Source organism: Nuphar pumila, chromosome 17 (assembly GCF_984573655.1).
Source record: "Nuphar pumila chromosome 17, dmNupPumi1.hap1.1, whole genome shotgun sequence".
Taxonomy (NCBI): Eukaryota; Viridiplantae; Streptophyta; class Magnoliopsida; order Nymphaeales; family Nymphaeaceae; genus Nuphar; species Nuphar pumila.
In genome coordinates this window covers 79,830,046-79,974,224 of record NC_143265.1, presented here as the reverse complement: position 1 = coordinate 79,974,224, position 144,179 = coordinate 79,830,046, and the positions used below count along the sequence as shown (strand labels likewise).

Sequence of the window (144,179 nt, the reverse complement as noted above, 5' to 3'; positions counted from 1 at the left end):
TCGGGTCCTAATCAGGTCTTATTATTTATCACCATACGTGGACCCTATAGGGATTGGTTCAGGTAAACCAGAGCCGTTGAAACCATAATCCCATTGACTTATCCTTGAACAAGTGGTCGGGCTCAATATAAAGGTACTTATGACATTATCAGTGTTGGTCATGATGGTGGTATGGTGGTAGTAGATCACCAAAATGGATGGTGAGGATGTTTTATTAAAATTTGGGGTTGATTTGGCAAATCATCTGATTTGCTTTCCTGAGAGGAGCTCAGAAGAATGGTCTTAATTTGTTTTTGTATTTTTCTTGGCAAGTGACTCCTCTCAAGACTTGAATTTGGACCTGCACTTAAATCCGAAATTTAAATGAAAACTTGCAAGATGTTCAATGATAAGTGTGTAAAGCAAAAGCTCACAATGAATCCACTTATCTGGTAGGGGCAACTTGTAAATGTCACCAAGTTGATGGGACGTCACAAGTTCAAAGCTGGTTGTATTCCCTGGTGGGCAAGAGGGATCTCAAGGGTTTTATCAACTCCAAGCTTGACAATGTGCAAGCGTGTGTGTGTGTGGGGGGGGGGGTCCCCTTGGCCTAGCCACAAAAAAGGGAGTGTAAAGCAAAAGCCCACAAGGGCTCCACTCATTGGAGTGGAGCGACTTCTGAACTTCACCAAATTGACAGGATGTCCCAAGTTTGAAACTCACGGGGGGGTGTCCCTTGTCACAAAGTGGAAGTTGGGTGTACTTTCTAGTGCACAAGAAGGACCTCAAGGGTTTAATCAACATGAAGCCTGCCAATGTACATTGGGTAATTGTGGGAGAGGTGAGGTTTCCTTGCACTACAACAAAGTAGTAGATTAGCGACGACCACATTCCGTCGCGAATCCGTCGCTAATCCGTTCCTAACCATGTTAGCGACAACGAGGCGACAGTATGCTTACGTCGCGAATATTTCGATGCTAACTGGCGACAGAATTATTCCGTCGCCAGGTCCGTCGCTAATTGCGACGGAATAACGAGCGCTATATTCCGTCGCCAATCCGCCGGTACTAAACGGCGACCACGGCTTGGCGACGGATTTAATTCCGTCGCTATGCCGTCGCTAGATTAATATGAATAGCGATGGATGGTTCCGTCGTTAATCCGTCGCAAACACGAAAAAAAATTTAAAAAAAATTATTTGAAAATTAATTACCGAGAACTGTACAATTTCTATTTCCTGTACAATTTATATTTCTTGTAAATAAAAAACAAACCACACAAAAAAATTCATATAACAAGTATCTACAACAATTAATCGTCCCACCTTAAAATTAAGAAGTTTAATTATTTACAATTCAACAATTACAATTAGGAAAAATAAAAAAAATAGAACTTCTTCAACACAGTCCTCTAATCATCGCCAAGATTTTGTGCGTCTTCTTGTTCATTGTCATTATCTGTCCCTTCAGCTCCACTACCCTGATTATCGCTAGCAGCCTACACAAGAAAAGAACAGTCAGTATTGATAAACAAAATATAATGAAATAAATTACACACTATATGTGATTCTATCATGTGCTCATGTGTGATCTAAGGCAATAAAAAAACTCTATATGTGATTCTATCATGCTCATATGTGTGCTAAGGCAGTCAAAAAATTGAATATGTGATTATAGCATGTTCATATGTGTTCTAAGGCATCTAAAAAAACTCTATATGTGATTCTACCATGCTCAGATGTGCTTTAAGGCAGGCAAAAAACTATATATGTGATTCGATCATGCTCGTATGTGTGCTAAGGCAGTAAAAAAATTGAATATGTGAATATAGCATGCTCATATGTGCTCTAAGGCAGGCAAAGCCAAAAATTTTATATGTGATTTTATCATAAATGATATATAACATGTTCATATGTGTTCTAAGGCAGTTAAAAAACTCTATATGTTATTATAGCATGCTCATATGTGTGCTAAGGCAGTCAAAAAACTGAATATGTGATTATAATATGCTCATATGTGTTCTTAGGCAGTCAAAAAACTGAATATGTGATTATAGCATGCTCATATGTGTTCTAATGCAGTCAAAAAAACTTTATATGTGATTCTATCATGCTCATATATGCTCTAAGGCAGACAAAAAGTTTTATATATATATATATATATATATATATATATATATATATATATATATATATATATATATATGTGTGTGATTCTATCATGCTTATATGTGTGCTAAGGCAGTCAAAAAATTGAATATGTGATTATAGCATGTTCATATGTGTTCTAAGGCATCTAAAAAAACTCTATATGTGATTCTACCATGCTCAGATGTGCTTTAAGGCAGGCAAAAAACTATATATGTGATTCGATCATGCTCGTATGTGTGCTAAGGCAGTAAAAAAATTGAATATGTGAATATAGCATGCTCATATGTGCTCTAAGGCAGGCAAAGCCAAAAATTTTATATGTGATTCTATCATAAATGATATATAACATGTTCATATGTGTTCTAAGGCAGTTAAAAAACTCTATATGTTATTATAGCATGCTCATATGTGTGCTAAGACAGTCAAAAAACTGAATATGTGATTATAATATGCTCATAGGCAGTCAAAAAACTGAATATGTGATTATAGCATGCTCATATGTGTTCTAATGCAGTCAAAAAAACTTTATATGTGATTCTATCATGCTCATATGTGCTCTAAGGTAGAAAAAAAGTTTTATATATATATATATATATATATATATATATATATATATATATATATATATATGTGATTCTATCATGCTCATATGTGTGCTAAGGCAGTCAAAAAATTGAATATGTGATTATAGCATGTTCATATGTGTTCTAAGGCATCTAAAAAAACTCTATATATGATTCTACCATGCTCAGATGTGCTTTAAGGCAGGCAAAAAACTATATATGTGATTCGATCATGCTCGTATGTGTGCTAAGGCAGTAAAAAAATTGAATATGTGAATATAGCGTGCTCATATGTGCTCTAAGGCAGGCAAAGCCAAAAATTTTATATGTGATTCTATCATAAATGATATATAACATGTTCATATGTGTTCTAAGGCAGTTAAAAAACTCTATATGTTATTATAGCATGCTCATATGTGTGCTAAGGCAGTCAAAAAACTGAATATGTGATTATAATATGCTCATATGTGTTCTTAGGCAGTCAAAAAACTGAATATGTGATTATAGCATGCTCATATGTGTTCTAATACAGTCAAAAAAACTTTATATGTAATTCTATCATGCTCATATGTGCTCTAAGGCAGACAAAAGTTATATATATATGTGATTCTATCATGCTCATATGTGTGCTAAGGCAGTCAAAAAATTGAATATGTGATTATAGCATGTTCATATGTGTTCTAAGGCATCTAAAAAAACTCTATATGTGATTCTACCATGCTCAGATGTGCTTTAAGGCAGGCAAAAAACTATATATGTGATTCGATCATGCTCGTATGTGTGCTAAGGCAGTAAAAAAATTGAATATGTGAATATAGCATGCTCATATGTGCTCTAAGGCAGGCAAAGCAACTTTATATGTGATTCTATCATGCTCATATGTGTGCTAAGGCAGTAAAAAAATTGAATATGTGATTATAGCATGTTCATATTGTTCTAAGGCATCTAGAAAAACTCTATATGTGATTCTACCATGCTCAGATGTGCTTTAAGACAGTAAAAAAAACTATATATGTGATTATACCTGAGAGGGACCTGGAATCGAAGATCCCCTATCCTGAACAGCGGCCTTGATCACATTTCGGAGAAAGGGGGCGACGGTGTATTGGAAGTAGTTATTCAGTGATTCATTAATGATCTCGCGTACATCATCACTCGAAAGAATAGTCGGCTGCTTGGAGCTTATGTCGGCGTAAGAAGTCGGTGAGCCGTAACTGGAAGAACCAATAATTGGTGAAGTGTTCATATTACTCCCAAACCCGAACACGCGACCTTTTTTGGGTTCACCTGCTGCAGTCACCCATGCTGTAGGATCAAATGATGGATGTTGAGTAGCGTCTTCGCCATATCGCTCTACCATCTGTTGCTCATATGCCTCCTACAAAATAATGTTTAAAGTATTCATTAATAATTAATGATAACATTATGATAACTTGCATATATATTGCAATGATTATTAATAGAATTAATACATACCATTGTCGTTCTCGCCTTCTCTGATACGAAGACTCCCGTGGTCTTCCGTTTATGTGTTTCTACAAACACATCCTTATATGGTACACTGCCTCCTTTTTCTGCTTCCTGCGAAGTTAAATGACAAAAGATTTAGTACACAAGTTTGCAACAATACTTATAAAATTAATATTATATATTGATGAGTTACCATTTTCTTTAGGTGGCTCCCAAATGTCTTAGATTCACCTGTGTGTAGATGGGCTTCGGGCATCTTCGATCGATTTTGTGAAGCCTTCGCAGAGCGATTTTTAAATGCATCTTCCGCCCACTTATCGCACATTTCATCCCAGTAATCTCTCCTGATAGTAATAGGACCATGGCCCTTCCACAGTAATGGATCATCTACTACGCCAGATGCTTTTTTTGTTGCAGTATTCATAGTGTGCAGCATGTCTGCAAATCGATTGGCAACCACCTTCTGCCACACCTTCCTTGCATCATTTTCTTCCACCGTAGTTGCGAAGCGATTCGAAGCCTACAAATATTTTCAGAAAGTTAGTAGACATTGCTTAAATAAATTAAATATGAAACACATTAACTATGAGGAACAATTGTATACCATGAATGAGGACCACAATCTGTCTAACACCTCCTTTGGGTACTCTTTCCATTGAGCAACTGGTCCTGGTAGATGTTGAAGAAGTGAATTCCTAATCTACCGTACTACTTCTTGTGGCTCAAACCTCGTGCTGCACATGAATTGTTACACAGTAAATATCAATATAAAATATTTAAAAGATATGCAATAATTGAAAATAAAATACTTACGGTCGATTATCGATATACACTATTCGAATGAGTCTTCTTGTGCCAGCCTGAGAAGACCCTGTTTCCTGTGTTGGCTGTTGACTTGTGTGATGAACTGGTGTAGGTGGATCGTGTACAGGCGCAACATCATCTGTAAAAAAATATATTAGAAATTCTCAGAATGTGCATTTGAACTAATCAAGCATCTAATTAGTTATATGATATACCTATCACAGGAGCCCGTGAAGATAAAGGTTGAGCCTGGCTACTACTGGATGAGCGACCACTATAACCTCCACGAACCATATTCTAACAAATAACATATGTCATACAATACATTCAAATAATTCACATCAAGTATTACAATGCATTCAAGTCATTCACATCAAGCATTGCAATGCATTCAAATAATTCAAATCATTGACATCAAGTATTGCACTAATTCAAATCATTCGTTAATTGCATAAATTATAATACATTCAGATAATTGAAATCATTCACATCAAGTATTACAATGCATTCAAGTCATTCACATCAAGCATTGCATTGCATTCAAATAATTCAAATCATTGACATCAAGTATTGCACTAATTCAAATCATTCGTTAATTGCATAAATTATAATACATTCAGATAATTGAAATCATTCACATCAAGTATTACAATGCATTCGAATCATTCGTATCAAGTATTACAATACATTCAAATAAAATTTTTAATCATTCGCACCAAGTATTGCAATACAACTCACATCAAGTATTACAATGCATTTAAATAGAGGTTTGTAGTATAAGATTTTGCTCACTAGCTTGAGAATTCTTCCTCGTCACTAGTTTGACTTTCTTCTTCTTCTTCTTCTTCTTCTTCTTCTTCTTCTTCTTCTTCTTCTTCTTCTTCTTCTTCTTCTTCATTGTTTGCCCATCCACTTGGTACATCATTTGGATCACATTCCTCTATGAATGTTTCATCAGCCAATGGAGATATGACATGCATATCATGCGCAACATCGTGACCATAAGTGAAGTCACAGACATCATCTGATTGATAGTAATCACTGTCTTCAGCTAACTCATCTTCCTGTAACTGATCATACTCGGGGTATAGTTTGGATTTCACCTTGCAAACTGCCCACCATTCATTTCTATCTGACTTTTTTTATACTCGGATATAAAGTATAATAAACTTGTTGAGCTTGTGAGGCTAATATGAATGGTTCATATGTTCCAAACCTGGATTTATGATTCACCTCCACAATGCCTGAAGCTTTGTCGAGTCTTGTTGCAGTTGGATCAAACCAATGACACTTGAATATCGTAACCCTTTTATTCATGCCTAAGTAAGTCAACTCCATTATTTCCTCTATAACACCGTAGTAATCATGTTCATTTTCACCGTAGCTGCTACCCTTGACACACACGCCACTATTTATCGTTGATTTGTTTATACCGTAGTCTTTTGTATGGAATCGATAACCATTTACGATATACCCGTTGTAGCATTGCACAACTTTGGTCGGACCATTTTCTAAATCACATATTCCTTGATCTTTAACATCACCATTGCAAACCTACGCACAAACATAAACAATGATTGTGATCACGATCAATTAAGTAACTTAGTGTTGTTTATAAGTACAAAATTTATGTTAGCTTCTTTACCAACTGTTTCAACCACTCCACAAACTTAGTTTCACGTTCTTTTTGTACTTCTGCATCAGTGAGATGTGAAACTTCGTTTCGCAACTCCAGATCAAATTGTCTGCAAACCATAAATACTTATATTACCGAGTCATGTAGCGACATATAGAACATAAAAGGATTTATAATTGAGTTACATATACATATACTTACTCGATGTATGGGTCGATCGCTGAGCAATTAAAAAGAATATAGATGTGTGCTGCATCTTGCTCTTGATCTGTCAATAGCCTTGATCGGCAACTACCAAATGCATGCCCAAGTGGTTGAAATATCGACAGCTTGTCAGCTACAGTTACTTATTCTCCATCATCGTTATGGGGCGGGCATGTGTAACGTGTTGGAATATGAGGTTCGAAGTACATAGATGAGAAATTTGAAATCTCTTCTAAAGTGTACGCCTCACAAATAGAGCCTTTTACTCTTGCTTTATTACGAACCTTTTTTTTTAGGTCGAACATGCATCTGACAAGAATATACATTTCAAATTTTAAATATCTGTCATTAAAGAGACAAATATAAAAAAACATATACCTTTCAAATGGGTACATCCATCGATAGTGCACAGGGCCACCAACCCTTAGTTCATATGGCAGATGTATGATCAAATGTTTCATAACATCGAAAAATGCTGGCAGAAATATCTTTTCTAACAGACAAATAGTGGTGATGACAGAGTCCTCGAGATTCTTTACATCTGATACAACGACCTCCGATGCGCATAATGTTTTGAAAAATCCGCTCAACTCAGACAATACCCCCCATATAGGTTTGTCTAACATATCATGGAATGCTAGGGGTATCAATCGTTGCATAAAGATATGACAATCATGGCTCTTCAACCCATATAACTGTCCATCGTCAATCTTCACAGCCCGAGCAATGTTAGAGACATATCCATCTGGAAATCTCAGTTGTCTCAACCATTGACATACATGTTTTATTTGATCAGGTCTGAGCACGTACTTCGCCTTTGGTTTCAGTACTTTGCCATTATACTCTTTGAGTTCCAATTCTGGTCTTTTACATATTAATTTTAAATCCATACGGGCCTTCGGATTATCCTTCGTTTTTCCTTTAATATTCATTACTGTATTGAATATTAATTTCAAACACATTTTTCTCTACATGCATCACATCCAAATTACGTCGTATCAATAGGGTCGACCAATACGGTAGTTCCCAAAAAATAGATTTTTTCGTCCAATTGTGATCCTTCCCAAATCCACGGAAGGGTGTAGGACTGCGGGCATCTGTTAATACATCTGGAAAGTATCGCAATCTTCTTAGAATCTCTATGCCAGACAATCTTGAGGATGGACCTTCCGTTTCAGTTGTGTCTGCTGTAAATGCATTCTTTTGACGTCGGAACGAATGATCGTTGGGTAGAAATCTTCGATGACAATCAAACCAGCAAGGCTTTCTTCCATGCCTCAATCTAAAAGCTTTGGAATCCTCCATGCAGTACGGACAAGCCAACCTCCCATGTGTGCTCCAACCAGATAACATACCATATGCAGGGAAGTCACTGATTGTCCATAGAACAGTGGCCTTCATGTTGAAATTTTGTTTTTTGTGGGCATCATACGTGGTAACACCGTCATCCCACAGTACTTTTAATTCATCAATCAATGGCCTTAGATATACATCAAGATTTTGGCCAGGTGAGGTCGGACCAGGGATCAACAGAGACAAGAAAAGATTTGGACGTTTCATACACAAGCTTGGTGGAAGGTTGTATGGAGTTACAAATACTGGCCAGCATGAGTATGGAGTTAATCTACCCCCAAATGGATTAAATCCATCTGTATATAGACCGAGTCTAACATTTCGCACTTCCATTGCGAAGTTCTGATGAGTACAATCAAAGTGCTTTCAAGCTTCAGCGTCAACAGGATGCGTGATCTTGTTTTCATCGTGTCGAACTTTATTTGCATGTCATCTCATGTGTTTAGCTGTCCTTGAATACATATACAATCGCTGCAATCTAGGAGTGATAGGAAAGTAGCGGAGCGACTTGTATGAAACTTCCTTTGATCTCGTGCTACCATTGCCTCTTGTCTTTGGCTTGAACCGAAGATGCCCACATGACGGGCATGATATGTCATTTTCCTGCTCCTTGAAATACAACATGCAGTGATTTGGACAAGCATCAATCTTTTTGTAACCCATACCTAGAGCGTTGACCATAACTTTCGTACGATAGAAATTTTGTGGCAATTTCTCATCTTTAGGCAACATACTCTTCACAATCATGCACAAACGGTCAAAACATGATTGACTCAAATTATACTCGAACTTCAAATTCATTAGTTGAAGAACTGCAGACAAGATATTGTGACTCTCACAACCGTTCCAAAGTGGCTCATCAGCATCTCTAAGTAAATCATAAAATCTACTAGCTGCATCGTTTGGTGATTCTTCATCTACGACAGTTCTTACATCACTAGAACTCATAGCAGAACCCAGTTTTGTTCCTGCAGCATCAAATATCAAATTCGTATATGTATTATCGTGCACCACATTCACCCATGCATCAAAATCGTTTCTAAATTCTTCTCCATGAAACGTCCACTTCTGATAATCACTCACAAAACCCTTCCTGTATAGGTGATGTCTAACGCCATGAGGTTCTACAAATCGATTATTCTTACAAATCTTGCAGGGACACCTAATCCGACCTGTGGGATCTACCGTACTGACACTTGCCGTTGCAAATTCAATAAAACTATCGACACCATCCATATATTCATGCGATAACTCATTGTCCACTAACCTACGATACATCCATTCACGGTTTGCAATCATTCTGTCGTATGATGTTACGAATAGTATCCTAACCAGTTAAAAGAGAACCATCAGAATGCTATGATGAACAAAATATCAAATTTATCATGCAATATATGATGTCATACAATCACAAGAATTATGATGCATGCATTGATAACTTAATATTTTCATGTGCAAACTATTCATGACACGATACATTCATTTGAAGCATGCTTTCAGTATACAATTTCACATGGAAGACATAATCAAATTGAAAGTAACTACATGTAAGCATGGATACAATCACATCAAACATTGCAATACATCGAAATAATTCATATCAAACAAATGTCAAACATGTACCTGCAGTAAACACACTTCAATATCCCACTAACTACTACCATGCATAGCATGGACTCCGTACTCCAAAAATAAGAACACTTCTATTCTCATACATTAAAATCATGCTCAGCATGATCTCCGAACTCCAACAAAGCAGTCCTAGATATCAACAACTAAGTGAGTGTGTAAACAATAAAGTGTTACATTCAATAAATTAAATAACATGTGATGCGCTTGCATCACTTACTCACCACGGGTATTTACCCGATTTGCATTGTTTTTGTCACTTACTTACCACGGGTGGCGGGGCACAAGCGAGTTCCGTTGAGAAATCTGCAAAAAACACTGTGTTAAAATGAATATTGAAGCTAATTAGGGAAACACAAACACTTATGCAATGCAAAAAACAACTAAACTGTTGATGATATATCTAATGATGAAATGCGATGAAATAAAGTGAAACAGAAGCATTGAACATCATGAAAAAAATGAATTAAGAAGAAGCAATTCACATGTGGAGGGATTGTGATTTCTACCCTGACATAACAATTGATACCTTATCGCATAGGATTGGTTAATTACATAAATAAACCCAAATATGATCAGATCCAAACCCACAATCAATTATATCTCAGTTCGATATTGATGGCTTTACTAAAACCATGATTATTCTATTTGTCATTTGCCTAAACATAGATAAATACTAGGATTAAAAGATTCTTTATAAACTAGTAATTCTAAAAAATATTCACAAAATATTCACAAAATAATCAAACAAATGTTTTGTTTTTCTAATCTAGTTTACGCATGCAACAAGAGTTTCTAAACTTGCTATTATTTTTGAAAAATAAAACTCATGCAATTCGTAGCAAAATGGCACTTCAGGGGGTAATAGGCAAATCAGAGACCCTTCTGAAATTTCTAGAAAGCAAAAAATGATTCTATGAAATAAATATCAAAATAGAAGTTAGGAACTCTGTTTATACAATTTTGCCCAAATCAGAACCAAAATCTGAATAAATACGTGGATTCAGTTGTATCCCAATCCAACCATGAAAAACCGTTATCTAAATTTCAATCTGATGATACAATCATCATCGAAAATTCGAAGCGAACACCTGCTTATATGCTACAAGCGGGTCATAACTTATAACAGAACATTTAAAACAAAAAAAACAGCCTAGTCAACCAACCACAGACATCACACATCTTCACATTCACATGCTCAAATCAAACAAAAAAAAAACTCCAACTGAAGTAACTGAACCAAAAGAATCTGTTGCAATGAGATGCATAAAAATCCCAAACATATTCTTTTAGCAACACTATTTCAAGAAATCAGAAAAAAAAACATATATAGCCATCTACATGACACTGAGATCCCATCTAGCAACTGAAAATGTGATGGACAAACTGTGCAAAAAATTCTAAACTCTAACTTTATCATTCATGAATCATTAACAAGCAGCAACTAACAAGTAACAACAAATTAATCAAATTAGTTTAGAAACAAAATTCCTATATATTTGGAAAGCCCCATCAAGCCATCACCGATTCACCGTTCACCCATGTCCAAAATCGAAACACTAAAAATCAAAACCCCAAACAAAAGTATGTATTTAAAAATCATTCGAAACCTACATCAACCAAACCCCGAATTTCTCCCAATTTTCGTAATCATATGAACTTCAAAAATAATGACCTGGAAGCTGCAGATGAGGAATCGGAGAAGAAGAAGAAGAAGAAGAAGAAGAAGATGCAAGTGATTACCTGCGCGTCGCCGGGCGGTGGCGGGAGGCTGACGGGGAGCGGCAGTTGGCGAGCGGCGGCTGGCGAGCGGTGGACGGGGAGCGGCGGCTGGCGAGCAGCGGTGGCAGGACGGTGGCGAGAGCCGACGGGCGGCGGGAGGGAGAGGGCGGCGGGCGGGAGCAATACAGCGAAACAGGAAAAAGTGAAAGAGGGATGGGATTAGGGATTTACGCGACATTTAGCGACGGCTTAGCGACGGAAAAATTCCGTCGCTAAATCAAAATACCAAAATACCAAAAAAGTGATGGAATATATTATGTCGCTACGCCGTCGCTAATTAGCGACGGATTAGCGACGACAGAGTTCCCTCTCTAAATCCATCGCTAAAATGGTGTTCTTGTAATAAAAATTAGCGACAAAAAATTGCAGTCGCTAATCCGTCGCTAATTAGCGACAGATTAGCGATAAAAGTTGTTTCCTCGCTAATCCGTCGCGAATTAGCGACAGATTCTATCTCTAGCTAATCTGTCGCTAATTAGCGACGAAAAAAATCCATCACAAATTTCCGTCGCTAATTAACAATTTTCTTGTAGTGTTGGCTTAGCAAAACAAAAAACAAAAAGAGTTTAAAGCCAAAGATATGATGCAATAGCAGTAGATCTAAGTGAAGCTCTAAATACTGTTTTTTCATCAGGAAAAAACGACATCCCTTGTTTCCATTGCACTTACTAGATCCACTTAGAAAGTTGCCTACTCGTGTACAAGAAGCAGTTCCCCGGTATGCTTATTAATTGTTAGGATACAAAGTCATTAAATAATGAATATATGATTAATTAAAAAGGTTTTAATTGGGAAAGACAGATTTAGAAAATGACATAACAAATAAGTTAAAAAAAAATGGCAAAGAACATTTTTACAGGTTTAACTTCTTTTTAGGTGAGGTAAGAAATGAAAATACACACATCAAATTAATTTGGGATTCTTAATAAAATAAGCAATGATAAACACATCTAATGGTTCAGATCTAGCATAAAACACCTAAAGTTATGAGTTTTGGAGGATCATAACGTGATCCAACAAAAAAAGGGGCAGCACAATCTCCATTATCAACAAACATTTGCTACTAATGAAGGTGATGAATTGAACTAATGAGCTAGAAAATCATGCATGTAAGTTGTATCAACTCAGTCTAAGCATGGTTTGTTTGTTGAGGATCAGGGCCTTGGATTATGCTTTTTGATGTAAAAATGTGATATTTTGAGTTATGAAGTTTTGGCACATTGTGGGCCATTGATTTTTGGACCCCTTTGAAAACCTAAATACTTGTTATTATTATTACATGATTCAAAACAACTTTCCTACTAAGCAAACCTTCTAGATCACATCAATAACATTTGATTTACAAAAAATTAAAAAAAATTGAAGAAAAGAGTGCTACTCATTGTTCCGTACCTTCATTAGTAACTATTATTATTATTATTATTATATATATGATAAATGATACGTGCTAAATGGGTAAGTGTTAAATGAAATATGCTAAATGAGTTTTTTTGCTTTTTCAGTATTTTCTTCGTAGTTTCCACCCCATAAATGTGTTGGGCATGATTGATTTACAAGGAATCTACACCTGGATCATGTGTTTTCAATGAAAAAATAATATTTGGAGCTTCAAAAATTTATAAAGAGTTTAGCCGTTGATTTTTTGAACCTTATAAAACCCCACCCATGTGTTGGAATCAAATACTTTAACAGCTAATCCCTATAAAATAGGGACATCTGTACGGTCAGAATTTAAAAATAAAACCTGAAAAACTCATTTAGCACATACCTGTTACTATATATATATATATATATATATATATATATATATATATATATATATATATATATATATATATATATATGTGTGTGTGTGTATGCGCGTGCACACTTGAGAATCAAGTTACTGTATAAGAGCTATGAGATTCAAATTCAGGAGTCAATACAGCCCCAAGTATATATCTGACAAAACTGGACCCATATACTTGAGTTCTTTTGAAAAGTATTTTCCATATATATGATCTCTCATGTCCCAAACTTTTCTCAAATGAATTTTATATATATATATATATATATATATATATATATATATATATATATATATATTTTGAAAAAAATATTTTATCTTTTTCAATTTTCCAATTTTTATAAGGAAAAATGTGTTTGCACGCTTAGTGAGTCAACTTAAGGTGTTCAAGCTGAAGGACATCCAGAATTTCATATCCAGGTGCGTCCCTTGCTACAAGGCCGAAGCAGCAAGCTCCCTGGGAGGCAAGGGTGTGATTTTAGAGTTACATGATGCCGGACTTAGTAACCATAGCTTGACAGGGGCTTCCAGCACGGTACATCCCTCGACCCGGTATCGGTTTTCCAGTCTAATAAATAAAAAAAAATAGTAAAAAAAAAAAGCCTGCCTTTGTGTTTTATAGCTCACTGAAAATTAAAGGTTTTCAGTGGCCCTATCTTAATGTGGAAAATGACATTACGGTCGCAAAAGAGATAAAATGAAAGAAAACGACCACACAGACATATAAGGAGGGTACATTTTAACTTTGTCAATGGTAACATGAGTTCCTTTTTTATTTATATGTGATCTTATAGAGTACCCACAAAAAGAAGAAAGCAATATGATGATGGGAAACCATATGATTGGGGACCATGGAAATGCAATGGAGTTAAAATGGTTGTTTCAGTCCAGCAGTGATCCAATTCACAGAAAGCGAAATGTTGGGGGTAGAGGGGTAAGCCCTCGGAGTTTTACGCTAACATGGACAGAGACAGTAAGTATGGCAGCCTGAGCCAGCACCGCGACTCAACTCATGTACCTGGAGCAGTTTCTCCGAGTAAAAAAAATCATAGAAAGCAAAGCGACTCAACTCATTCATGCATAGGCAATGCATCTTTTACTATCAATTTCGATTGCTAGGCCTAAGGGTTAAGGGAGTGGCACTAGCACCAACTTGCATTTTTGTGATTCCTGATGTACACACTAGGACTAGGAGGCCTCCTTTTGTTCCCCTATCTTAGCATGGTGTAGCATGTGATCTTATTTCACCTTTTGACAACACTCATCATGATATGGCAACAAGATGATGAGGCTCTTGTTGGTGTAATGATTCAGACTGAATGGTGTCCATTAGGGGGGTGTCAACCTGTCGGGTTTGGTTTGGATCCAGGTGGAACCAGACTTGGACTAGATTTGCTGCTAAGGTATCGGGTCTGGACTTGGGTTTAATTGGGTCTACTATAAGAGAAACCATACTTGGACCCCATAAGAATTACATAAACTAGACCCGGACCATACCCAGTAAAATAAAATAAAAAATTATAATTTTTACATTGAAAAATTGCAGATCTTAATGGGAACTCAGGTTGAGCCCAGTTCTGGTATAAAATTTTACAAACTATACCCGGGTCTATATATTAATCGGACCTTGGGGTTCAGACCCAGGTATTAATTGGGTCTTCTTATTTGTCACCATACCTAGACCCTATAGGGTTTGGTCTGAGTCAGGTTCAGGTATACCCCCACCGGTTGACACCCCTAGTGTCCAGTGTCCATGGTTCTTTGACAAATTTTTTTGGAGCTGGGGTTAGGCAGACCTCTACCAGTTATACAATTATACAATTGGGATTCCAACTTGCAACGTCCCATCATAAGGTGACGTGCACTAACTGCTCCTGCCAGACAAGCGGTCATGGTTCTTTGGCAATAGTGAGGCTGATCAAACTAAAAGCCTATAGCTTCTAAAAAAATGATGTGCGTGTGTGTAAGCAGCTTAAAAGAGAATATGATAGGCATTTGCTTAATATGAACTTATTGATGTATTCCATATAATTCTATTTGGTATAGATTTCGTAGAGATTTTTTTTTTTTGATAAAAAAACAGAGAACGTTTTGATTGAAGTACCATATTTAGATGTGCTTTTAGAACAATAAAGATTCAATGCCTCACATTGCACCTGATGATCAAATAAATCAAATTAGCTATTGGATAGATCCAAAGCACAACTTTCAGTAAGTAAACAGTACTGATAAACACATTTACAGGTTTAAATGAAACAAACACTTGTAACTATGTTTTTTGAGTGCGTAAGGCATTTAGGAGAAAAGAACTGCTTAGGAGCCACAAACTTTCCTACATATTGCTTGTTCGATCAGAGGGATTAAGCCCAAACAGCTTGTTTATTGTGCGGAAAAGAAAAATTATAAAAAGAAAATCTTGAGCATTTTGCTGTTAGATGGCACAAAGGTCTCTCTCTCTCTCTCTCTCTCTCTCTCTCTCTCTCTCTCTCTCTCTCTCTCTCTCTCTCTCTCTCTCAGAGAACCACCTAATTATCTCTCTTTACATATCCATGGCTATAGATGTCAGCATCCTAAAGCCATTGATACAAGACCATGATATGACATGGTGGTACTCTCCTCATGCTAGTTCTTGAAAACTACTTTGCATGTGCTAACAATTCCAAAGATCAAGAATATCGAGATATTGTGTAGAAACTACTTGGAACCTTATGCCCTTCCCAAAATACTAGCAACCCTAAATCAACTTTTAGACCTATTGAATAATTCACTACACACCACCCTAAAAGGCCAACTGGCCCATTGACCTCTCAAAAGATAACCTGCTACCAGTTACTTATTTCTGTCATTCACAATGATTCCTGTGTGGTGCCACCACTTTGACAGGTGGGGGGCAGGCAACAACCTACTTGTCTTTCACCACTAGGCCAAGGGAAAACTTGAGAGAAGATCAGGTGATCGGAAAGTGATTTGACATCTTCACTGTCCATTGCTTCATCTTACAAAGACTCACAATTTTTATGCAATTTGTAGACGGTGAGGATGTCAAATCATTTTTCTTAAAGTGATTTGGCAGATCACCTGATCTGCTCTCAGAAAACTCTCCATCACTAATTATACATTATCTGGCCTTTGGTTGGTGTGAAACCCTTGTCTTCTACGAGCATCAAGAAGTACATTCAGCTTCAACCTTGCCGCAAGGGTTGCCTCCTATGGGTTTCGAACAGTGATCTACCCATGTTAGATGACAAACCACTGTTGCTCCCAGCTGCAGAGCTTTTGTGAGCAGTTGTGCTTCACTTTGCAAATCCTGCCTTGGCCGTATTTATGAAAAGGGCACATATTATTAACATGTTGAGGCTTATTCAATAATTAGGCATTCGATCCCTATACTAGTTGTGGTAGAAAATGTGGCATGGATTTTGGCATCTTTAGTTATTTTATTGTTTGTAACCTAAAAAAATAGCACCCAGCACAAAGACCTAGCAGTGCTGGCTCAGCTGTCATACCTAAGATTGCCATGCCGACAGCTGAGGCTAGGACCCCATCCCTGAGGCCTATGCTGGGCAATTGGGCATCGGCTTGGGCAAGGAGGGATGCTCATGGGAATCGAACCTTGGCCATCTGTCTAGTGGCCAAGGCCCCACCCCCACTAAGCCAACCCCCTTATAAGCATTTTGAGTTATTTAATTTAGTAGTTTTATTTAGTTGAACGTTTAAAAATGGAAGGATAAGGGGACCTTACAATAAGAGCAAGATAAAAATTACCACCTAATTTCATCAATTGGCACATAAATGTCCTCAAAATGGCAAAGCCAACTCTAGAAATAATGAACCTTTTATGGCATATATGGTATAAAGGAACACTTTATCAATACTATGGCTGTTTATAATCAAAGCAATGCACACGTACATGTGGGACTAGGGGAGCCAAATTTGCACAAGGATAGAATACAATATAAGGTAGGATGGCAGTGGACCGGGGCGGGGAACAAGATCACCACCCTCTGTGTGCTATCTGGTGCATACCATGGATCATGGATGCATTTTTTTTATATATATTTACACGGAGAAACAGTCCCCAGGATTATAGCACTGGCTCTGCCTGCCATACTTACGATCACCGTCCTGACGCCCATGAAATTCGAACCTAGACTGCCTGCCTAGCGGCCTAAGCCCCATCCCACTATGCCCATGGATGCCTTGCATAAGCAATTACTGGAGAAGGGGATTCTCACCAAAAAAAAAGTGCATCCACTGTCTATTTCCAAGATCAACGATGGATGCACCCCATGCCACTAACGACACAAGCAGAAACCACCACCATGCATCATTCATGGGCTTACTTTAAATGGACTTCAATGCAAAAGGGAGAGGCCAAGGGCCAAACCAGCCTATTTGGAGTTCAAAAGTGAGCCCTACTGTCAGCATACACCTATTGTTCTCATCAATAAAGAAGACGAAGTCGTACAATTAATAGATATACAGAAGAAAGCTTATTCATGTTACTACTACTCACCAACCTTGGGTCAATGAACAAAAGACAAGATGGGTGGGTCCCACGTGGTTAACAAGCTAAGGGTATCACCTTTAGGGTGGAAGTGGACCGGTGGGCCTCGCCCCGTTTGGACCGGGGATGGAGAACATGAAATGGGGATGAAGGTTAAAATTAAAATCCTTGCAGGATGGAGGCGGGGATGAACTTATGTTTTCTCCCACCCCGTCCCGATCCCCGGCTTGCCCCCACCCGGTCCCCAATATTTCTAAGAGATGGCAATGGAGCGAGGAGAAACGGGTCCCATCCTGCCTCGCTTCGCCCCATTTGCACCGGAGATGAAGGACATGAAACGGGGATGAAGGTTAAAATCCAAACCCGTGCAGGGACGAGGATGTAGGTGTGGATTTTGAGACGAGGCAGGGGTGAAGACCTTGTCCCCCACCCCGATCCACTGCTATCCCTAATCACCTTTTGTTATCTCATCGAGGGTTCATGCCAAACCAGCTACCAATCATCATCTTAGTAAGCTATATTGCCTCGGCAAGTAGCTAATTAATGAGGGCAGATAACGCCCAAGGGACCTTCGACAGAAAACTGCCCAAGGTTATACCTTGGATGCCGTCCATCATCAAGATGAACAGCACTCAAAAGTTGGCAAGAAGGATGGTCCTCACCTAGATGGGTCCCACAAAAATTTTGGATGCGCCGGTCATTGGTTGAAAATAAAATGGAAGGCTGAGATTCGTTCAAAACAAGAAGCTTTTGATGGTTATTGGGTGTTGTTCATTTTGATTATGGATAGTATCCAAGGTACTTTTACAGGTTTCTGTCCAAGGTCCCTTCCCTTGGACTTATCTGCTCTACGAATTAAATTAGATGCGAGCTCTCTAGGGACCGGATCCTGGGGTCTACAGCAAATTCAAGTATTTAAACATCAGTACAGATGCAAGATTTTTGTTTTTAATGCAAATTCATGAATTGGTAGGGATGCCAATGAATAGGATTTTATCTGATATCCAACCGAATTTGATCCCGTTTAGTTGCATTTGGTGAACCAAAACCATATCCAATTATAACGGGATGCATACATGGTTTTGATTTTTTGCAACCGAATCCGACAAATATCTAAATCTGATGGATATTCGAATCTGTAAGAGAGGGCTCAAGGTTGTTGGTTATATCACATATGGTTATATTCATGCTACTGCTATGAAAAAAAATTCTGACCTTTTGATTTAATGTTTGAGCTAACCTTTTTGCTTGCCTGCATACTGTGGCCCATAGCAGTAGGCACATTATTTCTTGCTCAATGTTTAGTTATGCAATTTAATTTCCCGGTCCAACTTGTATATGGACCCCAAGCAAAGGATGATATGCACCAAGTGCATATTGTTAATATGGTACACTGCGTCACTTGAATGCCATGCATGACGACAACTCATACCTATAAGATACTGATGTGAGCTGAACAATGACAGCAGTAATATGGTTTGGATATTTAGTGTCAAGTTCACGTACATCCTTAATTGGGTTCTATGTAGGGCTATGTGGCCACAAGACAACCGTTGGGAGGGCCACCCCAACGGTTGCATCCTTCCAACGGTTGGCTTGGCTAGCAGATATGTAATGTTAACTATATCAACATTAAGAAAACCACTAAATAAAAGATAATCAAATATACAGAAACAATTATGGTTGCATATCCACATTAAAGGGTTGTGACCTTTGGGGTTGAAGGGGCACTTTTTCATTAGGCATGTCTCAATGCTGCCCCCCTTTCAGGATTACAAGAAGGGTCCTAGGGTCGGATTTACAGGAGAATGAAAGTTCAGAGTTTACAGGATTTCTTGCGTAATTGTGCACGCCCATCGACCCAGGTTCACACCTTCCGCGCATGTCCTAAGTCTTACACACTGAGCTTTAAAGTGTCATATGAGGAGGAGAAACTCTAGATGTCAAGAATTTCATCCCAAGTTAACTTTAAACAACAACAAAATAAGCTAGGTCAGTTTGGATCGTGGTTTCATCAATTTCATGGTGTTTTAAAAGGTTTACGGTTACCTGCATAGACTCAAAGCTTATTCTCTGCTATATCTTAGACTGTAGTTGTCTCCTATGCCCTGCAGTAGGTCGATTAAAACTACCAAGAGAAAACGTATTAGGAATCTATCCATGTAGAGAGCCTTAGGACCTTTTTCTTTTCATGAAGAAGTTGCACCTGAGAGCGGAGACACTGATCACACTGGTCTGATCCTAATTGTTATAATTTTATTGGGATTTGAATGTGAATATAGATCCATATTTTCACAGGATTGTGAACAGATTGGGCAGAAGTTGGATCCTAACCCATATTTTCACCTGATAGGAGTCATGGGTGTGATGGGACTCATCCCAAATTCAAGGGCGGATCAGGTGCAATCACATTGCATACTTTGAGTGTACTGCTGCACTTAACTTAGGTACTTACATTGGAGTTTGCTAATGAGTATATTTGGTACTAATGAAGGTATGAAACTATTCAGCTGAAAATCATAAGATAAAGTTGTATCCTCACCATCTGACCACATGGATGTCTTCAGCATGGCTAGTCATGAAATTTTTGGCATATTGTGATCCCTTGAATGTTGAATTTTTTAAAAACAATCACATGATTCAAAACTCATTTTCTACCAGACAAACTTTTTTATATCACATCCAAGGTCCAATATATATAAAAAAAGTCTACAAAAAAGGTTATTTACTCGATAGTTCCGTACTTTCATTAGCACCAAATATTTACCTTTAATACTTTTGTTTTGCCACGTCTATGTTCACACTTTTATGTGCATATGGGCATGTGCACTTCAGGTGTACACTTGTCCACAAAGAAAATGAAAGGTGACATGTATTTATTTTGTTCTTATCTGATTTTAGAAAATGTCATGATGGACCAACAGGTACGTTTTTAATCCAGGAATTAAGACAGTTCAGAGAAGAAACTTCACTGATGGTTGGATGCCATTTTGTTGAACCTTTAACATGTGGTTGAGTTTGCGAAGTGTGCAACCAATCCAGGACTATCTAGTGGAGAAACTAATGTTAGCTAGGAGTAAATAATGTTGGATCCTTCTAAACTCCTATCTGCATATCCAAAAGAATTTAATCCAAGAATCTATTTGTAGATTTTTTTTTACTATAAAAATCACATCCTTATAGTCAGATTTGCCAAAAAAACATCTCTAGATTGGATTTTTGAAGGCGATGACAGGTGGGAGGCCGATTTAATTAGAGAGAGAGAGAGAGAGATTAATGGGTCCGTGCTAAATTCATTTTGTGCTAAATGGGGTTTTCGGGCTTTTTTAATTTTATTTTTAAATTCTGACCTTACAGATGTGATCTATGCACTTGATTTTAGAGGGATCTCTTGAATCATTTGATTTCTAACACATGGATGAGTTTTTATAAAGTTCTAAAAATCAACGGTCCAATATCTTTATAAATTTCTAAAGCTCCAAACATCATTTTTCTCAGTGAAAACACATGATCCAGGTATGGATTCTTAGCAAAACGGCCATGTCCAACACATTTACGGGGGCGAAACCCCATAAAAAGCAACAAAGAAGCCCAAAAAACCCATGCGGTTTAGCACCAAGTTTGTTTAACACCTACCCACATATATATATATATATATATATATATATATATATATATATATATATATATATATATATATATATACTAGAACCTATAAAATGAAACATGTAAAATTATTTTTTTTAGGTTGTTTTTGTTTTTTTAGATCTTGACCATGCAGATGTGATCTAGTTGCTTTATTTCATAGATATTGTCTCTTAGATCGTCTGATTCTAACACGTGATCAAAATCTTGAAGCTCAATAAACTTTTTCATTGAAAAAAACATGATCCAAGTGTCAATTCCTTGCAAATCCACCATGCCAAACACATACAGAATTAAAATTGCTAAAAAGGTGCCGAAAACCCCATTTCAACTAATTTTGAATGTACCGATCACGTGTAACTGATTCCTCAGTTATATTCAATCTTCAAGTGATATGTGCGGTGGGGATTGAATATGACTGAAGAATCGGTTATATACACTATGACCCAAGGTTGTTAAATGTGATGAGCTGAAGCGAGGTGTAAGCATCGAGACATTGGAGCGTAAGCTTCATGATCAATCGGGGGTCCAATCGAACCCGATCCATTTTCACCCCCCGAGTCCCCGACCCCTAGGGCATCCTCATATCTCTCTCTCTCTCTCTCTCTCTCTCTCTCTCTCTCTCTCTGAACGACTCATAGGAAGCAACGGCAAAATCCTCTTCTTTCCTAAAGAAAAGAAAAAAGAAACCCTAGAAAGAAACAGAGAACGAAGAAAAGGAGGGAGTAAAGTGAAGGTGGTCTTGGGAGGGTAGAGGGGATCAAGGAAGGATGTATCTATACAGCCTGACAATGCAGCGGGCGACTGGGGTGGTGTGCGCAACACATGGCAGCTCCATGGGCAGAAAGATACAGGAGATCGTGGTGGCGTGGGGAAAGGTGCTGGAGCTCCTCTGCCCTGACGACACTGGCAAGCTCCAAACCCTCCTCTCCATCGAGGTCTTCGGCGTCGTCCGCTCCCTCGCCTAGTTCCGCCTCATCGGCTCCCAGAAGGACTACATCGTTGTTGGGTCCGACTCCGGCCGCACCGTCATCCTCGAGTACAACAAGTAGTGCAACGCCTTCGGCAAGGTCCACCAGGAGACCTTCGACAAGTCCGGTTGTCGCTGAATCATCCTCGGCCAGTTCCTCACCGTCGACCCCAAGGGTCGCGCCGTCATGATCGGCGCCTGCGAAAAGCAGAAGCTCGTATACGTCCTCAACCGTGACACCGCTGCCTGCCTCACCATCTCCTCCCCTCTCGAGGCTCACAAGTCCCACACCCTCATCTACTCCATCGTTGTTGTTGACTGTGACAACTTTGTCTTTGCCGTCATCAAGCTCGACTACTCCGAAGCTGACCAGGACCCCTCCGGCCATGTTATCATCGACGATCAGAAGCATCTCACCTTCTACGAACTTGACCTCGGCTCTCTCGCAAGTGGTCTGAGCCCATTGACAACGACGCCAACCTGCTCGTCACCATCCCCGATGGCGGATTTTGGCAGGAAAACGGTTGTTTGTAGGGACTACACATATGCATACGCTTAAGAAGCGAAGCGCGTTTCGACTTGAGGTGTACGCTTCACATGAGTGAAGCATGTGTTTCAAGCCTGAAATGCCTCACTGCAACGCCTCAGTACCTTGAGCTTGCGCTTAGCCTCATAGGCGTAGGTCTCGCTCGTTAAGTTCCACCATTGACTGAAACTTAATTCAATCTTGGAACATGATCTATATCGTTGATTTTTTTTTATTTGTTGCACGGTGAAATCCGGGCCCGAGGACAGGGTGAAAAAACTCTGGCTAGGACCCTCGCCTATATCGTTGATTTATTACCAACCCAGCAAAAAGAAAAGATTTGATTCTGCAGTGACAATTCTTAAGAGGGAAGGAGAGCGGGGGTTTTCTCTCTTTGTTCGTTTGCTTGTTTCCTTGCGATGCAAGGCATATTATTCGTGTGGAATGTCAAACTGCGTAAGAAAAACAGTTTTGTATATTTCCAAAAGAATACATTTTTGTGATACATATAGTTGAGGATCCTTCTTGATAGGTATTCCACTCACGTTGATACAAAGGAAAAATAATAAAAATAAAATAGTTTACAACAATAAAATCCCGTCATATTTGGATCTGATAGCAAGATTTTTGAATTCTGATAATGCTTCTATAATTTCGATCTTGCCTATTTACGCCATTCTTCAACTTTCCAACATGGAATGTAATGGTATGTGAGTGCTATGATTGACTTGGGCTGAAGGAAAAGTCGGACACATTATGACAAAGGGAAGATTGTGTGTGGAATCCGTGCCATGATCAAGATACTACAGCCTAGGTAAAGACAACCACCTATCAATCTCATTAAAAGATACAAAAGAGATCCGCACAGCATATATATATATATATATATATATATATATATATATATATATATATATATATATATATATATATATATATATATGATAAAATCCCACATTTCATGTAGTTGATCCAAATCTGAATAAGATTCGATGATGTTAGAATGAATTCATATTATATATATATAGGGTTACAATAATATGTTAACTGAAAATATGTGAACTGAAGTATAAACTACACATTTTTTTTTTTTGAAGTAGGATTTCTACTAGTTAAAGAGATATGACAGCTTATGAATATGGGGATAGATTTTTCTTTCAAAGAAAATATGGGGATAGATCAAACCATTGATATGGGAATGTATTCGGTTTTAGCTAGTATGATTATAAAAATTGAAGAATCGGCCTCGGTCTATGAAAGCAAAGATGGCTGGGGGAAATATGGTTGCATAAACATAGGTGTTAATTAACATGTTATATTAGGGAATCAAGTTCAAGGACTCTCATTGTTTGTATGAGCAGCAGAAATTAGAAATATCAGAATCAGATTTCACTAACTTGGTCATATTTTTCACTTTGAAAAAAAGAAAGAAAAGAAAATGGATATATTGTGACCCTGAATGTATTAGCAGCAAATGAGTTGCAATTTATTTTATTTTATTTTTTGGGGTGGGGGGGGGTTGCAGGGGTGGGCAAAACACCTCACTATAACTCGCTAGCTCATTGGTGTAAAAATGAGAGCAGAGCAGATGATCTGTCGAATCACTTTAAGAAAGTGATCTGACATCCTCACCGTTCATTGCTTCAGATGTGCATAGAAGCAGAAAGAGAAGGGAGAGAGAGAGTGAGAGGGTTGATGTTCATGGCCTCCTCCAGGGAAGATTTCTTTCTCGGATAATCCTACAGTGCAGAGACTGGGTCTTAAATAATCATCTTCGGGGCACTTAAGTCTTTACAACCACTCCTTTTCTAGAATTGTCATTTTTTTTTGCACCAATGGAGGAGAGGGTACTTAAGTCTTTGCAATTGCATCAAACTCCAATGTTGATTAATGCTGACAAACATGGGGATACGAGACACACATGCTTAAATACGTGGTGCTTTTTGGGACCCCCCAAACACAAGATGTAGCTAACTGGCCTGTTCGGAGGGAGAACATATAACCTGCTCCGATGGAGGAGAGGGTATGGAAGGATACACATCAAAACTAGTGGGTGTGAGAAAAACGGACCCACTCTTGCCATAATACTTTTCTACTTTAATGATTTGATGTTTGTTTCATCATGGCGAAAAAATGACAACTCGGCAGTTTCCCATAAAAGTTGAGTGAAACAAATGCATGCGTCCTTACAGCATTTTTTTGTGCATAAGGAAAACATCCTCATCAAAATTCTCCAAAAAATTATTCTGGGGAATGAGCTTTGGACACTGATAGGGTTTGGTTTGTCATTTGCGGATTGTGTGGAGAAGAAATACACCAATCTCACCTAAATAAGAGGTTTCTTGGATTCTCCATTTTGGATCCTACTCACCAAGTCCTTCGCTCATACCCGTCCAAATACAAAGTCTAAGGTTTTGTTTGGAAGAACAGAAGTTACAACCCTGACCTAGCTGGTCAGATCTGATAGGATCCGAGTATGGAATTAGTGGTATAGGTCCAATTAGCTGAATGAGTTGGACCCACATGATTGGAATAATATATGAACCTTGGGTCTGGTTTATAAATTTGTATAGCAGACCCAGATGATCGACCGTAGTTCTGATTAATATCTGCTATTTTTTGTCATAAGATTATTTGCTCTGGTCTAATCTACGCTATTCATGAATCAGGCCTTCTGCTAGCACCAGGTTTCTCAGGCCAGGATTATGTTTCTTAAAAGAGAATTTCAAATGTTAAGAAAGGATTCCATGACCATCATGGAATATTTGAACAAAATGAAGGTTATCACAGATCAGCTAGCAGTTGTTGGAAGTACAGTTTCTGATAAAGATTTGGTACAACAAACCCTCAGTGGATTGGGACACGACTATCATATGATTGTCACTTCCCTGTTATGTTTAACTGAGCTGCCCAACTTTGAAGATCTGCGCGCAAAATTGTTACAATATGAGATGAATCTAAAGGGATTTTCTGAAGAATCATCTATGCATACTGGGGCACAAGAAGTTCTTGCTACAGGGGTTACTTATGCACGAGGACAAGGAAGCTATGATATCAAGGGAAATGGAGCACAAGGGAGAAGTGGTCATGGAGGTCGTGGATTATTGCCTACACCCAACTCATGTACCAATCCACAAAGACAAAGGCCAATTCCTACCTGCTTTCTGTGTAATAAAAAGAGGCATATCAAAGCTAATTGCTGGTTCAATCCCCTAAATAAAGGAAAATCAACACAAACTGAAGCAAAAAGAGGCACAGACAGTACAAGGACCAACGACGAAGTAAAAGAGTTGTTGTTGTCAGCCTTAGCAGAATTGAATCTGAAACAAAATGAGCAAGGTACTTGGTATGTGGACTCTGGCGCAACGACTCACGTTACTGGTGATGCAGGTAAGCTCCTAAAACTTGTTCCTTACATTGGTAGAAGTAGTATAGTTACTGGAGATGGATCACACCACTCTGTCTCGCATATTGGAAACTCCATTATACCCTTGCCCGAATCTTCCATCAACCTTTCAAAGGTTCTTTATGCTCCTAATATCAAGAAAAACATCGTTTCAGTTTCTAAACTTGTTGATGATATCAAAGCTTCAGTTGAATTTACTCCCTCTTCTGTTCTTGTTAAGGATCTCTGCACGAAGGAGACGTTCGCTAGAGGAAAACGGCAAGGCAATATGTATGTTTTTCAAGAAAATCCTTCAACACATATTCGCTCTGCAGACCCAAACTTGAAGCTCCAATCATCGTTGCCTTCTGGAAATCCTACCTGCGTTTTTAGTGTCTCTGAAATCAATAAGCCAAACCTTTGGCATGGTCGTCTAGGTCACTGCAGTAGTAGTTTCATTGAAAAGCTTGTTTCAAATAACCTCATTCCCAAGTCAAGTTTAGGAATAAATGTCAATGACAACAAATGTTCTAGTTGTCTCTTATGTAAGAGTCATGTTTTACCATTTCATTCTATTAATAAAAGAGCTTCAAGACCTTTTGAGACTATCTGTTCTGATGTTTGGGGGCCTGCTCCAGTTGCTTCCATATCTGGAACTAGATATTATCTTTTATTTGTTGACAGTTATTCTCGCTATTCTTGGATATTTTTCATGAAACATAAATCTGAGACTTTCAAGTTGTTCTGTAACTTCCATTCCTTTGTCAAAAACCAATTTTCTGAAAACATCCTAAGTTTCCAATGTGACGGAGGAGGTGAATTCTCTTCCATTGACTTTACTAACTTTCTTCAAAGTAACGGGATAAGGAAAAAGGTGTCTTGCCCACACACACCTCAGCAGAATGAGATTGCTGAAAGGAAACATCGCCATATTGTTGAGAGTGCGATGAGCATGATGCATGACAGTAATCTTCCGATCACTTTATGGACAGAGGCTTTTCATTCTGCAGTTCATGTGATAAATCGATTGCCCATGACTATTTTGGAAAACAAGTCTCCTTGTCTCTTTTTGGTATACACCCCAACTACTATGATTTGCATGTGTTTGGTTGTTTATGCTATGTTCATGTTGACAGTTCAAGGAGACATAAGTTTCAGGACAAGGCTTTGAAGTGCAGGTTTGTGGGTTATGCTGATGACTATAAATGGTACAGGTGCTATGATCCGGTGAGCAAGCGCATCAAAATATCAAGAAATGTCATCTTCGATGAATTGAATTTTGATTGTCGATGTACTAGTTCTTCAGAATCAAAACCTAAAGTTGAGGCTTATTATCCTTGGTTGAATTATGAACTCTCAGGAGCTAGTGATGCTTGCTCAAATTGCACTCAAAAGGATAAGAAACCTGTCTACTGATGGAATGATTGCTCATGAAAATACAGACCCAACGTTGAATCCAGGAAGGTATAAAGGCCTTGTCTACACTCGACGAGAAAGAGAGTCACCCACCATAGTTGATTCAGGCATGGACACATCCTCTACATCCAACATCGTTGATACTAGAAGATCCACACGTTCTAGCCATCCAATTGAAAGGTGGGTCAGTTATAAAAATTTCTCATTAGATTTTCAACTCTTTCTAACAGCCTTGAATAAAGAAGATGAACCTACAACGTTCTCTCAAGCATCAAATTCCAGAAGATGGATTGAAGCAATGAATGAGGAGATGGAAGCTCTACATGAATGTGGTACGTGGGATGTCGTATCAAGACCACCTGACAGAAACGTTGTTGGTTCGAAATGGGTGTACAAAATAAAGTATAAACCAGATGGGACCATAGAGCGATACAAGGCGAGACTTGTAGCCAAAGGTTTTACGCAGGAGCAAGGACAGGATTATGATGAAACTTTTAGTCCAGTGGTGAGGATGGGGACAATCAGAGTCATACTTTCTTTAGCTATTGAACACCAATGGACTATTAGCCAACTCGATGTGAAGAATGCTTTTCTTCATGGAGATTTGAGAGAAGAAGTTTACATGGAACAACCCACTGGTTACACAGAAGGTAATCCTACAAAATATGTCTGCAGACTAAAAAAGGCGATATATGGATTGAAGCAGACATCTCGTGTAATGAAATATGCGGAAGAATCCAAGAATGCTAAAGCATTCACTATGTCCCACACAGACAAATGCAACAAGCATAAGAGAGGAAATCCACTAAGGGATATACGAAGGGCCTTATAAAAAAGGCTACACACATGAAAAATAATATCACTATTATTGAAGAGGAGCTCTTAAGAGCAATACAACATACAAGGGGGGTTCCCCCTATTTATAAGAAAAGGAGACCAAAGGGGCTCCCAATAGAGTCGTTGGGAGCCCCCAACGGTCACAATTGTGACCGTTGGGGGCCCCAACGACTCCATTGTGGGGCCCCTTTTCGGTATCCAAAAAAACATTTAAAAAATAAAAAACAAAAAATAAAAAACAATGAAATAAAAGAAATAAAACAAGTACCCCTATTGGGTACTTGTGAAAAGACCATAATACCCCTATCGGGTATTATGGTGAATATACATCTATATTTATATATATAGATGTATTATTACATATGTTTTAACACCCCCCCTCAAACTTTACGGGGGAATGACCGAAAGTTTGCCAAGAAGGAACAAGAAGCGAGGAGCAGGCAGGGCTTTGGTAAAGAAATCTGCAAGTTGATATTCTGAAGTGACATATGGCAGTGTAACTGTCCCACGAAGATATTCATCACGTACATAATGACAGTCCATTTCAATATGTTTAGTCCTCTCATGAAAGGTGTGGTTGCTGGCAATGTAGATGGCACTTTTGTTGTCACAACAAAGCTTCGAAGCACCGGTAATTTCGACTCCCATATCTTGAAGAAGACTTCGAAGCCACACAAGCTCCATTGTAGTAGTTGTCATAGCCCTGTATTCTGCTTCAGTAGAAGACAATGAGACTTTCTGCTGTTTCTTGCACCTCCAAGCAATTAGCGAATCTCCTAGAAAAACACAAAAGCCAGTAGTTGAGATTCGATCATTTGGGTTTCCTCCCCAGTCAGCATCAGTATAAGCCAGTAAGTCTAAAGAAGAGAGTGAGGATAGGAATAGCCCTTTAGTTAAAGTATTTTTGATGTATCGAATGATCCGGAGCACAACACTCATATGCACAGATGTAGGAGCATGCTGAAATTGGCTTGCAGAGTGCACAACATGAGCAATATCTGGCCTGGTGATAGTCAGATAGGCGAGGGAGCCTATGAGTTGCCTGTAGGGCGTAGGATCTGTTAAATTATGTAATTCAAACTTGTAACTTCGTATATATATTTTACATATATAAGGTAATACATGTACATATATATAATATATGTATATGTATCTACCTATTATATATGTAAAATATATATATAATTCTATCTTTAGTCTTAGGGGTAGTTTAAACATTTTTACACATTCTTTTTCGAATATGTTTTGTAATTTCGTTTCTCCTTTTTTATTTTTCTTTTTTCATTTAATAAATGCTTTGTACCTACCTTGGGAGGGGCCCAACACACTAGTCGTTGGACCCCTCCAACGGTCGACTATGTGGAGCCCCTTCCAAGGTCTCCTTTAGCCCTATAAATATGGGCTCTCTCTCTTGTATTTGCTCAAGGGTGTTGGGGTTTATTGCCCAACCATTTTAGTGTTTATGAAACTTATGAGTGCATTTGCACGTTTGTGATTTCGTATTTTTTGCTTTTGGTGCACAAGTGTTCTTGGTGTGTGTATGCTTACACATTTATATCATTCCTTTGACTTTAGTATCTTGTTGAAGATACTTTCACATGGTATCAGAGCCTCGTTGAAAAAGGAGAATTGCGGTTTGCCCTCTCTAGCATTCCTCGAAAAGCGTGCCTTCAAGTTTTTTGAAATCAAAGAGGATCACCTTCTTCGAGCAATATTTTAGGAGTCTCTCTTGTCAAGGAAGATGCGAAAAGTAATTGAGGTACGTATTATTCCTTGGCTTCTTTCCTCTCTAATGGGCGAAAAAGACTCCCATTTCTCTCTTGGGTTTAAGCTTAATGGCTCGAACTATCATGTTTGGGCCGGTAATATGGAAGCTCATATTAAAGGAAAGGGCCTTTGGGGTTACGTCCATGGATCCATACCGGAACCGGAACCTAAAATTACAATTGTTGAAGGAGGGGATATTAAGATCCTCGAAGGGGATGAAAGACAAAAGGCCCTTGAAGAGTATTCTAAAAAACATGATGATTGGGAAATGAAGAACTTCATGATCTTATCTTGGATTTTCTCATCCGTTGAGACCAAGATAAATGCCAACATCATCAAATTTAAAAGGGCTTCCGAAGCTTGGGTATATCTTGAGAAAATGTACACCTCAAGAGATTTATCCCACAAGTATTTTCTCCAAAAGAGGGCTTTGACTCTCCAACAAAATGACATGACCATTCGGGAGTACTTTGCCGAATTATCCGCTATTTGGGACGAGCTCGCAATTCTTGAACCTAAATGGAGTGGTGAGGCAATCGAATTAAGGCACAAACAACTTGAGGAAGACCGGTTCTTCAATTTTTTAAATGGCCTTAGACCCGAATTTGAACAAGTTCGGTCCTCTCTTCTCTCCGCTTTCACATCTCCCTCACTTGGAGATGTTATCACCAAGCTAAGTGGTGAAGAAACCCGGATGGGGATTGGCAAAAATAATTCTAGCATTCTTGTTACTTCCTCTACTCAAGAAGATGGTGAAATGGCTAATGTCGTGTCAAGACCGGGAAACAACATGAAGACCTATAGACCTCCTCATTTCAAGAATCAAGGTCAAGGAGGAAATGATCGATATGGCAAAAGAGACTATAGCAAAGTGACTTGCTACTATTGTAAAGAACCCGGACATATCAAACCTTTGTGTCCTAAATGGAAGAAATTGATTGCAACGGCTATGGCATCCCAAGTTGAAGAACGACCTTCTTCATCGAATGAGTCTCTTTCTCTTGAACAAATTATAGAAGCACTCCAACCTCTTCTCATGGGAGGTACTTCCGAAGCCGCTATGTCATCCTCTTCCCCCGGTAAGACATCTTGGCTTTTAGATTCCGGGGCATCCTTTCACATGACCCCTAGCTCTTGCTCTCTTTCAAATTTTTCTAAAAATTCTTTTCCATCTTTTGTCTCAACCGCGGACAGAACATCTCTTGAGATTAAAGGAGTAGGTAATTTTGAAAAACAAGACTTCTTTGTTCCAAAAATTCGTTTTATCCCAAACCTTAACTTAAATCTTCTTTCCGTCTCCCAACTCTCGGACCATGGTTGCGATATAAAATTCTCTTCTAATAAATGTTGGATACAGGATCGTCAGTCCGGAAGATTGATTGGGGAAGGCTCTAGAAGAGGAGACCTCTACTGCGTAGATTTTCTTCAAGTTCCTAAGAGTCAATTTTGCAACGTCATCCAAAACAAAGACATTCATGTATGGCATAAGAGATTGGGTCATCCCAATATTGTTAAAATCTCTTATTTACCTTTTGTTAAACATCTTTGTAAAAGTGACTTTTTGTGTAATGAATTCATTCTTGGGAAAATGAAATGTTTGCCTTTTCCTCAAAGATCCATGTTCACGACAAAACCATTTGAAATTGTCCATTCCAATGTATGGGGACCGGCTCCGGTAATGTCAAAAGGAGGATTTTCATATTATGTGATCTTTGTAGATGACTACACTAGGTTTTGTTGGATTTATTTCCTTAAACATAAACATGAAGTTTTCTCAACCTTTAAAAGTTTTCACACAATGATTTCAAATCAATTCAATGGATGTTTAAAAATTTTTAGGTCTGACTCTAGAGGAGAATATCTTTCAAATGAATTTAAAAGTTATCTTGAAAATTTTGGTATTCTTCACCAAAAATCTTGTCCGAAAACCCCTCAACAAAATGGGTTAGCCGAACGAAAGCACAGACACATCATTGAAACAACCAGGACTTTACTCATTTCTCAAAACATTCCAAAAATCTCTGGGTTGAGGCAGCTCTTACTTTTGTCTATCTCATAAACAGACTCCTATCGAAGAATTTAAACGAAATTTCTCCCTTTGAAAAACTGTACGATAAGGAACCTGATTATAGCAGGTTAAGGGTCTTTGGGTGTAAATGTTTTGTTCTTACTGATAAGAATGACAAACTTTCTCCTAAAGCCATTCCTTGTGCCTTTCTTGGCTATTCCGAAACCCAAAAGGGGTTTCGTTGTTATGATATCAAAAGTGATAAATTGTATGTTTCCAGAAATGTGAGTTTTTTGGAAAATGTTAGTGGGTTCGAACATAGTAACCCTCAAAATGAAAATATGGATTACTCCTTTTTATTCGATTTACTGAATTAAGACGATGATACTAGTGATAATGAGTCAGATCAAAGTAACCCAAATGAATTTGAAACCGAGGAAAACTCCTCCTTGCCTCCTTCGTCACATCAACATATTGACTTACCTAGAGACCCTATCACCTATACTCATAGAGATCAAAACAACTTTAGGAGTGCTCTTGACAGATATAGTAATGTCAGTCCCAGTGGTTCTCAGAATGAAATAATCCCTCGTAGAACTTAAAGAAGTAGAAGGCCTCCTTCTAGGTTCATCTCCTATGACTTTTTTTCACCAAGATATAGAGCCTGCCTTAGTGCCATTCACTCCTATATAGAACCTAGAAATTTTGAAGAAGCACGAAAGTGCCCTGAATGGATTAATGTAATGGACAGTGAACTTGAGGCTCTGAGAAGAGCCAAAACTTGAGAGTTTCAACATCTTCCTAAAGGTAAGAAAACAATAGGATGCAGATGGGTTTTTAAAGTAAAAACTAAAAGTGATGGATCCCTTGAAAGGTATAAAGCTCGCTTGGTTGCAAAAGAATATAGTCAAGAATATGGTATTGACTATGAAGAAACTTTTGCTCCTGTAGCCCGTATGGTCACTGTCCGATGCCTGATAACCGTTGCCTCTATCAACAAATGGAACATCTATCAAATGGATGTTAAAAATGCCTTTATGGTGATTTAAGTGAAGAAGTTTATATGGATGCTCCTCTTGGAATGGAGGCTCCTAAGGGAAAGGTGCTTCGTCTTCAAAAAGCACTCTATGGACTAAAACAAGCCCCTAAGGCTTGGTATGATAGATTTAACTCTGTTATGATTGAGAATGGTTTTTCCTCTTGTTTTACTGACACTGCTCTATTTGTTAGAAAATCCAATGCAGGGATTGTTATTTTACTTCTGTATGTTGATGGCATGCTCATCACTGGGAGTGACTCTAACGGGGTTAAGAGTATAAAATCTATCTTAAAAGATAAATTTGAAATGTCTGACTTGGGTTTTCTAACTTATTTTTTGGGAATTGAAGTAGCATACTCTCTTAGAGGATATTTCTTATCTCAAACTAAGCTTGCATCTGAGATCATTGACAGGTCAGGTATTACGGATAAGAAGCTTTGCGAAACTCCTGCGGTAGTAGGAGCAAAGATGAAAATTGATGATGGAGTTCCACTTTTGGATCCTACACCCTACAGACAGCTTGTAGGATCTCTGATGTATCTGAGTATTATCAGACCAGATATATCCCATGCAGTCCATACTGCAAGTCAGTTTCAGCATGCGCCTACATCCGTTCACATGAGTGCCATCTTACGAGTCGTAAGATACATAAAGGGTACTCTAAACAAGGGAGTTTTTCTGTCATCTTCTTCTGATTTAAAATTAATCGCTTATACTGATTCTGATTGGGGAGGTGACCCAAATAACCGTCACTCCACCACTGGTTTTTGTGTATTCTTAGGTGACTCACTGATTTCATGGAGATGCAAGAAGCAACAAAAGGTGTCACTCTCCTCAACAGAAGCTGAATATCGTGCCATGGCAACTACTAGCATGGAGATTGTTTGGATTCATCAACTGCTTGAAGACATGGGAGTCACAATAGAAGGGCCCACCAAGTTGTGTTGCGACAACAAGAGCGCAATCTACATTGCGAAAAACCACACATTCCATGAGCGGACCAAACACATTGAAATGGACTGTCACTACGTTCGCGAAGCATATCTCCGAGGAGTCATTGATCTTCCTTATATTACGTCCGAATATCAGTTGGCAGACTTCTTTACCAAAGCCTTGTGTGCTCCGCGGTTCAACTTCCTTCTTGGCCAACTATCGGTCATCCTGCCCTAAGTTTGAGGGGGGGTGTTAAATTATGTAATTCAAACTTGTAACTTCGTATATATATTTTACATATATAAGGTAATACATATACATATATATAATATATGTATATGTATCTACCTATTATATATGTAAAATATATATAATTCTATCTTTAGTCTTAGGGGTAGTTTAGACATTTTTACACATATTCTTTTTCGAATATGTTTTGTAATTTCTTTTCTCCTTTTTTATTTTTCTTTTTTCATTTAATAAATGCTTTGTACCTACCTTGGGAGGGGCCCAACACACTAGTCGTTGGACCCCTCCAACGGTCACATTTGTGACCGTTAGAGGGGCTCCAACGACTATGTGGAGCCCCTTCCAAGGTCTCCTTTAGCCCTATAAATATGGGCACTCTCTCTTGTATTTGCTCAAGGGTGTTGGGGTTTATTGCCCAACCATTTTAGTGTTTATGAAACTTATGAGTGTATTTGCATGTTTGTAATTTCGTATTTTGTGCTTTTGGTGCACAAGTGTTCCAAGTGTTCTTGGTGTGTGTATGCTTACACATTTATATCGTTCCTTTGACTTTAGTATCTTGTTGAAGATACTTTCACAGGATCATCCAGCAAAACTCCATCCTCCAGTCGTAGTTTAACATTGATAACCTCGTGAGTCTCCACCTTTTTGTCATCTGAAATCCCAGATTTGGAACATATGTCTGCAGCAAGCTTCATCTGTGACAATATATACCCTCGAGGAGAGTATGCTACTTCTATACCAAGAAAGTACCTGAGAAAACCCAGATCAGACATATCAAAATTATGTTTTAACATATTTTTAACATTAAGAATGCCACTTTCATCATTGCCAGTGATGATCATATCATCAACATAAATCTGAAGGATGATTATACTATTACCTGCACGTTTAACAAAAAGAGCAGTGTCAGTATAACATGAACGAAATCCCAATTGTAACATGATAGCACTAAATCTATCATACCAAGCCTTAGGGGCTTGTTTAAGACCATATAAAACTTTTAATAACCGAAGAGTTTGACCTTGGTTAACGCTAATCCCCGGCGGAGGGTCCATATATACTTCTTCATTCAACTGACCATTAAGAAAGGCATTTTTAACATCTAATTGGAATATAGGTCATTTCTTAGATGATGCTACCACTATTAAAGTTCTAACGCTTGTCATGCGAGCCACGGGAGCAAAAGTCTCCTCATAATCGATGTCATACTCTTGTGAGTATCCCTTAGCAACTAATCTAGCTTTATAACGTTCTAGGGAACCATCACTTTTAGTTTTGACTTTGTAGACCCATCGACATCCTATAGCTTTCCTATTTGGAGGAAGGAGAACTATTTCCCAAGTTTTAGCCTTATTTAAAGCATCTAGTTCAACTTTCATTGCTTCAACCCAATGAGGTATATTTTTTGCTTGATTATAATTGGAAGGTTCATAGTAAGAATGCAAGGCTATTAGACAAGCTCTATAGTTAGGTGAGAGAGTTTCATATGAGACAAACCTATTAGGTGGAATTGATGTTCTAGAAGAACGCCTAAGAGAGGTTTCTTCTAGGGGTTCATTAAGCCGCAAGAATTTTTCTAAAGCACTAATAGGTTGGGCTTCCTCACGCCGAGTGTAAACTTGGAGATTGTCACCATTAGTTGGTGATACATCACTATCATGAGAATCATGAGTATTTTCTAAAACTTCCGGATGACTCAAAGAGTCATCATTTGAATCTTCTAAAAGATCATTGATAAACATATAATCAATTTCATTTGGTTTTTCCAATATTTCAAATCCATTTTCATCTTCTAAAAAAGTCACATCTTTGGAGACAAATAATTTATTGTTTTTATGGTCAAAGCATCTATAGCCCTTTTGATTTTCACCATATCCTAAAAATACACATTCTATTGCTTTAGATGACAATTTATCTCTTTTATGTAAAAGAACAAAGCATTTACACCCAAAAATACGAAGACGATTGTAGTCGGGTGTCATATTGAAAAGTTTTTCATAAGGAGAGATATTGTTCAATTTTGAAGATGGCATCCTATTGATTAAATAGGTGGAGGTTAACACGGCTTCGGCCCAAAAACTTTTAGGAATATTTTTAGAAATGAGTAAGGATCTAGTGGTTTCCAAAATATGTCTATGTTTTCTTTCCGCTAGACCGTTTTGTTGAGGAGTTCTTGGACAAGATTTTTGATGACAAATGCCATGTTGTTTTAGATATGATTGAAAATCATTTGATAAGTACTCTCCACCCGAATCAGATCTAAGAATGGATATTTGACTTTGAAATTGATTTTGAACTTTTGCATGAAATTCTTTAAAGAAGTTAAAAACTTTCGATTTAAAGTTAAGAAAATAAATCCATACATATCTAGTATAATCATCAATAAAATTAACATAATACGAATAACCACCTTTGGATATAACTGGAGATGGTCCCCAAACATCGGAATGCACCAATTCAAAAGGTCTTGTTGTCACAAAGGTTTTCCAAAAATGCAATCACTGCAATTGATATCTTTTTCTTTACAAAACTTGTGACCAAAAAGAAAAAGATACATTTTAGAGAAACTTGGATGTCCAAGCCTTTTATGCCAAGTTTCAATATTTTTTGTCTTGGACATAAGTACAAAATGAGGTATTTGGAAGCATTAAGTTATCCATAAAATAAAGGTCTCCCTTCCTATGGCCTTGCCCAATCCGCTTCCCGGACCGGAGATCCTGCACAAAGCACCCTTGGGATGAGAAAGATATTTCACATCCATGGTCGGCTATTTGAGAAACGAAAAAGAGGTTAAGATTTAATTTTGGAACTATTCTAACTTTTGGAATAAGAAAATTTTGAACATTTTTAGAATCAAGAGTTCCAACACCATTTATTTTGAGAAAAGTTCCATCGGCCGTAGAGACACAAGATATTTTTGAATTGGTGTGCACATTGGTTAATGCATTTTCATGAGGAGTCATGTGAAAAGAAGCTCCGGAATCTAAAATCCAAGAGTATGTACCGGGAGGTGATGATGAGGCAATGGCGGCACCGGAGGTGGAAGAAGTAGCCTTTAGAATTTGTTGGAGAGCCAAGGAAATTTGTCCAAGAGTATCTTTGAGATCCCCGTTCTTGCCGTCATCTTCTTTGGTGGATGATTCTTCAACGGAAGCCACCTTTGACTTGAATGCTCCATTTAGCTTTGGGCAAACGGGTTTAATATGCCCCGGCTCATAACAATGATGACATATAATCATTTTTCTTCCACCACTCCCTTGCTTACCAAAATGAGGTGGTTTGTATGTTTTGACATGATTGCCGGGTTTAGATACGGCAAGAACTTCATCAATGCTTTTACCCATATTATGCCTAGTCTCTTCTTGAGTAATCTCGGCAATAGCCTCTTCTAAAGGAGGAAACGTAGATCTATGGAGAAGTGAGGATCTAACTTGTTCAAATTCGGGACGAAGCCCAAATAAAAATTGAAACAATCTATCTTGTTCCATTTGTTTTTGTCTTAGTACTACATCCTCCATAGACACCCATTTAGGCTCTAAAAGAGCCAATTCATCCCATAAAGGATTTAGAGCACTATAATAGTCTTGTATGCTCATGTCACCTTGTTTTGTGGTTCTCACTTTTTCTTGCAAAAAATAAGCTCTTGCAAGATCCTTTTAGGTAAACATATCCTTCATAAAAAACCAAGCTTCATTTGCCCGGCGGAATTTTGCAATATTTGCACATACCTTAAGTTCAACATTATTCATAAACCATGCTAGGATTTTTGCATGGTTGCTCTCCCAATCTTCCATTTGGTGATGATAATCTTCAATAGCCTTGAGACGAGCATCGCCTTCAAGTGCTTTCTCTTGATCTTCTTCCATCTTTGTGAGCTTAAGTTGGGGTTCCGGAACGGTTCCCATTACATAACCCCAAAGCTTCTTGCCTTTGAGATTATTTTCCATTGCGGATGCCCACATCATGTAATTTTTCCCATTAAGCTTGAATGATCGATCGATCTTGACTTCCATTGCTACAAAATGGAGGTGTGAGAAGAAAAGGAAGTAGAGAGATACACGATTTTACCTTAGAAGATCGTATGGCTTTGATACCATGTAATGAAATATGCAGAAGAATCCAAGAATGCTAAAGCATTCACTATGTCCCACACGGACAAATGCAACAAGCATAAGAGAGGAAATCCATTAAGGGATATACGAAGGGCCTTATAAAAAAGGCTACACACATGAAAAATAATATCACTATTATTGAAGAGGAGCTCTCAAGATCAATACAACATACAAGGGGGGGTTCCCCCTATTTATAAGAAAAGGAGACCAAAGGGGCTCCCAATAGAGTCGTTGGGAGCCCCCAACGACTCCATTGTGGGGCCCCTTTTCGGTATCCAAAAATACATTTAAAAAACAAAAAATAAAAAATAGTGAAATAAAAGAAATAAAACAAGTACCCCTATTGGGTACTTGTGAAAAGACCATAATACCCCTATCGGGTATTATGGTGAATATACATCTATATTTATATATATATATATATATAGATGTATTATTACATATTATTACATATGTTTTAACATCTCGATCTTGGTTCGACAGCTTTTATCTTGAAATACAAAAATATGGTTTTAAGATATCTCTTTTTGACCACTCCTTATTTATATTTAAGAACCAAGACACAATTACTCTGTTGTTGATATATGTGGATGATATCATCATCACTGGCAATTCCAATGAGCACATTGAAGAAGTCAAACATCTCTTGAATCAGAGGTTCAAAATGAAGGACCTTGGCAAACTACGGTACTTTCTTGGAGTTGAAGTCGACAGTACCTCTGAAGAAATGACTCTCACTCAACATAAGTATACCATTAATGTTCTCAATAAAGCGGGTATGAAAGACTGCAAGCCCTTGAGCACTCCTAGCGTTCTTCATCAAAGGCTTAGCTCTCAAGACGGAGATCCATTTGATAATCCCACACAGTATCGTAGCATAGTGGGTATGTTACAATACCTCACTTTTACTCACCCTAATATAGTCTACTCGGTGAATCAAGTTTCTCAATTTATGCATGCACCATGTGAAGGGTATATGGAAGCAGTTAAACGGATACTACGATATCTGAAGGGAACGGTTGTGGATGGTCTCATATATAAGCGAAAGACAAATGGGCAAAATGCACATGAGATCACTATTTATTCTGATGCGAACTGGGCGGGAGATCCAGATGAACGCAGATCAGTATCCGGCTATTGTGTATTTGTTGGGATGAGTTTGGTTTCTTGGAGTAGTAAGAAACAAAAGGCTGTTGCCAGATCCAGCACAGAGGCTGAATACAGGTCAATGGCAGCTGCCACTGCTGAGGCTACTTGGGTTAGACATCTACTGACAGAAGTCGGAGAATCGATATCTCGATCACTTCTTTTGTGTGACAACCAGAGTGCCATTAGTATGTCTTTTAATCCAATCCATCACAATCGTGCCAAACATATTGAAATAGACTAGCATTTTGTGAGACAAAAGGTAGAAGAGAAAGAGATTGGGCCTGAATTTGTTCGAACTACAGATCAAGTGGCAGATATATTTACAAAAGGATTGACAAAAGACAAATTTTGGACGTTAAAAGGCAAGTTGTTCATGATTCTGAGAAATGTGAACCGCCAACATAGAGTGCACAAGTCTAGGTAGAATAAAAAATATTTTCTGTACTTGTGAAGCCTGAATCGCTTTAATGAAAATCATGGCAAAATTGGCATGGATCTCAATACTTGGTGATTGCTTAAGACAAATTTAAAAGCTTTGTGGACAACATTTTTCACGACATGAGAAACATGCACTAGAAGACAAATGGGCAGTTCTGAAAGGCTAAAAACATTCATATACATAAATATGTCAAAGATATCCTTGGTGAAATGCCTCTGAAAAATAGTATTCAGATGTGTTTCACAAATTTCACAAATTCTACCATGCAGCATCCAAAAAAATGGTGGATTAAATCATGAAAGTGAAAAATAGTCCAAGGCAAGAAGAGAAATGAGGCATTATTTATGCTTTATGTTTATCAGGAATACACACTCTGCATCTGCAATTAGTACATTATATCCAGCTATGGTTTCAAGCAAAAGTTTCCCCAGACTTCACAATCTATATTGTGTAAACAAGCATTTGACTAAATACTGCATGATTCACAAGGTACATCGACTTGGTTTTGAGACATAAGGGGTAGAACATGCTTTGCAATTACAAATTTTCAGGATGAGTTTCCTCTTTTTATTCTTTTTTCCAATATCAGATGGAACTCTTCCTGCTCATGTACCTTTAAGTAATGCTAATGATGTTGATGCTTCTGTTGCTTAGTTTGATAGCATTGCCTATTTTGCAATTAGTGCTATTATGGCAATCTTGCCACTACCCCAACAAATCGAGGCACCCAAATGACAAGAACAAAATGATTACTTATGCAGAAAAGGGTTCACCTACTGGATAAATCTCACTTACATTGTTACGCCCTTAGTCAGCTGGTTAAGGGGCCTGTCCAAAAAAGTTGAACAAAGTTGGGTTTCAGCAAACATCAATGATAAAGTGATGTCTCACAATACAATAACATAAAAGAAGATCAATTTTATACTACGGATTCCTATCAAAAGGTCCAACAAAATGAGAACATATACAAATCACTCTCAATGGAAAGTCTCAACAACAAAAGATACTAGTGGAGTTAATAAGTCATGTGAAAAAAGGGACAGGACAATATTTCCCCAGAACCAGTCCCTTTATTGGATGGCCATTGGAAGTTTTCCAAAGTCTGAAGTAGGGATGCACAACGAGCCGAGCTAGTTCGGGCTCGATCTGTTTAAGCTTGGCTCGAACTCTTTCAAAAAAATAAATGAGCTGAGCTTGAACATGGGTTCAGGCTTGGTACACGTAAACCATCCGAGCTTGAACAGGCAGTCTAGCTCGAATAAGCTTGGTTCACATAGTTATAAAAAAAATTAGATTTACATATGTATGTATTTTGTTTATAATGCTAACACAGAAGGGTCTTACCCTATTGGATAAGTCATTGGTCATCTTTAGAAGTGGCCTGGGTTCAAATCCCACCATTTTCCTCTCTTTGAAAAAAGCATTTTACACAATTTTCAAAAAGTTTACAATTTTTTTAAACAAAGGTTTTCAGCTTGAGCGAGTCGCGCCGTGCTTGAGAAAGAAGTTTTCCTGGTCTGAAGACCTACGGCTTGACGACAACCAGACACCTAAATGAATCAATCCTACTTGGGCATAGGCATTCAAATATACACAATGATAGAATGATTATAAGCTAAATCATCAATAACCAAATGGTGAAAACATTGAGCCAGTACACAATCATAAAGATACATGGAACAAAGTACATGGATTCGAGGTCAAGACCACCAAGGTATTTGTGATGTTACCTGTACATATTTCAAGATTGGCAACCAGATGGACCACTAGCACACGCAGAAGCTTGCTGTGGCACTGAAGGAGATTGGCAAGAAACATTAGAAAAAGCCCCCGAATTCTTACAATGGCTTGGCTTCCAGATCCACCCTGCATCAGCTGAAGCCTGGCTTTCAATTGTGAAATCCTCTGAGAGAGGCATTGTTTTCCCATCTGAAACTCCTTTAACACCCATGCATCTCCTGCTGTACTTTCTGAGGCACTTATCAGATGAATATGCCCTTCTCTTCTGTGCTTGTGATGAACGGGGTTCATCTGCGTTCCTGCATAGCGTGTTGCAGTATTTGAAAGATTTACCTTGGCAATGAGTGGATTCGCCATCACCCATGGACAAAGCAACGTGTTGATTTTGACAACTTTCAAATTCTGTGTCCAAACTATTATCATCTCCACTAGAATTAGCCGGTTTATTGGAACAGCTAGCTTGCTCCTCTTTGACTTGCACATCGAATTTAGTATCTCTACAGCTTAAGCGGTCGCCTTCAATACCATCAACACCATCCTCCATTAGCCTCTCCAAAACTGGCTGAGCACTTGCATCGCACTCACCACCAATTCTCCATCTTCCTATTTCGCAACCACCAACATGCTCATGATTAGTGTTTGTATGTGTTAGTGCTACATCAGCAGAAGGGTCCAGACCAACCGAAGGTTCGGTGTCTGGCCGATCTGGGTTTTCGAAAAGCTTATCTTCAGTGCAAGCTTCGAACCTCCCACATACACTATGACTCCCAGATTCCGACTTTGAAGCATCCCCTGAATCATTGCCTGGCCCAATAATCCACTCGTCTAGAACCCCATCAAGGCTTCTCTTCTCTGAATTAGGCAGGTAATTCAAACCATCGCTTTCCCAAAGTGATTTGGCTGATCACTTGATCTACTCTCTGTAAAAAAACCCAGATCCCCCCTCTTGCTCACCATGGAGTACACTTAGGCCTTAATGCAAGGGATGCACACTCATGGGTTTTGAACTCAGGACGTCCCTTTAGCTTGGTGCACAAGTCACCCTTACCAGATGAGTAAACCCTCATGGGCCATGAGTTAAGTCGTTTTGATCAAATCTGAACCCACGTATGTGATGTACGTGGTTAATTTAGTAGATATCAACATTTAAATCGCTAAAATATGACCTGTGTATAAGATTTTATGACTATTCAAAAATCAATGTCTATAAACGTCAAATTTTATTAATTTAAAAACCATATTTTTGTTTTAAAAAATACAATGGAAAGGTTTATTTCTATCAAATTGACCATGTTGAACCATCTATGCCTTCAGATTTGATCAAAACAACTTGCATCAATGAGATCCTGTGGGGTATGAAGATAGGGATGACACAGGTGATGAGTGTAAACGAAATCTTTAATTCCCAACAAAAATTTTGTTCTTCTACTTGCTAAGTCTTTTGCATTAAACTTAGTATAGATTTAGTCTAATAAAAAATATACACAGGGGGGGGCATATCTAAAGCTTTATGGTTGACAATATTGCCTCTGCATTACCCGCAACTTATCCACTGACGAGCTGGTAAAGCTGTGACTTTGGCGTGCAAAGCCTTTTGGACTTCAGGAAGATTAAGATAAGACTCCACATAGTAGTAATCCGAGCAAGGATCAGAATCGGCATTGTGTAATGACAATTTGTTAAAATATACTGGCATTATACCATTAAGAGATACTATTGGTAACCATTCTAGGCAAAGAAATTAGTAATATTAGCTGAGAACGGATTAAGAAATATAATAAAAGAATAATTTTTTAATACCGAAGTAATTGAAAGCTTATGACATGAGATTTCTGGGGCTTTCAGTTTAGTATCTCCCATGGGACTGACTTGCAAAATTTTACTGCAGCTTTGCGTAAATAAGGCGTCTTCAAAAAAGAAAAATCATCAAACATACCAATCACTTTTTCAAAAGGTAATCTTTAACTTATTTTCCAACTATTGTTGGTATTTTTAGCTTTTCTTTTAAGATACGCTAGTAATTAAGATTTAAAACTTGTTGGAAACAACTTTCATGAACTTATTGACAATCACTGCAAGCCATACATGTAATCAACCCTTCTTTGTGCTGAATAAGCTGGAGCCTGGGGTCTCTCTTGACTAACGATGAACTTTGAATAAAACATTATAAATTAACAGCAATTAACATCCAATTCGGATATTTATGATTCGAATTGAACTGTTTTTTCAATTCATTTAGCTGCTCGAAAAACTTTTTGGAAATTCTAATACTGATTCTTTCATAGAAATTATCTAGAACTTGAGAGAGCGAGAGAAAAAAGCGAGAGAGAGAGCACATGCAACTCTGCAAGTATTAAGGAGATCTAGATCAAACACACACATTTGACTGTCAAGGTAGTTTTGATAAACAAAAAGGAGAGTAGGGGCAACAAAAAATCTTACTAGAGTTGATCTGCTTATATTGTTCCCGGGCCTGCATTGAGGAGCATAGATGTTATAGAAGTCAATAGCCCCCGCCACCTTCCATGACTGGGCCAAGAAACGAGCATAATCCTGCGAGATATTTGCTTGAGAAAAATTACAGTTCACATGAATGCCTGCATAGGTCTTGTCAGAGTTGAGTGAATGGGACCAAAAGAAGTCTGAGGTTCCCATCCAATTCGTGTTCTCATCGATCAATGCTTTACCCATCTGAAAATAACATTATCTATATACCATATCAAGCAAAATAGTTCCATAAAAGATGATCGAGTGTTGACAAGACTTGAATAGTTCTTACAGCAATTCCTTTGAGGTTGATGACTCTGTTAATTGTGATGTTATTCATTAAAAGTATGGTCTGAGCAGGTTGATGAACAAAATGCTCTTCATAGCTCTCTCCTGCTATGAAGAACCTCTCTAGCCAGTTGAGTAGGAAGGTGTAGGCATCTTCTGCAGTTCTCTTATCTCCACTCTGGCTATAGTCTGATGTTTTATTTGAATAAGAGAAGCCCACACCGGCAAGTGACTTGAGGAAGAGTATATTCGCCAGTGCATATTTTTAGGGTCAGAAACGGCATCCTTAGTATGGGATGGCACCCAAAGGTAATGAATAACAGTACCAGTTATATGGTTATGCTCTCCCCCTTGGCGTAGAGGGGTGGGGCTGCCACTAGACCGGTGGTTAAGGTTCGATTCCCGTGTGCATCTCCCCTTTGCACAAGCCAACGCCCAGCATAAGCATGGGAGCTAGAGTCTTGGGAGAGAGTCCTAGCCTTAGAGTTTTATGCTGCCAGCATGGCCACCTTAAACGAGCCAGTGAGAGCAGGGAGGGTGTTGTGTGTTCTCCCCCGAAGACAAATTCGCATGTTTCAGTCTGTACGAAGGAATATCTTGGGACCCACAATAAATCATATGCCAATATTACCCATGATGCTTTTATAATAAAATAACATATAAAAAAGGTAGATATGTTTTATAATAAAATAACATATAAAAAAGGTAGATATGCGTTTGACAGAAATGTCCTCCCATAAAATAGATATCCGTTTGATGGAAATATCCTTCCAAAAATAGCTTTGCATATTTCCATGACTTTTATCATTGCCTGAGTCAAAGCCCATCGGCTCCTTCAAGAGGACAGTGCCTGAGCTGAAGTTTGTGAAGCATGTTCTCAAAAGTGCATCATTGCTAGAGTCTCTAAGAATCAGCGTCAGTCCAAGAAAAATGGTGCAGTGGGTTGTCATTACTAATGAGCTTGTTTGCTTGGAGAGGATGTATCCTTAGCTGCACATAGAATCGATTTGCAGCAGAAAATAAAGTCGACGATGAACATTTCGGATCACCTTTGACAATACATCATTTGCTATAACAGAAGCTCATTTTAACGATGCACCCTTTGTCATCGTCTGCTATCGTCGAAGCATCATTTGTCATCGTCTGCTATCGTCGAAGCATCATTTGTCATTGTCTGCTGTCGTTGGAGCACCCTTTGTCATCGTCTATTACCGCTAAAGCACTCTTTGTCATCGTCTGTTCATGAGAAATAGTTCATCATGATACTCAGGTGCAAGCGTCGAACTAGGTAGACAAAGAATAGTGATTTACAGAAAAGATAATAATGGCAGCGTCGAACTGAGTAGACAGAGAGCAACGATTTATAAAAGAGATCAGATTAGAAAGTAGCGTTTTACAGTAGAAATCAGATCAGCGAGTAGCGATTTACAGTAGAAATCAGATCAGAGAGTAGCGATTTATAGTATAAATCAGATCAGAGAGTAGCGATTTACAGTAAAAATCAGATCAGATAGTAGTCATTTACAGTAGAAATCAGATCAGAGAGTTGTGATTTACAGTAGAAATCAGATCAGAGAGTAACGATTTACAATGAAAATCAGATCATAGAGTATCGATTTACAATAGAAATCGGATTAGAGAGTAGCGATTTACAGTGAAAATCAAATCAGAGAATGGCGATGTACAGTAAAAATTAGATCAGAGAGTAGCAATTTCTACTGTAAATTGCTATTCTCTTATCTGATTTCCACTGTAAATCGTTATTCTCTGATCTGATTTTTATTGTAAATCGTTACTCTGTAATTTGATTTTTACTGTAAATCGCTACTCTCTAATCTAATTTCTACTGTAAATTGCTACTCTCTGATTTGATTTTTATTGTAAATCGTTACTCTCTGATCTGATTTTTATTATAAATCGCTACTCTCTAATTTGATTTCTACTGTAAATCGTTACTCTCTGATCTGATTTTTACTGTAAATCGCTACTCCCTAATTTGATCTCTTTTATAAATTGTTGCTCTCTGTCTACTTAGTTTGACGTTGTCATCATTATCTCTTCTGTAAATCACTATTCTTTGTCTACTCAGTTCAATGTTTGCACCCTGGTATCATGATGAATAATAAACTGAATGTTGATTCCTCTGGTAGTTCAACCATTTCTCATGAGCAGACGACAAAGGGTGCTCTGACGGCAATAGACGATGGCAAAGGGTGCTCTAGCTGCAACAAACAATGGCAAAAGGTGTTTCGGCCGCAGTAGACGACGACAAAGGGTGCGTCGTTAAAAGAAGCTCCTATTACAGCAGATGGTGCATTGTCAAAGGGTGATCCAAAGCGTTTAGGGTGAAATATTGCGAGGAGCTCTTGTTACAGTAGAGGAGTTTACTGCTTAGGGCAAAAACTGAACATTTGGACTTTAAAGAGTTAAGATCATCCTCCCTTTTCTGAATGGAGGATATTTTTATCCTTTTCTAGAATCATCGTTTTATAGCAAGAATGACAAGAAAGAGTATTTAAGTCTTTGCAACCGCACCGGACTCCAATGCTAACTGATGCCGACACACACAGAGATACGAGCCTCATGTGCTTACATACATGGCACTCATTCGGACCCCCAAAGACGCACCTGGGTGTTCGGGGGGGCATATAACCTACTTCGGTGAGAGCAGGTCTTCGTGCTGGGTGCAGTTTCTCTGTTTTATAAACTATAAAAAAAAAGTAGCAATTATACCCTGGTTCCACCGGGGAGGTTATATGCCCCCCCCAAACATGCATTGTGGGGTCCCGATTGAGTACTGCGTGGCGGTCAGTCGGGTGTACGGGACCCGTACACCCGCAGTCGAGTGTACGACAGTGTAGGGGGGTCTCTTGCACCCGATTGAGCACCATGCGGCGCTCAGTCGGGACCCCGGGGGAGAACATGCAACACGCTCTCTTCCATGCATGGTCGTTTCTGAAAAGTGTCTTGCCATCTGACTAGAAATGGTCCAAGCTCCACCATTGCTCCGTACCCAAGTGAAGAACGTCATGGGTCTGACCAGAAAACATTTTAACTACAATGATGGTGATAGTGCAATTCATCCTACTGTAAAGGATAATGAGAAACATGAAGATGGTTTAAGTGCATTACCTCAGTTGAGCCATAAAAGCAAAGGATTGGTGGAAGAGTTTTGAGGGGGACTCAGCAAAATAGTAAAAGAGTGCCCTCCCAGCTTGTGGATCAACAGTGACATAGCCACCATACTGATCAAAATCAGCACCATGTGGTTGGTCTGGCAAGCTCTTGATCTTACCCTGAGCCGTGACACCAACCGAGGGAGCCACATATGTGCCATTGGTGGGGATACCTGAGCTCACCAAGTGTGACTCATCCATGGTCGAACCTTTGAGCATCAAGAACTCATAGAGACGATCACCCTCATTGGCTTCCCCCACACATGATGTACAATACCAAGAGGAGTAATTAATGACCATGGTGTGAGGTGATGAGTTGAGTCGATATATGGGAATCAAGTGAAGAAATGGAGGTTGGGAGGATTCCTTCGTATATGTAAGGGTTGATAGAGGCGAATTAACTAAGGTGGTGAGCTTGGTTTTGGGCGTTTGGAGAGGCTGCCTGTCTTACTCTAAGCAACAGCATTCTCTTGTTTGGAGGCGAAGACAGCATGGACACAAGCTATCATGCTAAATGCTTATGTGTGATATCATAGCAACGCAGCAGTGCGATGTTGTCTCAAGGTGTCATCATATGGAAAGAATCACAGGATACATGACGCTTACTTTATATCATGCCAGAAAAAACCTGATTTCTTGGAACACAAGAAAAAGACTTGGCTCTGCAAAGTTCTCCAGAGGATGCCTTGGAAATCTTTTACAAGACGGAAAATTTTGATCTCAAATCAGATCACTTCACCTACAGCTCTTGTTTCTGGTGCTAGCATTGGAGCCCTGCAGGAGTTAAGATCGATACATGCTGTCACGGTAAGTAATGGCTGAGACTGACATTTGAGTAGCCAATGCTTATGAAAAATGTGGAAGCTTGAGAGGTGCTGAGCATCTTTTCAATAGCATGCCTAGACCTGATCCGATCATGGAAAAGCCATGATCACGGGATATTCACAAAATGGACGCGGCAAACAAGATATTGCGTGTCTTCCATAAAATGTGTAAATCAGGTGTACAACCAACTTCATTAGCGCTCTATCTGCTTGCAGCCATGCTGGAGAAGTTAAGAAAGGTTGGTGCTCCTTGAAACAATGAGCAGAATTATGGAATTGATCCTGGTCAAGATCATTATGCATGTATGATCGATGTTCATGGCCAAGCACGTCAAGCTTTGAAAAGCTGAAAGATTAGTAAATGATATGCCAATAAAACCAGTTGCTGTGGGTAGTGAGCTCTTCTTAGAGCTTGTAAGACACAGAGAGATGTTGAATTTGGTAAGAGAGTAGCAAACAGCATCTTAAATGTTGAACCAGATAATGCGTTTGAATGTGTAACCTTAACCATAGTTTAAAAACTGGCCGACTCAACCGTTGACTTGGCCTGGATCGCCCAGTCACCAGGTCAAAAACCAGGTTGAACTCGGCTTTAACAAAACTCAGCCGAGTCATGGGTGAGTCATGCATATATATATATATAATATTTTATATATAATTACATATATTATATGAAATATAATATAAATATTATGTATATTATATATAAAAATATGATTATATATGTAAATATATTATAAAAAATATCATATAATGTATATTACATATAATATATTGGTAAAATACTATAAAATATAAATAATAATCATAATATATACATATATTTATATATTTTATATAAAATATAAAGTTAACATGACCCCGCCGAGTCACGAGTCACTCAAGGACGAGCCGAGTGACAAGTCACCGGGTTTTAAAACCACATTTTCTGCTGAAGTTGACTTTTGAGATGATGCAGCAGAAATGAGAGAGAAGCAGCTACAAAGAGAGCAGGATGTAGCTGGATTGAAATCCAGAGTCAAAAGCACTGATTTCTTGCAGGAGACAAGTTACATCCAGAGTGGAATTCCATTCATACGATGCTCTCCTTTTTGTATATTGACATGAAAGAACAGCACATACATAAGAGGTCAGTGGCTGAAAGATGAAAGCAGAAAAGTTGTGGATCTTGATTTTCCTGGAAAAGAAGCATTATGCCGCGGATGCATCTAAGATATAAAGGATTCTGAATGAAGGAGAAAAGTTGCACAATGCAGACAAAAACTCCAATTTGAGAAAGAAAGCATCTGGCATTTATTTTGAACACCAAACTGGGCACATTCTGGCTACATTAATCATCTATTCATTTTCTGGGAAGTCATAGAGTTTCCCTAGACTGGTTTGGATTCCTTACATGGGAAAACTGACAGAACAGCAACAGAGAAATAAAACATGATAGCTGCAATGATTTTTTTTTTCTTTGTCGAGAAAAACTGCAATGAAAAAAAAAAGATAGGAGCAAAAGACAATTAAATGTCTCTATGAAACTAAATCAAAACAAAAGGGGCAGAACTATCAAAAAGAGCCCGTCAAATTCTTGGAGCAATGTGGACCAAGATATTTCCCGAGTTAGACATGCCTCACTTGTATTGATGCTTTGATGACATCCTTGGCACTAAGAGCCATTTATATGGTTTATTCTACTTTGTCGTATACCTCTCATCTTGGTAGTTCATGATTGCTAGTTGGCCTTAAATGAAGGGAATCTTTATCCATGCATCAAGCAAATGACAGAAAAAAAGAATCCTAATCATACATCAGAACTGAACCATCAGATTGCCAATAGCTGAGTGTCACAGCCAGTTCTTAAAGAGCAAACATCTCACCACAAAAACATGAAACTGCTTATGATCTCTAGAACCTTAAAGGCTATTTAGGTTTAAACTCTTTTCAACATTTTGGTGGTTTATTTTTGTTAGAATTTCTGCATTCTTGAACCAACATGATGGAGTTAAAAAGCCCAGCAACAGGTTAGCACTAATAAAAAATTATGTTAATGACATTGATGGCACTAATTTTCAGCATAATGCCACAATTAGCCGCGACTAGAAAATATAATAAATATGGCCAATTTTTTGTTTTCTTGACAGTTTTGCTTTTTGTTTGGTTGAAATCATGGCGCCAGCTTTTTTGGGTGACAACTTACATGGTGTTTGATTTTTCCAAGCAAGACTTGTTTTAGACAACTTAAATGGTGCCTGATTTTTTTGAGGTTATAACTTAGACAAATGGTTTGACCAAGGTATCTAATTTTTCAGGCAACAAAAGAGTAAAACCATAAAAAAAAATAATTGGCTAGATTTGTCATATTTTGAGTCATGAACTAGGGATGGCAATGGACCAGGGCGAGGACAGGGGACAAGGTATCCACCCCCGCCCCATCTTAAAATTTTGCCCTCATCTCTGCCTTTATCTCTCTAGGGGTTTTGATTTTAACCTCCATCTCATAACTATTCTCCATTTTATGTTTGCCATTGTAGGTTCAAATGGGGGTGAGGCTGGATAGAGCCTCATTTCTTGAGTCCTTTAGTTGTTACCGCCTTCTACCATTAGAAGGAGAGGAGAGAAATGAGAACTTGCACAACTTGTTAGAAGAAGGAAAGGAAGGAAGGAGAAGAGAGATTTGAGAAAAGGTTTTATGATAGAGTTATATATATATATATATATATATATATATATATATGTGTGTGTGTGTGTGTGAGATGGCGAAGGCCAGAGTAAGTCTATCCTCGCCTTTGTCCGTGCACGGGTTTTGATTTTAACCTCCATCTTATGTCCATTCTCCATTTTATGTCCTCCATCTTCTGTCCATTCTTCGTTTCATGTCCTCCATCCTCAATCCAAACGGGGTGAGGTGAGGCAGGGCCCCATTTTCCCATATGCCATCCTGAACTGGTCTATTTTATCATATTTTTCAGGGCCGTCTTTGCAAAAACACATAATGGGGTCAAAAGTAAGTGTATCTTTATCAGTAAAAAAAATAAATTGATGAACAAATATAATAGCCAGCATTAGGCGGTTAAATATAACATTCATAAGAGTAGCCGTGAATTTGTAAATAAATAAAATATTAGGATGATTTTGTAAATTATTGAAGAATAAAAACGGGTTCTCTCTTCTGCTGCAAACAGAACTCAAACCAACCCATCTCTCTCTCAACCATGGTGGAAGAGGAGAAGAGTAAAAGGGTTGAGTCGCTGGGATGGCTGACGGAGTCTTCGGTGATGCCAAAGAAGCAGAAGGTGATCGAGGGGGTCGGCGCCTCTTCGATCCTGGAGCTCAAGGCCCAGCTCTACAAAACCCAGGAGGAAGCCAAGAAGGCCAAGGAATCGGCCCCCGACATCGAATTCCATCGGGCCAAGAAGAATATAGTTCCCAACGACGTCTTCTCCCGGAAGAATTCAGGCATCGAATCCCGGGCTAATCGGTAGTTTTTTGCAACTCACAATTTTTTAGTTTTTTGTGGTTTTATATTGTTCTTTGTTGTTTTTCCTTTGAATTCATTTGCTATAGTTTGTGGGTGTTTGATGAACTCTTCTCTCGTCATCTCGAAGGTTGGCAATCTCTTCTTTTTCGTTGATTATTGTGATTAGAGGCACACTATCTAGAAATCCATGATGAGTTCTTTAGTATCTTCTTTTATCGAAATGGGGATATCGTCTTTGGTTCTTTTAATCTTCCGTTTGATGAAGGAGAGGATGGTATTCGAATTTCTTAGATTTTCTTTCTCGAACTTATTATGTATGATGTCATATGGGTTTCATACTTATTGTTAAGAAAACACGAACCAAACGATACCAAAACACAACAATAAAGAGGATAGCGAACAAAAAGAGAAAAACACAGAATATATGCGGTTCGGTCTATGACCTACGTCCAAGGTTCACTCTGATCAAAAGATTTTTTTTTTGATAGGCTGATCAAAAGATTTTTTTTTTGATAGGCTGATCAAAAGATATTGTTGCAGAAGCGTCACAAGCTCTTTCTCTTAAAACCCTTGAGAAATTACACCCAAGACTCTCATAACCCTCTCCAAGAATGAAACAATTTTCCAAATACACAGAAAACTCTTGCTAATTTGAGAAATGAACAATTGCAAAATTAGAAAGGGTCCATACAGCAGGGCTCCACCCCCGCACCCTGGGAGAGGTTTGTGGTGGGCTCCAGTCTCGGGCCTAATGGCTCAATCCCTCTACTATCACTGCAAACCTCCATTTTTTCTCTCAAATTATATTGAAATGGGTGATGGAGCAAAGCGGGTCCAGAATTCAAGGCACACTTAACACTTTTTAGGGTTTTTGACATAGATAGCTGCTTTAGTTATAAAAGAAAGGATTGTGTGGATGTATGGCAACTTTACTTATATGATTGTTGGTTGTAATGAAGTGGTAGCTTTTGTGTGTGGGGTGTGTCTGGAGTTCATTTCATTGCTTTTGCTTTGTACATAAAGTGATCAAGATCGTTTATAGAAACCATGGTGAGGCAAATCGGAGTTTGGAGTTGTGGAATCATTCGACCGTTCTTTGGTAATTTGAGATGAAAAATTAGATGTGCCAAAGTTTTCAACAAGGTTTTAAAACCCATGACTCGGGACTCGACTCGTTCTTTATTGACTCGTGACTCGGCGGGTCAACTCAGTGACTCGGACCGGGTTTTGTTAACTTTTGATTTTAAAAGAAAAACAATTTATAATTTGTCTCAAACCATGTTTTTCAGTAAACAAGAGATCCTTGGGTTGTGTAAAGGCATGTAATCACTGAAACTGGGAGAGAGATGTGACTCTTTCTTAGGTTGCTTTTGAACTTATAACAATTGGCATCAACTAAATTAGCTTGGTTTTTGCTTGTATTACTTCTTGGGTTTGTCATTTTCTAGTTAAACCATTCATAGAGAGCAATAACATTGAAAAATGCATAGGCTGATCTCTCCCAGACTATCTCACAGGAATATTTCCAACTTACCAGTTACCCTTGTGTCATGCCCCCTTATACAGTATTCTTAATGAAAAATTGAACAACAATGGCATGCCATGTGTCCTTTTTGTTGTCCATGTGACCATATATAAATGTACATCCTTGACAAATGAACAAAGGTCATTAAAAGCAACTAATGCTGTAGCAAAAAACTCTAGGATATCCTGCTAAATAGCCTTCAAATTTCTTTTTTAGACAAAGGACTACGGAGTAAGTTGAAGAATAACTATGGTGTCAGTTGAAAAATATGAAATTAAGTGGCATGACAAAAATTCTCGAAAGAGATGCAGCATATAAATATTATAGTTGATTATGCTATGATAGTGATACTTAGTACCTGTTACGAAGTTAACACACACACACACAGGGAAGATCCAAGAGCACACATAACACAAATCCAATGAGCACATCAGTCCACCAAATCAGCCAACACAAGGACCACTAAGGACACACTCACAAGAGACCCTAAGGGTCTGTCTGATTGCTTGTCCAAGATTGGACAGACCCTTAGAACATAACAGACAAAACATATGTTCTGTCTGTAACAACCGTACTTCGTCCCATGTTTGTTTAACTCAAATAAAAAATCAAATTTCAAACATCCCAGAACTCGCCCGAGTCAGGCCCGAGTCAAGGCCGAGTCTTGTCAGGCCGAGTTTGCCTTGCCGGGTTGACTCGTTGGAGGGCCGAGCCGAGCCGAGTCAACGAGTTGACTCGGCAAGTTTTAAAACCACGGTTTTCAATGGTCATATGGATCAGAGGATGGTTCCTGCTTCAAGTATTATGGATGAATGATATGCTATGTTGCTTATGTTTGATGAGATCTAACAGATTGTGTACTGGAAGTGATCCTCACAGTGTCATTCCTTGTAGTCAGAGGTTCACAACTTAGGCTCCCCCATGTTCAGTTATTTCTTTCTTCAGAGTGCTCAAGATGGGCACATTAGCTGAAATAAAGAAACCGAACCACAAGAGAGAGAGACAGTGTAACTGCAAATGTGCCTCTCCTTGGCTACCTATGTTATTCTCATAGTTACCGGAAGCTTTAGGTAGGTGGGAAGCATGCTTTCCAGAAACACGCTTTAGAAGCACGATACTCCCCGCTTCCGAAACTTCATGGGAATCTCGATTCTCCCACGCTTCCCCTATGCTCCCACAACCATTTTCCATGCTTCCCATATGCTTTTCATACATTTCTTTTCATGTTTTTGCTCTCACGCTTACTCACTTTTCATGTGCTTTCTTTAAATTGGCAACCATAATTGTTAGATTGTAACAAAAAATTTAATTCTTACATTACATGAAATTTAAGAATACTCAGTTTTATTTTAGTTTTTATTTGTTTCTTGTCTTATTCATATTCAGTTTCCATATTGCTTCCTTTTTTATTCTTGTTTCACTTTCAAATTGATACCTCGCTTTTCGTTTCTCGCTTCCGCTTCCCATATCATTTTTCGCTTCCACTTCTACTTTCTAGTCTGGCAACTATGTCACATAGGTGCGGGTGCGGATGCGGCGATGTGGCACTTTAAAAATAACTTGGGTGCGAGGGTGCGGGGAGGATATATATATATATATATATATATATATATATATATATATATATATATATATATATATATATATATATATATATATATATATATATATATATATTAACAGTTTTAAGTTAACACTACGTGTATTTGTGTGCATTTATGTATTTATATATATAATATAGATAAAAATGGACTTGATTAGGGTTAACTGAATCTACTTTTGGATAGAAATGGACCTCAGTGTGGTTGACTTCACCTAACACAAAGGAAGTTGTGTCCAAGTGTCGCACCCACCCTGGTGCGGGTGCGATGCGGGTGCGGTGCCATGTTAGAAGAGTCTGTGTGACATAGTCTGGCAACCATAGTTATTCTTATAAAGACCTTTGTCAGGCTTGCCTCTTTTTTTTCCTGTTACAACTGTTTTCATCCAAAAAATTTGGTAAAAGAAGAGTGGATACCAAAAAAAAAGATCTGGCTAGTTGTATCATTGAAAGACCAGGGAAAGAAGTGCTGATAAAACATTGCTTATCATAAAACAAAAGTCTGTCATAGCTTATATTTGCAAAACTTCACCAGGTCTTGGCCATTGATACCGTAGAGCTATGAAAGTTATTACTGAAAAACTTAACACCAACTTGGTGTTCTTTTGAAGCATCCCGACCCTGCCTCTCAGGCAGGTCCTTAACTTCTTGGGCCGTACCCCTTCTTCAATAGAAGATCCATAACCTCCTTCATTGATTGCTTGAGGGGTGGTAAACTTGCAGTCTTGCGTGTTGCAATAAATAAGACCTAAGTTTGCAACAAAAAAGTGCATTGGTTGTCTGACAATCTGAGGTTCCAGCCAAGTGCTCCCCTCGCCCCTTGATTGGCAATCATGATACATTGAATTTAACATGATTCTTCATTGACTGGCAGAGACAAGCTCGAGCTGAAAGCGGTAGAGGATGGTTCAGCTAGCTACGCTGCATTAGAGAAGAAATCTGAACTCTATGAGAAACTCTCAAGGGGGGAACTTCCTGATGAAGAAGAAAAGGAGAAATATTGCGTGGATTTCTTCAGTAAGCGCCTTGTCTATGAGGAGTCTAGTGTGTCCAAGGTTGATGATGCCTCTTCTGCAGCATCTAAGGAGGGCAAGGATGTTGATTCAGATGCCGATATACTTCCAAGTTTATTTGCAAAGCCAGTGGGACCAGGTCGGACTGGTGATACAGTAGACAGGGATGAGCATAAACGCTTTGTAAGGTAAGTGGATCATGATTCAAGAGAACTGCAAATTGAAGAGTTGTTTCCTTCTGATATTGATTGCATTTATCCTGTTTATAGGGAAGTTCACGAAGAGACAAGCCAAGCTAGAGAGAGTGCTTCTGCACTTAAGTTGCGAAGACAAGCACAAGCACAGGCAAACAGGGAGAGACTAAAGCAGGCCTACCTTAGAAAGCAGATAGAAAAGTTGAAAGCTGCAAAGGCAGAAGAGTCGCAACAGGCAATAGTGGGTTGAATTTATGTGGTTGCTTGTCAATACCATGTAACCGCAATCTTTGAGGAGCTTTTGGAACTGATCTCTCTCATATGGTTGTGCCCGGATTCATTGGGAAGGATAGCAAAGGCTCCTCTTTGTTGATTCATGCAAAGCCATGGTTTCATCTAGTGCAGTGATGAACCACTGCTTTAGAAGATGCAAAGCAAGAGAACCATCCTGATGACTTGCTTCCCTTACATTTGGCTCTATATTATCATGCTCGCATGAGTCATTGACCTCTCTACGATGTCAAACAGGTACATTTTCCCTCCTGTTCTGTATCCTTTTATATACTAGTCATATTGGAAACTTCATAAAAGTAGCTCTAGACCTGTATTCATAGCCGTATCCATGTGGCATGGCTCTCATGGAAGAAGAAAATCCACTGGGAATCACATATTTGCAATGCCCTTTTATATATTCAGGGAGCTGAATTCTGTTCAAATATTTCCTTTGAAGTCTAATGTGAAACATCTTGCCGCTTAACAAGTAGGCATCCACCCCAACATTTTGGAGGCAGTGAGTACTTTGTCTTGGTTTGTTTGTCAGGAAGGCTGGTTAGTGTTCCTTGATAATCTTATATGATATGAGTTGGTTGTGGTGAAACGATGTACCCAATTTGTTGATTTTGGAGGGTAAGCATTGGTTTGGAAGATGCACCTTTGAAGAGTATATTTTCCTACGCTTCAATCAGCTTGGAAAAGAAAACTGTAAAACCGATTACAGTGTTAGAAGCTTGGCTTATTTGAAGGTCTTGTTAAGGCGATTGCTCTCTCTCTCTCTCTCTCTCTCTCTCTCTCTCTCTCTCTCTCTCTCTCTCTCTCTCAAGTCTCTCTCCTTGAGATTGAGAAATGGCTGTTTCATTAACCCAAGGATGAAAAATAGACTTTGAGATTGTTAAATGCTAGTGTTTGGCAATTGATATTTTAATTTTACTTGCTGTCAGATCAAGTGATACGTAAGTTCAAAGAAGATAAAAACGTGATGCACCACAAGGCTATGCAACGCTGCCGGGCTTCATATGATATAATGTGTCATCCGTGTTAAACGTGTTGCACACGTGCAGGATTACACATTTTTTCCAAATTGCATATTACATTGTTTCAGGTAATTTGGAATAGGCCACCACATTTTTTGCGAATTTGCATATTACATTGTTTCAGGTGATTTGGAATAAGCAACCGATTCCCATCTCACGTGCATGTTACATTGTTTGATCATTTTTTTTAGAAGTTTGTGTTTTTTCTTTTTTGGTTAACCAGAGAAAACTGCCTTTCACTCGCAAATTCATTGTTGTAAGAATCAACTCTTTCCCATCAAGGAATATACCCAACTTTGGCTTCACAGCAAGGGACGCACACTGGTGGTTTTGAATCTGTGATGTCCTTTCAACTTGGTGACATTCATATGAGCAAGTCTTTATCGCAGTTTAAGATTGTGTTGGCTATAGTAGCCGTCATCGCGGATCAACGAGGAAACTTGAGGAGCGAGTTCAATGAGGTAAAACCCAACAATTTTTTGCCAAAATCGCCTGTGCGGCAACTCAGGGATAAATTGATGGGTGAAAATCAAGATTTCTGGCGATTCACCCAAGATATATTATGTTTTTCCTAAAAACAGCATGAAAATCATAGAAAAACTGTTTTTTTAGAGTTATCCTAAATCATTGATTGTTCATGCAATCTGTCGTTTTTGCTGGAATGATTCCATTCTGTGATAAAAACAAAAAATAATTGTATCATGATATTTTTCTTATAAGGCAAGCTGGGGTTAGGCAGACCCCTACCAGATATCTCTAAAACCCCATGTGGCAGAGGGATTCGAACCTGGGCCTTCAGCTTGTCCCAGGACCCTGCTTACCACATGGGATACCACCTTGGTGGTTGTATCATGATATTATCCTTCACCAAAACAAATCCCAAAACCCAGATTTTTGAGAATGATATAAAATGTTTCTTGGAATCAGAAGTCACAGGATGAAGATGGTACTTGGCAATTGGTGGTAGCTTGGTATGTAATAGTTAAAGAACAACAAAATTTATTTGGCTAGTAGTGGGTTTCTGTTTTTTGAATGTTTCATTAAGAATTGCATAGATGTTATGAGTGGCTGGTCTGACCTAGTGAAGCTAGATATCGTCCCAATTAGGAGATTCATTGTTTGTTTTACCTTGAATCTCAACATCAACCTTGCACTGGATTCGTACATCAGAAATTCCCTGTATTCAAATGCACCTTAAAGGTATGCTTGATTTGGGATCCTCAAAAAACCCTGGATTGGAGATCCGAAGATCTCAAATTCCCAGAGGCAAGGACCTCAAATCCTATGAAATCCAAGGGCTCTCAAACACATCCTAAGGCCCCGTTTGGATGACACCGGGCGTTAACCTGGTTTTCAGATGAAAACCAGGTTTGGTGCATGTTTGGAGATGACATCAAACCTGGTTTATCGGGTCAGCGGCGTCATCCTTCCCCACTCTTCCCGCAACCCTCCCTCCCCGTAACTCTTTTCTCTCACCTCACTTTCACTTCTCGTCAAAACTTATTTCATCATTTTCGGCCGATCACTAGCTGGACTAATTCAGTCGGAGAAGGCAGTACCAACCGACCATTTTCTAGCCGACTAGAAATCAGAAAGATTTTTTCTTAATTTTTTCAGGTGGCTGTTCATTTTTTAACTTTTTTTTAAGCTATTCATCCATTTTTCTTTATTTTTTTATGAATTTTAGAATTTTTTTATCATTTGGCACTAGCTATGTCATTTCCCGACCGATGGCTAGCTGGAAAATCGCCCAGCTATTTTTTTTTTCCTTTTTTAAAAGTATTTATTTTTCTTTTTAGGAAATTCGATCAGCCGGGGTGGTGTCTCCCTTGCCAAGTAGCACTAGCCCATCCATTTCTCAGCCAGTGACTGGCCAAGCCATTTATTTCTTGTTTTTTATATTTTTTAACATTTTTTACAATATTCAGCCATTTTCGAGCAGGAAATGGCCAGACTAGTCCTCTTTTTACCGGGTGGCACTAGCTCAAACATTTTTCACCCGGTGACTGGTCAGAAAATGGCTGAACCATTTTTTCTTCACTTTTTTTAGCATTTGTTTATATGATTTTGTTTTCTTGCTATAAAATGGCTTAACCAATTTTTTCCTTGTATATGTTTTCTATATTTCTTTACATTTTTTTATGTATTTTAGAAAAAAAAAACTAAAAATAATCCACAATCATTTCTTATTATTTATTTTTACTTTTGAAAACTCAAAATCTGTTTTTTGAGGTTTTAGTATCCTAACACCAACAAAACCTGATTTTCGGCAAACCAAAGCAAAGCCTGGTTTTTCCTGTCATCATCTAAACAAGGCCTAAAAGTGTAAGGATGTTACTCAAAATCCACAAGCACATTGATCAAAGCCTGGGGCCTGCACTAGAACCGATCTTCTGACAGATAGAGGATCTCAAATCTAAGATCCTAAAACCACATAAATCCATGGATCTCTAGTCAAATAAGAGGCAAGTTCAGACCAAAGTTACAACCTAGGGAGGTGCTCTCTCTAGGGATCTAAACAGGCCTAACTCGGGCCAGATCTAGGCATTATCGAGTGCGCGACATAATCAGATAAAACCAAATCCAGTTCCGATTAGCTTCGAACCCAATATTTTATACTTAATAGAATTTGGGCTTTAGTGGGATTCGGGTTTGGATTTGAATGCAAAACTCAATACCAAACTTGATTCCAATTATTAATCGGATCCGAATTTGGCAACCAAATCTGAATACTCGGATCGGATGTAGGGTTACATCTGACCCGTTGACATCCCTAGATCTCTCAAACACACCCTATAGGTAAACGAGCGAGCCCAGTTCGAACCCTGAGGGCTTGCTTGGCTCGTGGTGGTACTGTGGGCTCTGAAAGTGGGCATGGATTCTAGATAGAGGATCGCCCAATCAGGAGCCTCCCCTTGCCACGTGTCTTAAAAAGAGAACATGCAGATATCATTTTATTGTTTTCTGAGGGAGGAAAAGATGATAAGTTGATAACGTGGCCGGCGTTTGAGGAGGAGGTCTAAGCACACATCAGCAGAGAAGGAGGAGCAGCGATCGAGCACCAACACCACCAGCAGTAGCAGCGGTGGCAATGGCGACCATCTACGCGGGCGCTTCCACTGCTCTCCTCAAGACTCGCCTTCCAACGTGCTCTTCCTCCTCCTCCGGCCGCCCTCAACTCCGCCACCATGCTTTCCTCCCTCGCCCCTCCATCTCCCTCATTCCTGCCACCTCGGGTGCGCTCTCTCTCTCTCTCTCTCTCTCTCTCTCTATCTCTCTATGCGATCTTGCGTATGCATCTTAGTGATCTTCCACTCCCTCCTGCTGATGCTACCTATCCTTTGTCTCAATCTGGGCACGCGGCTATGGCGTGAGCCCATTTTATCTGTCTAATGTTCTTTTATCTTGTGCTCTCTTTATTTGTTTTGACTTTTGTTCTTGTTCGGTTCATGGGTTCAACATTTTGTTGATCTTCATGAGTGGTAATGTTGAATTACTTTCGGCTCTCTCTCTATCTCTCCTTGAGATTGAATGGGTGGAAGTGGGTTTTTTGAATAAGTGCTATCTCTTTGTCAGAGTACAAAATATTAATGTCTTGTGTTTTTGGTATCAAATCCTGAATGGCATTGTTTTCTTTTAAAATGGGTTTATTTTTGTTTTTGAGATAGAATTGTTGTTTCGTTTTTGTAACCCCCATTATTCGCTATTATATCCAAATGACATTTTTTTTGTTGGTAGTGTCTTCTGTACTTGATAGATAGACTGCCCTTTTCTGCTTTCTTGTGATTGATTGACTGGAACCGACTTCTGCACATAATGGTATATCTTTTTTCTCTTCTTTTTTGTTAAGTCCAAGGAATTTGGTGTTTTTCGGCATGGGTTTCCTGAAGGGGATTGCTTTTATCTTGATATTTATATGGCCTTCCCCCTTTTTCATCAATTTTTAGTACAGTGCGTTTAATTAGATACATTATTGTTGGTTTTGTTGTCCAAATTAGTGGTATTTATTTGCACCTTTCTGTCTATGCTATTGTTTTTTCATTGTTGGGAGACCGGACAGGTGTATGGTTGGCCTAATCAAATGCAGCTGAATGACAAATTTCCCCTTGCAGACCAGTATTGGTGACTTGCTGGGCCAGCCACATTGATAGAATCATCACGAAGTCTTTAGTTATTGTCATCAGTGATTCAAAGTTAAATTGATCTGCTCTTTTTCAGTCCCACATTCTAAAACTCCACATTCTAAAACTTGAATACAGTGCTGTCTTTCTGACTCATGATAACAGATGGATCTTTAACAGTCCACAGTTAAACAAAGAATCCAAATGGATTTGGCTCTTATCATGCTACCAGGAGTGCCAACATGTACATGAATGCAGCATTGGAACCATAAATTCGGTAAAGAAGCAAAAGGAACAAATATAAGCTATAGCATCCCAAGAAAAACCTTTATATATATATATGGGAAAACATATGGTGATTATGTACAATGATACCATACTGTGGTACACACTTTTGTCTTGTTTGCATAGATCTAGCTACCAAATGTTAAATCTAACCATACAGATGTAATTAGCGTAATTTATTTACTATATTTAAAGGTTTTATCATATTTAATACATCATAAGAATCCATTTTTGAGACCGTAAAAATCAACGGCTCACAATTCATGAAAATAAGAGTGGTTTAAAAATGGCATAAAACATCATATTTGAGTCAACTTTAACACATGAACATAGTAACTAGAATATGCTAAACTTGATCTAATGGTTAGATTAGATCTATGTAAATCAAGTGTGTGGTGGTACAATACCACCATAGAAGTGCCTATATATATATATATATATATATATATATATATATATATATATATATATATATATATATATATATATATATATATACACACACACACACACACACACTCGTGAATCTTTGTTTCATCTATTATGCATCAATTGCAATACAAACTTCAAAGTTGCAATCTTTGTTTATATAGCCAAAAGCCCTGACTAGTCCGCCTAGTCGTTCTGGGCTGAGTAAAATGCCTAAAACGCTTAGGCTTTGCAATTCTTAGGTGGGTACTTTAAAAGGTACCAATTTTGCCGACTAGTCGGTGACCTATGTCACAGGGACTCTTCAACTAGGTGTCGCACCCGCACCCGATGCGGTCAACCTGACTCTTGGTGCAGTCAATGCACCCAGGGTCATTTATGTCCAACTTTTGGACTTTATATATATATATATTTATTTATTTATTTATTTATATTTTTGCCGCACCCCCGCACCCAAGTTTTTTGAAAGTGCCGCACCCCCGCACCCGCACCCATGTGACATAGTCGGTGACTAAGCTGCCTCTGCCTAAACACGAGAGCATTTTAGTTTTTTATATATATATATATATTGTATGTATGTATGTATGTATGTATATAATTATATGTATGTGCATGTGTTTGTGTGATTTGTTTTGTGAAATCATGAAAACATGCTTGGTTATATATATATATATATATATATATATATATATATATATATATATGTATATAATTATATGTATGTGCATGTGTTTGTGTGATATGTTTTGTGAAATTATGAAAACATGCTTGGTTATTATATATATATGTGTGTGTGTGTGTGTGTGTGTGTGTGTGTGTGTGTGTGTGTGTGTGTGTGTGTGTGTGTGTGTGTGTGTGTGTGTGTGTGTGTGTGTGTGTGTGTGCTACTTTGCTTTTGGGATTTTTTCTGTTAAACATTGAAAGCATGCACAATTAATTTTAATTGATTATGCTTTTTTATATATGTGTGTTACTTTGTTTGTAATGATTTTTTCTATAAAAGCCTGAAAGCATGTTTAGCATTATGAATTATGTAATATATTATTTATATATGTATGTGTTATTGTACTTCTGTGAAAGGTTGAAAGCATATTTTGTTGATTATACTGAATATGTTATGAATAATTGAAATATATATGTGTGTGTGTGTGTGAAATCATGTGTAATTTTGTACTTGTGTGATGAAATCATCTTATTAGTGAAAGAATTAAACACATTTTTATGTATATTTTGTTGGGCTGCCAAGAGACATCATATTCAAAAAATGAGTGTAGCTGAGATGCGGATGCTTAGATGGATGTGTGGAAATACAATAAAAGATAAGATTCGGAACGAAGAGATACGTAAGAAGGTAGGTGTTGCACCCATTGAAAATAAGATGCGAGAGAATCGTTTACGGTGGTTTGGACATATTCGGCGAAGGCCTAATGATGCTCCAGTTAGAAGGTTGGAGAAATGGGAAAATATATTAGTTAAAAGAGGTCGGGGTAGGCCTAGGAAGACTTGGATGGAGATGATAGGAAAGGATATGAATGCTTTGAACCTCACCGAGGACATGGCGTTGGATAGAAATGATTGGAGGAAAAGGATTCATGTGGAAGACCCAAAATGAATTTCTTTTTTGGTTCATATCGCTGACCCCAATTGTTTTGGGATGAAGGCGTAGTTGTTGTTGTTGTTGTTTGTTGTTGTTTTATGTATATTTTGTGTACTTTTTTATATTTAATTGGGTTACCGACTAGTCTGACTTGTCCCGCATAGTCTTCGACTAGTCTTTTTAGGGGTCTAACGACTAGGCACTGCCTAGCACGTTTGACTACATAGATCTTTGTATATGATTCTGATATAAAAGAAGGGATGCATAGTGCTAGCTGCACAACTGTTGCTCCATGTGGAACAGTGTCTTATGAATTTATGACAGAATCCTCCAAAATAAACCGTGGTTCTAACTTGTAGCTGCCTGGTTGACAGAACTTCTGAAGTTATACCGGATCATGCGCTTTATCCAAATATCATATGAACTTCAGGATTTTGCGCAGAAGCAAAGTAGAAGTATGCGGGTAGCATTTGATGAAAAAATCACTGTAGTTATGTTGTATAACAGAAAATTAAATATAAAATCGGTTGTTCATCTAGGAAGCAATCTTCCCCCATAATCAAGCTGTAAAGGTACTAGGGGGTGCCTTCTACCAGCTGTGGTCACACTGGAGTTTTGTTGTTCTGTTTATTATTCTTCATAATATTTCTGGCTGCGACTTGTTAATTAATTGTTGTTGCATCTGACTTTCCTCATAGCCTTGAAAGTGTGTGGTGAATCTCAAAGCTTTTATTTTCAGAAATATCATGTTCTTTCATGTTTCTTTCCATTACTAAGCTGCTTCATTGCCTTGTAAGTTGCAATTTCTCTTGCCCACTTGTAGTTTCTGGCAAATAAACTTCCAATTCCATCTTGTTGGCCCAAGTATTCTAACGTCAGACATACTTCTGTAGCTAATTTTTGGGTTTTCCATGACACAAATGTCAAGGATATATTAGTACTATACCAACTGTAACCTCCCATATACTGTTGAAAGATCAAACATCCACAATCTTTCCATGGTACATCATTGTTTGGCCTTGCTACTTCTTTACCTAATTATCTGGGTGTTCTAGTGAAGCCTGTTTTTTAGGATTCCTGATTTCAGATTTTTTATCCATGTTGATATGAATTCTCTGAGATTATATGTGCTTATGCATCGATATTTTTTTTGTTATGCTTTTTGTGACTGACGATTGTGTTTATTATTCTAAGCATGTGCTTGCGAATACCATGGCATGATTTCATCGCTACATACTGGAAGTTGTGTTTATTGCTTCGTCTACAAGTAGTTGGCATGGTTTAGTTTGTAGTTATTATCATTTTTCCGGTACTTGGTTACCCTTCCCCAATGGATTTAACATTTTAATCTGGTACCTCTTGACAACAAATATTTGAGAAAGGTATATAAGGTTGTACATGATCATATATACTTGCCCATGTTACTGAGTTGTTTTCATTTCACTGAAGTTGAATCATGGAGCTTTTTTGTATACTCTCAAAGTGTTGGGGATGATTGAATTCAAATGTGGTTTATTACATAAAATTGTTGACTCTCTCTCTCTCTCTCTCTCTCTCTCTCTCTCTCTCTCTCTCTCTCTCTCTCTCTCTCTCTCTCTCTCTCTCTCTCTCTCTCTCTCTCTCGTGCATTAAAAGAACACCTGTCTTTCGAACTCGTGATCATAAGAATTTTCTCATTTTCTTTTCTGTGATTCATGAGATTCAATTGTCGCACCTTTCTTTCAAACTCTTTAATCAGAAGAATTGTCTCATCTTCGATTCTGTGATTCATGAGATTCAATTGTAGCATTGTGGATTAAAGGATGAGGTTGTAAATGCCGACTCATTGAATCTTCTTTTCAGAGTCCCGCAGGTTTGCTCCACTTCCAATAAGGGCATCATCTTCAGAAGAGACATCAAGTTCTGTCCAAGTGGAAGAACTCTTCTCTGACTTGAAGGAGAAGGTGCACATCATCTTTGTTCTTGAAAATGTTATATGATGGTTCAGATTTTATACTTTTCACATATATTTTTGACTCGATCATTTTATCAGTGGGATTCACTTGAAAACAAGTCAACGCTGTTCATTTATGGAGGAGGTGCAATAGTGGCTGTTTGGCTGTCTTCTATAGTTGTTGGAGCAATTAACTCTGTCCCACTGGTAATCTGAATCCTTTTGCTTTATCAAAATTCTATTTGCAATTGACATGTATGAGTTCTGAAAACTTTTGAATTTGTTCAGCTTCCTAAAATCATGGAACTTGTTGGACTTGGTTACACCGGATGGTTTGTGTACCGATATCTTTTGTTTAAGGTAAAAATTGCTTATTTTTTATTGTCAAACTTGAAGATTATGTTCATAAATTGGTTAGACATCCTTACAGTCAATTCTGCTGATGCAATTGTATACTTATCAGTCCAGCAGAAAGGAGTTAGCATCAGACATCGAAGTGTTGAAGAAAAAGATTGCCGGGTCAGAATAAGCACAGATCAGTGGCAGAGATTTTCATCTTTTGAGTTGTATCTTCTAGCCTGTAACATCGTTTTCAAATGTTTTGATCTTATCTGCATATCATATATTAAAGACACTTTCTTCGAGGTATTCAGCTGCTTCTTTTTAGTGCCATGACCACAAAAATGCTTCATGTGTGTGTGTGTGTGTGCTCGCATGTGTACTATATGCCAACAGAAAAGGTGCAGATGTTAAAGACACAGTCAGTTGTCACTCGAGTCTGGTTGCAATCTTATAGATCGCTGTTTGGTTTTAAGATATAACCTTGACTCAATTGGGCTTGTCATCAAAATGCCATTGAGCTTTCCTCCTGCCAAAAGATCTTTGAGCTCAATCGTTCATTTGGTCAGGTTGGTGTGTTGTGCCTAACAGCAGCATTATAGCAGAATCCTGAGTTATTCGTGCTACTTAATATGCAGATGGTCTGTCTGCCTCCTTTCAAACCTTGGTTGATTTTATTCAAGTTCCTTTTGAGATATGTGGGCCCACTTGTTATAGCAAAATTTAGTCATTTCTCAGAAGCCATAAAAAACAATGACTAATAGTACTTATAGCGTCAAATTTGGTTAAATTTGTATAAACAAAACAAATATTAGCTATGTAAGGCGGTACATACGATGCAATCGACCTATATGTGTACTAACTATGACGTTGATAGGTGCAACTCGGTGCCATCGAGGTAAAGAGTTTGCTAGACTGAAGATAGCCACAGATCTGAATCTGACACATTAAGTAAAGATCTTAAAATAAGATTACTGTAGCTGTTTATATCAATAACAGAAATTCTGTCATAACCATTTGTGTACATTCAATGTAGTCTCCCAGAAGCATCCATGGCTGAATAGTTAAAGCACCACTCATAATTGGCAAATTCGAAGGCTCAAATTCAAATGCATGTTCATATCAGCATCAGACCAGGTTTTAATGATTTCCAATGCAAATGCACTTTGCAGAGATTGTGGAGCCTTTTTTTTTCTTTTTGGATAATTGAGAAAAGCCGCTTCATACCAAGTTCATTGGCGTAAAACCCCAGGTCTCCCTTGCCCACGGAGGAATATACCGAACTTGAGCCTATCACCAAAGGATGAACCCCTATGGGTTTCCAATTTATGACTTGTCAACTTGGTGATACGAGTGGTCTCTACCAAATGAAGTGAAGCCCTTGTGGGTGCAAAGCAATGTTGTCAGAATTGGTATCGGCCCTGAATTGATTTTCAAAATGATTCAGGGAATCGGCCTATTCCCATTCTGAACTGAATCGAAATGAAAAAAAATATTTTGAATCATTTAAAAAATTAAGCCAAATCAGCTTGGTTTGTATAGATTTCTGGCCAATACGATACAAATTGACAAATTCGCAACAATACTGACAAACATTGGTGCAAAATATTCTTTTGTTGACAGCAAAATGAGATAAGTTAGATGTTTAGGTTGTAGTAGTCTCCAGTTCAAATTCCATTGGGTTAGCCCCCAACTTGCTGATAAAAAGATGATCTGAACCCTTCACCTTGTTGTTTGAGTTAGGACAACAAACCCACGAAAAAAGGAGGGCTCAACTTTGACCCAAGGGGCACATTTGGGTGCCACGGAAACAGGGGACCGTGGCTAGGCAAATTCCCTGCAGAGAGGGAGGGTCGTTTTCAAACCCACCCACCCACCCCTGCAAAAAGTTTCCTCATTGAAGAGGGGAGCCGGGGGTCCACTGCACACAAATGCCCTCAAAAGCAACTTCCGCCAAAGAAAGTTGCTCCCATGATTTAATAAACTTTTGTTATACTCACACCTAAGGGAAGCCTCTTATCTTTGAAAGGGTAGCTTTGGAGGGAAAGTGCTTCCCCCATTTTAATAGGAAAGCTGCATTTTTGCATTTATTATGTGGGTCCTGCCACATATTTCTCATAGACATTTTTTTTCATCCCTTATAGGAAAGGGGCCGTAGTTCCTATGAAAGAGAAGGGCCTCTTTCATAGTAAAGGGCATAAAAAAAGGCCCCTTGAGTAAACATTGGGCCTGCAGAAAGATCGTTATTTCCAAAGAAACTGATCCCTCTCCATGGAAAGCAAACGCGCCTTGGAAATGCTCTTCATTTTCCAATGAAAATATGATTTCCTTTTCCACGTACAAAGGGGGTCAACAAATAAGGTTATCAATTTCACAGGATTTTAATTTCACGAACCAAACACATGCTGCGATGGCTCAAGCCTTTCGGGGCACGATGAAATGTTTGGAACTTCGGATGAATTCTAGGGAATACCGATTCCTCTCTCTCTCTCTTTCTCTCTCTCTCTCTTGGAAAGCTCTGGGCTTTGTTGGGTATCTGATAGACTTCTTTCGCATTTTCTGGCAATGCGTTAAGAGTGACATTCTTAGTGTCTTTGCTGAATTTCATCGCAATGGTCGACTGTCGATTCATTCTCACCTAGCCATTGTATCTCTTATTCATAAAGAAGTTGCCGCATCGAACATCTTGCGGTTTTGGCCTATTTCTGTGTTAGGAAGTTTATATTGCATTATCGCAAAGGTTTTGACAAATAGAATACGGTCAGTCGCTCCAAGGATTTTATCGGAGGCTTAGTTCGCCTTTATCCCTAATAGAAGGCTTCAACATTCTTTTATTTTGGCCACAAAAGTGTTGCATTCTCTCAAGATCAGCGGGAGGACTTTCTTCACTCTTAAGTTTGACTTTCATAAAGCCTACGACTCGGTTCATTGGTCGTTCTTTTTCAACATGTTGGTGAATTTGGGCTTCGGCAGGCATTTCTCTAGCTGGGTTCATGAGCTGGTTACCAATGCACAGTCACAAATTCAGATCAATGGGGTAAGGGGCAAGCAGTTCAAACTTGGTTGTGGTCTTCGGCAAGGTTGTCCCCTGTCTCCTTTACTCTTCAACATCGTCTCTGAGGGCCTTGTGGTTTTGGTTAAGAGGGCAGTGGAGTGTGGTCTAATTGAGCCACTCGGTATACCAGAGTTCCTGTGTCATATCCTGACATACGCCGACAATATGATTATCTTTGGAAGGGCTTCAATCCAACTAATGTTAAGATTCAAGCTTGTCCTACTTTTTTTTCTGTCGATGTCAGGTTTATCTATGAACTACGATAAGTGTTGTTTGTCCTTGGTTAATGCGCCACCGTCGATGTTGGCCATGGGCCAGCAGATATTCAGATGCACGGTTACGGAAAACTCCTTTTCTTATCTGGGTCTACCGCTTCAGATCAGCAGGGTCACAATGGCAGCTTGGAGCTCGACTCTGCAAAAGGTTTAGAATAAAATTTTGGCCTGGCAAGCTTTCTACCTTTCCATCGCGGGTCGACTGACTCTCATCAAGCACATCCTAAATGCTATGCCAGAATTTATTATGTCAATGTTCCTGATGCCTGTGGGGGTTAGTAAGAAGCTATCTCGGGTTTTGGCAAACTTCCTGTGGTCTAGACGTGGTTCCAACAACAAGTGTCACTTGATAGGGTGGGATACTCTAAGGCTTCCTCCTTATAGGAGGGGTTTGAGAATCAAGGACTCCAGATTGAGGAGTATGATTCTCGTCGTGAAGCAGAGCTGGCTTGCGCACCAACATGGGTCCCTGTGTGTCAGCGTTCTTTTTGCTAAATACGGGGGTGTGGAATCGTTGGTTGGGGTCACTCGCGTGAGTAAGCAAGCAATGTCAAAGCTACATCGATCATGGATCCAATCTTGGTCTACGGTTCTTTCTATTAATGGCCTTGTTGACTCGCAGTCCAAGTTCTTAGGACACGCCTTTGCTCCGAACGGCTCTTTCCATGTTAAAAGATGCTACCTCTCTCTCCTTCCTTCGGGGATGGATCGATTTTCGGCAAGCCTTATCTGGGGCAAGGGACCGACTCTTCGATCTCGTTTCCTGGCATGGCTCATCCTACACGATCGGGTGCATACTGACAGCTTCCTCAAATCCATCGGATTCCATCTTCCAAGTAAATGTGTGTTGTGCGAGACGGCCGAAAAATCTGCATTTCACCTATTTTGGGAGTGCACTGTATTTCAAAACATCTTTAAGGTCACTTGGAATAAGCTTGTGGTCAGTGTACACCAGGAATCGTTCGCAAACGACTTGTTGTGGGGTCCTCAACGTGTACGTTAGTGCAACAAATGGCGAATTATTTGGCGAACTTGGCTTCTCTCGTCCTGGTGGGCCGTTTGGATGACCCGCAACAGCGCCATCTTTCGGCATATTCTGGTGGTTTTCAATAAAATAGTGAACCTTATCTTCACAGACGTGTACGCCATTCTGCGCATCAACCTTTCTGAGCTTCAGCGCAGTCAGCCTCCATCGCCACCTCTTGAACCAGGGTGACGATCGTCGATCAACTGTATTTGTATCTTGCTTTCTTTTCTAGGCTTCTTGGTTTGTATTTTTCGACAGGTTCAATGTTGGTTGAACATGTTTTCGCAATGTTGATGGTGCTCTCTCTCTCTCTCTCTCTCTCTCTCTCTCTCATGTTGACGTCAGTTTTTGGGGGGTTCTCCTTTAGTGTTTTCCTTCTTGGTATTCATTTAGGATGGGAATCGTCCCTCTGATTTGGGGGTGCTTGGTTTTTTTTTTCCTTCTCGACCATTTGCGTTTGATTGTTGAAACCTGAAAGTGGTGGTGTGGCTAATTACTTTGATTCTTGCTAATCGCAGTTTATTTTTAGATGGGTTGTATGAATGGAATTTCTATTTTGTCCAATGCATGCAAATTATATGACAGTACGGAGAAAAATCTAATATTTGTAGTGGAAAATATCTACTGTGAGAATCACAGAAGAGAGAGAGAGACGAAAGTAATTCAACATTACCACTCATGAAGATCAACAAAATGTTGAACCCATGAATTGAACAAGAACAAAAGCCAAAACAAATAAAGAAAGAACAAGAGAAAAGAACATCAGACAAATAAAATTCTCTCACATTGGAGCTGCTTGCCCAGATTGCGACAAAGGATAGGTAGCATCAGCAGGAGGGAGTGGAAGATCACTAAGATGCATACGCAAGATCGCATAAACATCTACCAAGATTTTATGCACCAGGTTTTGAATGTTAACTGGAATATGACGAAAATGAGCATCGTTTCGTGCCATCCAAACAAACCACCAAGAAGTAAGCAACCACGTTCGCCAGATGAACCTCCACCTCTTGTTGCGCCTAATACAAACCGGCCCCAAGATCAGATCTAGCGCAAAGGACTCCTCCTTAACAAATACTTCTGGATGCCTCCAGGTCCTGCTAAAGATTTCCACAAATATTGGGCAAGACCAGAACAAGTGAAACGTAGATTCTTCTGCAGCTTGACAAAGCACGCACATACTCGGGAGTTGAATGCCCCACTTCTTTAAATTACTGTGGGTCTGGATCCTATCATGCAAAATTAACCAAGTCAGGACTCGAGAACGGGGGGAAGGACCCTTCGCCCAAAGCACATCCTCGGGCAACCAATCAGCCCCTGGCGGTAGCAATGATCTATAGACTTTTTTGGTGAGAAACTCTCCGCTTGGTGCCAACGCCCACTGCAACCACTGACCAAAATTTTCGGAGACCTCAAAATGGTCTCTAAAGCATGCTAAAGTTCTCAACCACGATTTACTCAAGTGCGAGAGCGCCAAACCTCGGGTTCCCAGACGAACCGGGATAAGAGCTGGATCCCCATATTTAGCAAGAAGCAAACTAGCACAAGGGTTATCCGGTTGGTGGGCCAACCAACATTTCTTGGCGACAAGAACAATGCTTCACAGTCTGGGCGCAGGAATGCCTAAACCAGGCATACGCCAAGATAAGACCACCGAACGCCAACCAATCAAGTGACGCTTACCTTTGAGTTGACACCCAGACCATAGAAAGCCTGCCAGCAAGCGCGTCAATTACTTCTCTATTCCCACAGGCATCACAAACATAGACATGAAAAATTCTGGAATACTTGAAAGTACATGTCTGACTAAGGTTAGACGGCCAGCGGTGGAGAGATAAGACGACTGCCATGAAAGCAATCTATGCTTCACTTTTTGAAGTGTCAGAGCCCAAGCAGCTCAAGAAAGGTGCTTCACTTGTAACGGCAAGCCAAGGTACATAATAGGCAAGTCAGAAGTAGTGCAATTAAAAATTCTCTTTCCAACTGCAAGCAAATTGGCATTAACATTGAACATGGTAATAGAGCATTTGGTCTCATTTAGAGAAAGAACTGAATGATAAGCTTGAACCTAAGCATATGTTGAACATTTGCACGACAAAAAATGATCATATCATCAGCATAAGTAAGAATATGACCTGAAAAGTCAGAAACCTGCAAAGGATCAATGAAACCCGATACAGCATCCCGCTTAAGCAAGACCACAAGACCCTCAGCAACTGCATTAAACAACAAAGGCGATAGGGGCACCCTTGCCGCAAACCCCGCCCCAGCTTGAACCGGTCTCCTCTAATACCATTGATATTTAACATGGCCTGGGCATTTGAGACCAGCTCACCCAACCAGAAAAACGACGACCAATACCGAAATTTGCTAACATTTGAAATAAGAATGGCCAATGCACATAGTCAAAAGCTTTATGAAAGTCTAATTTAAGGACAAAGTAAGGTTGACCGCTATGTTGCAAGGAATGGACAACCTCATACGCCATGATGAACGAGTGTTGGACCCTCTTATTACGGATAAAAAAGAATTGAGAGTCTGAAAAAATCTGGTTAGCCACCGATTTCAGTCTATTCGCCAAAACCTTGGCAAATATCCGATAGAGAGCACTCATAACCGAGATTGGTCGGAATCGAGAAATATCAGTGGCCTCATCATCTTTCAGAATGAGCGAAATAATAGCAACATGCAAATGATAAGCAGTCTGGAGTTACAATGGAACTCATCAAATATACTCACCACGTCTGATTTAACACAGTCCCAAAAGATTCTAAAAAAGTCGACATGAAACCTGTCAATGTCAGGCGCTTTCCAACCCGACATATTCTTAATGGCCAAAAAAATCTCATCGTCAGAGAACCTTCTTTGCATAGATCTGGCTTGCTCAGGCTGAATTGAGCCAACTAGGATATTACCAAAGACACCCTCTGCAGTTAACGAAGCAGAATATAAGTCCTTAAAGTATAGCGAGACTGCCGAATTAACGTGATGATTGAGATAAAAAACACCCTCAATGGAAATAGAAGGAACAACCTTCCTCTTATGACGATAAGAAGCATATGAGTGAAAAAATTTAGTGTTGTCATCACCAACCGCAAGCCAATTCACCCTAGACCTTTGCTTCCAACGAATTTCCTCTTTGATCCTCAAGCTTTTCAAGAGCATAGTTAATTCTAAGGACCTGGCCTGAAGACTGAGAAGTTGCAAATCAGAAAGAGAGTCAGGAGAAGACATAGACTGATACAACGCAGAAATCTCTTTATCCCATGCGGCTATTTGCTGAAATTTCTCCACCTTACGACTATGAAGCCAAGCTTTGATATCTTTAGCTAGACGAGAAAGCTTAGTTTGAACACGTAGTGCGGCCCAATGCTCATCAACAATTTTGTTCCAAGAATTAGTAATAACCGAGAGAAAATCTGGCTCCTGAAGCCACCATTTTTCAAACGCAAAGCTCCTAGTGGATTAAAAGTCATCCCCCCAATGAGTGATGATCTGCCCATGATCCGAGATAGAGGGAGCAAACAACACACACTTAATGTCGGAAATGAGGTCCAATAAATTAGAGGTGACAAAGACCCTATCAAGGACCCTACAGCACGGACGAGACCGCATATTCGACCAAGAGAAGCGCTCCCCGATTAAAGGAATAGGGTAGAGAAAATGACGATGAACAAAGTCTTGGAAACCTCGCATAGAGGGATTAGGAATTACGAGGTTATTAGAGTCATTGATAGATAACAAACAATTGAAATCCCCCATAAGAAGGTGACAATCCGCGCTGGAAATGACAACCCTATCCAAATCATCCCAAAAAGCGGGCCTCATGGCGGCGAGATTAGGTCCATAAACAACAGAAACCACTATTCTTCTATCAACTGCCTGTAAATTGAAAGCAATAGACAGAGAGAAAAGACCCACATCCACCTGTGATAAATTTAAAGATTGTTTTCTCAAGATAAGGATACCTCCTGCATGATTTACCGTTGGCTTATAGAAATAGTCAGCTCCCTGCCAGATGCTAGAAACGACCACGAGCGAGATGACCTTCATTTTAGTTTCACATAAAGCAAGAAGGTCGGGCTTTTGCTCCCTAACCCAATTAGCCATAAACAGGCGTTTAGTGGGACAATTTAAGCCCCTAACATTTCAACAAACAGTCTTCATGGAACAAAATCTGGAAAAACCCGTGATTGGTGGCACCGAGATGACCTTCTTGGGGACCTAGCATCGGTAGCCTAAACAATTAACGGAGACCTCCTTCTTCTTCGCTGACCACCAGCACTCAAGTGACCATCGAAAATGCCCAACTGATTGCAGTCTGCTCCACCAGAGTTGCAGAGAGAGTCCCCAATAATCGCAGAAATAGCTGAAATCGTAGAGTCCATATCAACAGCTACAGCTTTCAGTTGTGAAGAGGAGAGAGATATCCAGCAACTTAGCTGCATCGACAACCGTGACACCCATGGGTTGTGTACTAGGATGCTGCTGACCCTGTGCTGGACTAATGGAAGAGACCGCGTTTGGCGGAAAACCAAAAGATTTGGTAGAAGAAAAAACCTCAGAGACATAATGTGATACAGGGAGAGGACGAGACACTTGGTGAGATTGCTGGTTTCTTCTTGCCGTTTTTTCTCATCCAATTTTGTGTTGCAGATTTGCTAAACCTTCATGATTCGCTTGATTGCTGATCTTAGCTTCTAGAATCCTTCAATGTGGAGAAAATTCTAGTGAGTGCCCCTGTGTGTGCATGTGCACGCACGCATGTGCTATGCGTAGTATCTAGTAGATCTATCCATTTTTTTGTATTTTTGTGAATGCTTTGTGGATCAAACCTGATATGATCTATATAGTTTTTTTAGTAGGCAACGTGTTTGGGATTGTGTGATTCCAAATTTCCGATTTGTAAACAAGTTTTCAAGAAACAGACTACAATGCATTGAAATTTCATGGTTGAAAATTTTGGGGTTTTACATTAGAATGACTTAACCGAAAGTGCATTTCCTAGTAAACAAACCATGCTGAATGTATTTCTGGGGTCACATTGAGCCAAAAAAAACTCAAATTTGTGATTTCCCGCTAGATAGCACTGTATCTAACAACATGATCAATTCTAAGCCATCCGCAAGCACACACACATGCATGCATTTTCTAACCAAAATTTTAGTCTGGAAAGTTGATACGGTACCATATTTTACATTTTTACTGTCATTATTTTTCTGAAGTCTCAAGTTATGATTGACAAAACTAATTCACACTTTTTGTTGGTTTTCAAATACATTAATCTTGAAAGCAGGGATTCTGTTTGAATCAATATCAGGTGGAGGCTCTTGCAGAACTTGTCTTGAACTAGTACTCTAGTAGTCTAAGGTGAGAAACTAACATAACATTTTCTCTCTGCTTTGGTATCCTTATTTTGATTGTATAGTAATTGACTTCATTTGTTGGCAGAGGAGCAGTTATATTCTGGTTCACCCTTCCAATGATGTTAGAGAAATGTTGGTTCTGTTCATCAACTATTTACCCAGGGCTTGGAATTCAGTTTGTCCGCAATGTAGCAAAGGTGGGATCCATTTTTCTGTTCTTTTATGTCATTTGTTGTGGATCTTGTCTATGATGTAGCAAAGGGGGGGGGGGGGGGGGGCACTGATTTGTGTCGTGATCAACTCGATTGATGCTATCTTATGTGAAACAGCTTGGACTGACCCTCCATCTAAGATACTGGTGTTATGCAGCGTTCTATCAGACAGAGGCTGAGTGATTTGTGTCGTTCTTTCATATGTCAAGTAATAGCTCCCGGTTTTTGCTGCAGATATTTAGGTTCTGTAGATCGAAATGTCATAAGAACTTAAAAATGAAACGGAACCCACGCAAAGTGAAATGGACTAAAGCATACCGAAGGCTTCATGGCAAGGATTTGACTCAGGTGATAAAACTTTGTGATTTGAACTCTCTTTCTAAATTAGTTGCAAATAAATAATTTGTAATATTGTTGATTGTGGAAGGATTCAGATTTTGAGTTTGAGAGGAAGCGAAACAAGCTGGAAAGATATGTCAGAAATGTTGTGGAGAACACTTTGAAGGCTATGAAGAAGATAGATGAAGTCCGTGTAGGTAGGGAGGCTAAATTCTGGAAGAACAGGTTCTTACTCTCATCTGGGCCTTTCTTTTTTGTTCTGAGCTGTAAAAAAACTTGTTTATTTAACTATTGTTATTTCAATTTTGCAGGAGAAGGGGGAAGAAATTGAAGGTGATCAAGGAGGCAACCAGGGAACTGGACTAGAATATTAGCTTGGTTCAAGCTCCAGCATCTCTATTAAAAGAATCTGCATCTACTGCTGAAAAGATTAAAGTGCGAGTACTCGAGCCAAAAGCTGGAGTACAATCCAATGGAGAGTGACTGATACCTGAATAGATCATCATCTTCTTGCATTTACTGTCAAATTTTCCATCTGTTGGCGGCCGCAGGAAGCAATTCCGAAGATTCATTCTCATAACAAACTGATTTACGATATGGGAGCTTGAAGTGATTCCATGTTTACTGGAGAATTCTTTTTTACTTATTTGATTGCTTTATTTTGATTTTGCCAACTCACAATAGAGGTACTGGTCTGTACACTCGTTTTGTCATTTTTGTTAGACGTAGCTTTCTTGAAGGCTTAATGCTGAGATCCAACCCCCAAGTTTTATTTTCTGTGTGTATCATCTATCAGTGATCTTTCTTTTTGGAATGTTGAAAAACAATTCAAATCTTGCAATGGACTTGTCTATCTTTGTGGCGGGGCGTGCGCACACGCACATTCATAAGTTGAAACTGCAAGAGAATTAAGCAAATTTGAGCAACTGAAAACTGCAAAGGGTGATAATTTGTTAATAATTACGACATAATTCGCCCCAAAGGGGTTTGGCGTAGTGGGATTGGGGCCTAGGTCTCTAGGCAGGCTCTCTAGCTTCAAACCCCATGGGCGTCACCCCTTGCGCAAGCCAAAGCATGGCGATTCCCAGGGGGCAAGGGGCAAGTCCACGGTGTTTTATTCTGCCAAAACAGTGATCGTAAGTACGTCAGGCAAAGCCAGAGCGCTGCAAGGTCTCTGATCCTGGGGGCAGTTTCTCCATGTAAATATCAAAGAAAATTTACTGACATGATTCATGTTGGTCATCAACCTTATCATCTATACTGGACATGCCTGCAAAAACATAGATTCATTATAAGATATGAGATCCATGGCATTAAAATCACCTTAGGAATCAAAACAATGTCATCTGCAATTCATAACATATTTTTTCTTTGGTTCCATTTGAGTAGCATGCAATAGATCTGTCCCATGCAGAAGGCCCACTGCAAGGCAAAAAAACGTGGTGGGGGCCCACGGGGACACATTTCGTACGAAACATGGTCCTTTCACAAGAAAGGACCCTGTTTGTATGCATGTCACGTGAAACAAACACGGACTGGTTTCTCATAGAAAAGAAAGGATTTTCATGTGAATGGGTATAGATTTCTCAAAAATCCTGACAGCTCAGACTTCTCATGAGAATGCTCTCATAGGGGAAATGTATGAGAAAATTTGCACAAGTGATAGGTGGTGAGAAAACTGGGGCCCACTTTTTCCACCATAGCACTTTCCTACCATGATGATTTGATGTTTGTTTCACTTATGATGGGAAAGGAAGGGAAAGTGTTGCCAACTCAGCAATTTCTTATGAAAATTACATTAATACACCAAGTTGTTTGTCTGTCAATATATTTTTTTGGATAACCATGGAAAAACGACCTCTCACTCGCGAGCTCATTGGTGTAATGAAAATGTTGACAAGCATTAATTGCCAAACATAGTGAGGATGGTTAATAACTGAATCAGACAATTACGCAAAACTGGGTATGTTTGGTTGCATCTCATGTGATTCCAAATCACATGAGATGGAATCAAATGTGATTTGAAATATGATTTCAGATCACATTCAGTTTCTTATTTGCATGAGATTCCAAATCACATGTTTGGTTCTGTGCAAATGAGATTCATTCTCTCATTTGCATAAGATTTCAAATTACATGTTTGGTTATCTATGCAAATGAGATCCATTCTCTCATTTACATGAGATTCCAAATCACATTCGACTGCAACCAAAAAGACCCTAAATCAGATTGCATTTTTTAACAGACCTGCAGAAAATAGTTGGCAAAGCATTGAAGAAAATGGTGGTTGGTTGAGCACAATAAATTGGGATGGTGCATATTGCCTGGCAGTTTAGAGCAAGAAAGGGACAATGGGATCCATGGGATTGACACAAATGCAGTAGCTGTCGACAGTACGAGCAAGATTGAACCCCTTTTCTTGCTTATGAATTAACAAACCCCACCCCAGGTTTTCTTTGCTTCGGCGAGGGTTCTTCATCATAAAAAAAACACAATTAAAAGTCTTTTCACAAAAAAAAAAAAATGAAAGACATTAGCTGCCAAACATGAGGCATCTTTATCTCTTTTACAACTCACCGCTAATGTTTGCCAATCTTGCTTGTTGACATGTGGGACCCATCTGCTTATTCATTTTTCTTTGCCTTAGTCTTGGCTGGAGATGTGAATGTGCCCACCAAGTTGCATGCAACAGCTACCTACACTGTAACCTATCTTATTTGTCATCTTTATTTTATATACATAAATTTATCTTCGCCAGATAGACTTGAGTGAATGCAACAGATACCTACACTGAAGTGTGATCATAGTAACCTTCTTGCTTTTTATGGTTATTTTCCTTTTTCTGATAGGCAAGTCTCTTTCACTCGTATGCATGTCAACTTGTTGCAAATATATAACCCACTGTTTTTTCATCAAATGATTGTCCATGATAACTTATTCAAAAAAAAATCAGAGTTTCTAAGACAGCCTTGATCCCACAAAAGTTTATGCACTTCCTCAAATCCTAGATAGGCAATTCATGAACTATTTTTTGGGTTTTCAAGAATTCAAACAGGACTTTTGTTTACAGGGTTTTATTAGCACCCATAAAAAATTGTGAGTCTTTTTGTGTCTGCTGTAAAGGCTTTCTATCAGAATTCTTTTTAACTGTCAGGGCCATGCAAGTTTTCTGTGATTTAGATTCTTGAAACCATTAAATAAAACCAAGTTCATTGTCTCAAATTTGTAGTTTTATTGAAAAAAGTCTCAATTTCTATTTGCCCATCTATGCATTTTCACTAGTAGGCAGTACAAGCTGCTGCATCAGACACTGTGATTTCTTTGTAGGAGATATTACATTGATACGCAGAACTGACAGATATTGGCCTCTAGTTGATGACGATATCTTCAAGGTACATTGGATGAAACGTGATCACACCATGAACTCCAACTTCTTTACCAGTAGATGTGAAAAACTTAGGACAAACTGTCAATTTGTTGCTTTTACTAGTTACTACTACTAGATGTAAGAGACAGAGATTGATCAGCACTTTGATTATGCACATGACCACATGGAATGTACCTCGATATGGGTTGGGCCTTGGCTGCACTTTGCAGACTCAGCCGAATATATAGCTGTCTGGCCTGGCCCGGTCCAGCCTGACATGAGCCGTGTAGTTCAAGCCCAGGCCGAACCTGATAGTGGTCAGGTTGGGCTTATGCTGAGCTTGATGAGCTCTATTCGGTCTGGCCCGGTGGCCAAGTCATGTATCATTTGACTGTATTTCTGTCAGTTCACTTTTCAAATCTTGCTTCTTTTAAGATTTGATTTTCATTACTGTTTTGAAAATGCTTGAAAGGCTAGATGGTGATAAAATGTAAAGTGACAAGAGAGGGGAAAGAAGAGAAGACGGGATTTTACTTGATTCGGCTTTGAGCCTATGTCCATGGGGAAAAGAGGTGACGCATATTATTCATTCATATTTTGCATCAGGGTACATTACGCATATATAAAGGCATGAGGATGCCACGATAGTTGTTATCCTCGATAAGGATATTGCACATGGCTCGTTATCCTAGATAAGGACAATACACATAGTTGTAGGCAACAAATGGGGAAACCAACCGATAGAGGAATTCGGTTGTGCAACAAAGGTGGAGCTGTTAGCAGAAAATGTGGAAAAAACATCATATGTAGTGACATATGTGAAGTTGGGTTCCATACGCACCCAAGGGATCAGGATGTGATCAACGTAATCATGTTGTGATCGAATGGGAATCTTCAACACTCTCCCTCAAGTCAGGACTCGATGTTGACCAGTCCCAACTTGATTCCAATATCTTGAAGCTTATCACTACCGACGACTTTAGTGAAAATGTCAGTGAACTGATGGGCACTTTTAACGTGTAGGGTGGATATGATCCCTGCGTGAACCTTCTCCCTCACAAAATGACAGTCGACTTCAATGTGCTTTGTCCGTTATTAGAAAACTGGATTTGCCCCGATATGGATGGCCGCTTGATTGTCGCACTTTAATTCCATGGGCTCAGTGTCCGAAAGACCCATGTCACGTGGGAGAGATTTAATCCATATGAGTTCACAGGATGCAGAGGTCATAGCTCGATACTCAGCTTTTGCACTAGATCTGGCCACGACATTTTATTTTTTGCTTCTTCACGTAACCAAATTTTCTCCCACAAATGTGCAGTACCTTGATGTGGACCTTTTGTCATTCGGATCTCCAGCCCAGTCGACATCTGAATATCCTATAATTTTGGTATGATCGTACATGTGCATGAGGATTCCTTTTCCTGGTGAGGACTTGATGTACCTTAGGATCTTGTGGGCGATGACCATGTGAAGGATCATTGGTTCATGCATGAACTGGCTGATGAGGTTGACTGCGTATGTAATGTCAGGTCTGGTGCCCGTAAGGTAGATTAGGTGTCCCATGAGTCTTTAAAAATTGTCGATGTCATGTACGAGTTCTCCCTCATTCTTAGTCACCTTGTGGTTTTAGTCGATCGACGTATTGATGGGCTTTGCTTCCATCATGTTGGCTTCTTTGAGTAAATCCATGGCATATTTTCTTTGACACAAAAATATTCTCTTATCTGACTGGGCGACTTTAATACCAAGAAAGTAGCAGAGTTTTCTAAAGTCTTTAATTTCAAATTTTTGACATAGGTGGTCCTTCACGTCATTAATCAACTTGGGGTCATCTCTTGTTATAATGATATCATCTACGTAGATGAGAATGATGAATGTGTCTATGGTTCTCCTCGTGCTAGACATAGAATACTCAGATGAGCTTCGATGAAAACCAAACTGTGTGAGAGCATCACTAAGTTAAGTAAAAAAAGCTTGAGACAAATTTTTGAGACTATACAAAGCTTTCTTTAGTCGGCAGGTGAGACTCTTGTCGTTGGTATTGGGGTGTCCTGGAGGCAGCTCCATGTATACCTTTTCTTGGAGGTTTCTATTTATGAAAGCATTCTTGACATCAAGTTAATATAGTGGCCATTTTTTATTGGCAGCAACAGACAAGAGGATCCTGATGGAATTCATTTTGGCAACTGGGGCAAATGTCTTGTGATAGTGAGCCCCTTCCACCTGGGTGTAACCTTTTGTGATGAGTCTTGTCTTATAACATTCAATCATTTTGTCGCTGCGGTACTTGATTTTATAAGTCCATCGACAACTCACTGGTCTTTTGCCTAGAGGGAGGAAAATGATTTTTCATGTCTTATTCTTTTTTAAAGTTGCAAGTGCTTCGTCCATAGCCGCTCTCCACACTTTCTGGGCATTGGCTTCACTGAATATGGATGGCTCGGTGTTGGAATACACATTGCAGAGGTATGAGAGATAAGCATTTAAGAAGCCATTGAACGATATATGCCTCTTGATTGGGTGATCCATGGATTTGAAGGCAAAGTAGGTGTAGAAATCTCTCAATTTGCTAGGACATCTTGTGGTTCTGCCAGATTTTTATGGTATAACAACTTGCTCAACAGGACTCTTAGCGGGCATGTGCGTGCCCGCACTGGTTGAGATCTCGGTGGCATTGGGATGCACGAATGATGTATTGTTCATGGTCTCGGTGAGAGAGTCATCTCTGATGTCTATGGCAAGTAGGATCAGGGCGTTGACATGTGATGAGCGCTCCCCCTGAAGTTCATCATCAAACAAGGGTGAGTTCTTGTTTTGGTAGTAGGGCTCTTCTTCAAAAAATTCAACATCCCAAGAGATAAAAAATCTCTTGCTTAGAGGATCATATCACTTGTATCCCTTCTTTACGGAAGAGTATCCCAAGAATATGCACTTGGTCACCCTTTTTTCTAGCTTGTCCCTATGTCGTTCTTATAGGTGAACAAAACACTTACACCCAAAAACCCGTAAGTGCGACAAGGATAGCTTCTTCCCCCTAATCATTTTCATGGAGGTCATGTAGTTAATGGCTTGGCTGGGTAGACCGTTGGATACATAGCAGGTGGTGGATATAGCATCGGCCTAGAAGCTCTTGGGGACGTTCATGTGGAACATGAAAGCCCTGGCTATGTTCAATAGATTTTTATTTTTTGCGCTCGTCAACACCATTTTGTTGGGGTGTGCCGACGCAACTGGTTTGGTGGGTGATGTCACGACTAGTATGATGTTTAGTAAACTTGGAGTTGACTTACTCTGTTCTATTATCCAAAACGAAAAATTTTGATTTTAGCATTGAATTGGGTTTCAACTATATTCTTGAATTCTCTATAAGTGTTGAAGACTTTATTCTTGTGTTTGAGCAAATATACCCAGGTGGCATGTGAGCGATCATCAGTGAAGGTTACAAAGTATCTAAAATCAAAGTACGATTCAATAGAGGTGGGTCCCCACACATCAGAATGAATAAGGAAAAAGTTTTCATCGCTTTTAGTTTCAAACAATGAAAAAAGAATCTTGATTTGTTTGAAATATTGACATGCATTACACGACTTTTGAGACAAGGGAATGTCAGAAAATATTCTTTTTAAGATGGGGTGAGAAGGGTGTCCGAGCCTGGAGTGCCACTTTTTATCCATGTCAGTTGTCTTGCAGGCAATATGTGTTTGGTTTTCTTCGTCAAGAAAGTAGAGCACATTCATTGTGTGTCCTTTACTAATCACCTTTCTCCTGTTCAAGTCCTGAAAAACCATATGCTTACAGGAAAAAATTGCAATACAGTTATGACTTTTAATTATCTTGCTAACAGACATAAGGCTAGAAGGAAGAGAGGATATATAGAGCTTTTGAGAGACCTGAATCATTAAGGAGGGAGACATCACCAATATTTTGAACGAGAATCTGAGATTCGTTAGCGATGCTAACAGGCCCTTTGTTGGTCGATCAAAGATTTGTCAATAGATTGACCTTGCTCGTCATGTGGTCAGTGGCATCGGTGTCTATGACTCACCTGAAATTGGTAAGTTTGGAACTTAGCGCAAACATATTACTTGTAGCTTCATTTTTCTTATTTTCAAGAATGACTGCTAGGCTGGATTTATTGATTTGTTGTAAAAGTTATGCTAGGTCATCAATGGTGGTTCTTGCTTTTGAACCCTTGCCACTGGTGTGCGGCTTTTGTTGTCTGGGGCATCCATGAAGGTCCCAACACTTGTATTTTACATGACCAAGTTTTTTGCAATGGTTCCAACAAGGTCTCACACGGCCCCGTGGGTGTTTGTTCTCTCCGTATTCGAGAATGGGATTGGTTAAGCTCTCCATGAAATTGTTAAAAAAAATGGACTTTCATGAGTTTTGTCAAGGGACTTGGATTCGGCTCTCATGATTTTTTGACGAGTCTCCTCGCAATAGATGATAGAGCAAACTTCATTGAAGCGGGGTAACTCCCTGGACATGAAGATTTGGCTCCTCAAGTTGTCACAGTCTTGTCCGAAGATAGCAAGGGTCTTGAACACCTTGTCTTCCTCGACATGCTTCTTGATGGTGTCTATATCATTGGTGATCGAGTGGTATAAACTCATTTCATCCCACATGGCACGTAGGGAGCTAAGATATGAGTGAAATGGTTTGTCAGCTTTGGTTAGGTGAGCAATGTCTTGCTGGAGTTGGTAAACTCTCGCAAGGTTATTCTGCTCACCATAGATGTCTCTCAGGGATTCTCTTATATCTTTGACAATGTCGAGGAATAGAAATCCCTCCACAATATTGGGGTCCATAGAGTTCAACAGTTAGGACATGATGAGGTAGTTTCCTTACTCTCACTCATCGTATGTCGAATTCATTGGTTTCGGAGCAACAATCTTACCATTGACAAAACTCAATTTGGACTTTTCACTGAGAAAAAAAAGTGCCAGTCTTCGACCACACCAGGTAGTTGGATCCATTCAGCGGCATGGTGGTGATCTTGAGCATGAGATTTTTCTCTTGCACAATCATCTTCGACGCGATGTGCGTATGAGGATTGATGTGGCTCAACTCGTCTTTTCTTTCTACCATCAACGAGAAGTAGAGGGAGATAGGCGAATGTCGAGAAGCATGCCGCAGTGGTTATGTGGTCGTCTGATCTTGTTTTGATACTATGATAAAATGTAAAGTGACAAGAGAGAGAAAAGAAGAGAAGATGGGATTTTACGTGATTCGGCGTTGAGCCTACGTCCATGGAAAAAAGGGGTGACGCATATTATTCATTCATGTTTTGCATTAGTGTATATTATGCACATATAAAGACATGAGGATGTCACGATAGTTGTTATCCTCGATAAGGATAATGCACATGGCTCGTTATCTTTGATAAAGATAATAGACATAGTTGTAGACGACAAATGGAGAAACCAACCGATAGGGGAATTCGATTGTGCAACAAAGGTGGAGTTGTTAGGAAAAAATATGAAAAAAACAGCATCATATGTGGCGACATATGTGGAGTTGGGTTCCATACGCACCCAAGGGATTGGGACGTGATCATGATCGAATGGGAATCTTCAACAGATGGAAAATTAAGTATCCTCCCTTCAGGGTAAAAAAAAAACTTAAGTAGATTCTTTTTTTGAGTGCCAATCTGGTAAGTGCAACCTTGGATGGTAATCCGTTAGGGGTCACCCTGGATGAACGGCATCCAAAGTATGATAGTTGAACTCTACATCTCTTAGATGGTCCCATGTTTTTTTTTTCAGAGCTATTGATGCCCTAGATGAATGGAATTTAGAGTTTGCAAAATGAATGGCTGAAAACATAGAATTCAACCGTGGTACCTATTCCCATGTACTAGTGGCAGGTTGCATCTTCTCAATCTGACATTATAGACGTATTCAAAAAAAATTATTTGAAAAGAATCATACTTTAGATCATGATTTTTAGATATAAAAATAGAATTTTTTCATTTTTTTCAAGTCAAAATTTTGATACATTATAAACCATTGATTTTTTTTAAGAGTCTTAAAAAGACCTACTCGTATTCTATAATCACATTATCCAAAACTTGTTTTCTAATAAATAATGCCTGTTTTTCGTTTCTCTCTTTCACAAAAGGAAACTAAAGTAAGCTAATGAGCATTAACTGTATTTTATATCTTAATATAGCCCTAGTGGCAACTGTCACTCCTCCGCATCACCCGAGAGAAGGAGCCCCAAGTGGCAGCCAGCACCCGTCTACCTAGACAGAGAAAGGGTATATATATATATAGAAAGAGAGAGAGAGAGAGTGTGTGTTCTTCAGCGTAGGGATGGCAATAGATCGGGATGGGGGACAGGGTCTCCACCCTCACCCCATCTCAAGATTAGAACCTCCATCCCCGCACGGGAATGAATTTTAACCTCCACTCCTGCTTTCATCCTTGTTTCATGTCCTCCATCCCCGGTTCAAACGAAAATGAGGCGGGGCGGAGAAAAGTGTAAGTCCACCCCCGCTTTCATCCCCGAATGGGGATGGATTTTAACCTTTGTCCTCACCTCCATCCTCGTTTCATACCCTTCATCCCCAATCCAAACGGGGCAAGGTGGGGCGGGTATCCGCTTTCCCCTAGCCCACTGCCATCCCTACTCCAGCATTGTTGTTGGCTTCCGAACATGGATCCAAAGAGAGGCTAAGTGCCATGATGACTATTTGACACAGCAACGTTGTTTGGCTAGTGTCACGTAGCCTAACACTTAGCCGCTCCTTTGATCTCAACTCGTTGTGAGGGTAGAACTGTCAATTTTTTAGACATAGGATATTGTTAATCTTGGGGACCAATTTGCAAAACTCAATATGGAAGGTACTAATTTGCAAATCATTGATAAGGCGGGCACCAATTTGCAAAATAAAACCTTTTTTTAAAATAAATCTGCTGCAACTTGCAAAAGCAATCAACTTTTCTCAACACCACCACCTTTTTTCTCTCAAATTTCAAATATCTTCCTTGTCATAAAACAGTGAAACTCACAGTTTTTTTTTTATTTCATCATCAGGTTACGGACAACTAAAGTTTAAACTAACAGCTCCGAACTTAATTTTGAAAAAGTGATAATTTTTTTTTTGAAAAGCAATCGGACACCTGCCAGTTATACAACTATACCATTGGGTTTTGAACCTGCAACGTCCTTAACACAAGGTGGCGTGCCCTAGCTATAGGGATGACAGCGAACCGGGGGGTATGAAACGGAGATGAAGGTTAAAATCTATTCTCGTGCGGGGATGGACTTACTCTTTCTCCCACCTCACCCCCAATCCATCAAGTGATGACTATAGATCAAGGAGAAACGGGGTCTTGCCCTACCTCGCCCCCGTTTGGACCGAGGATGGAGGACATGAAACGGGGATGAAGGTTAAAATCCATCTCTGTGCAGGAATGAAAGCGGGGATGAAGGTACCGATTTTGAGACGGCATTGGGGTGGAGACCTTGTCCCCCGCCCCTGCCCCGGTCCACTGCCATCCCTACCTAGCTTTTTCTACCATACAAGCTGAGCCCCCATTGGTGAAAAGGGAGGATCCCGTGTATTTTGGGCTATCTTTCCTCACAGAAAGAGACCTTTGTTTGTTTGGTTACAGTGAGCCTCACGAAAAACACCCACTTTCCGTGAGAAACAAACGGGCCCTAAACAAAACCCGGCGGAACTATTCAAGGACCTAGCGTGCATAAATTATAAAATGCAGCGGCTAAACGTAATAACTGCTATTTTTAGGAGATTTTATTAAATAAGTAACAAGCTATGCATCGTTTTGTAATTTAAATTCATAAAAAAAAAAGTCACGAGGAGATAAAGTCAGGCTACGGTAAACGAGAACTCAGGTCACTTGGATGCCGTTCGTCCATTTCATGAACGGCATCCATAACACCATCTAAAACTTTTTGTTTCAGCCGTTCATTTTTTGCGCTGCAGACGCGGTTCATCTAGAACTTGAATGGCTAAAAAAAACAATTGTGGAACCCATTTAAGAAACAACCTGTCCATTTATGGTGTTATGATTGCCGTTCATCAAATGGATGAACGGCATCCGATGCAACTCTTCTTGCCGACGGCCTACGTTTCGGCATGTGATTGGATGGAAAACTGCTTCTCGCGATGGCTATAAAGAGCGGCGCATGCGCGTGGCGTCGGGACTAACGTGAAAGTTGGAGAGAGAGAGAGAGAGAGAGCCTTGCCCTAGGAGAAATTTGGAGGTATTTTTATTTATTTATGCATTTATTTTTATTTATTTTCTCAACGTCTATCTTATTTTTGGGATTTTTTTTCTTCGTTTGATCGTCGTGATTTTATCTTCTTCTCTTTGTCAGTCTTTTTCTCTACCTTTTTTCGCCCGTTTGGATTCTAGGGTTTAGGAGTAGAAATTAAGGTTCTCTTTTCGCTGGTCATTTTGATCTGTGGATCATATCTTTCTTGCGTGGATCTTTCTTTGTCTTGTTCGCCGATTTTCTTTTTCTTTTTTTTTGGTTATATCTGATTTTTTTGTTGGATTTGATCTCGTTTCTTTCTTACTTTGACGATTTTCTTTTTTGTTGAAATATGATTGTAGTTTTGTTTAGGGATCGGGGATTAGATTTTCGTTTCGTTCCATACGGAGATCTGATCTGCTCTTGATTTCTGTTAGTTAGGGTTTTTCCTTTTCTTGGTCTTTTTTCGCATTTTTTCGATCCCCGGTTGAGGGATTATTTGAAGATCTGATAGTTCATTTGGTTCGTTTTTTTTGCCTTTGATCAATAGGTCGGAATGTTGTTCATTTCTTCTGTGTTTCTAGTCTTGAAATCGTTTGCGTGGATTATTTTTGTTTCTTAGAGTTGTGATTTTGTTTTTTCTTTCGCTTTTTTTGGGGCTAATGCGTGCAGGTTTTGCGTAAGGAAACATGTCACCTGTTGAATCCTCACGGGAGGAGAATGTATACATGGCCAAACTGGCCGAGCAGGCCGAGCGGTATGAGGAGATGGTCGAGTTTATGGAGAATGTAGCGAAAACCGTGGATGTTGAAGAAATCACGGTTGAGGAACGGAACTTGCTGTCAGTTGCTTACAAGAATGTCATCGGCGCCAGGAGAGCTTCTTGGAGGATCATTTCATCCATCGAGCAGAAGGAAGAGAGTCGTGGCAACGAGGATCATGTCGCAGCAATCAAGGAGTATAGGGGAAAGATTGAGTCTGAGCTTAGCAAGATATGCGATGGGATATTGCGCCTTCTTGAATCGCACCTGGTTCCATCTGCTACTGCCGCTGAGTCGAAGGTATTCTATCTCAAGATGAAAGGTGACTACCATAGATATCTGGCGGAGTTTAAGACCGGTGCTGAGAGGAAAGAAGCTGCCGAAAGCACGTTGTTGGCTTACAAGTCTGCACAGGTCGAACATGGGAAAATGCAATCTTGTTTTCTTCTGTTTATCTAGATTTTGGGTGCCGGTGTTTTGCAAGCATTTCTTGTGTACTGCACAAATCCTCATGATATTTTTTTGTTATACAGGACACTGCTCTCGCTGAGTTGGCTCCTACCCATCCCATTAGGCTTGGGCTTGCCCTCAACTTTTCGGTGTTCTACTATGAAATTCTGAACTCACCTGATCGAGCCTGCCACCTTGCAAAGCAGGTTTGTTTTGCATGCTTTTGGTATTATATCTGCCATCATAAATCTTGATAATTTCATTGTTGATGCTGGTTTGGTCTTAATCAGGCATGTAGTTTTAACTTTTTGATCCACTTGGACTTGATTGTCATTTTGTTCTGCTTTAAATTTATGTTACTCCATTTGTTTTTGCCTATTTGATTATAGTATTTACACCTAGCTGGATTTATCACTGCTTGATCTTGTTGTGCCTATATTAGATTGGATTTCATGTGTTTGTAGAACATGTGGAATTAGGTTATCGTTGGTTGCTTATTTGTTCAAGGTCATATCAGGGGTCTTTGGAACTGTTTGATTTTCTATTCTAAAATATAGTCCTGGGGAGGTTTTGGTGTGTATGGATATTTTGACTCAGAAATCTGTTGAAGTTGGAATTCTTATTTCATTAAATTTCTGTTTGGGATGATAGATTGATGCATTAAGCCTCTTTGAACAAGTGAGATTGATCTCTGACCTATTTGGGTTGGAGGTTAAAATGTTGATTTTGGGTATTTTCATTTGCTTCCAAGCATTATATATCAGGCAGAGTTCAAGAGAAATCCCTGTTAATCCAAATGCATCTTTTTGGTATTCTTGGAATTTCTCATATGTGGGCTTTAAGTTGTTGCTTTTAAGTCTCTTTTGCAGGTGTTGAAGAAACTCGTAATTAGCCAATTACCACCACCATTGGTTTTGGTGCCAAAAGTTGTCCCATCCTTGCTGCACATTGGTGGGCTTCCTGGATTGGCATTATTGTTGAGATGGAACTCAATATTGAGAACCGATGGAAGTCCTTTTGGGGACATTTTCACGTGATAACCCATCTTTTCCTTGCATCTCAAAAGCGGTTTTTTAGGATTCCATGTTTTTGAAGAAATAGACAATGATGAAATTAGTTTCATCTTTAAGAGGCATATGAAATGTGCTTATTCCGCTCTCTTTCAAAAAGATGGCCTTATAATTATGTAAGGTAGATTTGTAAATTAATTATAGGTAACCTAATTTACAGGTAAATTATTGTTAAACTATAATAACCTGAGTTAATGAGCTTAGGTCCTGTGTATTTCTTCAAAAAGTATGGGCCTTGAAATGTCATTCTTTAAAACGTGGGTCTGTTTTGGTACGAGCAAAAAGATGTTTCTATATGAAAATTTTGATCCTTTTTCTTTATCAATTTTTATTTGTTTTAGTATGTTTATGTTTTCAATTACCTAAGGCACCTGTGAATTTTTTCTCTGAAGAGGTCATCTTCGTGCATGTTTGAAGTCATGCAACATGGTTGCTTGAAAATGTTCCGCATCTATTACGTCCATCTAGCCCAGTTGAAGATTTTGAAATATGACTGTTGTTTGGAACCTCTTTCTTTGTATATTCTAGTGAACAAAGTCATAGTTGTTTTCTTATCTTAGTCCAATGTCTTGGCCCATTCCTTCCTAATGATATTCCTTTTTAGAAGTGCGTATTGGAAATCTCTGAATGAGGACGACCGCATCCTTTTTAGAAGTGTTTTAGGGTTGCTGTGTTTGGGGATCACGGAGTAGATTGCATATCCAGGTGCAATGTGTTGTTTCATTCAAAACTGTTAGGTTGTTTCTTTTTAAATTGGGAATTTGGTTACTATTTGCCCAGTTATATGCAGGTCTTGCAAAATTATAAGTTGAAGCATAAGATACTAGTAGCTCGGTTGCTTCGTCTGTAGAGTTTGTTTTGACCTGGTTGAGACGTTATTTTTGTTAGTGTATATTTGATTCTTGTAATGGAACAATGAACATGTGTGCAGCTTAGCCATTGTTACTGAAACACATGCTTATTTCAAATCTGCACCTAGATGTTAGAAGATGATTGCAATATGCTGAATCGCTGAGTAATATCATGTTTGCTGCTACATCTCCTTTTTCACGCGTGTTTGGGAGCCTCATTCTTTATTTATTTTGGATAATCCAAGGGAACCCCCCTGCCCACCGGGGGAGTAGGCCCAGCTTCGACCTTGCAGAAGGAATGCCACCTGGGGGTTTCAAACTTGTGACCTCCGATCAACTTGGTGACATTCACAAGTCGCCCCTACCAGATGAGTGGAGCCCGTGCGGGCTGCCTCATTCTTTACTTGGTTTGACTCAATCCTTTTATTTGGTAATAAATTGTGCAATTAAGATTTCCAATCTTTAATTATTTAATCTACAAAATGTGGTATTTGAATGGTCAAAGACCCTACAGTTCTGACTGTCCTCGACCTAAGTTACCGATTTCCTTTTTCCTTTTTTTACTTTTTTTCTGTTAAGGCCCGGTCAACCATTTACCATTGAATGGTTGGCTGAGCACTGAGATGTTATTGTTAGTATTGGTCTGCGTACAGAGTATCTTCAGACCCAAGTAGTCATAAAATGCTTTTCATGTTATCTTTTAGGCTTTTGATGAAGCAATCTCAGAATTGGACACTCTAGGTGAAGAATCCTACAAGGATAGCACCTTGATCATGCAGCTTCTCCGTGACAATTTGACCCTCTGGACCTCTGATATACAGGTCCTCTCTCTCTCTCTCTCTCTCTCTCTCTCTCTCTCTCTCTCTCTCTCTCTCTGTGTGTGTTGTGGTTTAACACGCCTGCTAGCATGCTTGTGTATGTGGTTTAACACCATACCTGTTGTTGCCAGGACGATGCTGGGGATGAGATTAAGGAGGCCTCGTCAAAACCTGATGCAGGAGCTGATGGGCATTGATGTGTCAATGTCATACAGTGAATTGTATCGTGTTTCCATGAAAACAAATTTATGTGCTGTTGTTGGAGATTTGATTTTAGGCGATAGCCGCATGCATATGTGAACTTTTCTACTTTATGCTTAATGCTTTGGTAAGAATGGTGAGTGATTCCCGTAATCACATGTGGGGAATTTCGCAGCTGATTTTTTTTTTTATCAGCGAAGTAAAATGGTGTAATTGTTGAATGCTGTGTTAGATGATGCATTTACAAGATCATGCATGCTGCGGATCCTTTTCTTTGATATGTTGGCCTGCCTTTACTGTTTACCGAGTATGTGATATCTTGTTGAACCTTGTTTCTGTCGATATCCGTCTTCGTGCTGTTGATATGGATTTATGGCTGGTACAATACAAAGCCGGAAATAATCGTTATTTCCGCATCGACAACGAGTTGATAAATTCAGAATAATTTCATGGTGACTTTTTGTACAGTACGGGGGGAACGGAAGTCCATCATAAATTCTTGCAGGTTTCCTAGCTCCATTCATGGATATGCGATTGTGCTCTGAAGGTGGGAGTCTCGGATTGAGACTCCCCAGGATTTCAAACAATGCGATGTCATTCAATGTGACGAATCTCTAAGAGGAGAGCCAGATCAAGTCTGCCTCGGGTGCCTTCACATGGCATAAAATTTGTGCCATACGCACCTGATCGCCCTCCATCAGGTCTTGGGCCCGGCAACTGACAGGTCCTATCCCCAAGATGGAGGGCGGTCAGGTCCCTAAGGCACAATTTTTTTTGTCATTTTATGGCACATGATGTTTTCACAAGATCAGATCTGGACCAAGCGTAGTTATAGGGGTTCTAAAAATACATAAGCCTAGAGTGTGCTTTATTATCTCACTTTCGTACATGATATCGTATGTCGAGCATACCTAACTCCAAATCCTAAACTCGGTCCTACAAATAAGGATGAAATGTTGTCTCCATGTTATTGAATAAGGCTTTCACAATTTGGCCCTATTGCACTATCAGTTAATTATAAACTATAAAGACACGATTCAGTACTCCGCATGTTTCACCTCTTTCAACATTGTACTGGATTTTTAAAATATCAAGAAAATCGTGATGTTTTCAAATATTTTTGACAGATTTGGATCCAAGAAGCAGAAGAGATGATTTGAGGGTTGCATCCTATGTCAAGCTTTTTGCTGTACTCATTTAGTCAATAGATACAGCAAGAGAGCGGGTTGGATCCAAAAAGACAGGATTTGATCCAATAAAATATGGAGCTTGAAACTTCCATCAGCGCCAGCAGGGGTGGCCACATTCCAGATTGCAGTACATGTAAAGAGGCTGTGTTGGGGTCCTGAATGGTATAAAGTCCAGCTTGAGCTTAAGAGTCGTTAACCAGGGCGTGGGTTGTGGGTCCAATTCAAGTCTGCTCAGCTGGCTGGCCCGGTCATGCATGTTCAAGATGCGATCCAGTTTCGGACATGAGCTGTCCATATCCCCTTATACGAGGTCAAATCTGGGTGAATCCTGGAGTGAAACTCCAACCCACTCGCATCTTTAGTATGCCCAACATTGTGAATCAGTCAAGTCATAAACCAGGATGGGAAAGCCCAGAAACAGCTCGTTAAGCCAACCTGACTCGTTTGGGTGGAGCCATTAGCCACACATCCCTTTAAAATTATATTAGGGGTGCAACACGTCCATTTTGGTCGGCTATATGATTGGTTTGGAATCAGGCTTTTATTATTGGACTTTTCCATACCTGTATTTGGATCAATATTTCATGTCAAATATGTATTCAATCCAAATCAATTCAATCTATGTAGACTTTTTAATTGTAAATGCTTTGGTTTCCAACCTTCATTCTACCGGATTCGGTACTACCACATAAAATGCAGATCCAAATTCACCCTGCTATATCCAATCCAATTCGGATCCAAACTCAGATGCAGACATAATGCTTAAATTCCAGGTTCAGATTTGGATCTACCATAATCCAACCCATAACCAAACCTTTTGCAAACCCCGCTTCTTTGAATCAGAGCTAAGTTTGTAAAAAGAGAACCCCCACGTTATGGCCCAATTTATCAGATGAAAGTGAATCACGTACCCCATCAACCCCACGTCCATACTTAGAAGAAACAACTGCCCATCCCCACACAATGCTTCTCCCACTTGCTCATATATAAACTAAGCCAAGAATGAAGAATGAGAAGTGACAAAGAAAACTACCACCATTTCCTTTTGGTTTGAGTTGCAGCTAGTCTATCAAAGCCATGGCAGCAGGGACCATGAGCAGAAGCATTGGAGACCCATTTCTTGGTCTCAACTTGGGTCATGTATCATGTTGTGCTAGCACTTGCGGGCTGGTCTCTGGACAAGTATATCGATAGCCAGTCTCACCCCTGTAAGTTACCTGCCTGAAATCGGAAAAATAACAGCTGTTTGGAATTCATAAACATCGATCAGTTGTATTTTCAGGTTTCCCCCCTTATTACTTCCTGATTGTTTCATTGTTGGCTGGAGTTACCAGCGTCTGGTCAATATTTGCTGGAGCAATGCACCTACGAGCTTGGAGGAGTGACAACCTCGTGACAGCCATCACCTCTGAACTGATTTCATGGACCATAACAGCACTAGTATTTGGGTATGCAATTTTCACTAAGAATGTAATAACAGCAAGACATTGTAGCCAGAAATAACGTCTCCCCTGCCGATTGGCATGCAAGGAGATTCAAATGGGCAATCGAGGTGGGCATCTGGTAAACACCAGCAATGTTATTTTTGACAAGTTCAGAGATACAGTGGTTTCCATTTAAATATTGTCCTCATGAGTTCCCTGTTGATTGCAGAAAACACTGGAGGCGTTCATAATAATGTTGACCTTCACACAATTGATGTACCTGGGAGTGACGCATGCTGGTGTTGCTAGCAGCAGATATGGACCTGGGTATAAAGTTTCCACTGCAGAATATGATGTGGTTCATGACCATCAGAAGATGAAAGCAACACCGACAACCACTGCTTGAGGTTTCGAAAAAAGCTGCATGGCTGGTGACCTACCATCTTTGTTCTATCTGGAGCCATCTGCTGCTGATGATGACATTGTCCATGTTGCTCTTATTGATTCTGCTATAATCATCAAGCTCACCATTTTGTCTGTGTTTGTTTTCATTTTTCTGTAAATGCAAACTCTGACACCAAGGCAAGATGATCGCTCCCAAGTTTCTGAAAGCAAATGCACTTCTTATTCAAAGGCAAAAATGCAAGATGAAACAAGTTGCCAAGACAAAAAATTCCTTTTAACATGAGGAAGCAGAAGAAAACCTAACTGTAGCGGTAGGGTGTGGCAGCAAGATTAATTAGTCAAAAATTCTCCAAAAGAACTGAAAATTAGAATGCCATGAATCTGGCATCAGAAAGCATAAAGTGGCATATGCACCTAGCATCACCAAGATGATAAACCCATGTGCCAAAGATAAAATAAACAGCAGAATGTGCACCATTTCATAATAATTGGCCAATAAGACAACCAAAAATTCATGGGCGGTTAATTAGTGTTCTCCCAGAATAATGTAATTTAAACGAGCTGCCCAAGTACCTTTAGACACAGAATATCGTACTCATGTAATATTCGTTAACTGCCCAAGTGACTCCAGACACCTTGAAGCTGAAGTCTCAGATGAGCTGGCACCTTGAGCTGAAATCTCAGATGAGCCCAGCTGAGTCATGTCGTCATTGAGCATTGTAGACTGTAGAGTCTATGAGTAATGAGCTATGTAACATGGGTACTTCTATCAGCCCATCATACCCCTCTTGGTACATAGGTAATTTGGGTGTGGGTCAACTGAGTTTTGAACTTGAATTGGCCCATTTTATCCATTTCATGATCCAATCAATATGTAGATAAACACTCAAGATCAAAAGAAGTCAATGTTAACTATATACCAATGTGAAAAGTATTGAGGCATAGCTAAGTGCTCCACCAACATATGAAGCTAGGTGTAAGCCTCAAAAATATATTTTTAAAAACTTAAAAAAACTTTAGAAAAATATCTAAATATACAAATGCTCAATCACATGAAGGCAAAAATGTAACGTGTTTCGGTTCAAAGACCTATGTCCATGATCCTCAATCTCTCAACGCTTTCTTAACGCTGAGAAGAAGATAAAGCTCCACTATATAACACATTACAAACGTTACCTCTTTTTGAGGAGTCTTGAATACAAGAGGAAACCTCATCATTATCAACCTTATTATTATCAACAAGAGTTTGTTTCCTAATGGGAAACTTGTCTTCAGAGGAGTCCTTGCTGAGAGACCTTCATTTGGAAAGTCTTGATGCAACTTGCTCGGGTTGGATGTTGAGTCCATTTGGAGAGTCTTAACATTACAGCCAACATCATTCGGACGTGGTCGGGAGGAACTAATGTCCAAGTGTGGTTTTGACAAAGGACCTGATATTCAGTGAGCATGGCTTTCTGTCAAGCAGGGTGAGAAGAAGCTTGTTTGAAGGAACGGGGCTCAATGTTCATTGACAACTAGAAAAGAAGAGCATAAGGAAGAGAGTGCACAGTAGTGAGAAATAAGTGTGGTTTGAAGGTGTCATCCTGTGCCCGGGTCACCATAGTGTGAGTGTGCAATGGAGGAGGAGGTGAGGGGGACGGTCAGGAGAACTGGAAGTAGGCAGAGAAGGTGCAACCTTTGGCAGAGAAGGGGCTCAATATGAGGGCCGGAAGTAGCTGGGATAGGAGAGGTCGGTTCAGGTGGTGGTGGACTTAAGAGGAAGATGGACTGAGTAGTAGTCGGCTGAGGTGTAGGAGGCTTAGACAAAGGTGGTTATTTGAAAGGAAACAAGCTTTCATCAAAGACAACATGACGAGAGATAATAGTTTTACTAGAAACAGGGACCAAAGAGATACAACGATGGTGGTACGACTATAGCCAAGAAAAATATGTAAACCGGATACATACTCTAGTTTGTGAGACCGATAAGGATGAAGGTTAGGGTAATATGCACAGCCGAAAGTCCGAAGAAAAACATAATTGGGCTTCTTTTTAAAAAGAATTTCAAGTGGGGTTTTATTTTTCAAGTTGAGAGTAGGTAGACGATTCATGAGATAGACTGCAGTGGAAAAGGCATATGTCCAAAATCGAGTAGGGACGCATGCATGGGTCATAAGGGAAAGACCAAGCTCCACAATGTGTTGGTGTCTTTGTTCGGCGGTACCGTTCTATTCTTGAGTATATGGACAGGACACGCGAGGTTGAATACCACACTGAGCAAGATAAGGAATCAGACTTTGGAACTCACCGCCTCCATCAGATTGAATTAATTTTGTGTTCGGTGGTGTTTTCAGCAAGATTTTTTAATTTTTTAAAAGCTTTCAGAACGTCGGATTTATGAGATAGCAGGTATATCCAACAATATTTTGAGAAACCATCCACAAACACAACATAATATCTCACGCCATTATTTCCAAAGATCGGGGCTGGTCCCCAAACATCGGAGTAGACTAACTCAAGTGGGTGCTTCACAAAATGAACAAAAAACAGCAAATGGTAGTTTATGCGACTTTCCCATTTGACAGACAGGGCAAACATGCAAAACACTTTTATTTACGAAAGGTAAACCAAAACGACTAATAACACACTTAACAATCTTAAAAGATGGGTGACCAAGGCAATTATGCCATTGATCGAGAGAAACACGTTCACCAACATTAGATTCCTTATTGCAATCATCAAAACTAATGGAATAAAGACCATTTTTACTAGCTCCTCGAAAAATCTCCTGTCCGGTTTTGCAATCCTTGATGCAGCAAAAATTTGGGTGAAACTCAAAAATCACTCCATTGTCTTGTGTGAATCTTTGAACAAAGAGTAACCGTTTAGTAATGTCGGGCACATGTAAAATATCTTTCAAGATGAATTTAAGGAAACACAAGTATTTCCAATGTGCAAGATATTCAAACCTATACCATTTTCAATTTTCACGAAGTCATTGCCTCTGTATTCATTGTGAAGGCTTAAGGAATTCAAATCCAGAGCGACATGATGTGACGCACCAGAATCCAGGTACCATGTATCACTCGAGCTAGTTCCCTAAAAATCTGCTGAATAGACGTGAGGTGGATCACTGTCCCGCTGGTTCTAAGGGAGAGAGTAGCATGATTTGGCAAAATGTCCCTTCTTGTCACACAATTGACAAACAATCTGTTGGTCGTACCACTGACCCGAGACCTTGATTGCCATGGCCAGCGAACTGCTAAAAACGACCACCTTTGTTGCCACAATTTCTACCTCTTCCACCACGAATTGAGAAACCTCCTCGATTTCCTTTGTTGTTAGATTGGAAATTATTTTTTAGAGAAATTAGCCTCAACAGGGCTTGGCTTTTCTTCATTATCTAGGAGTTGAGATTCCTCTGCAAGTAATAAGTGGTGTAGTTCACTCAAGGTTATGGACTCAACACGAGTCGACACAGAGATACAAAAAGAGCTAAACTCGTGTGGAAGGCCTCTAAAGATGTACATCACCATGTCGTCGTCATCAACGGGCTTCCTAGCCATGACCAACTAATGGTCGATCGATCTGGCTTTCTTAATCCTGTATGGACTTGTCACCTTTCTTTATGGTCTGCAGCTGACCCTTTAGTTGCATGACCTTAGAATGAGAATAGGCAGCATACCCTTCTCGCCAAGCCTTCCAAACCTCAAAAGATCTCAACTGATAACTTGCATATGCACAGGTTCAGTGAAAGGAGATTATCCAGCTCAAAAGATCTTGATCTCGTAGCTTCCAGAGAAATACTCGGGGTTTAACTTTTGGGAATCATTTTGAGAAATATATTGATCTAGGCAAGGATTAAAACCATCGATGAATCCTTGTAGTTCATGAGAGACGAGAAAAGGAATAAAGTGCAACTCCAATAACATGTAGTTTTCTGTTGTCAACTTAATGGACAGCAAATATTGAACAGAGCTCGGAGATGGCAAGGATGAAGAAACAGAAGACAAACCGACAGAAGAACTTATCTCAGAAATTGAAGATGCCATTTGAACCAATCACCGACTTCTACATTTGCCCAAGAGTTTTCTCTGATACCATAAAAGAATTGATTGTTGCGTGATAACAAAGGTTCATGACTAAGATGTCGACATGCTCAAGAACATGATAAAAAATGCTCAATCACATGAAGGCAAAAATGTAACGTGTTTCGGTTCAAAGACCTATGTCCATGATCCTCAATCTCTCAACGCTTTCTTAACGCTGAGAAGAAGATAAAGCTCCACTATATAACACGTTACAAACGTTACCTCCTTTTGAGGAGTCTTGAATACAAGAGGAAACCTCATCATTATCAACCTTATTATTATCAACAAGAGTTTGTTCCTTAATGGGAAACTTGTCTTCAGAGGAGTCCTTGCTAAGAGAGACATGTTTGTCTTTAGAGGAGTTCTTGTTGAGAGGGACACATTGACCTTCATTTGAAGAGTCTTGATGCGACTTGCTCGGGTTGGATGTTGAGTCCATTTGGAGAGTCTTAACATATATATATGCTCATGGTCAATCATTGCATTTGATGAGAACGTATACGAAAAAGGAGCCACATATGTCAGTTGTGACGTGTTTTACCACTAGACTTTTTACTCTTCAAAGCTTGCGTGAATCAAAAAAAGAGTTAAGATATATGGCTCTTGGGGAGGAGTGACTCAAGAGTAATGTTGCAGCTACTGTTGGTGGGAGGAGATTGTTAAAATTAAATGTATACCAATACCCGACAAGGGTATTTTTGTCTTTTATATTTAGAACAGTCCACTAGGGACTGAAATGTGACTTTTATTTTTTTTTATTTTTTGTTTTCTGTCTTTCTTCTGTTTACTGTCAGTAATTTTGACTGTTGGGAGACAGTCCAACGATTTTTTACTGTTGGGAGACAGTCCAACTAGATGTTGGACGGCCTCCCAACAGTCATAAATATGACCGTTGGAAGGCAGTTCAACATCTGTTGGACTGCCTCCCATTCATTAAGGTGAGGCTCTATAAATAGAGCCACACTTCTACCTTATAAGTATGTTTTTTATAAAGCATTTGTTGTGATATTATAAAGCCCTCTTTTGTTTTTCAATAGGCTTTTATGCCTTATTGTTGTGTTTGTATTTCATCTCTTATGAGATTATAATCGGTCCATTAAAGACTACGATTCGTGTGTTTGCATAAGTCTTTTGACTTTATATTTGTGCATCCTTGATTCATTCCATAGTATCAGAGCGAAGGTTGTTTAAAAAACTTCTTTAGTGATCCTCTTGTGGTAGTGATCTTCACGCTCGTGTTAGTCATTCCTCTATTCAAATCTTCGCAAGTCACTATGGGAGAAAGAGATTCTGCCTCCGTCATCACATACAAGCTAAATGAGAACAACTATTTGATGTGGGCGACGGCAATGGAGAATCACATCAAAGGAAAAAAGCTATGGGGTTTTGTTAGTGGTTCTACTAACGAACCCCAACTCAAATTGACAAGAGAAGGAGATCAAGTTAAAGTGGTGTTCGAAGAAGAAAAGAAAAAGGCTTTACAAGAATACCAAGATAAGTTGGAAGATTGGGAAGCAAACAATGCTCAAATTCTCTCATGGTTTATTAATACAATGGAATTTAAGATTGCCACCAACATCATTAAATTCAAGAAGGCATGTGATGCATGGATATTCTTAAAGAATTCCTTCATTCAAAAAGATATGGCTAGATTATATTACCTTCAAGACAAGGTACGTAATGCTAAACAAGGAGACAAAAGTGTGAGAGATTTCTATAGGGTTTTGTCTCTTATTTGGGATGTCTCCTATTTGGGATGAATTAGTCATGTTAGAACCTAAATGAAAAGGTTTGGCTATTGAAATGAAAAAAGCTCAAATAGAAAGAAAAAATCTTTTCTCTTTCTTTTATGGCCTCCGGCTGAAATTTGAACAAGTTAGGTCATCTTTACTTCATAGGACCTCAATTTCTTCTATAAATGATGCTCTTGCACAAATTTGCCAAGAGAAAACAAGACTTTGCATGCACAAGTTAAATGATAAGGTTTTTGCCATAGCAAGGCTCAAAAACTTTGTAAAAACCTATAAACCCCATCATTTTGAAAAGAAAAATAATGGGAAAGGACATCATAGAGGATACAAGGGTGGATACAAGGGCAAAATCATTTGTATCATTGTAAAGAACCGAGACACATAAGACCGAATTGCCCCAAATTCAAGAAAGTAGCAGCTCTAAGTGAAGAAATTTAAGATATCAAGAAAAAGGCAATTTCAATGATTTGACAATTGCCCAAATAGCAGAGGCCGTTTCACATATCCTTAAGGCTACTCCTTCTACATCGGGGTGTTGCCATCTCTTCTTCTTCTCCAGGTAAGTTCACTTGGATTTTGGATTCGAGAGCATCTTTCATATGACATATAATGAATCCCTACTATCTGATTGCACCAATTCATACTTTCATGTATATCAACCGTCGATGACACTTCCTTAAAAGTCAAAAGTATAGGAAATCTTAAAAACACTTCAAAAAATTTTTTTGTTCCAAACGTAAGGGTTATTCCAAAATTAGATTTAAACTTTTTTTCAGTTTCTCAAATTTTTGATAATGGGTGTAAAGTCTTTTTCTCATATAAGGCATGTTAGGTGCAGGATCTCCAGTCAAGGAAGTTGATTGGGCAAGGCCATAGAAGAGTAGATCTCTATTATATGAACTCTTTGTGTCTACACAAAAACTCTTTTTTGTAGTCATGTCAAAGACATGGATTTAGATCTTTGGCATAAAAGATTAGGACATCCAAGTATATCCAAATTATCTTATTTTCCATTTTTGAAAAATTTTTGTAAAAATAAAGATTTTGTATAGGAAGACGTGGAAAAATGCAAATGATACCTTTTGGATCAAGAACTTCCTCATCTAGTGAAATCTTTGAATTGGTGCATTCGGATGTATGGGTCCCGCTTCCGTTATGTCAAAAAGAGGATATTCATATTATGTTACATTCATAGATGATTTCAATAGACATACTTAGATTTTCTTCCTTAAGCTTAAATCAGATATTTTTTTGTGTTTTAAAATTTTTCATAACCTTGTTGTAAACCAATTTAAAACAAATATTAAAGTCTTCTGCTCTGACTCAGGGGGAGAGTTTCTCGCAAATGAATTTCAATCATATCTAAAAACTCATGGAATTTTACACCAACGATCTTGTCTAAGGACTCCTCAATAAAATGGTATTTTTGAGAGAAAATACTGACACATTATTAAGACGGCTAGAACCCTTCTTATCTCAAAGAATGTTCCAAAACAATTTTGGGCCGAAGCCACACTTACCGCAATGTATCTAATAAATAGAAATCCTTCTCAAGCCTTGGAAAACAAATTTCCAATTGAAAAACTTTTTGAAATTTCTCCTGACTTGAAAAGACTAAGGGTATTTGGATGTAAATGTTTTGTGCTTCTTGAAAAATATAACAAACTCTCTCCGAAAGCCATAAAATGTGTCTTTCTTGGATATGCCGAGAATCAAAAAGGCTATTGATGCTATGATGAAACAAATGACAAACTTTATGTTTCTAGAAATGTTATTTTTCTTGAAAAAGAAAATGGATTTGATTTTGAAAAACCCAAGGAAGAAACCGAGCATGCTTTCTTATTTGATTTATTACCTAAATAAAATAATGAAATTGTTAATGACACTAAATTTTTTGAGTCTATCAACGCTCTAGTGAAGAAAGAGAATCATTCCAAAATCTCTTACATTATTCCAGACGAGATACTGGGGAGCATCCATGTGCCTTTGAAAGATATAATCAATCAACAAATATTGAAGAAACTACACGAATTCATAGACCTCCAACTAGATTTATATCATATGAATCTTTTACTCCAAACTATAGGGCTTGCCTTCTAGCTATTCATTTATATCATGAACCATCTAACTATAATGAAGCTAAAAACATAGACGAGTGGGTAAAATCCATGATGATAGAATTAGATGCACTGCATAAAGCTCATACCTGGACAATTCAACCTCTTCCCAAGGGAAAAAAAGACTATAGGGTGTAGATGGGTCTTTAAAATCAAAACAAAAAGGGATGGGGATACTCCCAGGAATATGAAATAGATTATGAGACATTTGCCCCAGTAGCGCGTATGACCACAGTTAGGACTTAAGACTTTAGTTGAAATAGCATCCATTAGAAAATGGCCTATTTATCAGATAAATGTTAAAAATGCATTTTTAAATGAAAATTTAAATGAAGAAGTGTATATGAATCCTCCTGCCGGTTTGACTATTGAAAATGGTATGATTCTTCGACTTCAAAAGGCTTTGTATGGGCTTAAGCAAGCCCCTAAAGCATGGTATGATCGGTTTAGTAATACCATGTTGAAATTTTGTTTTAAATCCTGTTTCACTGACACTACTTTGTTTATAAGATCTATAGGTACCTCTATTATTATCATTCTCTTGTATGTTGATGACATGATCATCACTGGCAATGATCAAAATAAAATTAAATAAATTAAAGTTATGCTTAAAAAATCTTTTGATATGACTGATCTTGGTTTTTTGAGATATTTTTTAGGTATTGAAGTGGCTTACTCACCAAAGGGATATATTTTATCTCAAATCAAGTTTGCAGCAGATATTGTTGCACGTTCGAGAATCACTGACACAGTGTACGGACACACCTGAGATGATAAATGCAAAAATAAGAGCAGAAGATGGAGTACTATTAGATGATCCAACACCTTATAGGCAACTTATCGGATCACTAATGTACCTTTCTATTTCTAGACCTGATATTGCACATGTTGTACACAATGCCAGCCAGTTTCAACATGCACCCAGATCAGTTCACATGAATGTTGTGTTGAGAATAGTTTGATATATCAAGAAAACTATTTTTAAATAGTTATTCTTATCCTCTTTCTCATCTTTAAATCTTATTGCTTATATTGATTCTAACTGGAGAGGAGATCCCAATAACCGCCACTCAATTACTGGTTTTTGTGTCTTTTTAGGTGATTCCCTCATTTCTTGGAGATGCAAGAAACAACAAAAGGTGTCTTTATACTCCATTGAAGTTGAGTATAGGGCAATGGCTACAAAAACCACTGAAGTTGTGTGGATGCGAGCATTACTTTCAAATATGGGAGTTGATATTTCAGAGCCTTCAAAATTATGCTGCAACAACAAAAGTGTTATATACATTCCAGCAATCATACATTTCATGAGCGAACAAAACACATTGAGATAGATTGCCACTATGTTCGCGAAGAATATTTGAAGGGGACTATTACGTTGCCATATGTTTAGTCTGAATTTTAGATCGCAGACTTTTTCACCAAAGCTCTTCATTTGCCTAGATTTTTGTTTCCTAACAAACTTTCGGCGATTTCACTGTAAGTTTGAGGGAGAGTGTTAAAATTAAATGTATACCAATACTCGACAATGGTATTTTTGTCTTTTATATTTAGAACAGTCCACTAGAGACTGAAATGTAACTTTTTATTTTTATTTTTTTATTTTATGTTTTTTGTCTTTCTTCTATTTACTGTCAGTATTTTTTTACTGTTGGGAGACAGTCCAACTAGACGTTGAACTGCCTCCCAACAGTCATAAATATGATTTGGACCGCCTCCCATTCATTAAGGTGAGGCTCTATAAATAGAGCCTCACTTCTACCTTATAAGTATGCTTTTTATAAAGCATTTGTTGTGATATTATAAAACCTTTTGTTTTTTAATAGGCTTTTATGCCTTACTGTTGTGTTTGTATTTCATCTCTTATGAGATTATAATTGGTCCATTAGAGACTTCGATTCGTGTGTTTGCACGTCTTTTGACTTTATATTTGTGTATCCTTGATTCATTACAGAGATACCAAAGAATAATCTTGTTAAGAGTTGCAAACAAAATTCTGGAATAAGTCAAGCTTGCAGAATAATGGGTCATTTAGTTGAGATGTTTTGCTTGGTTGATACCAATGAAAAGTCGGCCATGGGATACATGAAATGAAATGGGGATCTTCGAAACACGAGCTTAGATTCACAAGGGCAAGTGTCAAGAATGACACTAAAGCATAACCCTTAAAAGGGTATAACTGGAAACAAAATAAAAATAAAAATATATTCTTTATTGATATGAAAAAACAATTGCTTAAGAAGCATTGGAATGAAATACAGGAGGGGCTGCACCCCTTTATATAAAGGGCTGAAAGAGGACTCAATAGAGCTGTTGGACAAGACTTGACTAGCAACAGTCATTCTAGTTCAAACTGAACTAGATGACATAAAGACAAAAAATAAAAATAAAGGAAAAAAATTACAGAAATGAAAGAAATGAAATATATATTTATATATATATAATAATATAATATTATATATATATGTACAGTTTTACATTTTAACATTTTCCCTCAAACTTACGGTACAATGAGCGAAAGTTTGTCTAAGAGAAAGTGAAATCGAGAAGCAGCGAGAGGCTTTGTAAAGAAGTCTGCTAACTGATATTCTGAAGTGACATATGGCAGATCAATTATCCCGTGTAGATATTCCTCTCTGACGTAGTGACAATCCATTTCGATGTGTTTGGTGCGTTCGTGGAATGTTCTGTTATTGGCAATGTATATTGCACTTTTGTTGTCACAACACATTTGTGAAGCCTTTGTTACTTCAGCTCCCATGTCAGCAAGCAGTTGTCGGAGCCAAACTACTTTCATGGTAGTGGTTGTCATGGCTCTGTATTCAGCTTCAGTGGATGAGAGAGATACCTTCTGCTGCTTTTTACACCTCCACGAGATCAATGGTTCCCCTAAAAAGACACAAAAGCCAGTGGTTGAGTGTCTGTTATTGAGATCACCTCCACAATCAGCATCAGTATATGCAATTAAATCAAGAGAAGATGAGGAAGATAAGAAAAGTCTTCGTGAAAGAGAGGACTTGATGTATCTGATAATACGCATGACTGCTCCCATATGAACAGAAGTAGGAGCATGTTGAAATTGACTTTCTGTGTGAACAGCATGTGCTATATCTGGTCTGGTAATGGATAGATAAGAAAGTGCCCCGACAAGTTGTCTGTAAGGAGTAGGGTCTGCAAGAAGTTCTCAATCATCAATCTTCATTTTAACATTAACAACTTCTGGAGTGTCAACTTTCTTATCATCAGTAATACCAGACCTGAAAACAATATCAAAAGCAAATTTAGTCTGAGATAATAAATATCCTCTAAGAGAATAAGCAACTTCAATGCCTAAAAAATATCTCAACAAGCCCAAATCAGTCATTTCAAAATGAGATTTAAGAAGTGTTTTGATTGTTTCAACTTTCAACTCCCTGTTTATCGCTTCCGGTGATGATTATATCATCCACATATAGAAGAAGCACAATGATCCCTGCATCAGAATTCTTAATAAACAAAGCAGTGTCAGTTAAACAGAATTGAAAACCAATATCAATCATAACACGACTAAACCTATCATACCAAGCTTTTCGTGCTTGTTTAAGTCCATAAAGAGCTTTTTCTAAGCGAAGGACTTTACCCTTAGGAATACTTAGACCAGGAGGGGGTTCCATGTATACTTTTTCAACTAGCTTTTCATTTAAAAAAGCATTTTTGACATCCATTTGAAAAATAGACCATTTTTTGATAGAAACTAAGGCAATTGAGGTTCGGACAGTTGTTATACGAGCCACCGGAGCAAAGGTTTATTCATAATCAATCTCATATTCTTGGGCATAACCTTTGGCTACTAAACGGGCTTTATATCTTTCAAGAGTACCATCACTCTTGGTTTTAATTTTATAAACCCATCGACATCCTATAGTTTTCTTCCCTGGAGGAAGATCTTGAATATTCCATGTAGAAGCCTTTTCAAATGCATCTAATTCAGCTTTCATGGCTTTTATCCATTTGATATCACTTTTTGCTTAAAAATATATGAATGGTTCTTCATATGAGTGAAATAATGCAATAATTGCCCTATATGTGGGTGAGAAAGACTCGTATGATACAAACTTTCCTGGAGGCCTCGAGACTCGGGATGATTGTCTAGTTGGAATGTTAGAATATTTTTTAAGTGCACATGGAAGATTAGACTCGTGTCGCCTGGAATATTGAATACTAGTATCTCTATGAACTTCTTCATTTTTAACATTAAGATCAATAATTCTTTTATCAGCATCAAAGTTACAGTCAAGGTCATATTCATCAGATGTTGATGTTAGATCTAGCAAAAAGGAGTACTTAGTGACGTCTTTTAATTTTCTAAAATAAAAAAAGCTCTCCTTTTCAAGAAAGGAAACATTTCTAAACACATAGTTTATTATTTTTGAAGTCAAAACATCTATAACCTTTCTGTTTTTCAGCATATCCTAAAAAGGCACAAGGAATCGCACGACGGAAAAGTTTATCATTTTTGTCAGTAAATATGAAACATTTGCACCCAAATATTCTTAGTCTAGAATAGTCTGGAGAAATGTTCATAAGTTTTTCAATGGGAGTGATATTTTGTAACGAAGAAGATGGCATCTTATTAATAAGATAGGTGGCAGGTAAGGCAGTTTCTGCCCAAAAGTCTTTCGGGACTTGATTTGCTATTAATAAAGTCCTAGTGGTTTCTATAATATGGCGATGTTTTCATTCTGCCAGTCTATTTTGTTGAGGTGTATAAGGACAAGATCTTTGATATGTGATGCCATGCAATTTAAGATAATTTTGAAAATCTATGGATAAAAACTCTCCCCCTGAATCTGTGTGAAAAATAGTAATATCATTTTGAAACTTATTTTTAACCATATTATGAAAAGTTTGAAAGTATGAAAATACTTTAGACTTATGTTTGAGAAAGTAAATCCACATATGTCGGGAGAAATCATCGACAAAAATAACATAGTAAACAAATCCTCCTTTAGAAATTACTGGTGCAGGACCCCAAACATCTGAGTGTATTAATTCAAGTGGTCTTGAAGAGAAAAAGGTTTTATTCTGAAATGGTAATCTTTTCATTTTGCCGAGAATACAATCTTTACAATCAAATAATTCAGAGTTACAAAATTTTTCTAGATTTGAAAAATGTTGGATTTTGGCTATATGTGGGTGACCAAGTCTTTTATGCCATAATTTCAACTCTATTTTTTGAATATTATAACAAAAAACTTTCTTCGGCATTTCCAAAAAATCCATGTAATAGAGTCCTCCTTCTCTATGGCCTTCCTCAATCAGCTTGCCTGACTGGCGATCCTGTACCCAACAACCATGAGAAGAAAAGGAAATATTACACCCATAATCAGAAATTTGAGATACAGATAAAAGATTTAAATTTAATTTGAGAACATGTCTAATTTATGGAATAAAAAATTTCTTTGTTTTATAATTTTTTTCAAAATTTCTTATTCCTTCTATTTCAAGAGAAGTCTCATCAACAGTAAAGACCCTTGACACACTTGTTTTATTTTTAACCGATTTGGATAGACTTTGATTATTTGGGGTCATATGAAAAGATGCACCAGAGTCAAGGAGCCAAGAAATTTTACCTGGATCAAAAAAAGATGAGGTTGTTGCGCCGGTTGAAGCTTCAGATGAGGAAGAGGCACCTTTGATGAGAGGCTGAAGAATCTCTATTAGTTGGGTCAGGGAAACTGGTGCATCCTAATTTTTAGGCTCCGATCCAGCAATTGCAGCTTTTTTTTCTCTCAGCTCCTTAAGTTTGGGACATTGTGGCATGTAGTGTCTCGGTTCATGCCAGTGATGACAAATAACTTTCTTCTTATCATAGTCACCATTTTGTCGGTTAAAGTGAGGAGGCCTATATGATCGAACATGATTCCCTGGTCTAGACACGGCTAAAATGGAATCATCTTCAATTTTTAAAGAACCTTTCCGGAGGCAATTTTCTTCAATTGTTAACTCTTCAATAGTTTCAACAATAGAAGGAATTTTTTCCCGATGAAGTAGGGCCGATTTAATGGTTTCAAATTCCGGCCTTAATCCAGTGATAAACTGGTAAAAATGTTCAGCATCGAGTTGTTTCTGACGAAGCTCGATGTCTTCGACACAATACCACTTTGGTTCTAAAAGGGAAAGTTCTTCCCAAAGTTCGGACAACCCATTGTAATATTCACGAATAGTTTTGTCTCCTTGTGTCATTATTCAAACTTTTTCTTGGAGGTTGCACACGTGTGCAATATCTTTAAGGGAATACATATTCTTAAGGTATTCACATGCCTTATCGGCATGATCAAATTTGGCAAGACTTGAGCATTTTTTAATGTCAACGCTATTGATAAACCATGACATTATCTTCGCATGAGATATTCTCCATTCTTTCCATTTCCTCTCGTATGAAGCAATAGCCTTGATTTTCTCTTCTTCCGATAGAGGGACCTCTTTATCTCCCTCCTTTTTAGTAAGAGATAGCTTAGGTTCTGAATCGGAACCATCCACAATCCCCCATAGGCCTTTTCCCCATATATGGTGCTTCATGATTGAAGCCCACTTTACATAGTTTGTATCGCTTAGTTTCATAGGCATGATGGTGACTTTATCATTGTCATCCATCGATTACAAGAAGAGAAAGAATAGGGATAGAAGAGAAACAAGAAGGAAAATGAAAAAGAAAGAATAAAAAACAATACAACAAGATGTGAAATCTTCCCCAATGAAGTGATAAAACATTTCTCTTCAAGTGGCGAACACTTTTGCAAACGGGCACGGAAACCGAGGCAGCTTTTCCTCAAGATTTACTACTTCCGCAGCTTTGATACCATGAAATGAAATGGGGATCTTCGAAACACGAGCTTAGATTCACAAGGGCAAGTGTCAAGAATGACACTAAAGCATAACCCTTAAAAAGGGTATAACTGGAAACAAAATAAAAATAAAAATGTATTCTTTATTGATATGAAAAACCAATTGCTTAAGAAGCATTGGAATGAAATACAAGAGGGGTTGCACCCCTTTATATACACAGCTGAAAGAGGACTCAATAGAGTTGTTGGACAGAGTCCAACAGCTCTATTTAGAGTTGTTGGACTGTGTCAGTCCAACAGCTCTATTGCTAGTAAAGTCCGACAGTCATTCTAGTTCAAACTGAACTAGATGACATAAAGACAAAAAATAAAAATAAAGGAAAAAAATTACAGAAAAGAAAGAAATGAAAAATATATTTATATAATATATACATATATAATATTATATTATTATATATATATGTACAGTTTTACATTTTAACAATACATATATGAGAAGATGGACCGTGCAAAAGAGCAAATAAATATATATTGAAATTTATAAGTTATATTGAATTTATTAAATTAATTTCACTGATTTTTCTTCATGCATTGATTTGTGGCTCTTATTACTTGATAAGTAAACTTGAAGTATAAGGAAACACAATATGGTTCAATTTGGGAGATAGTGGATAGAAGATGAGAGTTACAATTGCACCAACTATTACATGCAGCTAGATTATATCTTAATCCAACAATACGCTATGAGTATGAGAAAATAATATCTATGACCAATTACGCAGTTATAGCAATGCTACTAGATCTTTTGGTATAAAGATGGCAAAACAAAAGAGAAAGGAGTATTTGCCAAGTAATTTAGTGTAACACTTTTTAATATATTACATAGAAATTGTTGATTTATTGTAATTACTTATCTATTTCATATTCTTTTAATTTCATGTTATAATTATTCTATGTCACACGGACTCAGCTTGGGAGGCGACGCACCCGCGTCGACACGCCCCAACACGGGTGCGGACATGGGTGCGGCTTCGAACACGGGGCGGACTCGGTCAACAGGTGTCGGACTCGGTCAATGCACCTGGACCGAGTCCATCCATATTTTGGACTTGGTTAACTTTGACCGAGTCTATTTTTGTCCATTTTTTAGGACAAAAAATGTATAAAAGCTAAAAAAAATTATCTTTTATATATTTTTTTAAAAATATATATACTGTGCGGTTGCATCTGTCTTTAGCAGACAGAATGTGCAGCTGCACAGCCTGTAGTAGAAAAAGTCTTTAGCAACTGTGCAGAGCACAGTCTTTAGCAACTGTGCAGAGCACAGTCTTTAGCAGACTGCAGAACACAATCTTTAGCAGACTGTGTAGCTGCACAGTCTGCTAAAGACTGTGCAACAACACAGTCTTTAGATATATTTTTTTAAATATATATATATATATATATATATATACCCGTGTCCAAAATTTTTGAAATTGAGCCGCACCCATTTGACATAGCAATTATTGATATTGGAAATTGTTTGCTTTTTTATTTAATTCTTTTTAATTTTTTAGCAGGTTTTGTAATATAATAGGTTTACTATGCAACTATGCTTCACGATAGTGGTATTTTGTGCTTTGTGCATTTGTTGATTAATTTTATGTTGGATACATATTTGTTGTTAGTCTTAATAATATTTGAGCAGGTTTTATAAAGTAACATGTTTACTATGCTTGACAATAGCAATATCTTATGCTTTGTGCATTTGTTGTTGATTAATTTTATGTTGGATACATGTTTGATGTTAGTTTTAGCACTTTATTTTAAGAATTTACATTATTTTTAAATTATTTAGCATCCGTTGATAGTTGTTTGCTCTGCTTATTCAATTGTTTTTAATATTTGGGAGGGTTTTGTAATGTTTAACATGTTTTTTTTGTCTATTGCTTATTGTTGATTGCTTTTATGCTGCTTACATGTTTGTTACTAATTTTAGCATACGCCTCATGAACTATGAGCTGCACGCCTTAGTTTAATTGCGCTATTTCAGCACGCCTCAAGGCTCAAAGGCCCTCGCCTTGAGCTGAGGCGCTTTTTGCAACTATGCTATATACTTTTCCATTATTAATTGTTAGTTAATTATATATCTTTAACATGTTTTGGACCTTTATTTTATATTCATAGTCTGCAATTCCATGTGTAGAGCATTTTGTTATATATATATATATATATATATATATATATATATATATATATATATATATATATATATATATATATATAGTGCTATTGAAGTCACAGACTAATGATCTGGATATCTGGAAATCAAAAATTCAAGCTTTATCGATTCAATTTGACCACATAGATGTGTTCTGCATGGTTTGCGCAGGAGCATTCGAGTGCACTGGCATCACTGTGATGCCATTAAGTGGCAATTGCACCACCTAAACGACTTACACCGGATGTAACACTAAGCATTCATTGAAGTCACCCGGTTAAAGATATTACAGATAATATGGAATAAGCTTCCACTTCATAAGCCACAAAGACTTGCAAATGCATTTTTGAAATGAAGAGCCCCAAAGGGATTTGGCGTAGTGGGATGGGGCCTATGCTGCTAGGCAGGAGATCTAGGTTCAAATCCCATGGGAGTCACCCCTTGCACAAGCCAAAGAGTGGTGACTCCCTGGGGGCAAGGGGTAAGCCCACAGAGTTTTGTGCTGCCAGGATAGTGATCGTAAGAATGGCAGGCAGAGCCAGCATGGCTAGGTCCCTGATCCTGGGGGTGGTTTCTCCGTGTAAATATCAAAAAAATGAAATGAAGACTATCATATGGATATCTTCTTGTTCACAGTTCATATTCAAGGGAAGAGATGAACTTGTGGTTCTATGCATGTACATCAGTGATCACAGGCCAGCCCAGAGGCGAAAAAAATGAAAGAACAATAGCTTGGTAAACCAATTTTTTGCAGGTTTTAAAACAGCAATTTATATTATCAGGAATGGCATCTCATTGCTCACCAATCTTAAAGGTAAAGATTTTGTGGACGTATTGTAAAGTTGCAACATCTTAGCTTCAAGGGAGTCATATCCTACACCTAATTCTGAGGTGTCAGCTACAAAATCCCTGCAATCATGTCACAGTTTGGTAATTGAATATTTTCCCTAACGCTTGGATGCAATTTTGTTGCTACAGAATTGCTGAATTGTACCATTACGGAGATTAGAATGCTCTTCTTCCAGTTTCTCCAAAAAGATGCATGATATTTATTCCAATTTCCAACCAAATTGCATATAGGCACATCCATATATCACAAAAGTATGGCACTGTTCATCCAAGATAATAACAAATACTATGTAGGAGATATAAAAACGATATGACACCTGGACACCTCTACAAACCAGTCATGTTCGTGTTCAACACTCAGTGACACTGATACCAAGGCTGACACTTTTGGGCACTCCACTTTTACTTCATATATTCAAGTCTTCTTTGTGAATTTAGTTCCAGGATTTCATTATTTTGATCTAAACATGTCTTATTGTTTTATTAATTTTATCTAAAACTATGAGCACCTTGATCGATTCATATTCAAAAACCATATCTTTATGGTTTTATTTGATTCATCAAAAACAGAAACACATATCTGCAACAAAGACATTCCACAGAAACACACACTGGTCACCTACTTTTTTAGGCCTGGACATATCTAACACACCATATCAGTGTCTGACCCAACATCTGTATCCATGTCTAGGTAACATAGTACAGATCAAAGTTGCCACAAAGGGAAACGGAAATGGAAACAAGAAACATGGTTTTTCAAGCATATGTGAAATGGGAAACGGCCGATGAATCGGGAAACGAACCGAGAAATGACTGGGAAATATTTAAAAAAAGTAATATAATAAATTAATAAAAAAATGAAAAACATGTATCCCACAAAAGGGAAATGTTTGGGAAACGCATGGGAAACATGTCTCCCAAATATGGGAAGTGTGCTTCCTGTAGTATGGGAAATGTATTTCCCATGATTTTTCCCAAACGTTTCAGAAATGTTGTGCTTCCCATTTCGGAAACAGTTGCCCTGGAAACGCATTTCCCACCCTCTTATAGTGTTTCCGGTAACCCTGGTACAGATGTAATCACACTTATACATCATTTAAAAAAAAAGGCAAAAAGGCCTGCCGGCTGATGGGGCTAGGGGTAGTAGTATGAACAGGAAGACATCCTCCTATTTCTTATATAACGCCCTATTTTCTGTGAAGAAAAATGATACCATGGATAAGCCCTGCAGCAGCATATCTAGAACTGGTTAAAGTACAAACAGTTTACTGCAGATTGAATGAAGGCAATCCATTCACGAGATCACAGATGGATATGATACCATGATGGTAGGCCAGGAAACTTTCCATTGATGAAAGTTCTAGAACCAAAAGAAGTAGGATGTTGGAAAATAAAAGCATTTACTGTTTTACTCATATAGTTTAAGCATGAGATGAAGATGATACATGAGGCTAATGGAACAAGAGTGGCCAATTATATAGAAGAGTGACAGGAGGTCTCCACTGTAGACTGAGTAGGGCCCTGAACTTCAGGCTATGTCACAGGGATTCGCCAAGACAGGTGCCGCACCCGTGTCAACGCGATGCGGGTGCGGTCAACCCGACCCTGGGTGTGGTCAACGCACCCAGGGTCATTTTGGTCCATTTTTTGGATTAAAAAAATCTGATTTGGAAAATAAAAAAAAAAGAGGCCCTTGCTTTAAATTCATTTAAAATGCATTGAACAACATTATTTTCAAGTGAATAAATTCTCATTAAACTCTCTCTCTCTCTCTCTCTCTCTCTCTCATTTAATAGTAATAAAACTTCCTCTCATCCACCAAAAACATAAAACGAGTTTCTCAACAAGGCAGCTTTGGAAAGTGTTGATAATAGAAAACGGTTTCCTAAAATCTATCTTGGAAATTAAAAGCTTTAATTGAGAATAGGAAAAGTCTCCTAAAGTCCAACGTGTAAATTAAACCCATATTTTGAAGTTTTAAATGATTTTATTTAGAAGTTTCAGTTTTGGACCCCCCTTCTATATATATATATATATATATATATATATTTATTTATTTATTTATTTATTTATTTATTTATTTATTTATTTATTTTTCGCACCCCCGCACCCAAGGTTTTTGAAAGTGCCGCACCCGCACCCATGTGACATAGACTTCAGGACAGCCATGAAGCAAAAAGTTCCAGATAAATATAGAAATTTGAGGATAGCAATTAGGGAAGACTTTCATCCTCTAAAGAGTAAAGAGGATAGTTATCAGTGACCCTTCATTTTCTAGACAATGCCCATAACCCAACCATCACAGCAACTGAAGAGCAAGGGATTGCAATTTGTCAAGTACAAACATGACAATATTCACTAGAGTGACTGGATTGGAACAAAGCCCTCAAATAACATCATAGCTTCTGAAAAAAATGTAAAACTCAGGTGTGAAGAACAGTTTCATTTTCCCCCCAAGGAAGGATTTAAGCCCTACCTGTACAATAAGGATTACAATATACGCAACCAACTGGGTGCACAAAATGGAGAAAATAAAGAGAACAATATAACATGAGAATGAACATGTTTTAGTTTAACTCATAATGCATAAGGAGATAACTAGCCCATAGGAAGAAGCAAGCAAAGATTTCCATCAATAAACAACTTGTATACCTTACTTGGTAGGCCCCCAGTTTCTTGCAAAACATCAATGGGCAAAGTGTCAAGAACCCTTGTGGGGACAAGACCATCTGAATACCTGTATATGTTTCGAGTGAGATAAAGAGGAAAAAATATAAAACGTGATATGGTCCTGAAAAGAAAGTTTACTACCATAGATAGTCAACAGTTCCAAGAAAATTTGAGTGATAGCTGGTAGCTAAAGGTTCGCCATGTGCATCCCTTGTCCTCAGGCCCTAGAGGCAATAGATAAATATATTTAATGTCATTTTATATCAGAATTTGAAACAGAGGCTACATAAGTTGGCTCAAAAATAACGTCTCATAAAATAACCTGCACATTGGCATAACAGCTGTAAAGCTTCAATGGATTTTCCAGGATTACACACTCTGAATTTCCTGATGCAATTCTCAACTCTTCCTCAGTCCAATCATATTTGGAAAATCTGAAATGTAATACTAATGTGTTCAGAGAGTAAGAAGTGCTTGGATTAAAAAAAACTAAAGAAACTTCCATGCTACACATCGTATTATGTGACATTGTCTTGCTCACTGGAAAGGAATTATTTAAAATTTCAAATACAGCCAAATGAGTTTCTTGAAATTATCATCAACAGTATACCTGCCCATTCTAATATATGGTCCCCTTGATGGTTTAGAACCAATCTGGCCAGAAAGGCACCTTCTATCATATGTGGTAATGTTTATCTGTAAAACAACATAATCATCAGGGTGTTCAGCTCCTGACTATTTCAAGTAGATCAGACTCGAAAACAGCAACGGTTGAAATATATATTCATGATTCACTTTACTAAGAAAAACTAGTAAGACCATTCATCACAATCACCTCAGAGGATGCCAAGAACTCATAAAGTGCACTCTGCAATCACAAGTTGATAATGGTAATGAAAGCCCTTCAGAGTCATTACAGGAAGAAAGACAAGGGAAAACTCAAAAGAAAAAATCATTCACAGGAAACCAGTACACAAAATTTGCATCAGCATGTATACCCGTGGAGTGCTGTTGAAATCGCCAGCAAGCACAATAGGCAAACTGCCCCATTTCTGTGATAAGGCATGTGCTTTCTGCAACAGCAAGCGGAGCTGGCAAAAGAAAGATAATCTTATTTTAAAACATCCAGATATGGTGGTTATTTGAACTACCAAGTATTGATTAATTTGGTTAGGTTATTACACTGTACTATCTAGCTGCTTGTAGTGTAATGAGGTGCACTTCAAATAGTCATTTGAAATGAACAAATAAAAATAATTCAGTCCCAAATTCAAGTGTATATACTATATACTACAGAATCAGCAAGTCACAAACCACTTTTATCTTTTTGGGCCATAACCAAATCTGTGACCAAAGCAACACAATAAGGAGCCACAGAGAACAAAGAATTCAATGCTAGTCCATACTTCTAAGACATCATGGATAATATTGCAATAAGAACCATGCTTAGCTTAGCTGCTATGATAGCTTCATATCTTCAATACTTGGGAAAGGACTAACCAAACCTTAACGAAACATGAGTGATGAAGTCAATCCACATACTTGGCCTAGTTTGATATCTCCTCGATTTGGATTGAAAAGAACGTGAATATTCCCAACCACCAACCTTCTCTTTTTAGCTTCTTTCATCTGCCTGAACAAAACTTGTAAGATATGCAGTGTCCAATCAAAGTATAAGCAAATTATTCATTCATAAGATAGAGCATAATAATCTTTAAAGTTTAAACATAAAATTGCATAAGATGGCAAAGATAAAACAATCAAGGGACTACTTGGATCAATCTCTCTATGTAAGCTCAGGGACAGACTCCAGCGGACTAAAAGCCAAGGACCATCAGCCAACACAGTGCAGCTATGCTTTCATCCCTTACATGCTGCAATTTAGGATTTAGTCTGGTTGAATCCAGAACAGAGAGCCTTCAACTAGGATAGTGTGAGTCTACTAATCTAGCAATGCTTCTAACTTTTTACCACTCCTATAGGATGTGAATCATTGTAATAATCATACTTTTCATTATTTGTTGCCTCATGAGACAATTTAAAGTATGGAGCAATGTTGCTAAAATTGGTTCTCTAAGTGAATTGTTTTTTTCAGAAAAACGATAAAATTGGTCCAAATCGAATTGTTATTGAACCAACCATTTCAAAGATTGTTTTTGTTGCCAATTTTTTAAATTGCCCAAAGCGGCCCATGTTTCATTTTGTAAAGGGGCAGTTTGGATCTGAATCAGCTGATTCAGATCGACTTTGAAAACATTGGTATGAACTGCCAAGCCTCAACAGCAACTGGAGGTATGCAGCTCCCAGATAATGACATCATAAACAGGCAACTTAGAACAAATGTTTTACCTAGTACATACGTGGTGCATAGAATGCAAAATCTCACAAAATTAACCTCAAAAGCATGCCTTATAGTGACAATTTAAAGTTTCATGATAATGATCCAGATGAGCCCAGAAATTTAAGAACTGCATAAAAATATATATTTTTCCAAATGCCAATAATAAAAGAGATGCCAAGTAGCAGAAACCCCGTTTGGAAATTTTTATGAGCATACTGATCTCCTCTAAGCTAATATGGCATGATCTATAAAAAATGAATCAATACAAGAATTATCCATTCATGGATTAAAGCAACAGTGCCAACCAACTTGATTTATAGAAGGTAGTGTGCATGCATCCTATTATTAAACCTAGAGTGTCTCCACATAATCTGTGATCAACATAGCCATGACTGTAGCTCAATGATAACTGCTATATGTGGCCCACTTTTTCAGTTTCATTTTCCACCTCTGTACAATCACTTTTCATGATCTAAAAATGCTTAAATAATCATGTGTCTAGTTCAGTAACTAATGTTGTGGAAGCTTTCAAATGTATAGAATATCAAAGCATGAAGAAAAGGAACCAAGAATCAACAACCTTTTTTCCCTTCTGAAGAGATTAAGAAATAAGAACCTTAAATTTAGACTAACTGAAACAAATGAAATCCTTTTCTACCTCAAAAACAAAAAGTTGAGCAACATTGTCTCGAAGATTAAACCCTCTGAATTCAATGCTCTCTTCCTCTAGCTTGTGAAACCTACCATAATTGAGTACCTCATAAGTAAAATCCTTTTTAAGAATCATGGCATACTCTTTAAAGAAAAAATCCAGTTGCAAAAGTTGTTAGACTTACACATTCTCTTTCCAAAGCACAGCACAACCATCCACAGCCTCTCCAGTGCGCCCCTGACAAATAAAACAACTATTAAATGGTAATTGCTCAAAAAGATAGTTACCAAACTGCCCAAGAAGGAAAATTATGGAATATACTGGCACAAGTGAGTAATAATATCCACTGTAGTGTGGCTAATGACAAAACATATAGCAATCTCAGGCCCCTGGAAACCAACCTTATAGCTACCAACATAGCCATCGGTGTTTAGAGTATACATGAGATCATTAAACCTGTCTACCTCCTTTAAAAAAAAAGTCAAGTACAGACATCAGCTCTGTGAGATGCAACAGTAAGCTAGCCATCATTGACGTATTATTATATGATTTCATATGGAATTTGGATCTCAAAAAGTAAATTATAGTATTGTTAAATATGCATACCTGCAGACACACTATGCTAGGCTGCCACACTCTAAGTTCCTTGCATATAAGATGCATGCGCCTGTCCCATTTCAGAAAATAGGAAGGAATATTTGAATAGAGATCCCTGTGTTTTGAAGCATTATCATCTCCGAGGATGTTGTACGAAACGATCAAGAACTTGTCTGTTGAGGAGTTCAAGAAAACATCTAAGTGCATGGCGTAATGAATATTGAAAAGTTGTCAATCAGTATTACCAGGAAAAAGATGAACGGTGACCATTATGAACATGCTAATATCCCAGGAAAAAAAAACATACCAATAATAATTTCTTAATCGAGGAATGTTACTTATAGAACCATCTAATGAATTAGTGATAAATCATGCAATATAGGAAAGACTTTTTAGAGTCGGTGGAGCATCAAAATAATTTGATTAAAAGAAAAGGAAATGGAAACTAAACATAACTGCAAACCCTTTTGTTACATATCAAAAGCATCAGATCCAATATTTCCTTAGCTTCAATATATTATTCCTATGGTTGCTGCTAAACGACAATGTTGCCGATAAATAAATCCAGTATCACCAACAAACCTAACAAAACATAGGAACGAGATTAATACGTCTTACTAAAACTTGACTGCATTAAGCAAATTTAGGGATCCAAATCAGGCCTGTTAGTGACTTCAACTAGCAAAGAATATAATCTGAAATGAAACAAAGATAGTCCATCGTCGTTATAACGGTCATATTTTCTGATACTAGATTTATTTAGTCAACCATCAATGTGAATACAAGCGTTTATCCGATCAAGTTTGGCCAAAAATGTTTGACAACAAATATTCCCATCTGCACATAAAAAGTAGGATAGGATGGACAACATTGCATGATGAAGTAGAAAATCATTTCTCAACTTATCCTACTTTTACGGATAAGTGGATGCATTTAAACACCCCCTGCAAGTAAAGACGCAAAAAAAGGCAATTCACCACTGCATAAAACGATTAAAGTCAATGAAAAAAAGATAAAATTACGAACCAAAAAGCACCAAAAAAACAAAAAAGAAAAAGTAATAATATCACACATAGGATAAGTATGGTCATCAAAGAAGAAAACACGGAAAATGCATCCACACATAACAATATCACAGAATTCGGCTAAAATCAAAATATGGCAGAAGCAACCATCCACAGATTCAGTTGATTTTGGAACCGATTCCAATTCACACCAAAGAAGTTCGCTGTACACTTCATCAAAAGGCCATAAAAATCTCAAACTCACGCTTTTCCACCATTCTTCCCCAAACAAAGACACGTTCTACGGCTTCGAACGGTAAAAACTCGAATTTACCAACAACGAGAATTTGCTTGAATTTTTCCAAATGGGAACTCAGGGGTGTGTTGCACGAACCTTCGGAAGGTGGGGAGATCGGGTTTTCGTTCGTGACCCATCGACGAGTGACTGAGTGCTTGACCCTCCTCCTCTCGTGGTTGTTCCACCGCCTTCTGAACACCTTCACCGTGGAGGATTCCTCCTGGGAGGGACGCTCCTCGCCAGAGAAGGAGACGACGGCGGGGGATCTCCGCCGCTTGGGCTTTCGAGGGTCGGCGATGGTTAACGGGGAAGAGGGGTTGCAGAGAGAGAAGGCATCGGAAGGCATCGCTCAAAGAGAGAGAGAGAGAGAGAGAGAGATGCCGCACTGGGTCAACTCTGGAACGCACCAGATGAATATCGGCGACGTCTTGAAAATATCGCAAATTTATGACGATATTTTTACGAGAACATACTCTCTTTAATATAGATGTATTTTAAAAAAACTCCGGTTGGGAAATATTGCGAAACCAAATAATTATATTATTTCAGTCTTTTGTAATTATAATATTTTTTTTATAGTCCAAAAGAAGAACCTCATCACCAACCACACATTTTGGCTACTCTCCGATCGAAGTAGGTTACATGTTCCTCCCTGGAGCGCCATGTATGTAAGCACGTGGGGCTCGTATCCCCATGTGTGTCGGCATCAGTTAACATCGGAGTCTGGTGTGGTTGCAAAGACTTTAGTACCCTTTCTCGCCATTTTTGCCATAAAATGACAATTCTACAAAAGGATAAAAATATCCTTCATTCAGAAAAGGAAGTACAATCTTAACTCTTTAAAGTCCAAATGTTTTGTTTTCACCCTTAGCAGTAAAATCCTCTGCTTTAAAAGGAGTTTCTCACAATATTTCACCCTAAACGTTTCAGATCACCCTTTGACAATGCACCATCTATTATCATAAGAGCTCCCTTTGACGATGCACACTTTGTCATCGTCTGTTGCTACTCGAGCATCATTGTCATCATTTGTTGTCGTTTATTGCCGTCGGAGCACCCTTTATTGTCGCTTGTTCATGATAAATAGTTGAACTACCAGAGGAATCAGCATTATGTCTATTATTCATCATAATATTAAGGTGCAAGCGTCGAACTGAGTAAACAAAGAATAGTGATTTACATAAGAGATAATGGTGGCAACATCAAACTAAGTAGACAGAGAGCAACGATTTATAAAAGAGATCAGATTAGAGAGTAATGATTTACAATAAAAATCAGATTAGAGAGTAGCGATTTACAGTAGAAATCATATCAGATAGTAGCGATTTATAGTAAAAATTAGATCAGATAGTAGCGATTTACAGTAAAAATCAGATTAGAGAGTAGCGATTTACAATAGAAATTAGATCAGAGAGTAGCGATTTACAGTGAAAATTAGATTAGGGAGTAGCGATTTACAATAAAAATCAGATCAGAGAGTAGCGATTTACAATGAAAATCAGATTAAAGAATAGCGATTTATAGTAAAAATCGCTACTCTCTGGTCTGATTTCTACTGTAAAACGCTACTCTCTAATCTGATTTTCACTATAAATTGCTACTCTCTGATCTGATTTCTACTATAAATCGCTACTCTCTGATCTGATTTATACTGTAAATCGTTACTCTCTGATCTCATTTCTATTATAAATCGCTACTTTCTGATCTGATTTCACTATAAATCGCTACTCTCTGATCTGATTTTTACTATAAATCGTTAGTTTCTGATATGATTTCTATTATAAATCGTTATTCTTTGATCTGATTTCTACTGTAAATTGCTACTTTCTGATCTGATTTCTACTGTAAATTGTTACTCTCTTATCTGATTTTTACTATAAATTGATACTTTCTAATCTGATCTCTTTTGTAAATTGATGCTCTCTGTCTACTCAAATTGACGCTACCACCATTATCTCTTTTGTAAATTATTATTCTTTGTCTACTCAGTTTGACGTTTGGACCCTGGTATCATGATAAACAATAGACAAAATGCAGATTCCTCTAGTAGTTCAACTATTTTTTATAAGCAAACAACGACAAAGGGTGCTCTGACGGTAATAGACGACGACAAAGGGTGCTTCGGCGACAGTAGATGATGGCAAAGGGTGCTCCGACGACAACAGACGATGTCAAATGGTGCATCGTCAAATGGAGCTTGTGTTACAGCAGATGATGCATTGTCAAAGGGTGATCTAGAACGTTTATCGACGAGTTCATTTTTTGCTGCAAAGCGATTCTATGTGCAACTGAGGATACATCAGCTCCAAGCAAACGAGCTCATTAGTAATGGCAGTCCACTGCAGCATTTTTCTCGAACTGAGGTTAATTCTTTGAGACTCTAGCAATGGTGCACTCTTGAGAATATGCTTTACAAACTTCAGCTCAGGCATTGCCCCCTTTAAGGAGCTGATGGGCTCTGACTTAAGCAATGATAAGAGTCATGGGAATATGCAAAGCTATTTTCAGGAGAACATTTTCATCAAACGAATGTCTATTTTATGAGAGGACATTTCTATTAAATGCATATCTACCTTTTTTATATGTTATTTTATTATAAAATTGTCATGGGTAACATTAGCATATGAATTATTATGAGTCCCAAGATATTCCTCCGTACACACCAAAACACGCGAATTTGTCTTCGGGGGAGAACACACAACATCCTCTTGTCTCCAGTTGATAAAACCCTTGAGGACTCCCCTGCCTACTGGGGAACACACAACTTAGACATTGCAGTAAGGGATGCCACCCATAGGTTTCAAATTTGTGATGTCCCGCAAACTTTGTGATAATTCACAAGTCGCCCCTAGCAGAGCCTTTATGGGTGATTCTTGTAATTATAAGTTATATTTTTGGCTATCTAAATAAAATATATATTTTTATTCTTGTATTAGTATTTGCCTAGATTTTTTTTTTTAAATTTAGTTGTCGATATTTCTTTAGAGAGGGTGTTTGTTGCTCTCACTCAAGAACCACTTTGGAGGAAAAGTGCTCCTCTAGGAGGAGGTATGAACTATGAACTCATTTTTACAGGAAAGTTGGTTTTTGTATTTATTATGTGTGTTCTGCCATATGTTGCTCAGAGACATGTTTGTTTCACTCTTTGTAGGAAAGAGGCTCTATTCTCTATTAAAGATAGCCTCTTCCATGGCAGATTTTTCAAAAAGGGCTAAGTTCTTCAAAATTTGAGGTAGAATAAATGACTCGGCTTTCATACAAAAAGTATTATACTTAGACTTCTCAATATCAGATACAGGTTGGCTGTTGATACTGAAGAGTGGTTATTTACCATTTCAATGTTTGGGAGCTTTTAGTAAGGAAATGGTAGTCACTCATTTCAAAAGCACATGCATTAGGTTTTGAAGAAGAAGAATGACAAGAAAGAAAAAGTATGAGAAAACTCAATAAAAAGAGGAAAACCATCTTCATAAAGGCAGGCAAGCAAGCAAAAAGGTAGAAAGAAGAAGTTCAAAGACTAGTTCTCAAGATGAGAAGATTGATGAAAGGAAAAAAAGCAAAGGGGTCTCAAGTCATGAAAAATCGGTCCTTGAGCTTAGATTCAAACCCAAAATCCTTAAGCAAAAGAATTCAAGTGCAATGCAGTCAAGGAAATTGCTCCTACTTCCATAAATACATGATGGAAACACTTAGAAATAAGTATTCTGTAATTGCAAATCAATGTTGTGAATCTAGATCATGGCAACAAAAAATTAGATCACCATTCCACAATAAGATTTAAGTATGCTTAACCCCGCCCTTATTTTAAAAAAACTTAAAAATTAAAAAATCCTAAAAATATTTATGATTTCAGAAGTTTTCTTAAAATAATGCTTCCTTTTATTTAAGTCCTAAAAACTGAAACTGTAATATCGAGTATTTTGGTACTTAATCATTTTATACTTTTGACAAAAATTTTGTTGTTTGGGAGAAAAATCGTTTGAGGCTCGATTTTTAGACTAAAGTCTTTGAGTCTCGACTTGACCAAGGTCTCAACGACAAGGTTGAGGCGAGCCAAATAAAAAGTGAGAAAAAGTTTTAATTTTGACCTTTAAATTTAAGCAAATTTTAAGTGAAATTCGAGTTATTTGTAGGCAAAATTCAGAATAGTCGTATAATATATCGTTGGATGCGTCTCAAAATTCTGAGCGTACCGATTTTTTGTTTTCCTGAATTCAAGTTCTGGTTTGCTCAAAAATTACATTTTTCTAAAAATTGAGCAATTTGTCGAAATGGATCTGGAGTTAGATTTGATTGGATCTAATGCATAAGATCCAAATTATTATAGATTTGGATCTTATGTAAGACCCACTTAAACCTAGATTTGATCTAGGACTTGCTCCAATTTTTGTTTTGGGTATGGGGTTGGATCTTTGGTCCGGATCCAAATCTAACCCCAATGTTTTTCCAGCTTTACATCGAATATAAAGCTATATTTTGGGATCTAATAAGGTTAGGGAACCTTTTGGGTTAATTTGGTTATTTTTGAAACTTTTTAGATAATTTTAATTAATTAATATTTAATATAATTAATTAACACTAACTTTGAATTTTATTTTTGGGAGTGAGTAGGACTCTTTAAAAGAGTCCTTATTCCAGCTTAAGAGAGGTTAGGAAAGAGTTTTAAAAGGATTGAAAGTTTTTGTTTTGAAAAGTCAACATTAAGTAGTTTTTAAAAAAAAAATAGGAAACTAAGAGAGAGAGAGAGAGAGAGCAAGAGTTTCACCTTTTGGGAACTCTCTTAAAGAGGGCTGGAGAAAAGGGGGGGGGGGGGGTCGCCCCCTCTCCCATTCATTATACACAAAAAAAATGAGAGAGAGAAGGAAAAAGAGAAAGAAAGAGTAAAAGAGGAAAGAGAGAAAGGGAAGGAGAAAAAAGATAGGAAGAAGGAGGAAGAAAAAGATCTTCTTCAGCCATCCAACCCTTGATCCACCATTTTTTTTCCTTTCTATTCAAGCAGGGGTATGGGTCCATTTTTTTTGACATGAGTGAGAAATCGATTACCAATTCGATTCTCATGTTATACCTTGGTGAAAACCATGGTAGAAGAATAGATCTATGTGATTACTCAAAATTATACGGAAGATGATCCATGGATGCGTTTTGATTCTTTAAACTCTTTTGAAACTTTATTTTCTATGTATAGTTATTTTTAGATTAAATCGGAATTTATTTCATGGTAGGAAATGGTTCTTTTGTGTTTACATGCTAACGTAGTTGAGGCATGAAAAAATATATGAAACCCATGGTGTAAGCATGCATAACTGGATTAGAAAAAAAATTGTACGTGCATCTATTTTTCTCTTTAAATTTGTATGGTATAGGTACACGCATGTTGAGTCATTGATTTCTTATATATATATATACAAATATATAAATGTTTAGGGAGGGGTTTTATAGTCGGGCCACTATGCCAGTCGAGTTGGGTCCAGCCTAACCCGGTAATGCCTTGACAGGCCTGCCAGGTTCAGCTGAACCAGTTCAGCTAGCCTGACATGGCCTGTCGTGCATGCAGGGGCCCAGTCGAGAGGGCTCGGCTGAGCAAACACCTCAAAAAAGAAATTTATTAGCCTTTGGGGCTGTCAGACACGTCTTGGCAGCACATACACACAGGCCCGGGCTGGGCCTATGCATGGGCTGTCAAGCCCAGCTGACAAGGTCAGCTGGGCTGGCTCAGCCAACCTGTCTTGGCAGAGGCCTGCCTAACTCAGTCTGACCCTTAGGCGGGACTGGGACATGTTTGGTGGGGTTGCTCAGACCCGACCCAGCTGACTCAGGTCAACTGGGCTTGCTGGAAACCCCAGCCAACTGGGTCGGTTGGGTGTGAACCACTTTTAGTTAGACCTGGGCAGTGTCCAAGTTGGGGCGACATGCTTGATTATCAGGCTTGTTCGGGCCATATGAGCCCAGCCGAGTGGGCTCGGTTGGGTGAGTGTGTTTACAAAAAAACAACACAGTATTGAGTACATGCATGTTAACATCCAGAATGTGTTATGAATGGAATTGGATACATGCTAAGGTTAGAATTTTGTATGTGCTTGACTGATTATGATATGCTCACGTAAAGTGTTATTTTAAGCTTGGTTTAATGTACATGTATACATGAAATTTTTGTAGGTGTGCGTGTGTGCAAGAATACATTGACATGGATATGAGCATTGAGTGGATATGTGCACTTGTCATAAAGATATGAATTTGCAAACACATGGATTGCATAAAAACATATGCACAACCGACCACACTAATGTTATTGCACATGTACTTAAATAATGAACACATGCACATGAACGTTATATTCCATGCACATTGAACTGGTATATACGAATGCGCATTGAGAATGCATGTGATTTAGTGCATGTGTGGCTTATTGCTATGGTTATTGCATGTGATGCATCGATGATCCACGTGAATCATTGTAGGCTTAAAGAGCCTCGGACACTGGGTGTTCCTTCTTTACTTACTTTTAAATGCATTGCAGAAATCATATTTATTTTTATTTCATTCTGTTTACATTGTTCTATGTGTTTCTACGGGCGGGAGTCCTGTGATGACTCTCGCAGGGGTAGATATGAGCTTTCGCCTTGCTTTTGCATGCTAATTTGCAAAACTTAATAATTGGCATTTAATAAAAAGATAATGAATAATAATAGTGTAATATATGATCTGAGATCTCTCATCGAAAGAATGAGCATCTTAGAGATTCAGTTTTGGGGGACTACGAGGATAAAAAAAAAACTTTTTATGCTTTACTTTTTACCCCTAAACCCGATATTGAGGTTCTCTCTCTTAGCCATGGTTTTATGGAGAGTCTGTAACTTTACTTGAGGGTGGTGTGTTCGACACAACTATTATTTTGGTATACCAAGAAAGTGACACTATTGGATGTGAAGGTCCTTAGTGTCTCGATATTAGATATGGAGGTTTAATATTTCGAAGGTGATTCGGTCAAGGGCTAAGTTGGAAACTCAGTAATAAAATACAACTTATGTGCTAAGTTACCCTAGGAACCTTACTTGACCTCAGAAAATTTTACCCGTTTGATATATCAACGGGCAACAATAATTTAAAAGAAGAACTTAAATTTAATGCATTTAATAGAGGCATGCATATGAAAGAAGAACTATAATGAAAGATAATAAAGTGTTCATGGATTGCACATAAATCATATATATTTCTGTTATGCAATAGATCATACATAATTACTTATTCTCTTAACTGTTAAATGTTGGTGAATGCGTAATGGTTCTTCCTAAAACATGTTAAATGATTGTATTGCTTAAATAATGATTTCTGCTATTATTTATTGTTCTCTCATGCTTAGTAATTATTCTATGCTGCATGAATGCATAAATTAAATTATGTAAATGTCATAATAGTATTCCTCTGAGTTATTGCATGAATTCTTATTTGTATTCTTTATACTTATTTATTTCATTAGAGAGATTCGTATGCAGAATTTCTCAGATTTCTAACACCACCTTTTTTGTGTTTTTTCACAGCCGCAGGAAATCAGTGAAGCGACTAGCTTCTGGAAGAGCTACGGGTGTCACGCTTTTACTAGACAGTTCATAGAGGGATAATGTGGCTCATTCTTTCTTATTTTTCTTTTACATCTAACTGTCTATGTACTCTGAATTTCATTTATGCAGTTGTCTCGAGACTTATCACTTATTATTTAATAAAAGTTAGGTTTGGTATGGATGATAAAGGTAAGAGTTTTTGTGGTGTGTTTGGTTATCCAATTGGGAGTGAAATTGTAAATGCCCCGGGTCTTTGAAAAGATTTTCGCAACAATTAAAAAAAAATCTGCATTTTCAAGGGGTATGAGTTGGGGTCGTTACAATAACCCTACAAAATCTAAAATCCCCAAAAAAATAAAAAATCTGAAAATTGTAAAGAATCTAGTGCACTAGAAAAACATTCTTGAACCAAGAAAGATCACTTAGTGACCCAGAAAATTAAGACTTAAAAAAAATATCAATGAACTATTTGAGTTTAGGAGGATCTTTGAAAGGCAGGAAAACCTTTCACCCATTATAGGAGGAGAAACTGAAGAAGTCAATCTAGGAACACTTGAAGAGTAAAAAATGGTCAGGATAGGAACAAACCTGCATCTTGTGGAAAAGGATAAATGGGTAGAACTCCCAAAACAATATAAAGATGTGTTTTCATGGTTATTCCAAGACATGTCGGGGTTAGAGTCAGCCCTTGTTGAACATTGTAATATATTTTACCCCGATGCCAAGTTAGTTAAGAATAAACTAATAAAGATTGACTAGAAAATAGATCTTAAGGTCAAGGAGAGTCTAGAGGAGATTTTGAAAGTAGGTTTAATTTGTACTATAGACTACACTGAATGGTTGGCTGACATTGTTATAGTTTTGAAACCAAATGGCAAAATTAGAGTTTGCATCAATTTTAGAGACATGAACAAGGTCACTCCCAAAAATGACTTCCTACTACCAAATATAGATCTTTTAGTAGACAAAACAACTGAACATGAAATATTTTATTTCATGTATGGATACTAAAAAATACAACCAAATAAAATTTATGATTTTTTACCAATAAAAAATCATTTTTACAACACCTTAGAAAACTTTTTGCTATATTGTTATGCTCTTTGGTCTTAACAATGATGGGGCAACATATCAATGTTCCTTGACGGTCATTTTTCATGATCAAATACATGAATGCAATGAGGTTTATGTAGACAACATTTTGGTAATGTCCAAAGCTAAAGAGAGTCATCTAGATTCCCTCATTAGGGTTTTCAATCGCCTTTATGAATACAAACTCGAGATGAATGAACCCTAAAAAATATATCTTTAGTGTAGAATCGAGAAAACTTTTAGGGTTCATGCTCAACAAGAAAGGTATTGAGATTGATCCTGCTAAAACCAGGGCCATTGTGAAGATGCTGGCTCCCTCAATAATCAATCAAACTTAGCTACTCGATGTGAGTCATTCAATAGGCTTTTGAGAAAAGGGGTTGAGTTAATTTGGCATAAAGACTATCAAGAATCCTTTGAGAAATTAGAGGGATATCTCTTAAATTTTTTGTGCTCAAACTATCCATTATGAGGGAAACCATTACTCTTATACCTTTTAGTGAATGAAGTTCCTTGTGGAAGTTTACTTGCCAAGTATGAAGAAGACAACAAGAAAAAACATATCATTTATTACATAAGGCATTTATTGATTATGAGAGAAGGTATACCAAATTGGAATGAGCATGCTTAACATTAGTTTGAGTGACTCCAAAATTTCACATTATATGTTAGCATGCAAAGTGAAAATCATATATCGATTAGATCTGATTAAGTACCTTTTTAAAAAACAGTTTTGACTAAAAGAATAGCTCGATGACAAGTGTTACTTATAGAATTTAACTTGAAATATGTTCCACAAAAGTCAATCAAGGGGCAAGCTCTAGCCAATTTACCTCTAAAGTATGAAACTGGAATCAAAGATAATTTCTTCGATGAAGACATCATAAATTTGAAAGAAGCCATTGACATATGTGAATTATATTTCAATGGATCAATGAATGTCAATGGATCAATAATTGGAATTGGAATCATAACCTGATAAAAAGAAAGAATGTCATATTAATTGAAACTAGATTTTTACGTGCATATAATAATATATAATACAAAGCTTTGATCCAAGGATTAAAGACTTTGATTGAATTGGGTGCTAATAAAGAGAATATATGGGGAGATTCAATGTTAATCATCAAACAAGTCACTAGAGAATGGATGACAAAACATGAGAACCTAATTCCATATAATGAAATTGTCAAAGATCTCATCAAAAGAACTTGATCTCTATAATTTCTCCCACATCAGAAAAAAAACAATCAATTTGCATATGGTCTAGCTAATCTTGCATCAATTGTGAAAATGGAGAAACATCAAAAGTATCCACCATTTGAAATTGGAAAGATAAAAAGACCATCATGGGTAGGGAGAAAAGAAGTAGCTCAAAAAGTAAAGATTGAGAAAGTTAATTCATGAGAACTAGATGATAGAAAACATGGTTATAAGAAACTCTTGGAGAAAAGAGAATTCCCCACGAAAGCTACTTCTAAAGATAAAAATTAACTTAGAGAAATGACACCTAGATATTTCATCATGTCAAGAGTGTTATACAAATAGGGTACATCAAGGAGCTTTTTAGTTCAATAGTTATTAAATCAATAAAGTTGAAATTTTATGTCGCAATTGAGGTTTTAATTTTAACTTTTTTTTTTTTGAATTGGAATTTAAATAGAATTGGATCTAATTTGAATTTAGATTCAAATTCAAAGTTGTATTTGGCAGCTGATTTTTATTTGAAATTATAATTGGATGTAGATTTAACTTAAATAGAAATTGATCTAATTTGGATTTGGATTGAAATAAGAAATTTAAATTAGAAACTCAATTTGGAATTTGAAAGGGATTATTATATTTGAGTCATTAATTAAATAATATATTTAACAGGAATTCCAAGAGGTTGGGACACCCCCTTTAGGCCCTCCTACTTGGCTAAGAATCTCTCCTACTTTTCTAATTTTTAATTACCTAGGATTATACATTAACTAAAGTCAAGATAGTTAAATGGTTTCCTAAATTAAATATAAACAAATTAAGTATAATACTTAAGATATTTTATTTAAATATAAATTATAAGATGGGCCCCTCCCACATGGCAGGAAGTTCATACTAAGATGGACTCAACCCAATCAAGAGGAAGGAGGGGGTGGGACGTCCCCACCTACCTTCTTTAAAAGAGATTAACAATATATATATATATATTATCATGGAAGACTTACCTAGAGAGGGTTACCAACTGTGGTAAGTTGGTATACCTTGCCTTCCATGTTTGGAAAGTCTCCACATGGGATTCCAAATCTCATGTGTAGAGGCTATATAAGGAACCTTCTTCACACACACACCTTATTTGCATTATTTCTTTCTATACTCTCTTTATCTCCAAATTTCTTATCTCTCTTCTCTTTTTTCTTTTCTTCTTTCCTATCTCATGTCCCCTTAGAGAAGCCTTGAGGTCTCATCTATGGTTATTGGTGCTTTTTTTGGAGGTGAATATGTTGAAAGAATGTGTGCAACAAGGATAAAAGATTTTATATGATTTTTGTTTCAGTATTTGATTTTTTGGCTTTTCGAGGTAGGTGCACTCTAAATATGAGTGTATGTATGATGCTAAGGAGCATGAGTATGATTGGGTATAAATCTTAGGTGCATATTGAATGCAATAATTTATGCATGGATTAAGGTTATACAGTCCATGGAACTTTAAAAACTTTCAAATCATTTTTACCGAAAATCGTTCTAGTGTATGGTGTTTTAAAAAAAATCATTTGATATGAATATTAAATCATGATGTATGTGAATTTATTAATGAATTCCATGTATTAAAGTAGGATCATGTTAGATTTATAATTATGTATTCATGACTGATTTAAAAATCCCCCAAAAATTGATTCATTATGTGATACTGATTTCTTTTTGGAAAAATTAGGTTTTCTTATGAAAGTACATTGGATCTTGCATATGCTTCGTATTATGAATGTAATACCTGAAATTGTAGCATACTTGGACATGTTCATGCCTGTGTATGGTATGTTATATTGAATTAAAATCGATATGATGCATGTTTATGTTGTTCTTTATAAAAAAACATGAAATTTAATTATGTATTAGTTGTAGTTTATTTTAGTCCTACACTTTATATTTTGACCAGACTCGAAGAATTTATTGATTCTCTCAAACAATGAATATAAAAATTCTTAAATTTTAGAGAGACATTTTCAATATGTAGGAGCAGTCTTAAAAAAAAACTGGGTTTATTTGAGGTCCGAATTAAGATATACAACCTTTGCAAGTTAGAACAAAGTTTTCTTCTTGACATAAATTTTGTAATGATAGTATGAATTTGTTAATTTTATTTCTCTCAATATGTTCCATGTTTATGGCTAATATTTTTATGTATGTTATATAAAATAAAGAGTACATGATAAAAAATTTATATACAGATTCATTACGGACGGTTTGAGAATTAAAAATCATAAAATTTTGTTTTAAAACTCAAAATTTTTGTAACATGGTTTGTTCAAAAACATGAATAAACTATAGTGCATAAAGTTTAATTCATAGTTGAGATGAAATTTAGACATGATTTCTTTATAGATTGTGTCAATCACATCCAGTTAGCTATAATAAAATTTACATAATTTATTTTATTATGTAAATTCATTGGCTAATGGTTCTTTGGTGAATCCAAACTGGACAGGTATATTCTATGAATAAAAAATTAGTTTCAATAAAAGATTTATTTTTTCTGATCCAGAAAGAGATTGGACTCAAGTTTTTTTTTGTAATTAACTGACACATCTATGCATCTACTATACAAGTTTTAGATTTTGTTTTATTGTATTATGGCCATAATAAAATTTATACCGACTCATAAATTTTGTTCAAGCAATTATAAATTAGACTTGTGATTTAAAAAGTGAACGAGTTAGAGATAATTTTGATTCAGAATCGAATCAGATGAGCACACTACTTGTTTGAGTATATATGTGGTCATAAGGATGTTATATGTGTGTGTATTTGATTATGAATATGTGGATATGCATTTGTTGTAATTTATTGTTACAAGGCTAAATGAGCTACATAGTATGTTTACATGCTTTATGTTAACATGATAATACGAGTTGCAGCATAAGCTTATGATATGTAAATTGATGTTATGATGTGCAACTCAATGATATATGCAGACCTTATGTGCTATTAGACATAAATTGCATGCTTGCACGGGTGTATGATTATGAATAAGCATTCAGCCCAAGAACTGGTCAGTGTCAAGAGAGCACAAATGACTATATTGTGCATGCAAATGATTATGTAGTGAGACATGAAATATACATGCATGCACCTGATGAATGAAATCGAGGTTCAAATAACCTATGTGGTGCCATGTGTGCACAAATAAATTATATTTGTTCTATAATTTTTAATGCCGAGATGAGTATGCCATATATTGAATTGTTAATGCAATTATTAAAAATCCTATGTATAAACATGTGTGATCATGAATGCATGTTGGATATGTGTTGCAAATGAGGATCAGAACATACTTAATGCAATGAATTATCCCTGTGAATGAGCCATATTGACCTATGACCTTAACAAAGATAGAATAAGTTTGAGGATTCTTTGAATATACCTCACATGGGTATATGTTATTGAAAATCCCAGACTAACTTGAAGAGGGTAAGTGGTACCCCTCTGTATGACCACTATTATGTTTGGTAAGAGTATTGTTGCACTGCGGTTTACTTGGTTTCCAGTTTACAGGTGGTAAGATACCCGGACTACCGATTTTTGTCCTAGGTGGTAGGTCCATATCTTCAGCAGAAGTGTTAGGATTAATCTTGTTTGCTGCCACTGGTGAGGTTTTTCTTGATTATTATATTGTTCCAATGAATCCATTTCAATAACTCATGTACATTAAAAAATACAAAGCATAATAAACACCCAACCGGTCTCCTTTGATTGTGATGACTTGGCCTGTGTGTACCCACAAAAGTAATACAAAAAAATAAATACCTTATACATGAATACATTTATTTTATAAAAAAATGCATGAATACATAACTTAATAATTCATATGCATATTCATGTAATTATTTATGTTCTCTGATATGTTGCATAAAAACATTTACTATGTATGTTCAGTTCAAATTTTTATAATGACTATGTGCGAGATACATGTTCTTAATGATATTTAGTATCATGTATTATTAGTTTTGTATATGCATGCATGGTCATAGTGTTTCCTACTAAGACTTGTGAAGTTTGACCTCTATATTTTACACATATAAGGAGTGAACGAGCTAGAGTGATTGCGGGATGATATGAGGGTGTCATACGAACCAACAATTTGAATCTAAGGAACTTTGTTTTGAATTAATTGATTATTAAATTTAAGACTGTTTGTATAAATATTTATTTATTTAATAAATATTTTAAATTGTTGAATTGTGGTGTACCTAGAGAGGGTTATCAAATGTGGTAAGTTGGTGTACCTCTCCTCCCATGTTTGTGAAGTCTCTATGTGAGATTCCAAATCCTATATAGAGAGGCTATATAAGGAACACCCTTCATACTCCTCCCTCATTTCCATTATTTCTTTCTCTACTCTCTCTATCCCCAAATCCCTTCACTTTTCTATGTTCTTATTTACTATCTTATGCTCTTGTAGAGAAACCTTAGACGTCTCATCAAGGGTTATTGGTGCTTTCAATGGAGGTGAACAAGTTGGAAGAATGTGTGCAATAAGGAGAAAATATTCTATATGATTTCAGTTTTAGTATTCGATTTTTCGGCTTTTCGAGGTAGGTGCACTCTAACTATGAGTGTATGTATGATGCTAAAGAGTATAAGCATACTGAGGTACGAATCCTAGACGCATATTGAATGCAATGATTTGTGCAGAGACTGAGGTTATACAATCCATGGGATTTTAAAACCTTTAAACTTGTTTTTACCAAAAAACATTATAGTGTATAGTGTTTCTTTAAAAAAATCATTTGATATAAATTTTGAATCATGATGTATATAAATTTATTCGTGAATTCTATGTATTAAAGTTGGATCATGCTAGATTTGTAATTATGTATTCATGACTGATTTAAAAATCTCAAAAAAATTGATTCATTATGTGATACCAACTTTTTTTTTTTTAAGAAAATCTTAGTTTCTTATGAAAGTACATTGGATCTTGCATATGTTTCATATTATGAATGTAATATCTAAAATTTTAGCATACTTGGATATGTGCATGCTTGTATATGGTATGTTATATTGAATTAAAATCAATAGGATGCATGTTTATGTTGTTCTTTAGAAAAAATATGAAATTTAATTATGTGTTAGTTAAAATTTATTTCAGTCCAATGATTTATATTTTGATCCGTTTGAAAAAATTTATTGATTCTCCCAAATGATAAATATAAAAATTCTTAAATTTTATAGAGATATTTTAAACATATAAGAGAAGTCCTAAAAAAATGGGTTTGTTTGACGTCCAGATTGAGAGATACGACCTCTATAAGTTAGAACAAAGTTTTCGTTTTGACATAAATTTTGTAATGATAATATGAATTTGTTGATTTTATTTTTTTCAATATGTTTCATGTTCATGACTAATATTTTTATGTATGTTAGATTATAAAATAAATAATACATGATAATTTTTATATGCAGATTCATTGTGGTTTAAGAATTAAAAATCATAAAAAATTATTTTAAAGCTTAAAATTTTTGGAACACAGTTTGTCTAAGAACATAAATAGATTATAGTGCTTGAAGTTTAATTTACAGTTGGAATGAAGTTTAAATATGAATTCTTTAGATATTGTGTCAGGCACATCCAACTAGCTACAATAAAATTTACAAAATTTATTTTATTATATAAATTTATAGGCTAATGGTTCTTTGGTTAAGCCGAATCAGATAGGTCTATTTTATAAATAAAAAATCAGTTTAAGTAAAAAAATTATTTTTACTTGATTCCATTTTGAGATTAGACCAAGGTTTTTTGTTGTAGTTAACTAACACATCTATGCATCTACTGTAAAAAATTTAAATTTTATTTTATTGTATTCTAGTCATGACAAAATTTATACTGACTGATAAATTTTATTTATACAGTTTCAAATTGAAACACTTGTTTGCATTTATGTCATGGTTCAGAAAGTAAACCACTTAGACATAAATTAGTTTCAGAACTGAACCAGATGAGCACACTACTTATTTGAGTATATGTGTGTGTATTCGATTGTGAACATGTAGATATGCATATGTTGTAATTTATTGTTACAAGGCTAAATGAGCTACATAATATGTTTACATGCTTGTATGTTAACATGATATGTAACATGATGATATAAATTACAACATAGGCTTATGATATGTAAATTGATGCTATGATGTGTAGTTGATACGTGTTATTAGACATAATTTGCATGCTTGCACAGGTGTATAATTATGAATGATCATTCGGTCCAAGAACCGGTCAGTGCCAAGAGAGCACAAATGACTATGTTGCGCATGCGAATAAGTGTGTGTAGTGAGACATGAAATATACATGCATGCACCTGATGAATGGAATTGAGGTTCAAAGAACCTATGTGGTGCCATTTGTGCACAAATGAATTACTTTTGGCATATAATTTTCAATATCGAGATGAGTATGTATATATTAAATTGTTTATGTAATTAGTAAAAATTCTATGTATGCACATGTGTGCTCATGAATGCATGTTGAATGTGGGTTTCAAATGAGGATCAGGACATACTTAATGCAATGGACTATCCCTGTGAATAAACCATATTGGCCTATGACCTTAAGAAAGATAGCCTAAGTTGGGGGATTCTCTAGGTATACCTCACATGGGTATATGTTATTGAAAATCATAGTCTACCTTGAAGAGGGTAGGTGATACCCCCCTTGTATGACCAATATTATATTTTGTGAGAGTATTGTTGCGTTGCGGTTTACCTGGTCTTCAGTCCACAGGTGGTTGGAGACCCAGACTATCAATTTTTGTCATAGGTGGTAGGTCCATGTCTTCTTCAAAAGTGTTAGGATTAATCCTATTTGTTGCCATTGGTAAAGTTTTTTCGATCATTATATCACCCTAATAGATTTGTTTTAGTAAGTCACTCGTGCAAATTAGAAAATACAAAGCATAATAAACACCCAAGTGGTCTCCTCTGATTGTGATGACTTGGCCTGTTTATACCCTCATAAGTAATAAAAAGAGAAACAAATACCTTATACATAAATATATTTATTTTATGCAAACTTGCATGAACACATAACTTAATAATTCACATGCATATTCATGTAATTATTTATGTTCTCTAATATGTTGCATAAAACATTCACTATGCATGTTTAGTTCAAATTTTTGTAATGGCTATGTGCGAGATACATGCTCTTAATGATGTTCATTATCATGTATTATTAGTTTTATATATGCATGCATCACCATATTGTTTCCTACTAAGACTTGTGAAGTTTGACCCCTATATTTTACACAGATAAGGAGTGAACGAGCTGGAGTAATTGCAGGTTGCTGTGAGGGTGTCATGTGAACCAACAATTTGAATTTAAGAGACTTTGTTTTGGATTAATTGATTATTAAATTTAACACTGATTATATAAATATTTATTTATTTAATAAATATTTTAAATTAATGAATGGTGGCATATTTAAATACCTGTAACTTGCCTAAGATTTTACCCAAGAGTAAAATGGTGTTTTCATTGTTTATATAAGATTTTTTATGTGATGTAGTCAAATTAGTTTGTTTTTAGTAGTTTAAAACTAGATCTTGTACTAAAAGGCTAAGACACTTTCGTGCTTGCGCTCAAGCAAGTCATCGCAAAGAGAATCTCAAGCTTTGATTGGATTAAATTTTGTGCAAGTCAACTTCTTTGTTATCAACCGAGCATTACACACTTGATAACAAAGAGAACATCTCTTGACACATTTTTTTTTGTTCCCAACCAACATAAATGTTGCTCACGATACAAAAAGAGTCACTTCAATGACCCATTGAAAATTAAATGATTTATTCACACTCCAAAGACTTTCATATGTGAACTTGAAGTATCCTTGCATGCAAGGAAAGATACTTTGCGAAGAACCTTTGGCATAAAGTTGATTAACATTTCAGGCATGATATATTTGAATATGAGAGGGAGAACCCATTTTCACAAAACTCAAAAAAACATTTCAAGTGTATCTTAATTCATTTTGCCATAATTAGGTATTTGGTTAAAAAAACTATAACCTCCAAATACTTTTAGTCAAAGCTAAAGGTTTCAAGCTCTCTAAAAAAACAAAAATATTTTGATCCAATGTCAGAGTCAAAAGTTATGAGTAAAACAAGTTTTAGTTTTTAGAAAATAGTTTTAGAAAGTAGGTCCCATTTCCAACACATTTTTAACTAACAAAATTGCTAAATTTGGTCTTTTATCTAAAACAATTTTTTTAAAGGATGATGTTAGATTTTAAATGCTTTAGACCATTCATCGATTTTACTCACGATTCAAAATTTACAAGCAAAATACTAAATAGTATACAAGATAAAGACCCACAGTGTGTCGGCGTAGTGTGAAGACACGTCAGTTACCTATCGACACAATGTGTCAGCATGTTTGAAATCTATCGACACAACTTTGTGTCAAGATGTAGACTTGTTGACACTTCTTCCTTTGTGAGTCCTTTTAAGTGCATGAATGAGCATTGGGTGGGTGGGGGGGGGGAGTCCAAGCCTATAAATAGCCCCCCTCACCTCTATTTGCTTCCCATTTTCGAATCTTCACATCTCATCTCCTCCAAGTTCCTTTTGTTGCTTTCAGATCTGTGTCCTTATAAAAATTGTCCCCCTTTTTAAAAAATTGATGGCCTTCAAGATCTTGGGTGGGAAAACTCACCTTGGTTTTCAAATCTCTCTATTCATCTTCTCGAAGTGTCGCCCAACCTACACAAACTTCAGATTTTGAGGAGCGCCCCTCTGAGGTTTATTTCTATTTTTTTTTTATTAAAAATTTATGGCATTCTTGGGAATTTTTTCCCCAAGATTTTGATTTTTTTCTAAGAAACATCTTTTTATTGGATTTTTCAATCCAAGAACCATTTAAAAATAAAAACCACATGTTTTTTTCATGATAAATAGTTGCTACAAATGTAAACATTGCGTTTAAATTACGATATTTACGTTTTGTTGAAAAATATGACATTTTGAATATATCACGAGAAATTATTGTTTAAAATGTTCAAGTAATTTCTCGCCATATTATCGCGAGTTTTCATAAATCTCAAAATATTTGTCACTATGGTCACAAACTTGTTTATGGTTCATATAGCTGCCGAGTCGAGCCATGAGCAGATTGTTTGTCTTAAATGAGTCGAGCTTGAACATTAGGTGTTTGGCTCAACTTGGCTCAAAAGGGCTTGTATAATATATATATATATATATTAGGTGCAATATAGAAAAAGAATAATGCATGAAAAATACACATAAAATATGAACTATTAAGTAGAATATGCAATATATATATATATTAAGTTCAATATGTAAAAAAAATATATTCCATGTGTAAATAACATTCAATGTTTTTACATGAGCCAACTCATATTAGGCTCATCTCATTCAGAGCAGCTCAACTAAACACAAACATGAGCCGAGCCACAAACTCAATCTACTGGTAAATGAACTGAGACTGAACATGCCTTGTTTCGTTCTTTTGGTTAGTTTACCAGCCCTAGCTGCAACACAATTGGATTTTTTGAAGGCCCTTAAAACAAAATCCAAAAGTGTTTTTATTGCACATAGATAATTGCATGAAAAAAATGTGAGATATTGAGTGCAATTGTTTTTTTTCAACATGTCACGTTTTAAACGTCAAAGGTTAGGGAATAATAAAATTCTTGGTTTTTTAACAAAAAATTATAAAAAAATGCCAAGATATATGACTATGAATCAAAGCATTTCCACTCAACCAAGTGGGAATCATGCACGTGTTAGGTTCTTTGGGAGTGTGGAAACTGTTATAAAAGTTTTAAAATTAAAATCTTGGTGATTTTGTTTACTACCAAAAGTGGCTTGAAAAAGTTTAGTCCCATATCTAAAAGAGAAAAGTTTTTTAAGAGGTTTAAATAGAGAGTTTGTTATCTATTCTTTACTTTGGTATGCCTTGAGTCCTTAGGTGGTTTGCGGACATTGTTGCGCATCGTGCAGCAATGGACGCGGGATTCGCGTGCACGCACGCGTGTGTGTGCAAGGGCGCTTGAGGCGCAATGTGGCATTTTGATGGCGCACTTTGCACTTCGCACGCTCGCAGCGGTGCGAGGTGCATATGAGGCACAAATATCCGTTTTGACTTTTCGGTTTTGAGATATCTGGCTGTTTGAATGGTTTTAATAGCATTTATATTGAGTTTATGGCGCTTTATGATTGTTGGACGGTTTTGGAGGCCTTTGATTGATAGTCAAAGGTGGGTGACCATTTAAGGACCTTTTTGTCTTATTTTCAAATCGTCAGGATTATAGCCATTAATCTCATTTATCTCAAAACGTTTTAGCCTGGCTAATCTATAAATTTCTTCCTTTTTCGTCTTTTGGATCATCAGAATTTCTGACTCTCCTGTTTTCTCCTTTCTTTCTTCTCGGTTTGGCTTGCAGAGTTCATGTGTGGGAGAGTCATCTGTTCTTGCGAAGCAGTGACTCTCTTGAGGTTCAAGCCTAGTTGTATCCTAGGAACTCAGTCGTAACAAAACCCTTTTTTGCATCTTCGGAATTCCCGAAGTAGGGCGATTGAAGTTCTAAAGATAGTGATCTTAAGAACGTGCCTCTAGGCTTGAGATCTCTTTTTTGAAATCCATTTTATCACAAGGTTGGAATAACAATTTTAGAACTTCAATATGGCCTCTGGTTTAACATCCAACTCCATCAATCTGCTTAGCCGTGACCTTGAAAAACTAGATCGATTTGATGGGTCAAACTTCAAGCGGTGGCAATCAAAGGTCTCTTTCTTATTGTCCGAGCTGTATATCGATTATGTCCTCAAAAAGGCCTATCCCACTATCGCTGCTGGAGAAGTTGAGACAGAAGAACAGAAGAAAGAGCGAGAGAAGTGACATACTGACAACTACCGATGTAAAGGGCATATCCTGAACACTTTAGCCGATTCTGTCTTTGATTTATATTCTCTATTGGAGTCGGCTAGAGAGTTGTGGAATGCTCTCGAAATCAAGTACAATGCAGAAGGTGCTGGTAATAAAAGGTTTATCGTAGATCAGTATGTTAATTTTTTTATTGTTGATGATAAGCCTATACTTGCTCAAATTCATGAGATGTAAATACTGACCTATAAGATCAAAGAAGAAGGTTTGTATTTTGATGATGACTTCCAAGTTGCTGTCATCATTGGAAAACTAGCGGATTCCTAGAAAGAATATAGGAATCACCTAAAACATAAAAATGAGAAAATCACTTTAGATGGTCTTCTTAAGGACATCCGAATTGAGGAGGAGACTCGTCTTCCTGACAAAACGAATTTGAGTCCTAAAGAGGGTTATCATAAAGTGAATTTTGTTATTAACAAGGGTGGAAAAATCATGAAAACCCAAAAAATCAAAAAGAATTTTGTGAACAGGAAAAAGCCAACTGATAAAAAGAAAATTAGTTGCTATGTTTGTGGCAAGTTTGGCCATTTTGCTAGAGAATGCAAAAAAAGGAAGAGGACTGGTCTTAAGCCAAATGAGTCAGAGGAGAGTCTTGTTGTTGTAATATCTAAAACCTTCATGGTGGCTGCAAATAAGGACTGGTACCTGGATACTAGAAACACTGTTCATGTGGCTAACGACAAAAACTTGTTCAAGTCGTATGAAGTAGTGGGGGTGGGATGCAATCTTTTTATGGGAAACTCTTCCTCAACTAAAGTGCTGGAAAAAGGGAGTGTGGAAATTAAGTTCACCTCCGGAAAAGTCCTAACACTTGAGAATGTCCACTATGCTCTAGAAGTTCGAAAAATTTTAATCTTTGCAGATCTACTGTCACGAAATAGTTTTAAGATTGTTATTGAGTCTGGGATTGTAACTGTGACCAAAGGAAAAAACTTTGCAGAAAAAAAGTTTGCCACTAGTGGTATGTTCAAGATGAGCATAAATGAAGCTACTACTTCTGTTTATATGGCTGACTCCTATTTTCTTTAGCATTTACGATTAGGACATATAAATTCTTGTTGTATTCATAATATGAATAACTTTGGTCTTCTTCTTTGTAATGTTAGAATAAAACATAATCATAAGTGTGAGACATGCATTCAAACAAAGCTAACTAGACTCCCATTTCCCAGTGTAGAAAAGAATTATAAATTGCTTGAATTAGTGCATTTTGATGTGTGTATGATAGATAATGTTTTGAGTCATGGCGACAATATGTACTTTATTACCTTTATAGATAATTACTCAAAATTCTGTTATGTTTATTTGATGAAACATAAATCTGAAGCATTTTCCAAATTTCTTCTTTATTTTGCTGAAGTACAAAATAGGTTTAAAACAAAGATTGTACATTTAAGAACAGATAGAGGAGCTGAATACTTAGGAGGAGAATTTGATAAATTCTGTGGAGATAATGATATTATCCATCAAACTTCAGCGACTATAACTCCTGAACAAAATGGAGTAGCAGAAATAAAAAACAGAACACTTGTAGAAATGATGAATGCTATGCTTCTTAATATGGGTTTGCATTCCAACTTGTGGGGCGAGGCTATACTTACTGCTTGCTATATTCTTAATCGAGTTCCTTATTCCAAATCTGAAAAATCACCTTATGAATTATGCTTTAGTAAGAAGCCTAATCTTAGTTATTTTCGTGTTTGGGATTGTTTAGCATATGTTAAAATTCCAGAAAATAAAAAAAAGAAGATTGAACCTAAAGCATTTAAATGTGCATTTGTTGGATATGTGAACATAGTAAAGCATATAGATTTCTAAACATTGTTAATGATGTTATTGTTGAATCTAGAGATGCATCTTTCATAGAATATAAAAATGCATTTGATTCTCTTCTTGATGGCAGTCGTATTATAGTAGATGAACATCCTGTTAATGACATATTGAATATTCTAATGATTGTGCTGCTGAACCAGAAACTGAAGTTAGGCACAATAAACGCATTAGAAAACCAACCAATTTTGGTTCTGACTTTTATACATTTCTAATTGAGAATGATCATGTGTCTTTTCAAGAGGCGATGTCTTCTCAAAATGCTGCTTTTTGGGGAGAAGCTATTAATGATGAAATATAATCAATTATGTCTAATAATGTTTGGAAATTAGTGGATTTACCTGTTGGTTACAAAACTATTGGCTGGAAATGAATTTTTAAAAAGAAATTAAAAGTTGATGGTACAATCGATAAATTTAAAGCTCGTTTGGTTGCAAAAGGTTTTAAACAAAAAG

General features: G+C 37.7%; 5 protein-coding genes, 1 long non-coding RNA gene and 2 pseudogenes across 15 annotated transcripts; 5 read left to right on the top strand and 3 right to left on the bottom strand.

Annotated features, from left to right (window-relative positions):
- Window positions 1–40,661: 40,661 nt before the first annotated feature.
- LOC149812415 (uncharacterized) lies at window positions 40,662–42,639 on the bottom strand. Its single transcript, XR_016428596.1, has 2 exons — window positions 42,071–42,639; window positions 40,662–41,168 (listed from the first exon to the last, which is right to left on the bottom strand). It is a non-coding gene; the product is annotated as an uncharacterized LOC149812415 (long non-coding RNA).
- Window positions 42,640–43,614: 975 nt separating this feature from the next.
- LOC149812414 (serine carboxypeptidase 1-like) lies at window positions 43,615–48,331 on the bottom strand (annotated as a pseudogene).
- Window positions 48,332–52,029: 3,698 nt separating this feature from the next.
- Window positions 52,030–59,173, top strand: LOC149812413 (uncharacterized protein At4g18257-like). 6 transcript variants are annotated; one of them, XR_016428575.1, is made up of 5 exons: window positions 52,030–52,321; window positions 56,321–56,647; window positions 56,729–57,181; window positions 57,350–57,675; window positions 57,871–59,173. XR_016428575.1 is itself a non-coding variant. In XM_089993547.1 (3 exons), exons 1-3 carry the CDS (start codon window positions 52,056–52,058, stop codon window positions 56,901–56,903), a joined length of 768 nt encoding a protein of 255 aa, XP_089849673.1. In that variant the 5' UTR covers window positions 52,030–52,055; the 3' UTR covers window positions 56,904–57,816. The 6 variants fall into 6 exon arrangements, 1 of the variants encoding a protein (XP_089849673.1); XR_016428573.1 differs by having other exon boundaries at window positions 56,729–57,675; window positions 57,871–58,031; window positions 58,187–59,173; XR_016428574.1 differs by having other exon boundaries at window positions 56,729–57,675; window positions 57,871–58,087; window positions 58,187–59,173.
- Window positions 59,174–60,921: 1,748 nt separating this feature from the next.
- LOC149812412 (protein CURVATURE THYLAKOID 1A, chloroplastic-like) lies at window positions 60,922–66,976 on the top strand. The gene is made up of 5 exons (XM_089993696.1): window positions 60,922–61,199; window positions 66,238–66,338; window positions 66,428–66,535; window positions 66,617–66,688; window positions 66,792–66,976. Exons 1-5 carry the CDS (start codon window positions 61,055–61,057, stop codon window positions 66,855–66,857), a joined length of 492 nt encoding a protein of 163 aa, XP_089849822.1. The 5' UTR covers window positions 60,922–61,054; the 3' UTR covers window positions 66,858–66,976.
- Window positions 66,977–76,506: 9,530 nt separating this feature from the next.
- LOC149812411 (putative ribosome biogenesis protein RLP24) lies at window positions 76,507–77,428 on the top strand (annotated as a pseudogene).
- Window positions 77,429–88,449: 11,021 nt separating this feature from the next.
- Window positions 88,450–92,844, top strand: LOC149812410 (14-3-3-like protein). Its single transcript, XM_089993695.1, has 5 exons — window positions 88,450–88,546; window positions 89,210–89,712; window positions 89,832–89,954; window positions 92,374–92,490; window positions 92,619–92,844. The coding sequence occupies exons 2-5, from the start codon at window positions 89,227–89,229 to the stop codon at window positions 92,682–92,684; spliced, it is 792 nt and encodes a 263-aa protein (XP_089849821.1). The 5' UTR covers window positions 88,450–88,546; window positions 89,210–89,226; the 3' UTR covers window positions 92,685–92,844.
- A 2,172-nt stretch (window positions 92,845–95,016) lies between these two features.
- On the top strand, window positions 95,017–95,708 carry LOC149812409 (membrane protein PM19L-like). Its single transcript, XM_089993044.1, has 3 exons — window positions 95,017–95,086; window positions 95,161–95,348; window positions 95,532–95,708. The coding sequence occupies exons 1-3, from the start codon at window positions 95,017–95,019 to the stop codon at window positions 95,706–95,708; spliced, it is 435 nt and encodes a 144-aa protein (XP_089849170.1).
- Window positions 95,433–121,470, bottom strand: LOC149812408 (carbon catabolite repressor protein 4 homolog 3-like). 5 transcript variants are annotated; one of them, XR_016428595.1, is made up of 14 exons: window positions 121,180–121,470; window positions 119,791–119,954; window positions 119,586–119,651; window positions 119,369–119,421; window positions 119,191–119,272; window positions 117,734–117,820; window positions 117,190–117,282; window positions 117,027–117,059; window positions 116,802–116,887; window positions 116,514–116,625; window positions 116,333–116,415; window positions 116,174–116,258; window positions 95,743–95,907; window positions 95,433–95,643 (listed from the first exon to the last, which is right to left on the bottom strand). XR_016428595.1 is itself a non-coding variant. In XM_089993691.1 (13 exons), exons 1-13 carry the CDS (start codon window positions 121,427–121,429, stop codon window positions 95,851–95,853), a joined length of 1,251 nt encoding a protein of 416 aa, XP_089849817.1. In that variant the 5' UTR covers window positions 121,430–121,470; the 3' UTR covers window positions 95,433–95,850. The 5 variants fall into 5 exon arrangements, 4 of the variants coding, with proteins under 4 accessions (XP_089849817.1, XP_089849819.1, XP_089849820.1 ...); XM_089993691.1 differs by having other exon boundaries at window positions 95,433–95,907; XM_089993692.1 differs by lacking the exons at window positions 95,433–95,643; window positions 95,743–95,907 and adding an exon at window positions 106,810–106,902.
- Window positions 121,471–144,179: the final 22,709 nt, after the last annotated feature.

Bases quoted from the DNA above. Each gene is read 5' to 3' on its own strand.
- LOC149812409 (XM_089993044.1), top strand. From the start codon at position 95,017: ATGTATCATGTTGTGCTAGCACTTGCGGGCTGGTCTCTGGACAAGTAT. The intron at 95,087-95,160 runs GTAAGTTACCTG...TTGTATTTTCAG, and splicing joins CGATAGCCAGTCTCACCCCT to GTTTCCCCCCTTATTACTTC. The intron at 95,349-95,531 runs GTAATAACAGCA...TGTTGATTGCAG, and splicing joins ATGCAATTTTCACTAAGAAT to AAAACACTGGAGGCGTTCAT.
- LOC149812413 (XM_089993547.1), top strand. From the start codon at position 52,056: ATGGTGGAAGAGGAGAAGAGTAAAAGGGTTGAGTCGCTGGGATGGCTG. The intron at 52,322-56,320 runs GTAGTTTTTTGC...ATTGACTGGCAG, and splicing joins ATCGAATCCCGGGCTAATCG to AGACAAGCTCGAGCTGAAAG. The intron at 56,648-56,728 runs GTAAGTGGATCA...TCCTGTTTATAG, and splicing joins GAGCATAAACGCTTTGTAAG to GGAAGTTCACGAAGAGACAA.
- LOC149812408 (XM_089993691.1), bottom strand. From the start codon at position 121,429: ATGCCTTCCGATGCCTTCTCTCTCTGCAACCCCTCTTCCCCGTTAACC. The intron at 119,955-121,179 runs GTTCGTGCAACA...ACTCCTCAACAG, and splicing joins GATCTCCCCACCTTCCGAAG to ACAAGTTCTTGATCGTTTCG. The intron at 117,283-117,733 runs GTATGTGGATTG...TTCTTTTGCCAG, and splicing joins GAGATATCAAACTAGGCCAA to CTCCGCTTGCTGTTGCAGAA.
- LOC149812412 (XM_089993696.1), top strand. From the start codon at position 61,055: ATGGCGACCATCTACGCGGGCGCTTCCACTGCTCTCCTCAAGACTCGC. The intron at 66,339-66,427 runs GTGCACATCATC...TCATTTTATCAG, and splicing joins TCTCTGACTTGAAGGAGAAG to TGGGATTCACTTGAAAACAA. The intron at 66,689-66,791 runs GTAAAAATTGCT...TATACTTATCAG, and splicing joins ACCGATATCTTTTGTTTAAG to TCCAGCAGAAAGGAGTTAGC.
- LOC149812410 (XM_089993695.1), top strand. From the start codon at position 89,227: ATGTCACCTGTTGAATCCTCACGGGAGGAGAATGTATACATGGCCAAA. The intron at 89,713-89,831 runs GTCGAACATGGG...TTTGTTATACAG, and splicing joins TGGCTTACAAGTCTGCACAG to GACACTGCTCTCGCTGAGTT. The intron at 92,491-92,618 runs GTCCTCTCTCTC...TGTTGTTGCCAG, and splicing joins TCTGGACCTCTGATATACAG to GACGATGCTGGGGATGAGAT.